The 144,179-nt window shown below is 42.0% G+C and overlaps 1 protein-coding gene across 2 annotated transcripts; it reads left to right on the top strand.

Annotated features, from left to right (window-relative positions):
* The first annotated feature begins 45,535 nt into the window (after positions 1–45,535).
* On the top strand, positions 45,536–113,414 carry PCSK1 (proprotein convertase subtilisin/kexin type 1). 2 transcript variants are annotated; one of them, XM_040342496.1, is made up of 15 exons: positions 45,536–45,814; positions 64,526–64,630; positions 69,674–69,787; positions 74,871–75,017; positions 76,843–76,919; positions 83,326–83,352; positions 90,908–90,996; positions 93,476–93,648; positions 98,462–98,674; positions 99,370–99,470; positions 100,187–100,420; positions 108,054–108,211; positions 109,284–109,417; positions 110,651–110,812; positions 112,687–113,414. In XM_040342496.1, the coding sequence occupies exons 1-15, from the start codon at positions 45,635–45,637 to the stop codon at positions 113,008–113,010; spliced, it is 2,238 nt and encodes a 745-aa protein (XP_040198430.1). In that variant the 5' UTR covers positions 45,536–45,634; the 3' UTR covers positions 113,011–113,414. The 2 variants fall into 2 exon arrangements, with proteins under 2 accessions (XP_040198430.1, XP_040198438.1); XM_040342504.1 differs by lacking the exon at positions 83,326–83,352.
* Positions 113,415–144,179: the final 30,765 nt, after the last annotated feature.

Genomic DNA, 144,179 nt, shown 5'->3' with positions numbered 1-144,179 from the left:
GGTGGATCCCGGGGCTGGCGCGACCGATGGGGAACTGGCCTGCCCTGGGGTTGCACCCCTAGTGGGGGATGATTTTTGTAATCTGCCCAGTCAAATTTTCTTTTGACAAGGTATGATACTTGCCCACCCTGGTTGTCTGCACGAAAGAATTCTACTACTGGGTCGGAGCGGTTACACATGTCACTTGATTGCGAGACTACTCATCCTTTGTGGAGGATGGTACCCTTGCACAATTTGTTCCCGAAGTTATATCCGGTGGGGGTTGTCCCCCATTTAGTTATGGGATTAGTTAGACTTCTTAGGTATAATTGGTCAGGTTGTTGGCCAATATGGTCGTTGTTGTCACTTTTTATGTCTCTTACTTCTTTTCTTCTTGTTCTTTTCTTTCCCTCCTTGAGAGCTCCGATCCGGTTCCCTGTCCATGCTGCGTCGCCAGTGGAAGTCCTGCAGTGGTCGGTCCTTGTTCCAGTGCCCTTTTCTACTCACTTGACGTTTTAAAACTTTCAAGGTAAGAGTGCTCTGCCCTGCCACGATGGCTAAGCATTATTCTACTGACTACTCAGTAATTACCCACAATGTCCACGGCTTCAACTCCCCTAGCAAGAGAGTTAAGGCCTTTAAATTTTACCACAGGCAGAGGGCCGATGTCCTCTTGCTACAAGAGACAAATTTTTCTAAGACCTCATCCCCTCGCTATCTCAATGCTAAATATCCACAATATTTCCTTTCGTGCAGTGGGGGGAAAAAAAGGGAGTGGTAGTCTGCTTTTCTAAACAAATCCCTTTCACGCCCATTACGATAGTTAAGGACAAGGGAGGGAGGAAGAGACTCGAAAGTCTTGATCGCGTGCACCTCCCGCATCCGGAAGTGACGTCACTTGCAGTCCGCAGTGGATACCTGATTCCAGCGTGAAGGTTCCGAGAGCGTCTTGGCCCCTGTAGCTGCTGCCTTTCAGAGAACGACATCGCCGCGCTGCCTGCATTAAGACACCGTACGCACACCGGCTACACCATGCGGATGATCTTTTACAACCACCTTGCCCATATTCATTCATGTTTGTGAGTAGGCTTTTTACAGCTTTTTACATATATTACCATTAATAAATGAGCTTGCTACGCTTAGAAGGCGCTGCATTTGTCTTTTCTTTGCTTCTATACAGATCACTTCATCTGTCAGCTGGCAGCCATCTAAAGCAAGGCAATAGTAAAGTAGTTATACAGTGCCATGGACAATTGATGGACTTTAATATCCACTTTATAGCACTGGTTTCTTTTGGACTCTAATCTCAGTTTCATTTTATTATTTTTTCTTTATTTTTATTTTTATTTTTAGTTTTATTTTTATCTCCATTTTTATTTTTATTTTTATTTACATTTTTATTTTTATTTTTATATTTATTTTTATTTTTATTTTTCAGTTTAAATTTAGTTTGTTTTACATTTTGGCCCCTATTCCCATTCCAAGTAATACTAGCCTTTTGTGAACCTTAGACATCTACAGGGAGTGCGCTTGAATATCATGTTTTATTTAATGGTTTTGGGACCTATTCATGACCAGTTGGATTCATTTATCTCATACTATGCGCCAAATACTGGGCAGTTATAGTTTTTTCAAAATATGCTTAGGATATTAATGCCCAAGGTCCAGGGACAAGTGATAATGGGGGGAGACAGCAATATTCCCTTGGATAAGATTATGGATAAATCTGATCCAACAAAATGTATCCCGATAAACTTTAACTTATCCAGCCCCCGATTAGTAGCAGCAAGGCTGGCGCGTTTGCTCCACTCTTGCGATCTGATTGATATATAGCCGGAGTGTAATCCTTCAGTGAGAGATTTCACTTTCTATTCTCAGGTGCATCATTCCTATTCTAGGATAGATCATCTCTTAGTCCGTACCCCTTTACTCCCATATATAACATCTGCTAAAATATTACCTACCCCCTGGTTGGATCATTCGGCGATTAAACTTACTACTAAAGGGCTGTGGACTAAAGCTACCCCCTCCCCATGGCGGCTTAATGCGAGTATATTGAACGATCCCGTGCTTTATGTAGAGGTTGAACGGGAGATTCAGGTTTACTTTGAAATCAACAAGTCTACTGACACGTCCCCTGGTGTTAATTGGGCGGCTCATAAGGCGGCGATATGGGGTAAACTATTACAAATTGCGAGTAGGCTAAAACGGACGCGGGAACACGCGATTAAACAATTGGAGAACAATCTGGAGGCTCTATTAGCGGAACAGCACGGGAACCCCCGGACAGATTCAAGTTTTAAAATTGACGAGGCGTGCTTGGCTCTGAATCTTAGTTTGACTACACAAGCTGAGAAACACGTCAGCTAGTCCAAACACAGGTTTTATACGATGGGGGACAAACCGACCATGTTGTTGGCCAGGAAGCTGGTGCCTCGGCCTTATACATCAACGCTTCCAAAGTTGAGTTTATCGACGGGTCATTTCATCCAAAATCCGGAGCGGATAGTTAGAGAATTTTTATAAATGTTATACATCATTGTACAGTCAGCATGATAGATCAGACCCCTCTAAGGTCGATGCATTTTTTCAAGGCATTAATCTGCCGCGAATTATCGTCCGATTTCGCTAATTAACACAGACCTAAAAATTCTGACTAAAGTTTTAGCTCTTAGGTTGAATACGTTTCTCCCCCGTTATATTCATCCGGACCAGGTGGGCTTTGTTCCTAAGGCCCCGTACACACAATCGGTTTGGTCCGATGAGAATGAACCGAAGTTCATTTTCATCGGACCAAACTGACCGTGTGTATAGGCTATCGGTCTGTTTTCCTTTGGTCCAAAATTTTAAATTTGCTTCAAAACCGAACCGATGGACCGCTGCCCCATCGGACCAAACCGATGGTTAGTACAGAAATGCATTGGTTCAAAACCCGTGCATGCTCAGAATCAAGTCGACGCATGCTTGGAAGCATTGAACTTCGTTTTTTTTAGCACATTGTGTGTTTTACGTCACCGCGTTCTGACCCGATCGGATTTTGAACTGATGGTGTGTACACACATCAGACCATCAGGCCACTTCAGCGGTGAACCGATGAAAACGGTCCGTCAGACCATTCTTATCGGTTTTGTCTGACCGTGTCTTTCATTAGATATCCAGAAAGTGTTCGACTCCCTTTCTTGGGACCATCTATTCGATGTGTTGCATCGTTATGGATTTGGCGAACATTTCCTGGCCCTTCTCCGAACGTTATACGACGCTTCGACGGCCTCCCTTATGCATCGGGGGTATTCCTCCCAACCCCTCGACATGCTGAAAAACAAAGTTTTTTTTCATGCTGAAAAATGATTGTGTGTACGCGGCATTACTCCTGTCGTCCACATCAAATATCTCACATTATGTGGCTCCCACTTAAAGACAGACCTACTATTTTATGTCCATCTTTGTCTTTCCCCTTGGATATTTGGGATAGAGTTTCTAGAACTCAGAACTTCAAATCGCCTCACTCCCCATTGGCACCTATAGTGTTGAATAGTGCTTTCACCCCTGGCCTTGATAGTCTTGCTTTTAAATGGTGGACAAATAAGGGTTTGCTGCGTATAGCAGACGTTTGTGACAGAGGGGGTGTGCTAACTGAGCAAACTATGCATGATAAATATCACATGCCATTAGCAGAAAGTTATAGATATGTTCAATTACGTCATTATGTGCAGTCTCTAGCTCGTCTGGGTGATCTGAAGGCTTTCTACTCCAATGGAGCACCTTTGTACTCGCTATGATAGACTTAAAGGCCATATTTCGGAAATATATACGATGTTGATGAGCTCATCGACTAAATTGGCCTATATGCTCCAATGGGAGGAAGATTTACAGGAAACCATTGGCTTGGAGGAGTGGCACAGGATGTCAGATACTGCATCTAGATCGCTTATCAATACATCTATAATAGAAGCTAATTATAAAGTTTTGCTTAGATGGTATATGGTGCCGGCTAGACTTGCTACCTTTGTACATGGAGTTACCCCTAAGTGTTTTAGAGGCTGTGGCCAGACTGGAACCACCTATCATGTTTGGTGGACTTGTCCAAAGGTTAGGAGGTTCTGGATCAGGGTCTATAATTTTATATATTCTTTGACTCAATTGAATTTGGTTAAATCGGCGAAACAGGCTCTTCTGGGTGACAGGGTGGCTGAGGCCTCTAAGGCCCAAAGACGGCTGCTTTATTTTCATATCGGCTAAGATCACGATAGCTAGAAACTGGCAGTGCGCTGCCCTGCCATTCGATCAGCTTAAGAGGAAACTGTCCTGGCTGATGTTGAATGAATGACTGACAGCACTGGTTCAGGACAAAATTAAGTCATTTCATAAAGTCTGGGACCCATGGCTTGGGTATCTTACTGATGACCGGAGATCGCTGGCGACGTAGTTGGGTCCTACTTGATGGATCCTGGGGTTCTGGACGGTAGCTCTCTTACTTTTTCTGTTCCTCTCTAATTTTCTTCTTTTTCTCTTTTAAGAGTTCTCAAGCACGGGCCCCTTTGTTTAGGTACCAGACCTAGTAGTTCGATTGGCTTACAATATTTTGCCCGGGGACCCTTGTCCTGGGGGTCTTGAAGTTTCTGTGAATGGTACTGATAGTTTTGATTCTTATATTGGGTTGCACTTTGGGTTGTACCCTGGAGATTCTTTCAGAGATGGTTTACATTTTTGTGGATCACTACATTACTTGTATGATTGATGTATGGGCCTTAGTTTGCGTTTACTAAAGATTGCTGATGTATTGAGATACTTTTGTATTGTTGTATAAATCTTTTCAATAAAAATAATTGAAACATAAAAATATATTGTATGAATGTGTCATATTCAAATCCAGTAATTAATCGGAGACAAAGACCCTTCACCTAATGAGTGTGTGGCTGACATGGCTCACATACAGTCTATGATTACTGGCTCAGTGATTATACCCTTACATACTTTTGCTTACTCTCAGAAAATTGGATAATTGTGCTCTGGTAATTTTGTTTCTGCCGACTTGGAGCTATAAAAAGCAGGAGTTCTAAAGGCTAAAATCTACAGCCATTTCCTAATAATGACTATGTTCCTTTATAAGACATGAACATATTACACAGGGCTGCACATCAGATAATGAATATATGCCAACACCTCCCCCCTCCAAATAAACACATACAGAAACATCACATAGCCCTAAGTGGGTAAAAAAATGACAGATTATCTGGCTTTGCCAGAAGTGAGACCTTACTACCTGAAAGCCTGAAATGTGCCAACCTTGGATAGGCTGGCCCCTAAAGTAATACCCCCATCTAAAACACTATACACTTGTAAAATTACAATAGCTTTCCTGCACACCTGTCTCTCCCTAGGCAATGGTAACGTAGCCTTTGCTAAGCCTAATGCTTTTCGAGGAGCTCAGGCAGCTAAACTGTGAGATCTTGAGGGAAAACCTTAGCTGACAATGTTGGGTGGCCTAATGACACTCTTGTTGGTAAAACCATGGCCAGTGCCGATCCTGACCTCCCTGGGGCCCTAAGCAAAATTTTGAAGAGTTGAATCAGAACCAGGTTTTTATTTTGGTGTGATGTGTTTCTTTTACATAATGCAATAATATAAAAGTGCAGCATTTTATAAAACATGATCATATTCATGATCAAACAATGGAAATAACATCCAATCCTAGCATAGCCAAATATTTATATTCCCTTTGTCTTTATTTGAATTACGGAGAGAAGTTTTAGCAGGAACATGTAAATGTTGATCAGGCCTGTGGTTGAATCTACACATCAAACACTGTTTTACTGATGATCACATGTACCTGTTCTATTTATACTGCTTGAATGAAGCAATCTTGCAAAGGTCAAATCTTTCACTAGCTTTATTTCTCGACAGAAGATTTGATTTCACAAGAAAGGCATTGTAGACAAGTTCATGGATTCATTTTAGCTTGTGTTTTTCCCTTTCTAAATACATAGATCATGTGTCTGGTTGTGGCATGTTCACTTAAACTTGTGGGCTAACAAAACTGTACTGGTTTAGGGGTCTATGGGACAGGGGCGATTCCAAGGGGGGGGGGGCAATCGAAAAACTAGTGAGCAGGCTGTGCTGATGCCGACCTCCCATCAGTACAGGGCAGCGGCACCGAAACTGACAGGCTCTGTGTAGAGACACAGGCAGAGCCGCAGCTGCGGGGGATTTCCACCCCTCCTTCTCCTTGAGCAGAGAATTCATCTGCCAATGCATGCTCATATTGGCTACATTCAGAGCCAATGGCTGGGTAACTAGAAACAGAGCATTATGGGACATGTAGTCTAGGATACCAGCAGGCCCCAGGATGATTCCAAGAGAGGACTGCAGCCCCCAGCATGCCGAGCAGGAGGAGGAAGAGAGGAGAAGAGAGACCATGCCATGAGGCTGTATAGTGGAGGGAGCCAGAGATTCTATTATTATCCTCCAAGGTAAGAACTTACCTCCTCTCCACCTGGCTTCTCCCGTCCTGTCCTCCTCTCCACCTGGCTTCTCCCGTCCTGTCCTCCCATCCACCTGGCTTCTCCCGCCCTGTCCTCCCCTCCACCTGGCTTCTCCCGCCCTGTCCTTCCCTCCACCTGGCTTCTCCCGCCCTGTCCTCCTCTCCACCTGGCTTCTCTCGCTCTGTCCTCCTCTCCACCTGGCTTCTCTCGCCCTGTCTTCCTCTCCACCTGGCTTCTCTCGCCCTATCCTCCTCTCCACCTGGCTTCTCTCGCCCTGTCCTCCTCTCCACCTGGCTTCTCTCGCCCTGTCCTCCTCTCCACCTGGCTTCTCTTGCCCTGTCCTCCTCTCCACCCGGCTTCTCTCGCTCTGTCCTCCTCTCCACCTGGCTTCTCTCGCCCTGTCTTCCTCTCCACCTGGCTTCTCTCGCCCTGCCCTCCCCTCCACCTGGCTTCTCCCGCCCTGTCCTCCTCTCCACGTGGCTGCATCCACCCTACAAATTGCCTGCACATGTTTTGGCAGTGCTCCTCCCGAGATTAGACTCTGGATCCGCCCCTGCTATGGGATTGGGTTAGAAAAAAATAATATACCTAGATATTTTATTTAAACAAATGTCATATTAAAGCTGAGGTATAGGAATGGCAATTTGTACAGTTACATCGGTCTATCTTAGACCAATGCAACTGTGCAGAAGTTTTAGACAGGTGTAGCACCTGGCTACTTTCAGAGCCAGTGCTATTGTAAATTTAGGGGGAGTTCAGAGAGGTAGTTGGCTCTGAACCTATTATTTGGTTACATTTGGGGCCTCTGCTCCAGCTTTGGCTGTGCTGTATGTGCTTACTGTTGTTGTCTGGGGAGTGAGTTCCCCAGGCTGACAGGTGGCAGCAGTAGGGTCAAGTGCAGTTGAATATTTCCTCCCAGCAGCCTATCAGGAGGTTTGGCTACCTCGCTGTGCATGCTGGGGAGGGGTATTTAAAGGACCGACGCCATTAGTTCGGGTTCGCTGTGTTCCCGCCCTTGAGCTGGGCAGTCGTCCCACCACCCCTGTGTGTGGCCCTCCTGGTCGGGGTGTGTGCCCGTGTGTGTCACAGTTTTCCTGGCTCCGGGACCACGTTGGTCTGGAGCACATTCATCTAGCTTGTGGATCCAGTGGGTCGACTGGGTCCCAAATTTGCTAAATGGTCCTGGGCTGTCCCTCCAATTGGAGGAAGCTGACTGATGAGGAACCTGTCCGGGAGATACCGAGCACAAGGCTGGTGTTTCAGGAGAGGCCTGTCCATTCATCAGAGGACACTTTTGTTCTGAGAGACTGGATGCTGGTCGCCTGTCAGTTGCTGATTTAACTAAAGCTATTTGAAGGAGAACCGGGTGCTGAATCCAGTCAAGAAGGATTTTGGACCGTAATTGTCTCCAAACTTCAGGAGGGTCTGTGGCAGAGACTTAATCCTATTCATCCAAGTGACACTCTGGCTGCCAGGCTGGTGAGAGAGGCCTGTCCAGATGCACTATACCCACTGTGACTAGAGTGGCGAAGTAAAGTTGTCGTTGGAGGCAGGACTGTTTCCATTTCCAGTTACACCTGAATTTGCTGTCTTTCATTTTGCTATCCCTTCACCTTCCACTGATTTTTTTTTACTATTTTACCCCGTTTGGTAATAAAAGCACAGAAAAGACACCTGTCATGTGTGGACATTGACTTTATTACAGCTCTCATCCAGTACCCTAGATGGCGGAGATACAGAGGTAACATGCCACCCAAAACAAACCAGCAGCTCCTTTGGGGGTAGTGCTACACAGGTGTAAAAAAATGCTGTGAATTAAGAATGCTTTCAGAAATAGAAGTGTTAATAGTTTATTTTTTTTCAATTAACAAAATGTAAATAAAGAAGAAGAATTAGTCAGGCAGCACTGTACTGTGGGAACTATAGTCCAGAGGAGAGAAATTTTACTGTTATCAAGATCTTTTTAACACTTTTTCCCAGAGAAAATTTGCCAGGAGGAGGGGAAAGAACTGCATTTTCTCATTCTGTACAGAAAAACAGCTCCCCCTTGCCACGAGGGAGATCAGAGTGTACATTGTTATCCAGTGTGCACCACTGAGTCAAGATGTCCCCACAGCCAGAACTACATGGGTATAGAGCAGAGATCAGACCAATCGCTGTGTGTCCAGGTGGTAGGCTGCTCTGCGCATTTACTATCTTCTGCTAGAGAGACTGAGCCATTTATGAACTGACTATACAGCCATCTAGTAGTTTTATTGCTGTCTGCAGGCTTGTCTGGGTTTATTCTCAAATGCACCAATGGTGGAACTGGACCCCAACTCTATCAGGATGAAGAGTTAGGACTAAAAACTGTCCCTTTGCAGCTGTTACACAGAGATCTTCACCTATTGCTTAACTTAAGAGGTACCTCTCAGAGGACATTGCACTATATCCTAGCCATTCCCCTGGGGTAGACTAGATATAGTATTATTATGCACATTGCAGTTAATGCCTATATGCACTGTTTATTGCTGACTTTTCTGATCCATGAGTTAATCCCAGACTAGTGGTACAGAAATCTATTCTGAGTTACATTGGCATAGTGATTATACTGTTTAGCGGACTCTATGTGAGCCACTTAGGCTACATGGAACTGTAGTGCCTGCTGTGAGTGCTGGCCGAAAAGGAGAGTGTCCACACTCCAGACGATGATAGACGAGAGCTAAAAGTCCCAGGAGACGCACATATAACTTTCACTCAACCAGATGTGTCAGAGGGGCCGAGATTGTTTTTGAAGTTGAGGTGCAGAACAGAGAACCTAAATTACCAAGTTGCTTCTTAAGGTGTGAGTGAGTGAATAACTTGTATAGTGCTGCAAACGCGAACTAAATCACCTCAAGGCGCTTATTTCCATCCAGTGTCATCCTGATCCTTCAGAAGAGTCAAGGGTAGCGCTAAATTTTCAAAAATGATAGCTTACAACTGATACACTAACAGTCAAATATCCAGTATATTAGAATTTCACATACTGTACTATGCATAATGATAAAGTATGATTGCTAGAGCTTTGTATCCCTTTTTTCAAAAAAAATGGTTAGAAATATTAGTATAAAATAATCACACTTGCACAATAAAAAGACCTGTGCTAGTTATGAAATACAGCGAGTGAAATAAGTCAACATTTTTTTAGGTAAAATGATTAATAAAAAAAAATTATATCAGCTGGTTCAGTCTCAACTGATGGCCTTTAAAAAGGTGTCTCATTACCAAGGTGTCACACAGGAAACATCTCATGATGGGTAAAAGCAAAGAGCTCTTTCAAGACTGATGGCATTGGTTACAGAAGGATTTCAAAACCTCTGAATGTTGCAGTGAGCACTGTTGGGGCCATAATCTGGAAGTGGAAAGAACATAATTTTACAATAAACCGGCCACAACCAGGTGCTCCTCACAAGATTTCTGACAGAGGAGATAATTATCAAACGAGTTGTCCAAGAGCTATGGACCACTTGTGGAAAGCTTCAGAAAGACCTGCAATTAGCAGGTACAATTACTTCAAAGAAAATAATAAGTAATGCACTTAACCTTCATGGTCTGTATGCACGCTCACCACGCAAGACTCCATTGCTGAAGAAAAAGCATGTTAAAGCTTGTTTAAAGTTTGCTGCACAACATTTAGACAATACTTTTTCCCTGTGTCATTCCATTTTATTACACATAACTTTATTTCTGAACTTATTTATTTTGATTTCTCTGTATGTATGGATTGCATGGGTTGTCACCTTAAAAATGTCATGTCAATAGCACCTGTAGAAATATATTTACCTAGAAAAATAATGACACGTTTAATACGTTTTTTTTGCATGCTGTATGTATGTATGTGTATATATATATATATATATATATATATATATATATATATATATATATATATATATATATATATATATATATATATATATATATATATATAGTATCTCACAAAAGTGAGTACACGCCTTTTCATGCGACAACACTGAAGAAATTACATTTAGCTACAATGTAAGGTAGTGAGTGTACAGCTTGTATAACAGAGTAAGTTTGCTGTCCCCTCAAAATAACTTAACACACAGCCATTAATGTCTAAACCGCTGGCAACAAAAGTAAATACACCTCTAAGTGAAAATGTCCAAATTGGGCCCAAAGTGTCAATATTTTGTGCGGCCACCATTATTTTCCAGCACTGCGTTAAGCCTCTTGGCCATAGAGTTCACCAGAGCTTCACAGGTTGCCACTGAAGTCCTCTTCCACTCATCCATGATGACATCATGGAGCTGATGGATGTTAGAGACCTTGCGCTCCTCCACCTTCCGTTTGAGGATGCCCCACAGATGCTCAATAGGGTTTAGGTCTGGAGACATGCTTGACCAGTCCATCACCTTAACCCTCAGCTTCTTTAACAAGGCAGTGGTTGTCTTGGAGGTGTGTCTGGGGTCGTTATGATGTTGGAATACTGCCATGCGGCCCAGTCATGGAATCATACTCTGCTTCTGTATGTCCATGTTGGCATTCATGGCTCCCTCAATGAACTGTAGCTCAGTTTCAGGGTCTTGGCAATCTTCTTATAGCCTAGGCCATCTTTATGTAGAGCAACAATTCTTTTTTCAAATCCTAAGAGAGTTCTTTGCCATGAGGTGCCATGTTGAACTTCCAGTGACCAGTATGAGAGAGTGAGAGCGATAACACCAAATTTAACACACCTGCTCCCCATTCACACCTGAGACCTTGTAACACTAATGAGTCACATAACACCAGGGAAGTAAAATGGCTAATTGGGCCCAGTTTGGACATTTTCACTTAGGGGTGTACTCACTTTTGTTGCCAGTGGTTTAGACATTAATGACTATGTGTTGAGTTATTTTGAGGGGACAGCAAATGTACACTGTTATACAAGATGTACACTCACTACTTTACATTGTAGCAAGGTGTCATTTCTTCAGTGTTGTCACATGAAAAGATAAAATAAGATGTTTACCCCTTCACTGCCAGTCACATTTATACAGTAATTAGTGCATTTTTATAGCACTGATCGCTGTATAAATGTGAATGGCGCCAAATTTGTGTCAAAAGTGTCCGATACGTCCGTCGCAATATCGCACTCCCAATAAAAATCGCAGATCGCCGCCATTACTAGTAAAAAAAAAATAATAAAAAAAAATCATAATTCTGTCCCCTATTTTGTAGGCGCTATAACTTTTGCGCAAACCAGTCGCTTATTGCGTTTTTTTTTTACAAAAATACGTCGAAAAATGCGTATCGGCCTTAACTGAGAAAAAAAAAAGTTTTTTTTAAAAAAAATTGGGATATTTAATATAGCAACAAGTAAAAAATATATACAGTATATTTTTTTTAAATTGTCGCTCTTTTTTTGTTTATAGCGCAAAAAATAAAAACCGCAGAGGTGATCAAATACCACCAAAATAAAGCTCTATTTGTGGGGAAAAAAGGACGTCAATTTTGTTTGGGAGCCACATCGCACGACCGCGCAAATGTCAGTTAAAGCGACGCAGTGCCGTAAGCTGAAATTTCGCCTGGGAACGAAGGGGGTTATGTGCCCAGTAAGCAAGTGGTTAATCACTCTGTCCACTTATAATTTGTCGTCCAATTTATGTTCTGATACACAAAGCAGCTATTTGTTTAGAGAAAGGTTCAACGGAAGAGCTTTTTTGTACATGGATCTTCTCCTTGAATTGAACAGTGTAAATGCTGTTTATATTAACTGCAGTTCAAACATGAACCTGACTGCAGCCATTATCTTTTTTGTTCAGCTACAAAATAATAGAGCACAAGAAACAGACCATGAATATTATGCTTCTATTCTTTATTGATTTCATGTATTTATTGATATTGGGAGGGCAATAATATTTTCCCAGTTTTATCACACTATATGGTTATACATTAGAAAATACTAGGGCCGAAACAACTAATCGATTAATCGACAACTAATCGATTATGAAATTAATCGATTCCAATTTTCATAATCGATTAATCAGCCAGTAACATAATAGGGTTAAAAAAAAAAAATTAACCCTTTATAGTACAAAAAAGCAAATGTAAATATTACTTTCACTGTCCCACAGTAAAAAAAATGAACCCCTTACAGTAACGATTATTTGCTCTTTTTGTACTTATTTTTGTTTTTTTTAACCCCATTATGTTACTAAACATCTCAAGCCTGGGTTCACATCTCAGTTTTTTGGTGCTTTTTGCAGAAACACACTGCATTTCATTTACATGGTTTCCTATGGGATATGTTCACATCCATGTTTTTTTTTCAGCTGCTGCGTATTTGGAAAGGGCAAACGCAAAACAGTGCTATTTTTTATTTTTTTGGTTCAATATACTTCGATGGAGAAGCTGAAGAAAAGCATGTAATGTGTTTTTTGTGGCAATTTGTGTTTTGTAATCTGCCCAACAAAAATTGTCCCCAAAAAATAAAAAAATCCATTTTTTTTTTAAGGCTATTATCCGATTAATCAAAACAATAATCAGCCAACTAATCGATTATGAATAAATAATCGTTAGTTGCAGCCCTAGAAAATACATCACTGTACTTGTATTAAGTCTTTTTGAATTTGTGGCATTTACAGTGTAGCAAGTAATTTTCTGAATAATTTAATAAAACAGCACAAAGAGTTGTTAGAACAATGAATGATGGTTACTGTTCAGAAGTTATGGTTTACTGCACTATCCACTTTGCCCTGTACATACCTATGCTAAATAGTTTACCTAGTACTTACTGACCATTCGTGTTGCTTTTAATACTAAAGTATGTTTAGGTCAAAAAAATTAAAGGAACACTTTTGAATCAGAACTCTTGGGATATTAATCTGGTCAGTTAAGTAGCAGGGGGGATGTATACAGAGGGGGTTGTTAATCTGTTTCAGCTGCTTTTCTGTTAATTGAAATTAACAGGTGCACTAGATGGGCAACAATGAGACAACCTCCAAAACTGGAATGTTTTTTCAGGTAGAGGTGTCTGACATTTTTTTCCCCTACTCATCTTTTCTGACTGTTTTTCACTAGTTTTGCATTTGGGTAGGTTCAGTGTCACTACTGGTAGCACAAGGCGATACTTGGACCCTATAAAGGTTGCACAGGAAGTCCAACTCCTCCAGGATGGCACATCAATACGTGTAATTACCAGAAGGTTTCAAGAGCATGGAGGAGATTTCAGGAGACAGGCAGTTACTTTAGGAGAGCTGGACAGAGCCGTAGAAGGTCCTTAACCCATCATAGTGTATACACATACATAGTGGGTAAAATACGTTTTGAACATGTCATCATTTTTCTAGGTAAATATTATTCTAAAGGTGCTATTGACATGACATTTTCACCACATGTTGGCAACAACCCATGCAATCCATGCATACAAAGAAACCAAAACAAATAAGTTCAGAAATTAAGTTATGTATAATAAAATGAAATCACACAGGGAAAAGGTATTGAACAAATGAAGAAAGGGAGAAAGGGAGGTGCAAAAAGAAAAGAAAGGCCAAGACACCAGCTGAAATCTATCAGTTACTAAAAAGTAATCCTGCCCCTTGTCAGTGCAAATTAATATCAGCTGGTTTAGCCTCAGCTGATGGCCTATAAAAGGTGTCTCATTACCAAAGTGTCACACAAGAATCATCTCATATTTAAGAGCTCTCTCAAGACCTTTGCAACCTTATTGTTGCAAAACATACTGATGACATTGGTTACAGGAGGATTTCTAAACTTCTGAGTGTTCCAGTGAGCACTGTTGGGGCCATCATCTAGAAATGGAAAGAACATAATTTTTTTTTTTTTTTTTTTTTTTTTTTTTTTTTTTTTTATTTTTTTTTTGTGCGTGTACTCGAGAGAGGAGCCGGACTGCAGGAGTTGGGAGTAGGCAGGCCTCCCCCAGAGGCAATCTGCCACCTTTCTCCATGCCCCGGGTGGCAATGGCGGGTGTGTGAGGGGGTCCTCCCACACAGCCCGCCCTACCTGCTCCGCTTTGAAGCCCAACGGGGCAGAGGGACTCCCTATAAGGGAGTGAGAGGATTAGCCCGCTCAACCAGCCCCATTAGTCCTTCGCCTCTCTTTTAGAGACCGCGTGGTCAATGTGAGTGTGTTAACCCAATTTAGAGTGCGTGTGTAGGTGTGGTGGTTTTTGTGGGGGGGGGGGGGCGTACTAAGCACAGGCTTACCTTGCATAGCACACCCACCGGGAGCCGGGCTGAGACCACCAAACTCAATTCACATGTAGCCGAGACCGGGATCCGAACCTCTAGCTGCAGAGGTGAATGGCTTGTCAGCGCAGTGCCAATCGCGTTGAGCCACCACAGCTCCTAAAGAACATAATTTAACCATTAACCAGCCATGACCAGATTTCTGACAGAGGGGTGAAGAAAATTATCAGAAGAGTTGTCCAAGAGCAACGGACCACTTGTGTAGAGCTTCAGAAAGACCTGCAATTAGCAGGTGCAATTGTTTCAAAGAAAACAACAAGTATTGCACTCAACTGCCATGGTCTGTAAGCATGCGCACCATGCAAGACTCCATTGCTTAAGAAAAAGCATGTTAAAGCTTGTTTAACGTTTGCTGCGCAACATTTAGACAAGCCTGTGAAATACTGGGAGAATATAGTCTGGTCAGATGAGACCAAAATTGTATTTGGAGGTCATAATACACACCATGTTTGGAGGTCAAATGGTACTGCACATCACCCCAAAAACACCATACTAACAGTGAAGTTTGGAGATGGGAACATAATGGTGTGGGTCTGTTTTTCAGCATACGGTACTGGCAAACCTCATATCCTTAATGGAAGGCTGAATGGAAAAATGTTCCACAACGTTCTTGATAAAAATCTGCTGCCATCTACCAGAATGATGAAGATGAAACAAGGGTGGTCATTTCAGCAAGACAATGATCCCAAACACAAAACCAAGGAAATTCTCAATTGGTTTCAAAGAAAGAAAATAAAGCTTCTAGAATGGCCCAGCCAATCACCTGACTTTAATCCAATAGAACATCTATGGAAAGAACTAAAGATCAGAGTTCATAGAAGAGGCCCACTGAACCTTTAAAAACTTTGTGTGGAAGAATGGGCCAAAATCATATATATAAAATCTTTTCTTTACAAACAAATATTTATTACAGGACAAAGGGTTTCCAGAGCACTATGCCTTTAAAGAGACAGCACAGCAAACACTGTTCTGGTGACTAATTTGGGTTCACTAGGCTTGAATAAGCTGTACTGGTGCTGGCCCCAAAATGGCTTAAGAATGTTTCTGAGCGGTCCTTAGCTGTTACTTGTGGCCTATAACTTGCATTCCTGTCTTTTACATTACCTTACTGGCTTCTGTCAGACTTCTGTCTCTTGATATTGACCTGTCTACTGTCTTGCATCCTCAGCTTTGCTTCTGCCTGCTAATTTTGTATCTTTGCTGCTCATTTTCCTTGCCTTGGCCAAATTTCCTGACTACATTTTTGCATGCTGATTTGATATCACATTTTCACATCTATTACTGACCTGACTTCTGTCCTGTCTTTGCAACTGTCTGGTGATCCTGCACATCTATCTATCTAACACTGGCTTTTTCCTGACTGCTGTCACCTTGTCTCTGCCATGTCATCTGGTAATTCCCAGCTAACTTTAGGCTGCAATATACTTACACAGCTCCTATACTTACACAGCTCCAGCTACTCTCGAGCCTTCATCTGCCACTCTATTATCTTTGCATTCTCTGTTACCACCTCTAGGGGTATTCTGATTGAAAGTACATCAGCTCGGTCTTCACCATGTTCACAACTGTTTCTTTCAAGCTTTACATCAAAGAAGCAAACCGACAGTCTGAAAAAGGAAATTAGACCTTCACTTGCTGGTAAAAAAGTAGAATAAAAATATTAATATGCAGTATTTTTTATATATTTAATTGTTTTAGTTTTGACTATAGCATATAAAAATATATGTACAACAGCACTGTAAATTCCATTTATAGTGAACCTGCAGAACTACAGATGGCAACTAGATCAGTATAAATAATTTTTCACATTTTACCATGACGAGACCATCCACAGGGGGTTTGATCGGGGCAGCACTAGGAGCTGTTTTTCTATTGTCCATTCACAGTGTGGGGTGGTTCAGTTATTAATGAATACAGTGGGGAAAATAGAGGACACTGAATTAAGATTTCTTGGAGGGTTCTTGGGGTGGGGGATGCTGTTTATTGCATGAAGCAGGATATATATGGTTTCTAATGAGAAAGAAAAGACTTTAAGCTTGTCTAAATCCAAGGATGAAAATGGCTATTAACCATCACCTAAGGCTGAGTGCTGGAAGATTATTTAATACCATCCGGATGTATGTTTGTAAGTTTTACTTTCACAAAAAATTGTCTTGTTTTCACTTCAAAGTAATAGTTTGGGTTCCTTTTGTGTAGTTGTATATCTGGTAACACTAGACCACATGTTACCAGAATATCCTGATAAATATATTGTGGCTTACTAGTCCTTAGACTGCAAGGCTGCCTTAGCTTTCTTTACAGGTTTCTTCTCCCTTTGATTTCCATTGGTGTCATAGCATGACAATGGTCACTCATTGTTGTGTGTTGATTGTGGAGGAGCATTGTCACCCTAGGAGGAGAAGTGTGTAATGACTACAAACCCCCTCTGCCTCTTCTCATCCCCATAACATACTCTAGGTGGGACTGTTTTGTAATTCACAGAAATTAACTGGAAAGGGCTTGGAAGTTACTTTGGCTTTAACTGTAAAACTGCACAGTAGAAAGGAGTGAGGTACATCCAGTTGTTAAAACATGGGAGGAGCTTAGTCTGTGAGTGCGGTCTACAGGAAGAAGAGATGTAGTTGCAGAGCTGGGTGTGCCCTCCATGAGTAAGCCCCGGGGATGCAGTGAAACATGTTGGGTCCATGGCTTGGATGAATCGAGCTGAGGCTGCTTTTACCTGCTAACCACTTGATGCCGGGCGAGGTGTGTGGCAGCCGGGCTATCTTTTCCTACTTCTATATCACTTTCAATGCATAGATCTGACAATTCAGTAGAAAGGTGCATATCTTCCTGGGTTTGATTTACATCCAATAATTATTATTATTATTATTATTATTATTATTATACAGGATTTATATAGCGCCAGCAGTTTACTTATCGCTTTACAATATAAAAGGAAGACAATACAGTCATAATACAATACAATACAAGAGGATTAAGAGGGCCCTGCTCAAAAGAGCTTACAATCTAATAGGGTGGGGCAGGTGGTACAAAAGGTTGTAACTGTGGGGAAAGACCTGATGGGAGTGGCAAAAGATTAGTTGGAGACGTGATAGGCTTCCCTAAAGAGATGAGTTTTCAGGGATCGCCTGAATGTAGCAAGAGTAGGGGATAGCCGGACAGGTTGAGGTAGCGAGTTCCAGAGGATGGGAGAGGCTCTGGAGAAATCCTGGAGACGAGCATGGGAGGAGGAGATGAGAGAGCTTGTGAGTAGGAGGTCTTAAAAAGAGCGGGGAGGACGGTCTGGGTGATATTTGGAGACAAGACTGGTGATGTAGCTCGGGGCAGAGTTGTGAATGGCTTTGTATGTTGTGGTTAGTATTTTAAATTGAATTCTCTGGGTGATTGGGAGCCAGCTTAAGGATTGCAGTAGAGGGTTGGCAGACATTGAGCGGTTAGTAAGGACAATAAGTCTGGCAGCAGCATTCATGATAGACTGAAGAGGGGATAGCCTATAGAGAGGCAGGCCAATGAGAAGGGAGGTGCAGTAGTCAAGGCAAGAGATAACAAGGGAGTGAATGAGGAGCATGGTGGTTTCAATTGTTAAAAAGGGGCAAATTTTAGAGATGTTACGGAGGTGAATTCTACAATTTTTTGACAATGATTGGACTTGAGGCTGAAATGACAAGTCAGGGTCTATGATTACACCTAGTACCCTGGCGTGAGGGGAGGGACTGATGGTTGCATTGTTGATTTCAGTAAATAATTTGTTACTTTTTTGGGGTGAATACACAAACTATTATCACAGAAGAGGCATATGAAACTAGGCACTGCCATGAGGCACATGTACAAATGCCAAGTATAACATTTTTTACATGCCCCCTTAAAGGATAATTAAACAAAAATGGATTAGCTAAATGAACAAGTGCTTTTTTTTACCACTACTATTAGTTTATACTGGCTTTTGAAATTTACAAATGCAGCAGATTGAAAAATTGCATAAAGGGTTTAGCACTGGGAAACACTTTTTGAAAGATAAATAGTATGTTTTATACTATATAGATCAGACCAAAACGAGGGAGGAAAGAGGGACAGAGGCAAACTTGTTCGAAATTGAGTTAATGCCAAAGAGCTAAATTTTGGCCTCACTTGACCACAGCACTTTCTCCCAATCCTTCTCTGAATCTTTTAGATGTTCATTGGCATGTCTGTGCATGTCTGTGCATGTCTGTACATGTGCCTTCTTGAGGAGGGGGACTCGCCATGTTTGGAGAAAGAAAGATGCTGACTATGACCCTAATACACACGATAATTTTTTGGCTTGTAAAACACAACGTTTTTCAGCCTCTTGAAAAAAACAAAGTTTTTTCCAACTTCATCATTAAAACGATGTTGCCCACACACGATCGTTAAAAAAATGCTCTAGCAAAGCGCGGTGACGTACAACATGTACAACGGCACTATAAAGGGGAAGTTCCATTCAAACGGCGCCACCGTTTGGGCTGCTTTAGCTGATTTCGTATTAGTAAAAGACGATTCGCGTTTTCTGTCTGTTACAGCGTGATTAATGTGCTTACTCCATTACGAACGGTAGTTTTACCTGAACGAGCGCTCCCGTCCCATAACTTGCTTCTGAGCATGTGCGGGTTTTTAACGTTGTTTAATCCCACACACGATCATTTTTTACAACCCGAAAAACGACATTGTTTAAAACGTTGTTAAAAAATGCAGCATGTTCGAATTTTTTTGTTGTTGTTTTTCAGAACCCGAAAAATGATGTGAAGCCCACACACACGATCATTTTAAATGACATTTTTTAAAAACTTAATTTTCTACATGCTGAAAAATGATCGTGTGTACGCGGCATAAGACCAGTATTCCTGCAGTCAAGCACGGAGGTGGAATCATCATGCTTTGTCGCTGTTTCTCTGCTAAAGGTACAGACTGACTTTGCCTTATTGAGGGGCCAATGGATGAGGTCATGTATTGTAAAATCTTGGATGAGAACTTTGATGTCAGGTGATGAGGTCATTGATGGGTCTTCCAGCATGACAATGACCCAAAACATACTGCCAACGCAACAAAGGAGTGGTTCAAGAAGAAACAAATTAAAGTCATGGAGTCTCCAGACCTTAATACTATAGAAAATTTATGAAGAGGGCTGAAGCTTTGAGTTGCCAAGAAACCTCAAGGATTTAGAGAAGATCTGTAAAGAGTGGGCCAACATCCCTTCTGAGATGTGAGCAAACTACTACAAAAAACGTCTTACCTCTGTGCTTGCCAAACAAGGGGTTCTTCACCAAGTACTAAGTCATGTTTTTCTTGGGGATAAAAAATTAATTTACTCTCTGAACTGCAACTCAATTTGTATCATGTGCTTTTTTTGGATTTTTGGTTGATTTTCTGTTTTTATCTCAGTTTTAAAATGCACCTATGATACAAATTATATACTCTTCATTTCTTTGTAAGTGGGCAAACTTACAAAATCTGCAGTGGATCGAATAATTATTTTCCCCACTGTATATATGTATATATATATATATATATATATATATATATATATATATATATATATATATATATATACATACAGTATATACACTGCTCAAAAAAAATTAAAGGAACACTTTGAAAACATATCAGATCTCAACAAGCAAAAATCTCATGTTGGATATCTATACTGATATGGACTGGGTAATGTGTTAGGAATGAAAGGATGGCACATCGTTTGATGGAAATGAAAATTATCCACCTACAGAAGGCTGAATTCAAAGACATCCCCGAAAATCAAAGTGAAAAAATTATGCAGCAAGCTAGTCCATTTTGCTGAAATTTCATTGCAACGACTCAAAATGGTCCTCAGTAGTTTGTATGGCCCCCAAGTGCTTGTATGCATGCCTGACAACATCAGGGCATGCTCCTAATGAGACGACGGATGGTGTCCTGGGGTATTTCCTCCCAGATCTGGACCAGAGCATCACTGAGCTCCTGAACAGACTGAGGTGCAACCTGGCGGCACCGAATGGACCGAAACATAATGTCCCAGAGGTGTTCTTTTGGATTTAGGTCAGGTCAATTTCTTCATCCTTCAGGAACTGGCTGCATGCTCTCGCTACATGAGTCCTGACATTGTCGTGCACCAGGAGGAACCCAGGACCCACTGCACCAGCGTAGGGTCAGACAGTGGGTCCAACGATTTCATCCCGATACCTAATGGAAGTCAGGGTGCCATTGTGTAGTCTGTAGAGGTCTGTGAATCCCTCCATGGATATGCCTTCCCAGACCATTACTGACCCACCCCCAAGCCGGTCATGCTGAACAATGTTACAGGCAGCATAAAGTTCTCTGCGTGTCAGGATCAGCGGCTAAGACCACCAGACACATAGCTACACAAGGGAACTGAGACAAAACAAAGGGCCAAATCCTCAAAAGGGATACGCTGTTCAGCCTGCGTATCCCTGTGCCTATCTTTGGAACTGATTCTCAGAATCAGTTTTCCAAAGATAGGCAGAAGATCCGACATCTGTAAGAGACTTACACTGTCGGATCTTAGGATGCAGTACCGCATCCGCCGCTGGGGGCATTTCGAGTCGAAATGCTGCTTTGCGTATGCAAATGAGGACTTACGGAGATCCACAAAGCTTTTCAGCTTTGTGTTTTCTGCATAAGTTTACGTTTGCATACGTAAAATTAGTTCTGCTTTTACAAAGTGTAAACTAATAACACCTTGTAAAAACAGATCTTTTTTTCGATCGCCGCGTTTTTTTTAAAATTTTGAATTTTTTTTCCCGGCGCGTAACTTTTTTTTTACCCGACGCAACTTTATTGTCCCGTCGCAATCCACAAAGCCCGACGTAACGTAATTTCACGCGCTGCCCGTCGGGAAAATGACGTCACGAGCATGCGCAGTACGGCCGGCGCGGGAGCGCGCCTCATTTAAATTGTCATCGCCCCCTGCAGAAGAGGACCGCCTTGCGCCGGAGACATTTAAGTTACTCGGCCTGAAATTTCTAGGTAAGTGCTTTGTGGATCGGGCACTTAGGTAGAAATTTTAAGTTAGTGTAACTTAAATGGGAAAAGTTAAGTTAGGCAGGAAATTTGAGGATTTGGCCCAAAGTATTTACCATTAAAGTGATATTTATTTACATTGAACACACATAAATAAACATACACAGCAACCAGTGAAAACATAAACAACTCCAGCAAACAAGAACAAGAATAAGAGCCGGTTCACACAGGGGTGACCTGGGGTCCGACTTGAAGTCTCCCCAAGTCGTCCCAAGTCGTGTGGTTGAGAAAATCAATGGAAGTGAATGGAGCCGTCTTAATATACACTACTGAAGTCGCTCCGACTTCAGAAAAGGTTCCTGTACTACTTCAATCCGACTTCTAGGCAACTTGTACCCATTGATTTCAATGGAAGTCGCCTCAGAAGTCTGATCACTATCTTAACTGAAGCAACAATACAAGAAGGCAAACCCCTCCCTCCCCCTTCCTCCCACAGAGCTGATTGTTGTTTGATTGGCCACTGGAAAGCCTCCTGTTCTGGAGGTGACTTGAAGTTACCTTGTACTGTCCTGGAGGCAACTTAAAGTTGCCTTGTAAGTTGCCTGATGATTCATACTCAAGTCGTGTCCAAGTTGCCTCCCAAAGTCGTGCTAGAAGTCGTGTTGCCCCTGTGTGAACCGACTCTAACTAATGAACCTAACTGCTATCTATTTACAATATCTATAACATAAGGGACAAAAGCAACAGGGATGCAAGGAAGGGGACACGACTGGGTACTAGGGCATCGAACAAGGCAGAGGGGTGCAGGATGGACCAGGACACTGGAAGGTAATCAGGCAAAAGCTGGTAGCAATGAGGCAAGCAGAGAGGATAGTGATGCCCTGGGGGAAGGGAGAAGCAGCCTTAAATATCCACCAGGCAGCTGGAGCCAGGTGTGGCTGATCAGAACCTGCTGGCTTCTGGGAGACCCCTGCTGGTGGACACTGTAACTGCAGCCATCTGCAAAGTGAACCCCAGTGCCACCAGCAGGTTAACTCAACCCTGACACCGCGACTTCTCCAGACCCTTTCACATCTGTCACATATGCTCAGGGTGAACTTGCTCTCATCTGTGAAAAGCATGGGGCACCAGTGGCGGACCTGCCAATTCTGGTGTTCAATGGAACATGCCAATCGAGCTCCACAGTGTCCAGCAGTGAGCACAGAGCACACTAGAGGACGTTGGGCCCTCAGGCCATCCCTATGAAGTCTGTTTCTGATTGTTTGGACAGAGACATTCACACCAGTGGCCTGCTGGAGGTCATTTTGTAGGGCTTTGGCAGTGCTCATCCTGTTCCAAAGGAGCAGATACCGGTCCTGCTGATGGGTTAAGGGCCTTCTACGGCTCTGCCCAGCTCTCCTAGAGTAACTGCCTGTCTCCTGGAATCTCCTCCATGCTCTTGAGACTGTGCTGGGAGACACGGCAAATCTTCTGGCAATGACACGTATTGATGTGCCATCCTGGAGGAGTTGGACTTCCTGTGCAACCTTCATAGGGTCCAGGTATCGCCTCGTGCTACCAGTAGTCACACTGACCCTAGCCAAATGCAAAACTAGTGAAAAAAAGTCAGAAAAGATGAGTAGGGAAAGAAAATGTCAGACACCTCCACCTGAAAAAACATTCCTGTTTTGGGCTTGTCCCATTGTTGCCCATCTAGTGCACCTGTTGTTAATTTCAATTAACAGCAAAGCAGCTGAAACTGATTAACAACCCCCTCTGTATACACCCCTCCCCTCTGCTACTTAACTGACCAGATCAATATCCCAGGAGTTCTCATTCAAAAGTGTTCCTTTAGTTTTGAGCAGTGTACAAGTGATACGCGAAAAATTTTAATATCGTGCAAAAGTTCATTTATTTCACTAATGCAACTTAAAAGGTGGAACTAATATATGAGACTCATTATATGCAAAGAAAAATATTTCAAGCCATGATTTGTCATAATTGTGATGATTACAGCTCATGAAAACTCCAAATTCACAATCTCAGAAAATGTGAATATTGTGAAAAGGTGCAATATTCTAGGCTCAAGGGGCTAGATTCAGTAAGAGTTACTCCGGCGTATCAGTCGATACACCGTCGTAACTCTGAATTTACGCCGTCGTAAATTTAAGCGTATTCTGTAAACCAGATACGCTTAAATTAGGCTAAGATACGAGCGGCGTAAGTCTCTTACGCCGTCGTATCTTAGGGTGCATATTTACGCTGGCCGCTAGGTGGCGCTTCCGTCGTTTTCGGCATAGAATATGCAAATGACCTAGATACGCCGATTCACAAACATACGTGCGCTCGGCTGTATTTTTTTAAGTCTTTTGCGTAAGGCTTTTTCGGCGTAACGTTGCTCCTGCTTCTATGAGGCGCACGCAATGTTAAGTATGGACGTCTTTCCCGCTTCGATTTTTGAATTTTTTACGTCGTTTGCGTAAGTCGTTATTGACACCCTCCATAAGGAGGGAAAGCCTCAAAAGGTAATTGCAAAATAAGTTGGATGTTCCCAAAGTGCTGTATTAAAGCACATTATTAGAAAGTTATGTGGAAGGGAAAAGTGTGGAAGAAAAAGGTGCACAAGCAGCAGGGATGACCGCAACCTGGAGAGGATTGTCAGGAAAAGGCCATTCAAAAGTGTTGGGGACTATCACAAGGAGTGGACTGAGGCTGGAGTCAGGGCATCAAGAGCCACCACACACAGACGGATCCTGGACATGGGCGTCAAATGTCGTATTCCTCTTGTCAAGCCACTCCTGAACAACAAACAACGTCAAATGCGTCTTACCTGGGCTAAAGAAAAACACACCTGGTCTGTTGCTCAGTGGTCCAAAGCCCTCTTTTCTGATGAAAGCAAATTTTGCATCTCATTTGGAAACCAAGGAGCTGGAGTATGGAGGAACAATGGAGAGGCACACACTGCAAGATGCTAGAAGTCCAGTGTGAAGTTTCCACAGTCTATGTTGATTTGGGGAGCCATGTCATTTGCTGGTGTTGGTCCACTGTGCTTTATTAAGTCTGGGATCAACGCAGCTGTCTACTAGGAGACTTTGGAACACTTCATGCTTCCTTCCACAGACAAGCTCTATGGGGATGCTGACTTCATTTTCCAGCAGGACAACACCTGCCCACACTGCCAAAAGCACCAAAACCGTGTTCATTGACCGTGGGATTACTGTGCTTGTTTTATTGATTACATGTAATATTCAAATTTTCTGAGATTGTGGATTTGGGGTTTTCATGAGCTGTAAGCCATACTCATCACAATTATGATGACTTGAACTATCTTGCTTTGCATGTAATGAGTCTATCTCATATATATATATATTAGTTTCACCTTTTTAGGCCTCGTACACACGACCAAGTTTCTCGGCAAAAACCAGCAAGAAACTTGCTGGGAGATATTTTTTTAATAGGAAACCGGTCGTGTGTACATTTTCATCAAGGAAACTGTCGAGAAGCTCGACGAGCCAAAAAGAGAGCATGTTCTCTATTTCCTCGACGGGAGTCTCAAATTGGCTCGTCAAGTTCCTTTACGGGCTGGTTTTCGACTGGAAACTCGAGCGTGTGTATGCTAAGAAACCCGCGCATGCTCAGAATAAAGTATGAGACGGGAGCGCAACTTCAGTAAAAGTATCGTTTGTCATTGAGATAGCACATTCGTCACGCTGCCAACATTATTGCATCGTTTAAATGCTGCGCATTTCAAACATCTTTAGAATGGGACAAAAATATACAATAATTTTCTTCTTTTGCTGCTGATATTCACACAGATTAGTGACAAGTTTTTTTTAACCTTTTTCATGCTGATCTCATGAATATTTTACAATATTTTCTCTCTGCCGTTTTTGATTGCTTTATTTCAAATCCAGTTCTTCATTTACGATCATTAGTTCATTCTTATAAAATTTATAGTCATATCCATGTTTTTTTTTTCTGTCAAGTTACCACCATTCTAACCTTCTTGTTTGGTCTTATCTGATCTGTCCCTTAATAATTAGACCTTTTGTATTCTTTGTAAAGTTAACCTGCCTTCTCACAAGCGATATGTTTGTTTGGAGGAAAAACACATAGACAAGTTTGAACTGTAAAGCAAAAAAAGACCATTTATTTAGGTCAAGAATAGAAAGAAAGAAATCAATATAATAAATTAAAGGCAGCACTCAATAACCTGCTACCATTTGTGCACTTGACTGTGGAGACTAAAATTGGGACATTGAGAGGATCATACAGGAAGGAGCCCAATCTGGTCTTGGACTCCCAGAGGTCTGGAACAGGAGCAGGTCAGTCAGATGTCCCAAGGTAGTGATCCTACAGCAGACTGCCTTCTGTCACACCACCTGGAAGCAAGGGAATCACTTCCTGCTCTTCCGGACAGCCTTCCTTGCAGCCTGCTCTGCAGCCTTCTCTGCAGCCTTCTCTGCAGCCTTCCTTCTCTGCTTGGCTGGAGGCGGTGCCACTGGAGTTGGACTTGTGCCAGGAGGAGGAGAAGAAGGTGTATGAGGTGGAGGTGGAGGAGAAGGAGGAGGAGGAGGATCAGAATGAGAAGAAGGATAAGAAGGAGGAGAAGAAGAAAGAGGATGGGGGAGAAGGAAAAGGAGGAGAAGAAGTATGAGAAGTATTAGGAGGAGGAGGAGGAGAAGAAGTATGAGAAGTATTAGGAGGAGGAGGAGAAGTATGAGAAGTATTAGGAGGAGGAGAAGGAGGAGAAGTATGAGAAGTATTAGGAGGAGGAGGAGAAGAAGTTTGAGAAGTATTAGGAGGAGGAGGAGGTGGTGGAGGAGGGGGAGGATGATGAGGATGAGGAGCTTGGTAGTTAGCTGGTGGGGGAGGATGGCCGTGGGAACAAATCATTGTGTCCTCAGTGAGTAGGTCCCTCACCCCCTTATTGAGCAGACTTATCAGCAGGGGCTCAAATAAGAGGCACTGCTCCTCGCTCATTTGGCCCATTTTGGCCATCACAAGGCTTCCATAGCTCTCCTCGGTGGCGGTAGGCTGCTGGAGGGTGGCCTGTGCCTCACGAATCAGGGCCAGTGCTGCCTCACTCACCCTCAAATCCATCCTGGCCCTTCTTGTTTGGAGGCGAATGGGAGGCACCTGGCACCTTGTGCTGCTACTGGGCCCTGCCACCTCCTCTGTACCACTCACCCTGGCCTCCTCCTGCCTGGCACTTTCCTGACCCTCCTCCTGGCTGTTGTCCTCCTGTGTATAAAAAAGGGACAGTTTGAATATTGTGTTTAAAATTCACACACAATTTCCAGCTCATGACTGATGCAGAATGTTTTACAAGAATTTGAAAAGCCAATCATTCTGACCCAGCAGTTTGCATAATTTTTTCCCAAACTTGTGTGGCCACTACTGACTAATGATATGGAAAACACATTTAGCTAAAACATTCTTTTTTTTTAACATATTAACATCTATTTTTCAGCATTTAAACCCTACAAATTAGCACATTTTAAGTACTATACCAGGCTCCAGGCAGGCAAATCCGGCTTTTCCTCAAGGATGGAAGGTTCCTCTTGATCCTGAGAGGGCTCACCTTCAGAAGGAGGATCAGGTTGGCTGCAGGGAAGGCTGGAGGGAAGGCTGGACCTTGATCTTCTCTGTCTGTGGGGGAAGGCTGGAAAGTGACTCCCTTACTTCCAGGTGGTCATCCAGAAAGGACAATCTGCTCTAGTACCACAGAGATGGTTTATATACCTGCCCTGCTCCTGCTCCAGACCTCATAGAATCCAGGACCTTGTTGCGTTCCTTCCTGTATGAGCCTCTCAATGTCCCAATTCTAGTGTCCAGCTGCTCAGCTGTAATCTGGGGCCCCACCTGTCTGCGCACAAATGGGAGCAGGCTATTGAGTGCTGCCTTTCGTTGTTCTCTGTTTCTGGACTTAGGGTCTTTTGTGGCCCAAAGAACAGGCAGCTCTCTCCATTTGTCTATGAAGACTGCAAGGAAATCCCTTTTGTTGAAATTATTCATGTTTTCTGCCAGACAAAAACAAAGAAAATAACAATATTGTCAATCACAGTCTAGAAACTCGAGTAATCTTTATCCCCATATAGCCCTTAAATGTCTTTGCAGTATAGGCCACTGATGTCTCAAGTTCAAAGTAAACCTACACACTCGTCGTTCAAACGTCTTCCTCTGCACCCCGAACGTACGTACGACATATGTGTGTTACAGCTTTATATACACTCCGCACACGTCGGCCGCCCATGATTAAGAACTAGATGTTTCCCCGCCCCTTCATCGCACAAACGACAAGGAGGAATTAGCTGACCAGGTGTTGGATACTCGGTCAAGTTTATCAGGAAACGAAGACCAGGTGTGTGTAATGAGGCCTAGATCATCATTTTGGGGTGAAACGTTATAAAAGCACTACGATCAAGTTTTGTCATGAATTCAAACAACGATATTCATCATGCTAAAAACAACGTGTTTCATCCTAAAAAACAACATTGCTCACACACCATAGTTTTAGCAAAATGCTCTAGCAAAACGCGGTTACGTACAGCACGTACAACGGCACTATAAAGGGCCATTTCCATGCCAAATCTTGGCTGACTAAAATCTAAGTTCTGTTTATTGTAGCTTTCTGCTAGGTTAACACCATATCTAGCCCACAAACTCGAACGTTAAAAATGTTGTTACGTACCGTCGTATGACACGGTCGTTAGTTCCGCCTACTTCTACAGACTGTGAACGCCGCCTTCACTCACGTGGTATCCCTTTATACACGCGCATGCGTGACGCTCCGCACGTTTCCACACCCCTGACGTTCTGTCTAGTCCTTTCCCCGCCCCTTCTCTCTCGTTTGCTGATCATGGAGGACATGCCATCATCACCACAGAATATGCCATCAGCACAGGAGACAGGCCAGGCGAAAGCTGACACCTCAAGACCCACCAGGAGAAAACGAAGATTAAAAGCCATCAAACATGTCCTTCCATGAGAGGGTTGAAATGGTCACCATCTTAAAGGATCAAAATTACGATGGCAAGCATGGCCATCAAGATTCCCCAACAAAATGAAGGCAGAGGTAATGGAGAAGGTAGTGAGGCATCTCCAGAGGAAATTTGGGGTCCAAAGATCAAAAGAGCAAATCCGAAAAAGATGGTCGGACCTTAAATTGCGTGAGCCAGACCAAATGAGGAGGATCAGAAGAGAGATTAGAAAAAGTAAGTAATTTTTATGTGTAATCATTTTTTGTCTTTGCTATTTGCGCCATGTGCTTTTTCTTTCAGGTTGTACTGTATGTATTTCATGTTTGTGGGCCCAATAATTTTTTGTAAAAGTCGTCATTCATTCAGAACGATGACTCATATGACCAAATATTGTGCCCACAAACATGAAAGTTGTGACATCTTTTTGTTTTTTATGTGAGATCAATTGTGGAATTAATGTAGATGTGTTCTTAACTAGATTTTAATACTCAAAAATAAGACAATATACAGTAAAAGGAGAGTCTGCTCAGCAGTTGGTGACACATGTGGACTCAGTAGCACAATTGTTGGCCACAAGAACTAAGCGCCAGATTTAGGTACAAATGCGGCGGTGTAACGTATCGTCTTTACGTAACACCGCCGCAAGTTTTCAGAGCAAGTGCCTGATTCACCAAGCACTTGCGTGTGAACTTTCGGCGGCGTAGCATAAAGCCGTCCGGCGCAAGCCCGCCTAATTCAAATGGGGCGTGTACCATTTAAATTAGGCGCGTTCCCGTGCCGAACGTTCTGCGCATGCTCCGTTTGGAAATTTCCTGCCGTGCTTTGCGCAAAATTACGGCGCCCCGACGTGTTTGTGAATGGCGACGTGCGTAATGTACTTACGCCAAAAAGAAAAAAATTAAAATTCGATGCGGGAACGACGGCCATACTTTAACATGGCTGGTGTAAAAGTAAGCCATGAAAAAGCTGGCTTAACTTTGCGACGGGAAAAACGACTTGCGACGACGTAACGCACGCGAGTACCTTCACGGATCGTCGTAAAAGCTAATTTGCATACCTGACGCTGGAAAACGACGCAAACTCCACCCAGCGGCGGCCGAAGTATTGCAGCCTAAGATCCGTATTTCTTCTGTGAATCTGGCCCTAACTATTTAGGGGTTCACACAGAGGTGAGGTGATCCAGTGGATACTTGGTTTGCTTCCATGGAGAAAACTAAACCAAAGGTACAACGATTTTAATCATCTTTGGGAATGCCTACAATCCTGTGTCCTGCTTAGAGGGGTTGTAAAAACCAACAATAGTACCACAAATTATTAAAAGAATGATTCATATTCCTCTTTCAGGCCTACAATCTTTTTAAATCATGTTGACCTTTTCTTCATTCTCGTAGGGCGTCATGAAGCTACAACAAATGAGCAGCAAGACGACAACACCCAAGCCCACACCCCCGTGGGATGAAGATGAGCCTGCCACCACATCCGGTAAAGTATCATATACCACAGCTTCAGGTAATCAATGTAGGCCTGCATAATTTTAATACATGTTTTTGTACCACATTTCAGGAGCAGTTCGGGGATTTGATACATACAGTGCACAGCTGATGATTGCTGATGTGTTGGCGTGCAGGGCAGAGATCGAAGATATTCATCTCGCTAGCAGAGAAATCAGAGAGAGAACCAGAAGGGTGGAAATCAAGTTGAAAAATATTACTGATGTTCTGGGGAGGGTTTGATTTTATTTGTGAATGAAAAAAAAAAAAAACAGATTTTATTTTTGAATGATTAAAAAAAAAAAAAAGAGATTTTGTGTACTTTTAATAATAATAATAAAAAAAAAACACAAAACCAGATTTTATTTTTGAATGATTAAAAAAAAAAGAGATTTTGTGTACTTTTTAATAAAAAAACCCCCCACAAAATCAGGTTTTATTTTTGAATGATTAAAAAAACAAAAAAAAAAGAGATTTTGTGTACTTTTAATAAAAAAAAATTAAAACCAGATTATATGTGAAAATGTAGAAATACCCAAATAAAAAATAACCTGATTGTATATATGTTACAAAATAAAAAAATTTGGATACTCAAAAAAGTGTGTCGTGTTTTTCTTAAAGAAACGATAAATTTACATGTGTTTACTTTTGGTGTTACCTGGGAAATGGTTGATAGTTGACAATGAAAATACACTTGACCCTACATGTAGTACACTAGGAAAAATGAGGAGGCAGCTGAAATAAACACAAGCGAGAGATTACAATTTTTTGGGACACAGATTTTTACTTTGGTTTGTTAAAAAATTAAGCCAAATTGGCTTGTGAGGGAATGGCCCCCCTACCCATAAAGTAGTCCACATATAGATCCCGGACTGCACGGGCACTTTGGGGGGGCAGGCCAGAACGGGCAGGTTCCAGGCCCGGTAATGTTAGATCATGATTAAGTCCAGCCTCGGGCCCAACCGTGGCCATATAGGTCGGAGATTGTCTCCTTAAAAAATTATGTAAAATGCAGCATGCAAAAATTAGATAGTTCCACTATGGATGGATGTCAAAAACAGGCGGAACCGGCTGGCCATTATCCCGAAGGCGTTCTCCACCACCCATTCGGGCTCTGGCCAGCCGGTAATTGAACACCCTCCTCTCTGGGGATGAGGGTGCGCTGGGGGAATGGCCTCATAAGATGGGGTCCCAGGCCAAAGGCTTTTACAGCCAAAAAGACGAAGGGGAGTCCTTCCACATTCTCAGCATCCGGTGGCAATGCTAGATCCTCGTCTTGGAGTCGATCCGCGAACTCCGTCTGCCTGAAGGCTCCCCCATCCGACATACGGCCGTTCTTACCCACATAAACATACAGGAATTCGTACTGTGCTGACACCACCGCCATCAGCACAATACCATTGAACCCCTTGTAATTGAAGAACTGGGAACCAGAACGGGGTGGTGGCACGATGCGGACATGCTTTCCATCGATGGCTCCCCCGCAGTTGGGGAAGTTTCACCGCGTCGCAAACTCCACTGCCACAGTCTGCCATTCCTGTGGCGTGGACGGAAGCTGTGGAATCCAAAATAAAAAATAAAAAAATTCTCCACATAACATTGCAAGCAGGTTATACAAAGAAATAATAATCATTCTAACATTTATTTTAAAGAGCATTTTACACCAAAAAAAATAAGCCACAATTAGCACATTCATCACCCCCTCTGATGGACCATTGGCCACATTTTGGGGGAGGGGGGGTGGCTAGATGAGTTTGGGAGTTCAATAAAAATAAAAATAAATCTATTGGTGAACCTAGACTTTACTACACATTTTGGAGGGGGGCTAGATGAGTTTGGGAGTTCAAGAAAAAAAAACTGTTGGTGAACCTAGACTTTACTACACAATTTGGAGGAGGGCTAGATGAGTTTGGGAGTTCAAGAAAAAAAAAAAACAACTATTGGTGAACTTAGACTTTAATACACATTTGGGAGGGGGGGGGGGCATTACAATGGATATAACACAAAACATTGGGAAGCAATTAGGCTAGGTGTGTTTGGGCCCAGGATAGCATGCTGGGGAGGTAAGTGAAGGGAAATATGCATGTAGGCCTAAAAAGGGACATCAATAAGAGCTTAGAGCATGCATGGGGGCAAAGGGGACATTAACAGGACATTGCAATCATGGTAATTAGGGAAGGAGGAAATAATTAAAATACATTAGCATACATTAAATACATTACATGTGATATTAAAGGAGAAAACTGGGTGGCGCCAAAGAATTCAAACCTCCCCTTTATAGTGCCGTCGTACGTGGTGAACGTCACCGCGCTTGAGAACGAGGACATTTTGTCTGTTACGTGTGTACGCAAAGCAAGCCTGTCGAGTTCCTCGACAAGCCTAACAAGGAACTCGACGAAGAAAACAATGTGTTTCGCCCGTCGAGTTTCTCGGTCGTGTGTACGAGGCCTAAGTTGCATTAGTGAAATAAATGAACTGTTGCACGATATTCTAATTTTTCTAGTATCACCTGTATATTTATTCTTTCTCTCTCTTTCTCTTCTATTTTGTTCCCTAAGATTAACCACCCAAAACAAAAACCCACTATGTTTGGCAGAAAAATTATATGAAATTATATGAAAGAAAAAAGACCCCCATCCAAGCAGGCTCACTTGCTGCTAATACAGAAACAAATGACAGTTAGGTCTGCATATGAACCTCATCCACAGTATATAACCATCTAGCACAGTATGTATTCCTACACAGATGTATCAGCCCTAACAAGCTCCAACACACACTAACAATATGGCTGCTCACACTTTTATAGTAACTGGGTCAGCTTGTCCCTTATTTCAGAAAATTGTCTCTCAGGGACCCATCTGACCATGGACAAGGATTTTGTCAGTGCATTATGGGTTTAGAATTTTTTGCCTAATTGTGAAACTGTAAAGTCTCGTACACACGACCGAGAATCCCGTCGTAAAAAAAAACCTTTGTTTTTCTCGACGGAATTCTTGTCAAGCTTGACGGGATTCTTGTCTAGCTTTCCTTGCATACACACTCTCGAGACAAAATTTCTTCATTCTCAAACATGGTGACGTACAACACGTACGACGGCACTATAAAGGGGAAGTTCGATTCCACTGGCGCTCCTGTCTCATACTTGATTCTGACCATGCGGTTTTTAAGACTCGGAAAAGCATACACACAAACGTTTTTCTCATCATAAACCAGCCAGACGAGAATCACGATGAGAAAATTGAGACTCCCGATGAGAAAATAGAGAGCAGGTTCTCTTTTTTTCTCGTTGAGATTCACAACAGTTTTCTCAACGAGAAACCATACACACGAACGGTTTTCTCGGCCAGCAGTTTTCTTGCTGGTTCTTGCCCAGAAAACCGAGCGTGTGTACGAGGCTTCAGATTCACCGTGAACCCAAGATGACTCCAAACTTTATCACAAAGGTAAATATACAGTATATATTTCAATACAGATCTCTTTTTTTATTAAAATTACCATATATTCACCTTGTTGACTTCATCTTGCTTTGTTTACCCTTCATTATTGCATGATACCCTGTAGTAAGCACTTTCCATGGCTGTCAGTGTAATGGCCCATAGCACACTGAGCAAACAATGGCAGATTGGTTGCTACGAATGAAAAGGCAAAGGTTTTTTTTCTCTAACTGCTTCCTGTTTGAACACAGTGTAGGCAAATGGCAATATAAGCCATCATTAAATCCATATTCATTTCCAGGTTTTGCTACAAGGGCACTTTTATGTATTTGAATGGCAAACTCATCTTAGAGAAGTTGCTTATAATTTGACCCCATTTAGTTGTATTTTCAGATGTCAGCACATTAGCTGACGCTGAGTTTCCAATTCATGTGCCAAAAAGAAAACAAGAGCAGACTTTTAGAGTACTTTAGCCAGTTGATGTAGGCCATTGATGAGATCACAAACATTGCCTCTGTGCCATTATTACTGATTATGACATACATAAAGTATGAATCAGTCTAAAATTACAAGGATGTTTGTTGCACATGGCTGAAAGTTTAAACTCTGCTTTTTAACCTAAAGTATTCACTATATGGCCAACATTTTTAGACATCTGACCATCGCACTGGAGCGGACTGACCATTCGGGCACTCGGGCACAGTCCGAGGGCCCCATACCACTAGGGGGCCCCATCAGGGTTACCAGCCTCAGTTAAACCAGGGACAGTATGTAAAAATCAGTGTTTTTAAAAAAAATCCCAAGATTATAGCTGCCCCGCCTCTCCAGTACCTTTTTAGTGTGTGCATGTGTATTCTGTGTGTATGTATACTGTGTGTATATATTGTGTGTGTATACTGTGTGTGTATATTGTGTGTCTGTGTGTGTATACTGACCCATAATGTGTGTGTATACTGAGGCCCATAATCTCCTATTGCCCGGGGGCCCCATGAGTTGCCAGTCCACCCCTGCCATCGCACCTACATTACTTGGCCAAAAGTATTTGGGCATCCCTTCAGATGTTTCTTTGTTGTTGCTACAACATAACAAGATATTTCAGACAATTGTGGACTTTTAATCTTGTTGAAGTAGTTTGAGAAAGGTCCTTTTTTGTTCCAACATGATGGTGCCCCTGTGCACAAAGCCAGCTCCAAAAAGACATGGTTTGATGTGTTTTGTGTGCAGGTGTTGAGGAACTCAAGTGGTCTGAAAAGATCCTTGACCTCAACTCTACAGAACACCTTTGGTAAGAACTGCAAGCCAGATTTTCTTGTCCAATATCAGCACCTGACCTCAAAATTGCTAATTTATTCAAATGTTCACAAATGAATAAAAAGACACTCTATAACCTTGTTAAAAACCGTTGCAGGAGAGTGAAGGCTGGTGTAGCTGTAAAAAGGGTCCAACTCTACATTAAAGTCATTGTAAATGATCACCATGAAAACAAGCCATTCGGTTTAAAATACAATTGAAAGGCAAATATTTTTGTATAGATATAAAAAAACATTATAAATATCCTTTTCCCTTTTTTATAAGTGATCACATTCTCTGCTCACGTTCTCAGCCGCATAAAAGCTAGGGGAGGAGAAGCAGCAGCACATTAAGCTTCCCAGTGAATGGCTGTGCAATGGGGGCGTGTCAGGACAAGCCTGGTCATTGGAGGAGAGTACACTGAGTTCCCAGCTAGAGAACTGACCATGGTGTGTTCTTCTGACTAGCGTGGTCAGTTTTTAATAGGAGAGCAGAGGGACTGGCAGGAACACCAGGAATTTCACATAAAGGAAGCAATACAAAGTGAACAGGATACTTTCTCATACAAGTACATTGTACAGCAGGCACACATCGGGAATATGAAGTGTTGGGGTAATGATGATGGGTGTATTATACAATAATGAGGACAATGAAGATGGGTGATTTATACAATGATAAAGGATAGCGATGACAAGTGCATTATAAAATGATGGGGATGATGATGACAGGTGTATTATACAATGATGAGGATTATGATGATGACGTTAAGCTGTATACCCTTATCTGTAATGCTGAGCTATATACCCTGATCTGTGAGGCTGAGCTGTATACACTGATCTGTGAGGATGAGCTGTATACTCTTTCCTGGGATGCTGGGGCTGTATACTCCTGTCCTGTGATTCTGGAACTGTAATTATACTCCTGTCCTGTGATTCTGGGGCTGTATAATCCTGACACTATGGGTGGAAGCAAGTGGAATACACAGGGGACTTAGTGGGTGGATTCTACAAGGGGTGGGGCTTATGAGAAGTGGGAGGGGGCAACAAGGAAGGACGGGGTCTGGCGCCCCCCCATATTAAAACTTCACCAGCTGCCACTGCATCCGATGGGCACTTCTGGTAGTTAGGGGTCTGTTTGCATGTCAGATTAGAAGCTACTGTACTAGGGAGGTACTAAAATGGCAGAGTTGATGAGCTGACTCTGAGTTCCAGTGCCATTGTTCCAGTGCCACACCACCATTCCTGTTGGTGAGAAGTTGCATTCCAGGCTAGCTGGACAACAGTTTGAGGCTCTCCTTATAACCGCAGATCTTGTCTTTAGGTCTCCAAAACAAAAACAGTTGATGCACCATTCTTAGGGGCCCCTGCAACTGGACTGCAATCTGGATGTATCTCTATTAATAATTATATAAACCACTATATATGTGCTTTTGTTGGTCCCTTTGATGATAATACCTGTTTGTACATTGGATGTATGTACTATAATTAAAGCGGGGGTTCACCCTAAAAAAAAATTCTAACATTGCATCCAGCATACTAACGACATTTACAGTATGCAGGTCTTTTTTTTTTTTCGCCGTACATACCGTTATATTGTGATTTTCTCCCCGGCTTCTGATTCCCGCGGGACTGGGCGTTCCTATCCCTGGGTTAGATGATTGACGTCTGGTGAAACAGTTCCCATGTCGCACAAGGCGCGTCACCAGATTTCCGTAAATAGCCGAGCTGCGAGTCGGCACTATACGGCGCCTGCGCAGTCAGCTCTACACGGCGGGCGCAGGCGCCGTATAGTGCCGACTCGCAGCTCGGCTATTTACGGAAATCTGGTGACGCGCCTTGTGCGACATGGGAACTGTTTCACCAGACGTCAATCATCTAACCCAGGGATAGGAACGCCCAGTCCCGCGGGAATCAGAACCCGGAAGCCGGGGAGAAAATCACAATATAACGGTATGTACGAAAAAAAAAAAAAAGACCTGCATACTGTAAATGTCGTTAGTATGCTGGATGTAATGTTAGAAAATTTTTTTAGTGTGAACCCCCGCTTTAATCTGTTCCTATATAAATAAAAAAAAAATTCCATACAGGTGTGCACCCATATACTATGGGTAATGTTATATGCTGTTTGCAGTAGTTGATCTTCTCTCAATAACTTTGATTCGATTACTGGTTAATTTCCCAGAAAGGAAATCTGCTCTGTTTGCAGAGGTCCTGTCCTGGATGTAAACACTTCCAAGTTTATTATCAAACTCAGTCTTCTAATTAGTGAAGGTTCTGGTTCTCTTGTTAACCTGCATGTTTACTGCACTATCCTGATGGTTACACTTGAATAGATTTTTTTTTAAAGAGTTTAGTGTCATTTTAAGTTTTTTTTTACACTGTATTATATATTATATATAGTGTACTTGTGTAATTGTATGACACCTAAAGGCTTGGTTCCTATACGTCTGAGCACCTTTTCAGTTCAGTGCGGTTTTGTTCAGGTTCAGGTGTGATTCGGGTTTGAATTTACTACGTTTATGACACTTGAAATCACTCCTGAACCGTACCTAAAATCTTACCAGACTCTTGAAAAATTAATTGCGGACAATCCGCAGATACTGTATGTAAACTCCATATGTGGTTCAAAACATATCAAATTCTCATGTAAACCAAGCCTAAAAATCTCATTATAGACTTTGGAGTGCTTAATTCAATTAGGGATGACTCATAAGTTTTGCAGGATGTAATATATACAGTGCTTGAAAAAGTATTCATACCCCTTGACATTTTCCACATTTTGTCATGTTACAACCAAGAACCTAAATGTACTTTATTGGGATTTTATGTACTAGATCAACACAAAGTGGCACATAATTGTGAAGTGGAAGAAAAATGACAAATGGTTTTCAATTTTTTTACAAATAAATATGTGAAAAGTGTGGCGTGCATTTGTATTCAGCCCCCCTGAGTCAATACTTTGTAGAACCACGTCTCGCTGCAATTACAGCTATATGTCTTTTTGGGGATGTCTCTACCAGCTTTGCACATCTAGAGAGGGAAATGTTTGCCTATTCTTCTTGGCAAATTAGCTCAAGCTCTGTTAAATTGGATGGATAGTGTCTGTCAACAGCATGTTTCAAGTCTTGTTACTAATTCTTAATTGGATTTAGGTCTGGACTTTGACTGGGCCATTCTAACACATAAATATGCTTTGATCAAAACCATTCCATTGTAGCTCTGGTTGTATGTTTAGGGTTGTTGTCCTGCTGGAAGGTGAACCTCCGTCCCGTCTCAAGTCTTTTGCAGATTCTAACAGGATTTCTTCTAATGCCCCGTACACACCATCACTTTATGTGATGAAAAAAAACGACATTTTCTGTGAAGTAAAAAATGACCTTTTTGAAACTTCAATTTTCAAAGACGAAGTTGCCTACACACCATCGTTTTTTCACAATGCTCTAGCAAAGCGAGGTTACGTTCTCACCACTTTTTCCATTGAAGCTCGCTTCTGGGCATGCGCGGGTGTAAAAACGTCTTTTTAAACGACGTTTTTTGCTACACACGGTCAATTTCTGTGAAGTAAAAAACGACGTTTTGAAAAACGACACATAAAATTGAAGCATGCTTCAAATTTTTTTTGTCGTTTTTTACAAGACATTAAACAACGTTTTCCCCCACACATGGTCATTTAAAGTGACGTTTTTAAAAACGTCATTTTTTTTCAGCACATAAAGTGATGGTGTGTACGGGGCATAAGATTGCCCTGTGTTTGGCTCCATCCATCTTCCCATCACCTCTGACCTGCTTTCCTGTCCCTTCTGAAGAAAATCATCCCCACAACATGATGCTGCCACCACCATGTTTCACGGTGGGGATGGTGTGTTGAGGGGGATGTACAGTGTTAGTTTTCTGCCACACATAGAGTTTTGTTTTTAAACCATAAAGTTCAAGTTTGGTTTAATCTGACCAGAGCACCTTCTTCCACATGTCTGCTGTGTCCCCACGTGGCTTCTTGCAAACTGCAAATGGGACTTCTTATGGCTTTCTTTAAACAATGGCTTTCTTTTTGCCACTCTTCCATAAAGGCCAGATTTGTGGTGTGCACGACTTATAGTTATCCTGTGGATAGATTTGCCTGCCTGAGTTGTGGATCTCTGCATCTATTCCAGAGTTATCATAGGCCTCTTGGCTGCTTCTCTGACTAATGCTCTCCTTGCCTGGCCTGTCAGTTTAGGTCAGTAGTCTCCAAACTGCGGCTCGGGGGCCGGATGCGGCCCTTTACTTGCTGCTATCCGGCCCTTGGGGCATTATCCCCCCCCATTGTCTGCAACTAATAATAGGGCACTATTCCTCCCACTGACACCAGCAATGGGGCACTATCACTGACACCAATAGCAGAGCAGTATTACTACCACTGACACCAATGATGGGGCACTATTAATCCCATTGACACTAACAATGAAGCACAAATACTAACACTGATACCAATGATGGGGCACTATTCCTCTCATTGATGGCAATGATGGGGCAGTATTACTCCCATTGATAGTAATAATGGGGCACAATTCCTCCCCCTAATATTATTCAAGGGGAACGATTTACTCCTACTGACGCCAGGACATTTTATACTCCCACCGGCCATAGTCTGGCCCTCTTAAAGTTTGAAGGACAGTAAACTGGCTCTTTGTTCAAGAAGTTTGGAGACCCCTGGTTTAGGTGGACGGCCATGTTTTGGTAGGTTTGCAGTTGTGCCATACTCTTTCCATTTTCGGATGATGGATTGAACAGTGCTCCTTGAGATGTTCAAAGCTTGAGATGTTTTTTTATTATCGAACCCTGTTTTAAAATTCTTCACAAATGTATCCCTGACCTGTCTGGTATGTTCCTTGGCCTGGATGATGCTGTTTGTTCACTAATGTTTTCTACCAAACCCATGAGGGATTCATACAACAGCTGTATTTATACTGAGATTAAATTACATACAGGTGGACTCTATTTACTAATTAGGTGACTTCTTAAGGCAATTGGTTCCCCTAGATTTTTAGTTAGGGGTATCAGCGTAAGGGGGGCAGAATACAAATGTACACCACACTTTTCAGATATTTTGTTTAAAAAAAATTAAAATACCATTTATCATTTTTCTTCCACTTCACAATTATGTGCCACTTTATGTTGGTCTATCACATAAAATACATTTATGTTTTTGATTGTAACATGACAAAATGTGGAAAATTTCAAGGGTTTTGAATACTTTTTTCAAGGCACTGTATATCATATCTATTCCTTTAAAACCAGACTAGGAACAAGTAAATGAGTGTGATGGAGAGCCTAAGCTTATTTGATTTTGTGTCACTGAATGACCGGTAATAGAGAGGGCTTGTGAATACACTCTCTAAATAAACATAGCTAAAATGTGTTACACACACCGACATTGTCACAGCTTTAACATCCGGCTGCAGTCAACAAGCACCGATGTGTAAATAGCTGCTATAACTGAGAAAGCCTATAGAAAAATAAATGATTTTATTCCTCTCATTTCCCCCATTCCAGAAAGTGTAGATGCAAGCGCATCTGCAGTCAGATGGCCTAATGACCAATATTATTTACTCTCCGGCGTCTCTCATCCTGTAATCTTTCATTTGCCCCAAGCCCTTCGGAGATGAGCAGCCTACACACATTTTATTAGCTTCTTTTACGTAGGATTTGTTGCCTGTGCAATGTGTATCACCCTTCTGTGGAGCGCTTCACTGCAAATGAATCACATTTCCACATGAGCAGAGCACTGCCCAGCCAGTGCCTATTCCCTCCATAAAGCATTTAGCTGCTGTCCAGAGCCGTGGTGCTGAAATGACTCACAGCAGTCACTGTACCCCCTAGGAGCGTCAATGCATTAAAGGGGAAGGCTAGTTTACTTTTACTAAGCATACACATTGACTTATTTATTTTCTTAAAGTCATTTTTGATTTGACTTTCACAATTTTATGTGCTTGATCTCTCATATTTTTAAATGTTGACTACAAAATAAAATGATTTTCTCTGCTTGAAGAAAATGTCTGGGGAATTAATGAACACCGTGAGTGAGTGTGTTCACTGTGTTCATTTAGAAAAGGAAATGGGCCGGTAAATTCCATATTTGCTAGCCCCTTCCCCCAATCTCTATCCTGAAACATCCTGATGCAGCGTCTGGGGGGAGATGATATGAGGGATACCAGCAGCATTGTGGGGATGGGGGGGGGGCAACAAGGCGGGGAAGCCCGGGCAGTAGTGGGAATTGGCACTGCATGTAGTGATTAGGGTGTGCCCTGGCACACCCCCTGTGCATGCCTATGCTCCTTCCTTAATGCGCTCCCTCCCTAGCTACTGCACTCATCACACTTAGAGGTGGGTGGCTGAGGGGTTTTATATTAAGAGTTAGCAGAACCTGTCGGGATTTGAGACACTAGTTCCCCATCAGGTCCGCCTTACTGTTGATTGACAGTGCACATTAATGGGTTGATTCTAAAGCCACTATTGGACTGAATTGCAACTATCAATCCACCCACTGCTGTGTACTGTCAATCAGCAGCAAGGTGGACCTGATGGGGAACTAGTCTCTCAGTTCCCCATCAGACACTCTGCCCATTTGGGTGATGACATCGCCTGTATCCATGCCCCCCCCCTTTGTTTCCATCTGTCTTTCAGAAAGGGAATCTCTCATATGACAGCTAACTGGGGTAGGGCATACAGCACATACATGACAGATACTGAGCACACCTAGGCCCCACTCTGAGTATTGGACTACTAGTCCTAATTACAGTCAGTTTCCTAAACTTTTGGAAACTACATATGTTGGATGGGTGACAGTGGTGGCTGTAGCTCTGCAAGAGACCAAAATCAGAATCGGTGCCCACTGGCCAAATAGTTAGTATTCATCTTCCCTTACAGGCTGCCTGTTGTTTATTTTTAGAGGGTCTAGCAACAGGGTCTTTTTAAAGTAATCTTGTATGTCACTTAAAATATTTACACGTTTCTTCATTCAGGTTATTTTATGTGCAAATTGTAGATACACAGCTTCAGTAGCTGTGTATCTACATAGTCTAGTATAGTGAGAATGAACAGTAAAGTACAGCCAGGGGAGTAGAAACTGTTCATTAAACAAAGTGTATGTTCACTTTGCAACGTGGTGATAGTAAAAAAAATGTAAATGTAAAGTAAAACTGCGTTTACTTTGAATACCCAATCATGTGTAATGGAAGATTCAAAAATAAAGAGTTTTTGCTAGCACACGTTTGGTTTATTAAATGCAGCACAGCTTCATCTTAAATGTCCTGAAGTTAAAGAGGTATTGCCCTCACTATGGATATTTTAAAGTGTAGGGGTGGGTACCATCATACTATATCTGGACAATGGAGAGAAGTGAAGGGTTAACAGGGGCTACTCCCTATAACGCCAATAGTGTTTGAGGACTATCTCGGTACCCAGAAATTGAAACAGGTTAAGATAAAAGTTATATGTTTATTAAGAAAAAAACATAAAATACAAAAACAAAAAGACAATGGTAGAATTGTTGTATGTAGTTGTGTTGAATAAACACTTGAAAAACATGAAACCCAACTGGTGGATGGGAACACAAAGATGTTAGTACAGACGCAGTCCTCTACAAATTTTGGTGGAGGAGACAACCAATAACATCTAAAAAGAGATACAATCTCATAGTTACGATATCAAAAAACATTTAAGAAACATTGTTTTAGCACAGCTACCAATAAACCTATTGTTTTGGAGTATTAGGAAAACCAGCGCAACTCATCAATGGAGGCCCAAGTGGGCATCAGACGGCATTAGGGATAGCGTTATAGGGCAAAGCTTTGGCGTAGCCCCTGTTAACCCTTCCCTTCCCTCCATTAAATGTCCTGAACTCGGAAAACATTCACTTTGCTTAGCGAACTGTCCTTATTCATTTAGTAAGTTAACCCCACTGCAATGCAGGAAGCAAAGCATGTATATGTAGTGAGTAAATACAGCCAAATTAAATTACACACTAAACAAAAAACAAGGCTTTTTTATTATTATGTATTTGTTATGCTTTTTTATATTAAGTTGTTTCTTTGCACATCTATATCTAAAAAAAAAAGTTTGAAACGTATGCATTCTTTTTGAAAAGCTATCCATTACAATAAAACCACATAATTACATGTATAACAGCCAGAGGCAAAAAGACATGTGTGATATACACTTGAAGCGTATTTGTTCTTTGGCAGCCAAATTGGGGCAACACCTTCTTTATATCTGTTACATGTTCCTGTTCAGTATAAAGTTGCAATTTGTTTTAAAAAATTGCCGCTTATGTTTTTACTTGATGAAAACTCCTACCCAGCTTTCCCCTTCTTCATAATGTTAAGGAGGGAGCTAGGATGTTTACATATATATATATATATATATATATATATATATATATATATATATATATATAAATATATATACCATAATTAACCATGTCTGTACTGTGCTGGCTGATCTTCATTATTAGTTGTAAACTACAGTACCTATTTTAAAAAGGGTTAAAAATGTCAAGGCTTGGGTGGTATATTGTACCCGAATGCACTTTGAAACAAACCCATCCTAAAAATCTGTCCCTTATTGAGCATTACGAGCTACCCTGAACAAAACAAGCTGTCCTATGTGTAATTCTGCTCCAAAGAATTTATAGTTAAAAAAAAAATTAATTATATTTAGGCATGTTGTGTGAACAGGATTGCAAAAAAAAACATATAGGGGGTTAATTCGAAAGGCTAATTCACTTTGCACTACAAGTGCACTGCAAGTGCACTTTCAAGTGCAGTCGCTGTAGATCGGAGGGGGACATGTAAGGAAAATAAAAAACAAATTTTTGCTTGCACATGATAAGATCAGCGGAGCTTCCCCTCATTTCAGAGCGACTTCCAAGTGCACTTGTAGTGCAAATTGGATTTGCCTTTAGTATATCAACGCCATAGTGCAGTTTTCACAAATAGGACTGCAATGGTGAAAATACACGTTAAATTGCTGCGTACATGTTTGGTTTCAATTTTGTTTTATTAAGGTTTTCATATATATATATATATATATATATATATATATATATATATATATATATATATATATACATATACATTTAAGATACATTGGGGGCTATCTACGAAAGGCGAATCCACTTTGCACAACAAGTGAAAACTACGGTCCAGATTCAGGTAGATCAGCGGATCTTTAGATCCGCGTGATCTATCTGATTTAAGATACGCTGCCGCAAGTTTGAGAGGCAAGTGGGTAATTCACAAACCACTTACCTACAAACTTGCGGCGGCGTCTCGCAAATCCCCCGGCGGAATTCAAATTCCGCGGCTAGGGGGAGTGTACTATTCAAATCAGGCGCGTTCCCGTGCCGATTTAAATGAGCATGCGCCGTCCGCGAAATTTCCCGGCGTGCATTTCTCCCACTGATGTCACTAGGACGTCAGTGGTTTCGACGTGAGCGTAACTTGCGGCGCGCAGGTTTCTGAATCGGCGTACGCAAACGACGTCAAAAAATTCAAAATCGACGCGGGAACGACGGCAATACTTAACATTGGCTGCGCCTCATAGAAGCCGGGGTAAGTATACGCCGGGAAAACCGCTACGGAAACGTTGTAAGAAACTGCGTCGGGTCCGCGTACGTTCGTGAATTCGCGTATCTCGCTGATTTACATATTATTCAGTGTAAATCAGCGGGAACGCCCCCCGCGCCATTTTCAAATTGAAAATAAGATCCGACGGTGTAACACAGTTACACCTGTCGGATCTTAGCCATATCTATGCGTAACTGATTCTATGAATCAGGCGCATAGATACGACCAGTGTAAGTCAGAGATACGATGGTGTATCAGGAGATACACCGTCGTATCTCTTTGTGAATCTGGCCCTACAAGTGCAAAGTGCACTTGAATTTGCACTGAAAGTGCACTTGGAAGATCTGAGGGGGACATGCAAGGAAAATAAAAAACAGCATTTTAGCTTGCACATTATTGGATTATAAAATCAGCAGAGCTTCCCCTCATTTCAGATCTACCCCTCAGATTTACAGCGACTGCACTTTCAGTCCAATTTCAAGTGGACTTTGCACTTGTAGTTTGCACTTGTAGTGCAAAGTGGATTTGCCTTTTGTAACCCCCACTGTCTATTTAATGATTACCAAGGGTATACTTTACCGAAATACTATATATATAAATAATAAAAAAAGGAAATTAACAGCACACCACAGCAGATGGTTTTATAGAGACGTAGAATTATTATATTACCAAGTGACAAGTATGAAGCCACTTGTAGGAAAGCAACGCGCTGTTTACTGTAGCAATGTACCATTCTATTGACACTCTGCTGTGCAAGCAGCTGATGTGTAGCTTGTTTGAGCATGATATTGCTTTTTCTTTCCGTCAGAGTGGGCGTCTCCTGTCCAATTACACAAACTGATCCCTTTCAGTGGGCAATGAAGCTGCGTGAATCCCAGCATCCTATTTTAGCATCTCTCCTCCCTTGGGAATGCCGTATAGATTTAAGACGTTGCAAGAGTGCTTGACGTAGTTTTGACGTGTAAATACAAATTTCCATTGACTGTGGAGGAAAGGTTCTTGTTTTTTTTCCAGCCACAGACGAAAAGCCTTCTCCTGACATCTATCTGTTCACATAGCAACAAGGCAAAAGCTGATCTCCTGTTCTTTTTTTTTTTCTATTTGTAATATATATTTTTTCAGCCATCAGGTACTGTTTGAACAGTGTGGACATTGTACAGATACATACTGAAATGGAAGGAGGATGCTGGCCCTACAAGTACATTGCTTTAGTGTCTGTCTTTTCATGCTGCTTAGGATTCGTGGCTGCTGTAGAAAGGCGATATGTGAATGAATGGGCTGCAGAGATCCCTGGAGGTCCAGAGGAAGCACTGGCATTAGCCGATGAACTGGGCTATGACTACGGTGGGCAGGTAAGCCATAGAAAGACTTTGCATTATGAACTTGTAGATCTAACTGTGAACATTAAGGACTATTTCAATGTAATATAATTATTCAATTCAGTTATTATGCTTACTTACAGCTCAATAATTTACGCAGGATGTCATAACTTTAAATATCATTTTACTGACTTTTTCTTTTCACACAAATAGGCTCTGTGAGTTGAGCTTAAACAAATCAGCGTTGTGTGTGGCGGCTTTTTGGAAGATGAGTTCATTGTCTAGATCCTATTCATTTTAATGAATCCAAAATAATTTTATTAGTATTTAAATGAGGATAAAAATGCAACATCAATGCTGACGAAGACGTACACACCTATATTGTACATATTTGGTCAAAGGGATAAATAAGACAAGTATGAAAATCTAGAAAAACTGGAGTAGACAGAATCTGGAGCAGTTGTACATGACAGCCAATCAGCTTCTCTATCCAGCTTGTTCGGTTAAGCTTTGGAAATGAAAGGGAGAAACTGATTGGTTGCCTTGCAGTTACCCCAAATTCTGCTTGGTCCAATATAGTAAATTTCCCTATGCAATATAGAAAACACAATAGGAATGTATTACATTGACAATTGATAAGATATCGATATGCTGAAAATAAACGATATGAGCGACCTAGATGATCCTATTAATTTTTTGCTAATACACTGTTTCTGATCTTTAAAAATGAATTAGGTGAGGTATACATAATAACCAATGTGCATGTTGGCTTTAACAGAGACATAAGTGGAACAATAAGTCTCATCAGTGGCTATGGGAAATAACCCTGCTTGTTTCTTGGCTTCATATCTCATGAAACAACCCTATGCAGAGCATCTATTCTTTACTTGTACATCCCGTTTTACATTGAAGCCACCACCTACCAGGTCTCATTTTATTTTTATTCCATTGCTATTGATTGTGTGTATAGGCGAATGAGTAATTCTTCCAAGTAATTCTTCCATTTACATAGTGATGACTTCATCTTCATCATGAAGATCATCATTATTCGAGGGACTCAAGTACATTGGTTTAAACACTGGTGCTGTTTGGCTGACATGAATCATCCAGCAGAACCATAGTAAATCAGTTTCTATTTAGAGATCCTGATAAATCAGACAGGTGGTATTACACCCCCTTATTGCTTATTGTAATTGTGTGTCTTGTTGGGAAGGCAGTGTGTGAGCTCAGCTTATGGCAGCCCTCTCAGATAGACACATGTCATTGTCATTAGGACTAATCTTCAAAGCCAGTATCTGGAGCATATATTTTACATATTCAACATGGCTGTGTATTTTTTTTTTATCCTTGATCTAGCTTTTATCAGCCACTGAACTGTGTAGCACATCTGTGACAGCAATAGCTTACAGGCCTTGGCATGCCATGCAGGCAGTGCTTTAGTGATTTGTAAAAATCATTAAAATGTATCCTTCAAAAAATAATATGATATAAACATGTTAAAAAGGAAGACTTTGCAAAACAAAATTGCATGGCGCAGAGGGTTAGGGGTTAGAAAATGTTTGGCAGAACTGGAGTTTTATGGTTCTTATATCAGCCAGGACAATTACTGCATGTAGTTTGTATGTTTTCCCTGTGTTTGCATGCATTTCCATCCACAATTTAAAGACCTACTGGTGGGTTAATTGGCAAAATTGTTTAAACTGGTCCTAGTATGCGTGTATAAATTGGCTGTGTACACGTGTTACTACATCCTGCGTGCCAGGCTCAAGCTCAAGCAAATAAGGAGGGTTGAGGAAAGACCTGGGAACCTTCCTAATAACAAATTCTATGGATGCGCAGAAAGCTGGCCGAAAGAATTTCCTAGAGTCAGATATGACTGAATGTATATGCATATGCATATATATATATATATATATATATATATATATATATACAAAAGGTTTAGTCTACTGGACCAATGATGGAAATGTAATGTTGAAAATAGCAATGAATACTGTAAAGATTTTACTTTGATCTTGTGCACTGCACAAATGATAGCTGAAATATTATTACAGGCAACAGGGTCCTCACCCACATTGTGAATTTGTGAAAATGTATAATACATGCATGCAATACTTTACTGTGAGGAAAGCATACATACATAATTGTTACCATAACATAATAAATATGTACACATCAGTTATTGTAAAGCAAGCCTTACATGCTTAGATTTTATTTGTTTGAACCTGTGTGGATGGAGGAATCTATGCTGCTGGATATTGGATGTGGACAGCTGAAGCACCCGCAGATGCATCAATACTCAAGCAAAGGTTGCATCCAATAGGATAAGACATCTGGCAGATAGCAGTCATTGTTTGGCTGACTAATTCCACTTCTCAAATTTTAAAATCCACTTTCCCTGAGCGGCTGAATAAGCCAAAATTTGAGCTGTGTATAGCCTAAAGAGGAATTTCTCCCACTGTCCTTCTTCCACATCACCATATTTTATATATTCCAACAGTATTTTGGACGTAGCTGAGACCTGGTGCATGTCTAAACATGCACGTGAGATCCCTGTGCCTGAACACACTAGTTTTGGGTATCTGGGACCTTCTAAAGACCTGTGTCATGTGAGCACATCCGCAGGATCCACCATGTATGGTCAGACATGCTGTGGGTCTCTGCCTGTTTTTCCGAAATAGCTGGCAGAGATCAGAGTCCCTCAGTTAAACACAGGCAGTTGTGTGACGTGGAATTCCCAGGATATGGGGGGGACTCTATGTCATACTAGCCTAGACTATCAAGCAGGAAGTGTTGAGCTGCAACACAAAATGGTACTAAATGTTTTCTGAAGATGCTGAAAAGTTCTGCTATTGTGTAGGAAGGAGAACCATACAGCAATTCACTAATTAGATAATATAGTTTTTTGTTGCTGGGTTTCACAGCTTATAAATCAAAGTGTATCTTAAGCCAAAACATTTATACATATATTTGGGCTCTGGGGATAGATTTATTCTCACTTTCTGTCCTGCTGACAACACGTTCACTGCACAGTAATTGGCGTAAAATCTGCAACAGCTACAGGCGTTTTAGCCTTCCCCCTACTCTACTAAGGAAAAGTTTTATTCTGTCTGTTTTGCGTTTGGAGAGATCCCCTGACAATCTGTCGTGAGATTCTCGGCAGTGTTTTCCTGCTGAGTAACCCGAGCGAGTGTATACTTACCTCCCCATGGAAACCCACGTATGCTCGAAATGACTTTGACGCATGTGCGGTAGCTTCCAAGGCATAGGTAGGGTGAAGCAAGATGGCGGCGACAGCATCGAATGTGACGAGCGCATGCTCGTCATAGTCGATGATGTAACTGCGTTCGTTCCATTCAAAAGAATGCCGGTTCTTTTAATGGCCCGTGTGTACACTCGGCCGGCAAGAGAATCTTGTCAACAATCTCGTCAGGAAAAAAAACATTTTTTTTCCTGGCGAGATTTTGGGCCGTGTGTACAGGGCTTGAATCTCCTTAAAAAAGTCCAAGATAGCAGAAAATACCTGAGAGGGGTATTTATACTTCTCTACTCTATCCTGGACAATCTGGACATAAACCTTAATGTTATCATTTTCTGCCAAATAAAAAGAACCAGACTTTAAAAAATGTACTGTATTGATGAGACCTACTGATAAACCTCAGCTTGTACTTCCTTTTATAAAAATGCTATTCCAGAATCCAGATCCCCTTCTGTACTTGTCTGAATGCACAGGCACTTAAGCTGGCCCTACATGATTCAAATTCCGAATGCATTTTTATTTGGAAAATCTGAAATTTGGTGCGTTTTGTGATCCAATGGTGCCACCATTGATTTCAATATTCGACCAACCAGGCCTTCAATTTCACCTCATGTTGCTACAGAAAATAATTTTTGTGGCCAGGAATCACAGCTCAAGCACATTTCCTTTTTGATTATATTTCTCGCATGATTCTCCAATCATTGATTAGAAATTTGTTAGTTTTTCAAAAAATTTCCAACATGCGATCACTCAAATTTGATGGCACCACGAAAACTGGCTGTTGCTGCAGCCCACTAATGGTGCGAAATTCAAAAGAAAACTCTTAAGCCTCATACACACGATCGGATATCTGATGGAATCTAATCCGATGGATTTTTTTCATCAGATATCCGATGAAGCTGACTTTCATCTGTCTTGCTTACACACCATCAGTCAAAAATCCGACTGTGCCAAAACACGGTGACGTAAAACACTGCGACGTGCTGAAAAAAATAAAGTTCAATGCTTCTGAGCATGCGTCGACTTTTGACTGATGGACTTCCACACAGACGATAGTTTTTTTTCTATCGTTTTTTTATCCGTAGTAAAAATTTGTTCTATTTTTTTTCCCCGATGGGGCGCACACACGATCGGTTAGTCCGATGAAAACAGTCCATCGGTCTGTTTTCATTGAACAAACCGATCGTGTGTACAGGGCTTAAGCTACGGTTTTCATAAAACAATTCTTATGGAATTCGACCCATGTATTTATTCATGTGATCTCTGTTGAAGTGAAGGATCAGAGCTCAGATTGGCTGCTCCCCTTCAGTAGAGATCATGTGATCAAAGGCCTAGGCCCTTACATATGTGTATGACCAATGCTAAAAGGAGCATGGATCAGCTTGTTCCCTAGAATAGTTAATTTGTATATATTATTCTACATTTATCCATCTTAACTAGTGAGTTAAAATTTTATGTCAAAATATGTCCACTTTCATAGGCTTCAAAAAGTGACATAGATATTTAGGCTACTTTAACACTGGGGCCGCGTCGCATTAGCACTCGGGCTTTCACCCTGGGGTGGCATGGGAGGTGGCTTTCAGGTGCTTTACAGGCACTATTTTTAGCGTTAAAACAGCCCAGTGTGAAAGTAGCCTTAGGCCTCGTACACACGACCGAGTTTCTCGGCAAAAACCAGCAAGAAGCTTGCTGGGAGATATTTTTTTGCCGAGGAAACCGGTCGTGTGTACATTTTCGTCGAGGAAACTGTCGAGAAGCTCGACGAGCCAAAAAGAGAGCAAGTTCTCTATTTCCTCGACAGGAATGGAGAAACTTGCCTTGTCGAGTTCCTTGACAGCCTAACAAGGAACTCGACGAGGAAAACGATGTGTTTCGCCCGTCGAGTTCCTCGGTCGTGTGTACGAGGCTTTAGAGAGTTGGAATAAAAGAAAGTGGGAGAACATGGCAGACCCCCGTCACTGACCAAGGGTGAATGTCTGATAAATATCAACGATTAACTCTCTGTAAGGCTATTTTCACATTGTGTCCACGCCGTTTTAGCGGCGCCTTACCATCATTTTAGCGCCGCTTTTCGGTCGCTAGCGGGCACTTTCAACCCCAGCTAACAGCTGAAGAAAGGGTTAAAACTTCCCATGTTGCAGCACTGCCAGATCACTTTTCAGGGGCTTCGGAAGCACTGCCCATGCATTCCCATGGGCAGGGGCGGTTTAGGAGTGCTGTATACACAGCTCCCAAACCGCCCCAAAGATGCTACTTGCGGGACTTTTTTTCCCGTCCTGCAAGCACACCGCCCCAGTGTGAAAGCACTCAGGCATGGGAGGTGGTTTTCAGGCACTTTATAGGCGTTATTTTTAGCGCCAAAACTTCTGTAAAAAGTAGCCTAAGTGGCAAAGGTCAAACAGAGGATCAGTCTTAGGAATACCTTTGATTGGAGCTCTCAAACAAATCTGTGCTTTGCTCATGCATGATAAAGCAGCATTTTTTATTGCTTTTTGCAGAAACGCACTACAGTCCATTTAACATGGTTTCCTATAGGACATGTTCACATCTATACTTTTTTTCAGCCGCTGCATTTTTGGAAAGGGTCAGGGACTTTTTTTAAAGCAAAACTGTACATTTTTGGTTCAATAGACTTGCATGTAGTGTGTTTTTGCAGCGATTGTGCCGCGATTTGTGGTTTTTATTACACCCAACAATAAATTTGCCAAAAAAAAAGCATTAAAATGTAAAAGGCATAAAAAACGCATGAAAAATCTGTGAAAAAACATGTGTGCAAAATGCACTGCAAAAAGCACTGCAAAAACAGATCAAAAACAAACTGCATAGTGTGAACCAAGCCTAATGCAATACTTACCTTTCTTCACTCTTTTGCACTCCATTCAGCTACTGGGAGTGAAGAAAATACCTAGTAGGCCCCGTACACACGACAGAGGAACTCGATGTGCTTGGCACGTCGAGTTCCTCGTCTCGTTTTGGGATGAAGCCGCCGAGGAGCTCGGCGGGCCGCCTTCTCCTATAGAACAACGCGGCCAACGAGAAAATAGAGAACATGTTCTCTATTTTCTCGTCGAGCTCCTCGGCGGCTCCATCGAGCCAAAACTGTACAGACGACAGAGATTCTCGACAGAATCCGGGTTTTGACCGAGTTTCTCGGCGAATTCTGCTGAGAATCTCTGTCGTGTGTACGAGGCCGTACTGTGCAGGCAAAGGACAGGTTTGCCTAATGCCTTGTATACACAACCGGTTTTCCGTTCGAGAAAACTGCCATGGCAACTTTTGGCCGGGAAAACCGGCCATGTGTACGCTCCATAGCATTTTTCCCGACAGGAAAAACGCCGGGAATCCCGGTGGGATAAATGAGAGCATGTTTTATTTTTTCCCCGCCTGGATTCCCGGCGTTTTTTAAGCCAGCAGTTTTTGTATGGGGAAAGCCTGCGGTGGTGAATACACATGGCCGGTTTTGCCAACCAAAGCTCTCATGCCAGTTTTCCTACAGGGAAACCAGACTTTTTACCGCCGGGAAAACCGTTCGTGTTAAAGTATACTTGTCATGTAGACTGCCATTGATTACTGTTTGTGAACTGGCAGTCCCTGGATTCAATACTGGTCTACACTTGGAACATGAACAGTGTCAATGAAAGTCAGATCAAAACCAGAATTCCTTGTCTTTATTCTTGTTTCAGGTCAGTGACTCAACATCGTAGCCTATAATTGGAAAGGTTATTAATGACAAGATACATATTTCTCTTATGACATGTGAACTTTTATCCTACATTTGAAGATGCATTACTTAAAATAAAGAAACCATAAATAGGAAATTAAATTTTTGTATTTTTTTTAATGCTTTCCCTGTATACCATTTTATTTTATCTATTGCAGGTTTACACTTATGGCATGCTTTACATTTATTCAAAATACTTATATTCATCCATGGGTGTTTCTAACTATTCCACAATGTAAGTGGCAAGTTACCGAGAGTCCAAAGTTCACCAATAAACGTGAAACAATAAAAAATGTTTCCGCCAAATAACAATGATTATAATTGATGTACATTTTGATCACCCAAGTGTACCTCCACCGATATTGATATAAAATGCCTCCATACCCGAAGTCTAGACAGGCGTGATGTGCAAGTATAGGAGATCCAATCAGCTTCCTCTATTATACTGCAGGTAGTGGTACTGTCATGGCTGATGATAAAATTTACTCCAAGGTAGGGCCCATGAAGGAAAGATAAAACAGCCACATAGTGTAAAACTGCTTTACAGTTTATTAAAGGAAATCAGTGCTAAACACTTACAGAAATCTGGTATTAAAAAGCATTAATCCAAGACATCCTAGAAGTTGATCGACCAGTATACAGTATTGGCTTCCGTGGTACCACACAGACATGGGCTCCACCCTGGGTGGATTTTTGTATGTTTTTAGCACTGATTTCTTTTAAGCAGTTTTACACTATGTGGCGGTTTTATCTTTCCTTCATGGGTCCTGCTATGGAGTAAACTTTACCATCAACCATGACAGTACCGCCACCTGCAATATAATTGAGGAAACTGATTGGATCTTCTATACTTGCATATCACGCCTGTCTAGACTCTTATAATTTGGAGTCTAGACCTCTGGTACAAAGGCATTTTATATCAATATGGGTGGAGGTGCACTTGGGTGATCAAAACACACATCAATTATACTCTTTGTTATTGGATGTTCATCAAGGAATTCATCTGCACCATTTAGAAGAGCACCAGTTGTTCACACTGTATGTGCACTATCTATGTTTAGCGCTGCAACATTGGATACCGCTGCTGTCAATCAAAGTCAGTTAGCCAATCAGAAGAGAGAGGGGGCAGGGCCGAACCGCAGCCCTGTGTCTGAATGGACACACAAAGCTGCAGCGTGACTCGGGTGCCTCCATCGCAAGCTGCTTGCTGTGGGGGTACTCGACAGGAGGGAGGGGCCAAGAGCAGCAAAGAGGGATCCAGGATGACCTGTGCAAATCCATTATACAGGGCAGGTGAGTATAACATGTTTGTTATTTAAAAAAAAAAACAACAATACTTTAGAATCACACGTGCAATCTGATTTATATAAGAGACTGGAGGGTCAGATCAGATCCGCCTGAAAAACTGGCAGGCGGACCTGTTCCCACCCTCCAGTCTCTTCTATGGAGCGCTGGATGTCCGCTGACACTCGCCACCATTCAATTCGATCCTGTCTGGCAAAAACTGATGGATGGTGGTCCTATTCCCCATCCGTCTGGTGAATCAAATCAGATGGCATTGGATGCAAACAAACAGGCAGTACGTTTCCATCTGATTGCCACATAGAGGAGAGCAGAACTGTGTCCTCTCTGCATAGAGCATAGAGACATAAACCTATCACCTGCCTGCTCAGCGGAGAGATCCCCCCCGCTGAGCAAGTGGATTCCACTTCACAGAGGTGCCCGTTGGAAAGGTGCCTTACAGAATATCACAAGACATGGCATTTTTTACCCTAGAGTGCAATTTGTAAACTGACTAATTCTCACACAATTTTTAAATATTCTGTATTTTAAAACATATATTTTGCATTTAAAAATTGTATTTACTAAAAATAAAGATCAATTTTTTTGTATTTTGTCTAAAATTACAATATCAGGATTTATTTATATAAAACCTATCCCAAAAAAAATAAAATAAAACTGTTGCTGTAACTGTTTAGAAGGCCTCGTACACATGACCGAGGAACTCGATGGGCGAAACTCATCGTTTTGTTCGTCGAGTTCCTTGTTAGGCTGTCGAGGAACTCGACGTGAGAATTTCTCCATTCCCGTCGAGGAAAAAGAGAACATGCTCTCTTTTTGGCTCGACGAGTTCCTCAACGGTTTCCTCGTCAAAAAATGTACACACGACCGGTTTCCTCGAAAAAAATAAAAAACAGCAAGTTTCTTGCTGGTTTTTGCCGAGAAACTCGGTCGTGTGTACGAGGCCGAAGTGTTAGCTGGATTTTGGCTTCAATTTGGTAGGGTATCTAAATCTGCTAGTCCATCTAAAGCCTCATACACACGATTGGACTTCCAACTGACTTTTCCTTGGATTTTTGTCCAAAGGGGCATTGGCCGTGAACATTTTCAGCCAACATTCACCAAATCACATGTTTTTTCAGCTCTTTACCACCACCCTTTGGACAACTTCTGCTAATGTTGTGTTATGGTTAACATTGCTTCTGAGCATGCGTGTTTGTACATTGGAGTTTTGTCCGAAGGACTTGTGTACACACGATCGGATAATCCGGAAAATTTTAAAGCATGCTATCCAACATTTGTTGGCGGAAAATCCAACAACAATTGTCCGATGAAGTGTACAAACAGTCGGATTTTCCGACAACAGCCTGCCATCACACAATTCCTGTTGGAAAATCTGATCGTGTGCATGAGGCTTTTGACAGGAAGTGGGTTACGGGATAGATTACCAGGTGAAAACAGAGGGGGAAAGCCTAAAAAAGGAAACAAATACAGCCACTACAACTAATAATAATAATAATCGGTAAGCTGCAATATATAAAATTTTTGGTTTTGAGTTTAATACTGCTTTAATTCATATTTTCAAACTTCAGCTTAGGGCTCAGGTGCTCTTTTGGCTGCCTTGGAAAACATTTCTAATGAAACTTAGTTTGCGGTTATGTGCTCTTCATATTTGAGTAAGACATGAAGTGTTTGTCTTTGCATGCATTAACAAAATGTTTGGAGCAAAAACAAAATAAATATGTATTTTCAAGTTTGTTTTATAGAACAGTTTTTCTGAGGCCTATTTTCTTACATTTATGTGGTTATTTAAGTTCCAATAAGCACTTTTGTTGGTAAGCCAGGTAATAACATACTGAATTAATAAAGAAGGAGTGCACTACCGCTATGCGCAATGCCAGGACAAGGATATCCAGTGCCCATGGGGAAGATTGCATACTGTCCCCCCTACCTGGCTAAAGGAGGAAAAGGGGCTCATAGCAGCATGTAAAAGTGTATCTAATGTTGTTGGCGTAGGCCGTAGCATGCCAATGGTTGTAGTACACCGTAGTGAACTGAAGAGTTTATTATCAGTTCACAAATATGGGACTAACAGTGGCAAAGGGAAAAGTGTAACAGTGTCAGTGGTATCATTAGAAGGAAAACGCCCCTGTGCCAGTGGTGTCACTGGAAGGAAAAAGTGTTTCTGCACCTCTGGAGACACTAGAAAGAAAAATGTTTCTCCTCTGTAGTGTCACTGGAAAGGTGAAAATGCAATTGTGTTGCTAAGAGGAAAAATGATGTGGCAGTGGGGAAAAACATCACTGGTGTCATTCTCAAGAAGACTGATTTGGCACCTATGGGATGAAGGAAGGGAGGGTGCTGGGAGGTAGGCTTTGTGGGGTCTATGGAACTAAAGGAATCTAGGGGGGTTCTGAAGCAGGGAGGAGGCTGAAGGGCTCTAAGGTAGGGAGGAGGCTGAAGGGCTCTAAGGTAGGGAGGAGGCTAAGGGGCCTTTGAGGGGTTCTGAGGAGGAGAGGCAAAGTCTAGGGCTGAGTTGTCCACAGACTCTCTACATACTCACTCAGTACAGGCCTCCTCAGTGTGGTTCCCACCAGGAATTAAAGCAATTTCCCCTTCTTCCTGTCTCCCATGTGATATATCAAAGGGAGACACAAAGAGGCAAAGTTTACCATCGCTCCCCAGTGGCACCATACTGAGAAAGAGGTGTGTTTTCTGCAGGCAGCAGCTCTCTTCCATCCAAGTAGGCTTTCATTGGAGGAGGAGAGAGCAGAATCCTTTCTCCAGCAAGTATTGAGGCCCCTGCTCCTTCTGACAGGAGTAAAGTCTCTAATGTCAATGTAATGCTGGAGAACAGAGTAGCTGAAGCTTCCAAACATACACCCCTCCCCCCTTCTGCCTCTTATAGACACTGCATCTGGGGCATGTGTCCCTTCTGCCCCTCCTTGGCTCAAATGGCCACAGTCTTGTTGCAAGTATAGAAAACAGCACCCCTCTTGTCAAAATAAGCTTACTTTATAATGCCTTCATACCAAAAAAATAAATAAATACAGAGATTTAAATAACAAAAATTATTGTGTGGCAAATGTTGTTCCTAGTGTGTCATAGCTGAGCAAGGCTACACCAGGAACACAAAACAAAACTTGAGTGCATAACACCGTACACCAGGTATATGCAATTAGCAGACCTCCAGCTGTTGCAAAACTACACGTCCCATCATGCTTCTGCCGCTGCGTGTCATGCTTGTGGCTGTCAGAGTTTTGCTATGCCTCATGGGACTTGTAGTTCTGCAACAGCTGGAGGTCCGCTAATTGCATATCCCTGCCATACACCATAAAAAAACGTACTTATGTGCCTGGAAATCACAGGAATTGTGCATAGTGGCCTGTACAAATCAATGACAGTAAGCACCTGTATACAGGAATATGCAAATCCAAGTGTATTTATGTGTACAGGTACCAATGTATAGGTGACCACAGTCAACAGGCCTGAAAAAAAAATCCTGAGATGTCACCAGAACAAGACTATTATATTACATATTACAGCACATATAGCAGCCACATTGTTCATTAATGGAAATATTGGCCAGATTGGGCCAGATGAACAATTTAAAGTGACATGAATCCTGGAATTCTACTTTGATCTTCCAATCAGGGGAAATACTAAAAATGGTTAAAGTAATTGTAAAGTCTTGTTTTGTTTTGTTTTTGGTAAAATAACAAACATGTCATACTTACCTGCTCTGTACAATACTTTTCCAGAGAGCAGCCCTGATCCTCCTCTTCTTAAGTCCCTGTGTCAGCACTCCTAGCTCCTCCCCCCCTGCGTGGCCCCATAGCAAGCCAATACGGGGCACTCATGCATGCTCACTTCTGAGCCCTGCTCTGTGTGTCAATTTACACACAGTGCAGGGCTTGGCCCCCACTCCCTCCTTACTGGCTGTGATTGACAACAGCAGGGTCCAACCATCCAACTGCTGTGTCTGAGCCAATGAGGAGGGAGAGAGCCAAGAGAGCCTCTGTTCTCGTACACATTGCTGGATCGAGATTGGATTCAAGTATGTAATTAGGGGGGGCTGCGCAGGGGAGATGCATGCAGAAGGGTTTTAACCTTAATGCAGAGAATGCAAAAGGGGAAAAAAAGTCTGCATTTACAGCAACTTTAAATGATTTTCTATCCTGATTATAGAGCAGGCTTGTTAAATATTCTACATCCTGATTTTAGGGTCAAGGCTGAATTATTGCTTTGCTTTTCCATTATGACGCTTTCATGAACATACATACCTCCTCCTTTCTCTTTGTGCTGCCTCTGCAGCAGTTCTTGTCTCTGTTTGCTTTCTATTGTGAGCACACACACTGAGTGTTGTATGTACTGCTACTGAAAGACATATGATGTTTATCTGACTTTGCTCATAGGTCCACAGACTCTGCACTAATTCGTCCCTATCGAAGAAGCCATTGTATCACTTGACCTAACACTGTCCAACAAAAGACGACACTTTAGTTTATATTATGTAGTTGCTAAAACCACTTTTCAACAATTGCTTCAAGTGATGTACACTAATTGTAAAAAAAATAAAAAAAATTGACTTTAAATTACAGCCCTTAAAAAGTAGCCCTTTCTGTAGCACATGAGTGATACTGTCAGCCTTATTCAATAGAAGTGCAAAGTGTGATAATCCATGGCAACTAATAAGAACATACACCACTGGGAAAACTTGTAAGAATACTTTCAAAAATGTATATTTTAATTGTTTATTGTTATCAATTTACAAAATGCAAAGTGAGCAAACCAAATCAAATCAATATTTGGTTTTATTAAATAAATGTGTACATTTGTTAGGTTAAAGTGGAGTTTCCATCCCAAATTTTTTTTTCATTATTGTGCTCATTAGACCTAAAAAAAGAAAAAAAATCTGCCTTTGTAACCACCTAGGATCCTGACATCATCTCCCTCTAATGCTCCTGGGAAATGTGTGTCATCATTTCCCAGGATGCAGTGCGCTACCCAATTATCAATTATCAGCAAAATGACAACAGTGTGGACATAGTTTTATGGGGTAGATTCATGGGGTAGATTCACGTAGATCGGCGTTTCTTGGTGCGGGCGTAACGTATCCTATTTACAGTACGCCTCCGCAACTTTTACAGGCAAGTGCCGTATTCTTAAAAGAAAGTTGCGGCGGCGTAGCGTAAATAGGCCCGGGGTAAGCCTGCCTAATTCAAATAGTGAAGAGGTGGGCGTGTGTTATGTAAATTAGGCTTGACCCGACGTGATTGACGTTTTTCCCAAACGGCGCATGCGCCGTCCGTGGAATTTCCCAGTGTGCATTGCTCCAAAGTATGCCGCAAGGACGTCATTGGTTTCGACGTGAACGTAAATGACATGCAGCCCCATTCACGGACGAATTACGCAAACGACGTAAAAAATTCAAAATTCGACTCGGGAACGACGGCCATACTTAACATTGGTACGCCGCACTTACGCCACCATATAGCAGGGGTAACTATACGCCGGGAAAAGCCTAACGTAAACGGCGTAAAAGTACTGTGTCGGCCGGGCGTACATTCGTGAATTCGCGTATCTTGCTGATTTACATATTTCGACGCGTAAATCAGCATACACGCCCCTAGCGGTCAGCGGAAAAATGCAGTTACGATCCGACCGATCTAATAGAAATCTATGCGTAACTAGTTACGATCCGGTCGGATCTAATAGAAATCAATGCGTAACTGATTCTATGAATCAGGCACATAGATACAACCGGCCGGACTCAGAGATACGACGGCGTATCTGGAGATACGACGGCGTATCTGGAGATACGCTGTCGTATCTTGTTTGTGAATCTACCCCCATCTTTTTTGAATAACTATGCGGAGCGGCGGCGGATTGTAAAATAGTAAGTGACCGGATTTATATTATAAAAACGCATGATGAAAGGACATACATTTAAAAAATGCTAATTGTGGTTGGAATCCCGCTTTAAGTAGGTTAGATTTTATAGCTATAATGAGAATCTGAACTCTGGAAGCTGTGCCCAAAAAAACATCAAGCAGACGGTGAAGACCTAGACAACGGTGTTGCTTGGGGTCTCCCTGTTGCTTATCTTTTCCCTATTTTTGACTTACCATGCCATGTTCTGCAATGTATCTCAATGCAGAGGCAGCTATTTTCATACATTTCTTCCTCATGTTAGCATAGCCCCCAACTGTCCCTGATTTCGAGGGACTGTCCCTGATTTGGAGCAAAGTCCCTCTGTCCCTCTTTCCCCCTCATTTGTCCCTTATTTTGGTGTGAGCTATATAGTTTTATATAAAATGCACTTTTTATCTTTCAAAAAGTGTTTCCCAGTGCTAAACCTTTCTTCCAAATTCTAAATTGCTGCATTAGTACATTTTAAAAGCCAATATAAAGGAATAGTAGTGGTAAAAAAGCCCTTGTGGATTTAATTAACCTTTTTTGGGGGGGTTAATTCTCCTTTAATGGGTTACAAACGTTTGCTGGTAGGTGTCCCTCATTCCCAATGTTGGGAGGTATGTGTTAGAGCCTCCAGCAGGGGCCATTAGCAGCAAAGTGGTGACATCACCAAATATCCCTTTAGAGCCCCTGAATCTAGTGCTCCGTACACACCATCACTTTATGTGATGAAAAAAAATGACGTTTTTAAAAACGTCACTTTAATTGACTGTGTGTGGGGGAAAACGTCGTTTTATGTCTTGTAAAAAACGACCAAAAAAAATTGAAGCATGCTTCAATTTTATGTGTCGTTTTTCAAAAGTGCACTTTTTACTTCACAGAAATTGACCGTGTGTAGCAAAAAACGTCGTTTTCTAAGACGTTTTTTCATCCACGCATGCCCAGAAGCTACTTATGAAGCGAGCTTCAATGGTAAAACGTGGTGGAACGTAACCTCGCTTTGCTAGAACATTGTGAGAAAACGATGGTGTGTATGCAACTTCGTCTTTGAAAATTGAAGTTTCAAAAACGTCATTTTTTACTTCACAGAAAGTGTCGTTTTTTTTCATCACATAAAGTGATGGTGTGTACGCGGCATAACAGTCAGGAGCAGCAGGACCTTAGGTTTCACACTGAAGATATACAGCTATTGGCTTGTAGGCACAGAAGTGCTTAGGTGCCCTCACATACCAGGAAATCCACAGCTATTTTTCAGGAGGAATTAAAGATTTGCGTTTTTAGGTACACAAACAACAACAACAAGTAACACTTCCAAATGTTTGCTAAAATATAGCAATTTTTCCACAGCCACTAGCATGTATAAACAAGTTTAAACCAGAACTAAAGGGATGAATATCCACCTTTCCTCCAATGGTCCCTCCAACGGCATCTTCTTCTGTGTGCTGGTCTTCATTGGCTGGTGTGAGATGGAATCACTTCTGCACACGCACAGGAGCTAGTCATATCGGCACACAGAGATTGGGCTGGCTGTCATAAGCTGAGTTGTGCATGGGTGAACGCTTAGAGCAGGCAGGTCGGTGTTTTTTATTAAAAATGTAAGTGCAGTGCTTTCAAATAAATGCATTTAGAAAATAGTATTTTTTGGTTATTCAATGAAGGTTCAGAGTTGAAAGTCCAACAAATGCAAATTCCAAAAGAAAGGTGTATTTTATTGCAGTCGTGTCTCTTTTGCAATTAAAAGCCTGCTGGCTCTCCATCAATGACAGTGGAGTTAAGTTTTAAATTTTGTGCTGTTTGACCCAGTTACTCATTATTCATGGATCCCATTACACTCCCTTAAAGCAACTACATCAAATTGCCCAAGGTGCACTAATGATACGGGTACACTTTTACATATGTTGTGGTGATGACCCAAATTGCATCGCTACTGGGATTGTGTATTTGATACGTTAAATACCCTATGTTCTACACAGGTTCAGTCCGACCCAAAAATAAAATGAAAGACGTTCTCCCGACTGAGATGCATGTGATGTGGTTAAGATCTATGGGCCAAATCCTCAAAAGAGATACGACGGAGTAACTGCTGTTACTCCGTCGTATCCCTGGTCCTAACTATGGAACTGATCCACAGAATCAGTTTCCCATAGTTAGGACGAAGATCCGACATGTGTAATTGAATTACACTGTCGGATCTTAGGATGCAGTACCGCATCCGCCGCTGGGGGCATTTCGCGTCGAAATGCCGCCTCGGGTATGCAAATTAGGACTTACGCAAAATTAGGGCTGCTTTTACAAGGTGTAAACTGTTTACACCTTGTAAAAACAAACCTTTCTTGCTAGCGACGCGATTTTTTTTTTATTTTAAATTTTTTTTTTGGCGCCGTATCTTTTTTTTTACCCGACGCAACTTTATTGTCCCGTCGCGATCCACAAAGCCCGATGTAACGTAATTTCGCGCTATGCACGTCGGGAAAATGATGTCACGAGCATGCGCAGTACGGCCGGCGCGGGAGCACGCCTCATTTAAATGGGAATCGCCCCCTGGAGAAGAGGAACGCCTTGCGCCGGCCGGATTTAAGTTGCGGCGGTGTAACTTAAATAGGAAAAATTACGTTGCGCCGCTTCTTTGTGGATTACCCCCTATGTACATAGGCGTGCGCAGGGGGTGTGCCAGGTATGCCTGGGCACACCCTAATCACTCTGTGTGGTGCCGATTCCCCCTACTGCCTGGGCTTCCCCCCATGCTGCACCCCCCCACCGCAGTGCTGCTGGCTTTCCTCCTCTCCCCCCACATGCTGCGGGGGATGTTTAAATATGGAGAATGGAGAAAGAGGCTAATCAATATGTAATTTACTGACCCCTTCCTTTTCTAAATGAAAGCAGTGAACACACTTACTCCCTGTGTTCAATCATAGCTAAAGTATAGTAAACTGTATGTGGTGGCTGGTGCTAAACTTTTTTTGAGGGGGTGGCAAACAACACAACGAGAGGCCCACTCACCACTCCACGGTCACGGCACCGCAGCTTCCTCGGCTTCTTCTCCCGGCCATCCCAATCCACCTCCTGTCCTGATTGGCGGGGAGAAGAAGCCGGAAGACAATAGCGAATATTGATTCGCTAGTGTCACAAGAAGGTGGGTTTGGGGCACAGTGCTTTGCGCCCCCAGCCGATCCTTTTTCATGCCAATTATAGCCTCAGGCTCTAATCATGTGGCTTGAAAAAAAAAACTCATAGAAACCTATGAGTCCGGCGCTGCATGCAATCCCTGCATGCAAATTAGGATGGTTACGCCCCTGTGCCCCTTATGGACAGGGCGCTCCTGAAGAGGAAGCTATTCAGCACAGAGCACTTCCCATTCATTCACTGTCACCATGCAGCTGAGGTTGCAGAGCTTTGGGATGCACACCCTAATGCAATAGGCTGCGCACATCTATGTCTATGTTTATAGCCTGTAAAAACGTATACTACAAAAATGGATATCAAATTCTCTGCCAACAATAGCTTAATGGTCCGAATAAATTAATCTTAATCCAAAACAGGAATTGGCATATAAACATAGGAGAAGCTCTGATACATTTTTGAAGATTTGGTCATGGTGGTTAGTCTCCAACTTATGCGAGAAAATAGTTGAACATACCAATGATGCTGAGGAAAGTTAGCAGTTAGATGGATTCATGGTGGAGGAAAACTGTATACATATATATGTCGCTAGGGGGTAGTAACTTAATTAGATTGAATATAATGGTTGGCTTTATATTGTTAATCTTATGTAGGAAAAATGTAGTTATTAAATTTAACTCGATGTGATAAAAGGTTTAAAGCAAAACTCAAAATGCAACTGCATTTATTTATTTTGGATTGGGTTGTCTTGTGGGAATGATTTGTGTGTTTTGAATTTTTTATTTTTTTTTGTAAATTTGAAAATGAAATAAAAATGACTTGATTGAAAAAAAAAAAAACATTTTGTGGTAGTTGCAGCGTGATCTACCACCAGCACCAGTAAAAGAAAGGTGCAGTGGCAGTTTGTACATTTTTTTTTTTTCCGACATAGCATGAGTCAAAGAGAAAATAATGGCAAACATCTTTTGTGTAGAAATATAAATTTTCCATAAAAACCATGACATCACAGGAACGTTACTAGGAATGAGTAATTGGTTTTATGTAAATACGAAGGTGGTATGACTCCGTGTAGAGATAACATACTCTATAATTTATGAGAGTTCCCTGCCTGTGGCTAATAATACAATAAAACTGCACTCACATACAAAGACAGAGGTTACATAAAGCAGCCAATCTGCTATAGCTTATTGTGTTTTACCCACCTTCACAAGGCATTATGTGTGTTTTCAGCTTAATTACTGTGCAGACTATAATATATATATATATATGGTCACAGTAATTAAATAAGTATGAGCTGAAATATTGTATGTGTGCACACAGGAAGTGAAGCATTTATTCTTGGATGACGCTCACACTTTACAGGGAAAGGACTGCTTTGCTATATACTGTATGTGCTCCAAGTACTATGCTTTCCCTATATTTATTTATACCATCTTTATTTTTACAGATTGGATCGCTTCCAAACCATTTTTTATTTAAACATAGGGATCATCCCAGGAGATCACGGAGAAGTGCCCCACGCATTACAAAGCGGTTGTATGATGATAACCGGGTAATTTCTCAGCAATATTAACAGTGTTTTGCATGTTGACTAGCAGCAGGGTGGTTATTTGCAATTGTCACCTTCATCAATAAGGTTTAAAGAAAAATGTTGAAGTTAGTAAAACAACATACATACTCCCCTCTATGTCGCAGCATCTGTGTGACACTGCAGCTATTCTGCGCTAACTCTAAGACTAGACATGGGCGGTTTGTTTTGTTCTGAATTAAAACTCAGACAAATTTTTCATTCTTCAATAATAACGAATTAAAGCAAATCTGAAATAATGAATCACAATTTTGAATTAGAATAGTTTACGAATCAAATTCAAATCGTTTTCAAATCTAATCTGAATCTCCGAAGAGCATAAAATAGAATCAAAAATAAAGGAATACAATATAAAATAATATAATAGGATAGAAAAGAATAGAAAATAAAAGAATAGAAAAAAATAGGAAAAAAGGGATAGAATAGAAAATAAAAGAATAGAGTAAAACAAAACAAAATAGAATAGAAAATAAAAGAACAGAATAAAATAGAAAATAAAATAAAGGAATTAAATAGAAGAGAAAGGAAAATAGAATAGAATAGAATAAAATTAAAAGAATATAGCCATCTTCCGAACTTCGAATAGAATAAATTTGAATTTGAATATAATAGAATTGAAAATAAAATAATAGACTAGAAAAGAATAGAATAGAATAAAGAATATACCATTTTTACAAAATTTGAATTTCAAATAAAATAAATTTGAATAGAAAAGAATAGAATAGAAAATAAAACAATAGAATAGAAAACACTATAGAATAGTATGGAATAGAAAGAATATAACTATTCTCCAAAATTCTAATTTCAAATAATATTAATTCAATTTCGAATGGAATTCGATTTGAATACAACTTGAGTAAAATTCAAAGGGAATTTGATTCAAAATGAAATGGAATTTGAAAGATTTGAATAGATTCAAATTCAAATTAAACTAAATGAATTCGGAAAACAAATTGAACAAATTTAATTAAACTAATTTATGTAAATTACAAATCAAAACGAAACTAAACAAAACACATTTTTTTCATTCTGCAAATTTCTATTAAAGACTAAAAGCTGGCAGATCACATGACTTGACCACCGATCAATCAGCTCTTGGTTTTGCTGGCAGCAGAGAACAGTGCACATGGCTCTTCTCCTCCAGCACTCGCTGGAGCGACAGGCTGGGGACAGCATGCATTTCTTTGGCTCTTAGCCATGCACTGAAAGGTGGAGCCAGCTGCCCTGCCAGCAGATATCCGGCACTAGCCCACTATCTGCAGACTCTGTGTCACAGGTGTACATTAGAAAGGGTAAATGACCCCAAAAAAAATGTATAGCCAAAAAAAGTTTAGCCATACTTATATTTTAAAGCCTAACCCCAGCCCAAACCTTTTATTAAGCTTTGTCTGGAATACAATAGAAAAAGCTTAGAGTCACAGTCAGGTTTTTATTGCAAAAAGCACATTTTTAGCAGAGGGCAATCGTTACAACATCAGGCAATGGTATTTGCTGTCAGGGACTTTCTTTCCTGGTGATGCCTGCACCCTCATTTTTGCATGGGACAGGAAGTAAGGGTAACTCTCTCTAATGAAGCCAGAGACAAAACACATTACAACTCAATTCAGAACTGAAAAAAATGCAAACTGGAGTCTTTAATTCGGAACTGAAGGCAAAAAAAAAATGTTTACTTCAGTTAAGTATTCATTTAAAGAACGTTATACTTACTTTTACCTAGAACTAAGGGCCAGATTCACGTAGGGCAGCGGCGGCGTAACGTATCCTAGATACGTTACACCGCCGCAATTTTTCATCGCAAGTGCCTGATTCACCAAGCACTTGCGATGAAAACCTACGCCGGCGGCCTCCGCGCAAGGCGGGCCAATTTAAATGGCCGTTTGCCATTTAAATTAGGCGCGCTCCCGCGCCGGACCTACCGCGCATGCTCCATTTCCGAACTCCCGCCGTGCATTGCGTGCTGTGACGTCATTTTTTCGAACGGCGATGCGTGTAGCATAATTCCGTATTCCGGGACGGCTTACGCAAACAACGTTATTTTTTAAATTTCGACGCGGGAACGACGGCCATACTTTATACAGCAATACGATTGCTGTGTAAAGTTAAGGCACCAAAAAAAACGACTAACTTTGCGACGGGAAACTAGACTAGCGGCGACGTAGCGAATGCAAAAAAACTTCGGGAATCGCCGTAACTCCTAATTTGCATACCCGACGCTGGTTTACGACGCGAACTCCCCCCAGCGGCGGCCGCGGTATTGCATCTTAAGATCCGACAGTGTAAAACAATTACACCTGTCGGATCTTATGGCTATCTATGCGTAACTGATTCTATGAATCAGTCGCATAGATAGAAACAGAGATACGACGGCGTATCAGCAGATACGCCGTCGTATCTCCACTGTGAATCTGGCCCATAGTACCTAAATCTGCTCTTATATTAGTCTTCTGCAGTTCCCTGTACAGCACTACCAATTCTGGGACAGTCGCAAACCTAAAACATACTTACAGGAGGAGCTAGCAGAACGTGCAGCTGCATTAGAGCCCCCTTGGGCATTAGGGCTCTCTAGGCGGCCTCGTACACACGACCGTTTTCCTCGACAGAATCCATCAAGAAACTTGGTGGGAGAGCTTTTTTGCCGAAGAAACTTGGTTGTGTATACGTTTTTCATTAAGGAAACCGTCGAGGAACTCGACGAGAAAAAAAGAGAACAAGTTCCTTTTTTTACTTGACGGGAGTCTCAATTTCCTCGTCGTGTTCCTCGTCGGGCTGGTTTTCGACGAGAAACACGATGGTGTGTATGCTAAGAAACCCTCAAATGCTCAGAATAAAGTATGAGACGAGTGTAAAAGTAGCATTTGTAATGGAGATAACACATTTTTCACGCTGTAACAGACTGAAAAGTGCAAATCGTCGCCGACCAAACTTTTACTTAACACGCAGTAACATGAGATTAGCAAAAGCAGCCCCAAGGGTTGTGCCAGTGGAATCGAACTTCCCCTGCCATTGTATGTGTTGTACGTCACCGCGTTTGAGAACGACGAGATTTTGTCTTGACAGTGTGTACGCAAAGAAAGCCTGTCGAGTTCCTCGACAAGCCTAACAAGGAACTCGTCGAGGAAAACGATGTGTCTTTTCCGACGAGTTTCTCGGTCGTGTGTACAAGGCCGGCCAGTGATAAATGAGAGGCCCTAACCTTGCTCCTGATTTTTAATATAATTGTTATTGAAGAGCAAGAACCTTCTTTAATTCCTGCCTGATTGGCAATGAGACATTCAGATTGCTTATTTTTTTCCCCATTTGAGCAAAAAGTGGATCGATGTTTAATGTATGACCCTAATTACATATGAAGTTTCAGGGCATCTGTTATTTACCTTTATCTATCTATACACAGCAAATAAATGTTATGTTCAGTTTAATTGGATGAGGGGGTCATATATCTGTTCCTGTACAAGTGCCCTCTGCTTACTATGTCCATGACCGTGTAGAATGGTGAGCTTGTCAGTGTAGAGCTTCTTCTTCTTTATTATCCAGTCATAGGCTGGGTGGAAGGTTGTTGACAAAACTGTACTGCCTAACTGTAGTAGATAAATGTAAGGTCACCAGATAGGTGGGTGTCTAAATACCAGGACTGACTCAACACAATGACAATTTTGGTAGGTAGAACAGTTCACATATACACTATATTACCGAAAGTATTGGGACACCTGCCTTTACACGCACATGAAATTTATTGCCATCCCAGTCTTAAGCCTCATACACACGATCGGACTTCCACCAGACTTTTCCGTGGGTTTTGGTCCATACCCACGGCAGGACATTTTCAGCCAACTTTCACCAAATCACATGTTTTTTCAGCTCTTTACCGCCACCCTTTGGGCAACTTCTGCTATTGTTGTCTGATCTTTAGCATTGGTTCTGAGCATGTGTGTTTGTACTTTGGACATTAGTCCGATGGACTTGTGTACACACGATCAGATTATCCTACATCGGACATTTGTTGCAGAAAAGTTTGAGAGCATTCACAGTGAACATTTGTCCGATGAAAAAACGAAAACAATTGTCTGATGGAGCATATACACCGTCGGATTGTCCGATAAAATACGTTTGTCAGACAATTGTTGTCAAAAAGTCAGATCACGTGTAGGGTTCAATATTGAATTGGCCCACCCTTTGCAGCTATAACAGCTTCAACTCTTCTGGGAAGGCTGTCCACAAGGTTTAGGAGTGTGTCTATGGGAATGTTTGACCATTCTTCCAGAAGTGCATTTGTGAGGTCAGGCATTGATGTTGAACGAGATGGTCTGGCATCATAGTTTGCTCTAATTTATCTTAAAGGTTTTCTATTCCCAGAAGAATTGAAGCTGTTATAGCTGCAAAAGTTGGGCCAACTCAATATTTAACCCTATGGACTAAGACTGGGATGGCATTAAAGTTCCTGTGAGTGTAAAGGCAGGCATCCCAATACTTTTGGTAATTTTGGGCGTTATTTCTGAAAGGCAAACCCACTTTGCACTACAAGTGCACTGCAAGTGCACTTTCAAGTGCAGTCGCTGTAGATTTGAGGTGGACATGATTGGATGATAAAATCAGCATAGCTTCCCCAAATTTCAGAGCTTCCCCTCAGATTTACAGCTATCTACGGTGACTGCACTTACAAGTGCACTTTCAGGTGCACTTGCAGTGCACTTTTAGTGCAGAGTGGATTTCCCTTTAGTAAATCAACACCATAGTGATAGCAGCAGCAGAATAACCCAGGTAAGAAAACCACTGCTCCTAATGAAGTTATTTCCCACTGGCCTATAACACTGCTAGTAAGGGAATGACTCTATAGGTGGAGCTAAGTGGTCAGTTAGTTCTCCTGTTGCTGGCAAGTTGTCACCAACATCAAGGTGGCTTTTCTAGCACTACCTTCATGAAAGCAGTTGGGAAATGTTTAGTTGTTGTAAAGTGTATATCCTCATGTGTATATCCTCATGAATAACATGATGCATTTTATGTAAATTTTAGGTCTCGTGGGCAGAACAGCAGTATCTCAAGCAAAGGACTAAACGAGGCTATGTGATGAATACAGACTCAGAAGACCTTTTTAATGATCCTTTGTGGAAAAATCAGTGGTATTTGGTAGGTGCTGTTTTGAAGCCATTTCATTCCATAATAACATTCACCTAAAGTAAATACGGGGACAAGTTAATGTTAACCTAGCTCTCCTGAAGCCTCGTACACATGACCGAGTTTCTCATCAAAAACCAGCAAGAAACTTGCTGGGAGATATTTTTTTGCCGAGGAAACCGGTCGTGTGTACATTTTCGTCGAGGAAACTGTCGAGAAACTCGACGAGCCAAAAAGAGAGCATGTTCTCTATTTCCTTGACGGGAATGGAGAAACTTGGCTTGTCGATTTTTTTCGACGGCTTCACAAGGAACTCGACGAGCAAAACAATGTGTTTCGCCCGTCGAGTTTCTCGGTCGTGTGTACGAGGCCTTAGAAGCATATACTTACCTTCCTTTTACTCCCAACTAATGTATTCAACTACTGGTAGTGAAAGGAAATCCTGTATAAGCTTGAGTTGTAGCTTACACAGGTGTATGAATTTCCTGCATAGTGTGATTGGCCGTGTCACTGATTAATTAACAAAAACCCTTAACTTTGTAAATATTGCAATAAATGTATTGCCTACAAATATCTTGCTCCGCTAATGCTTTAAAAAATGTATGATCAGTTAAAAAATAAAAAAATAGGTGAGTGTATATTTAAATAACAGGTACATACATGCATCTTGGTATTTGTATCAGTTTTTTAAAGTACTGTATATGTGAATATTTCATACCGGTTTAAAACTAGTCAATTAATAAATAGAAAATTACCCAAATGTACAAATATTCCATAGAGCAGACTTCCCATAATCTTCCGTATTTAGTTAAATGCTATAAGACTACATTAGAGCCATAAAACAGCTATTGCACCATTACTTAACGCACTTATGCCACGTACACATGATCAAGCTTTTGCCCGGCCAAATCACATTGGAATTCCGACGGAATTCCATCGGAGAAAAATAGAACATGTTCTATATCTAAACTCTGATGGAATTCATCTGATTTTCCGATGAAAAAACTCAGATGGGGCTACACACCGTCTGACTTTTTCCATCGGATATTCCGATCGTGTGTACAAGGCATTAGTCTGCTGATTTTGGAATACATCAGCTGATTTTGAAGAGTAAACTTAGTAATAGCTGAATTCCTGCCAACTATTAATAAATGTGTCCAAACATTTCACTTACCATACATGATGCCTGAGGAAATTCAGAATGATTTAGCGAATTACTTTTACTTGGGAATAGTTTCTTTTCTTTAGCCTACTGAAAGTATAGGTTTGCACCTTCCTTCTTTGGTGCTTTGCATTAATTTACACACATTAATACATGTATTTCTGCATGTTAATGTGATGAATGGGTTGGCGGAACACCTCAATGCACACATTAGCACAATATGTGTTCTCTGCTGTGCGGTACTTCATATCCATTGGCAAGTATATTGAAGTACACATTCCCGCAACACAGTTGTATGAACAAAGCCAACAAAATTCAAATTGGATTTGGGATTTAAAGATCTAGTCCCACACACAGGTGCAGACCTGGCAGGCAAAACACATTACCCAACCACACAATGCATTAGAAACTGTTTACGTCTTTGCTCAGTTAAGGGATGACTTATTCTCTCTAAGGTAATGAACGGTACATAACACTGAATGGAAGGGTGGGGGTTAGTCAGGTTGGTAAGTATTTACTTTGGAATGATGATGTTCTTTTACCACTTCCACACAGGGCATTTTCACCCCCTTCCTGCCCAGACCAATTTTCAGCTTTCAGCGCTGTTACATTTTGAATGACAATTGCGTGGTCATGCTACACTGTACCCATTTGAATTTTTATTAAAAAAAATCCCCACAAATAGAGCTTTCTTTTGGTGGTATTTGATCACCTCTGCGGTTTTATTTTTTGCACTATAAACAAACAAAAAGCGACAATTTTGAAAAAAACACAATATTTTTTACCTTTTGCTATAATAAATATCCCCAAACAATATATAAAAAAACATTTTTTTCCACAGTTTAGGCCGATATGTATTCTTCTACATATTTTTGTTAAAAAAAAAATCACAATAAGCGTATATTGATTGGTTTGCGCAAAAGTTATAGCATCTACAAAATAGGGGATAGTTTTATGGCATTTTTTTTTTACTAGTAATGGCGGCAATCTGTGATTTTTATCATGACTGCGACATTGCGGCGGAACATCGGACACTTTTGACACTATTTTGGGACTATTCACATTTATACAGCGATCCGTGCTATAAAAATGCATTTATTACTGTATAAATGTGACTGGCAGGGAAGGGGTTAACACTGTGTTCCCTATTGAGTGATTCTAGCTGTAGGGGGAGGGGACTCACAAGGGGAGGAGACCGATGTGTGTTCCTCTGTACTGGGAACACACATCAGTCTCCTCTCCTTTGACAGGACATTGATCTGTGTGTTTACACACACAGATCCACGGTCAATCACGGGCGCGCGTATCGGGTGCAGAGTAACACGGCAGGGGCGCACACGCGCCCCCTAGAGGCTTGGGAAAAAAAGATGTCATATGACGGCTGACCGGAGGGACAAAGGGTTCCTGCCGCCATCCTATTACAATAGTGTGATATTGAAGCAGTTAATGTAGATATAAACAACGGTGGACATTAGCGCTGGCCACCCAGGGTACATGCTCTGGAGATTTTGGTGAGTGCCATGGGTCTGGCGATGCCACAACCTCCTGCATTTATTTTCTTTAATTTGTGTGCTTCAAAAGCTGCTGCATTAAGTGCCCATCTGCCAGGAATTTGTGCTGGGGACAGTTTTATTGTATTGTAATTGTATTGGGAATCATTTTGGCTTGGGGAAGAAATGTGTCTGACCCCTGTGCATGGTGCATTACTTACAGTATTTTCTGACTCAGTTGTATTACTTACTATTGATCCCTACGCCTTATATGTTACTTATTTTTGACCACTGCAATTTGTGAAACATGGACTTCTGGCCCTTGTACTTTGTGCATTACGTATTCTTAAATTATACACACTATGCATTACTTACTCTCGATCCCTGTTCTCTGTGCGTTACTTAATCTTGATTCCTGTACTTTGTGCGTTATGTACTCCAAACCCCTAAACTTTGTGCAACACGCACTTCTGACCCCTAAACTTTGCGCGGTACATACTCTTATCCCCTTTGTGTATTTTGTGTTACTGTCGCCAGCATTCTGTGCATTACATACACCTGAACTCTGTGAAATACACACTCCTAGCTCCTGCATTCTGTATGCTGTATTGTACAGTATATACTCCTGACCAAAACATTAATGGTCTTAACAGTTACTGGTTGTGTTAATGTAATTCTTGTTTAAGTTAAGCTCAGAAAAAGAGTTGGCTCTCTTTTCATATTCTGTGCACAGAAAAGCAAATGTCAAACACACACACACACACACACAGAAACAAACACAAACTGAACTGGATGGACCTGTTTCTTTATCCGTCCTAATAACTAATGGAAGGGCTTCATTTTTTTTTATTATTGTGCTGAGGTTTATATATGTCTGTGAGACTATCATTTGTGGCACAATGCTTAAAGCATATTTTGTGGGTACAAGGACTGTGCTATGTGTGCAAGCATAGTACGCTGCATTACGGTGGTATACCCCGGGTCACAATCTTCCTAGCAACACCCCTGATGTAAACGCTACCTGAATGTGAATGACATTAAAGTTTGCTAAAACACAGTAGGGGGTTATTAAGATGTTAGCACACAGAATCTGGGGCAGCTGTGCATATTAACCAATCAGCTTCTAACTGCAGCTTGTTCAATATAAGTTTTGACAATAAAATCTAGAAGCTGATTGGTTACTATGCACAGCTTCACCAGATTTAGTTTTAGTAAATCCTCAAAAGAGCATCTTAAACACTTTCCTTCATTTATGTATAGATTACGTTTTCACCTTGTTTTCAATCTTTGATACCGCTCTTTGCAGAGGGGCTGATTTGCTAAAGAATTTGAAAATGTTTACAACATAAAATGTGTGAAGATTTACTTCAATTGTTCAGTCAAGTGAAATACTTGTTTACTTATCGCAATCGCCTCATAATTGGATAACTAAAGTGGATATTCACACATTTTATTAGCTGAACATTCTCAAATCTTTTAGTAAATCAACCTCCTTTCCTTCTGTCTTTATACATGCACTTTAGCGATGTCGGCATGGAGTATTTCAGGGCAGGATGCACCTTGCTGCCGATTTGCATTGCAACACAGCAACATACTGACATGTGCTGTGATGATACACTACCAGAAGTGGCACATGCAACATTTTAGTATATTCTAGTGCATTAGGCAGCCTATTTAAATGAATGGGCTGGCTTAACGCAATGCAGGTTAACACAAGGTCCTACAAGATCAATCTATGTAGCAACCATCACTACATGTCTTAAGTATAGCGGTTTTTGAGATCCTGCTTTATTGGACACTTGCCCTACATGTTTGAAGTGTTCTGCAGTTGGTCAAGGACTGTGGATGAGGCTGGTGCCGGAGAGGAGATTGTGGATTTCCCCAATGCGGCAGTAGTCTTCATTGTGTAATATTAAAACTAATAGTTTAAAGTGGTTAAAATTGATTTTCTTACCTTAATTAAATGTTAATACCTTAAATGCATTCCCTGCATAGTTCCCTGAGTAGTTGTATTGCTCCCCCCCCAAACATTTACCTTTCTCGATCCAGCGCTGTGTCTGTCTACAGAGGCACAACACTATCTCTTCCTCTTCTCACAAGACACAGAGGCAGCAGCGAGAGTGATTGGCTCCTGCTGTTGCCAATCAAATCCTGTGCGGAGGGAGCAGGGTGTGGGTTCAAGCCGCACTGTGTGTATCTGTGGGCGCACACAGCTTGGCTCGAAGGTACAACCGCATGAGTGCCCCCATAGTAGCCAGCTTGCTATGGGGGCACTTGGAGAAGAGGAGAGCACTGGCAGGAGACTCCAGAGGCACAGAGTATAATAAAAAAAATAGTCTTTATAACCTCTTAACCACTTTAACAGTTTCCCATTCAAACAGGATTTTGTGTATACACTGTGAAGTGAGATACCCCTTTGTAATTCTTGTTCTTATGTTCACAGAGAGACACAAGAGTCAACCCAAAGTTGCCAAAGCTGGATTTACATGTCATACCAGTCTGGAGAAAGGGAATAACTGGGAAAGGCAGTGTTGTAACCGTTCTTGATGATGGGCTGGAATGGAACCATACAGATATCTATGCAAACTATGTATGTTTAAATTTCTAATTACTATCTGTTACTTTCTCTGACTTTGGGGAAAATGTATGTTAACATTTCTTAGGGTCCTAGGGTGACCACACTCACTTAACACACTGTATCCATGAAGGAACAGTGTTATCACCCTAGGCCAGAAAGTGTATTAGGGCTACAGAGCATTCCCTCCTCATCTCCACAGCATAAGGTAGAGGTGTTCTGTAGTACACAGAGGTAAACTTGGCAGGGCTGATAACACTGCTAGTGATAAAAATACAAATAATACAGAATGCACAGGATAGCACTGGATTTCAACAACTTTTTTTTACTATTTTGAAATATATATATATCATATGTATAATCAGTGGTGGCCTATCCATACAGGGTGCAGGGGCGCCGCACCCCTAATCCATGTGCCAGACCCCTAAATGGCTTCAAAAAAGGGTGGGCTCGGGGGGGGGCAGAGCACTGCGCCCTGAGCCCACCCAGTTGTGTGACAATAGCGAAATAATATTCGCTATTGTCTTCCAGATTCTCCTCCGGGCCAATGTCCTGAGACTCGATTGGCCCACAGGATAAGCGATCATATTGGCCGCCATGAAGGAGGAGATGCAGGGAAAGCCACCTTGAAGCTGAGGAGGAGGAGATGCAGGGTGAAGCCGCCTGGAGGAAGCACTGCCCGTGGCCTATATGGGGTAAGTTCGGGGCTGGTGACTGACCGACGGGGGAAAGAAAAAGATGGGAATTGTGCGCTTATTCAATAATGTGCCATAAAGTAATATACTCAAAGAATGAATATGATGAGTATCCAAACATACAAATAAATAAATGTGAATAAACTCCAACTAAAGTCCAATGGTAAGAGTTAGTTCAAACAAGGCTCATGAGATAGTCAGATAAGGAATTCTGTTGATGGATCTGAAAAAGCATCCAGATTCCAGGCGAAGACTATGTCCAAAACTTGGCATTAAAACATCTTGGGTATTTCCACATATAGAGGAAACAGCGCTCAAAGGAAACAAAGAACAGCCATAGTGCAATATTGCCAAATGAAAAGTACATTTATTTAGTAAAAAAACCTGCTTACATCAAGTAAGGATAAAAACCGCAGTAAAAAGCAATGGGAGTAGTGACACACAGGACTCCTCACCGTACTTCTGTTAAAACTCCACTGGAACTGATGTCACAAGGCTCCACCCGACGCGTTGCATCACTGGTCATGTGACTTCCTCAGGAACCAATGGGGGGGGGGGTTCGGGTATCACTTACAGTGATACAACCTCCCAGTCCTGTACAACACAACTTTCCAGTCCTGTACGACACAACTCCCTAGATCCCCTCAGTGCAGCTCCACAATCCGCTCCGCCAACAGCGATGATGTGATCACACAGTGATGTGAGCTCTGTGCGTGCCTTGTGATTGTTTGTTTGAAAATATAACACCAGCCGGAACTGTGTATAATATTTAACTTACCGGTAATACTTTCATTTGTATATTTAACACACCAAAAGTAGAAAGTAAGAGAAGTTAATTTTTAGGATTTATATACACTTTAATCCGACATTTACAAAGGTGGAGGAAATGTAAAAAGGAAAACGTATCAGTTTGTTGAGGCTAAAGCCTTGCACTCTTCTTCCTAAGGCATTAGTCAGGTGCCATTATAGGTACAGTTCTCACAGACAAGGGAATGTAGATTGCTATAAGAATGTACATTCTTTACATTTCTGGAAAGTAAATTGCATTTGATAAAGTGGAGGCTCCGTTTTTGTCACTGAGTAGACTGGAATACAACGTGGACGTTATGCTTTATATTATCCTAACTTGATGCTTTGTATTTCAGGATCCAGAAGCAAGTTATGACTTTAATGATAATGACAAAGACCCGTTCCCAAGATATGACATTACAAATGAGAACAAGTGAGTATCCATGGTAACACTCCTTGCGTTCCGCAACCTTCTGCAACCAACAGACTAATTCAAAGAGCAATTTGTAACATTTAAAAATATACATACTCCTGTTTAACCCACAAAAATGTAAATGGTTCTTTTTAGCCATTGTTGCTATTTAAAACTGATTTTATTATTTGTAATTTATAGCCACATTTCTCTGCTTTGTTAAAATATATAGCCCTTGTGGTGGTAGTCACTGAGAAACAAAGTAAGAAAAATATATTTACATGGACACTGTAATCAATAGCAATGTTTTTGTAGCCTCTGTCAAGTTTTTGTTAAAGAGCATGTTGATGTTGGTGATCTGTTGGCTGCTTGTGATTATGGCAATGTAACAAATCATTAACACACACCGACACAAACTCAAAATGGATTTCTTCTAAGCTGAACAATGAATTTGATTTCTAAGATATACAGTATTCTTATATATGACATATCAACATTAGTTAGTGTTGGTCAACAGGGCATAAATATAGGAAGCAAGATAACTGTACCTTTCTGCCCCACAATATCAAATTATTATAAGCCAGATTTTTACCCTAATAATAAAAGAAGGGAAGTTTTACATTTGTTTCACAAACATGTAGAGAAGGAACTCGTTTTGTTGGCTGAAGCAAGACACTAATACTGGTTTCTACAATATGACAGAACGATATTATTATTGTTTTATTTCTTGTGGTTGAACTTGATGGACTTGTGTCTTTTTTCAACCTGACTTACTATGTAACTACCGTATTTATCTTCCTATAGTGCGCACTGGCGTATAGTGCACACCCCCAACCTAGAAGGGAAATTTCAGGAAAAAAAAGAAAATACTTACAGTTGAATGCCCCTCGTCGGTGTCTTGCACGGCGTCCATCGGCGGCCTTGTTTGGTCCGGCGTCCGTCTGCGGCCTTGGTGGTGTCCTCCCCGCTTCTCCCGTGCTGTTTTTGAGCCGATCCCCCCTTTCCGCGCTGTGTTTGAATGCCGCTGCCGACATATACCGAGCGCAGTACACTGGGGCAGGCTCGGCCACGCTCGGCTCCTCTCGCATAAAGGCTAGGAGGCGGCACAGGGCGTGACCGCGAGCGGAGCCAAGCCTGGCCGAGTATACTCGAGTGTACTGCGCTCGGTATATGTCGGTGGCGGCGTTCAAACACAGTGCGGGAAGTGGATATCGGCGTATATCGCGCACCCACGATTTTCCCCTGATTTTAAGGGGAAAAAAGTGCACGGAATACGCCGATAAATACGGTATGTAAGAACAAGAGAGAGGCTTTATGACCCCATTGCATCTTTCAAGTAAGAGATGGATACATTTATACATTTTTAAGTATCCATGGGAATTATGGACAAAGATTTAGCACCTGTTAGCACCTGCCTTTCCTGTGGCCCCAATTATTTATTATCTCCCAAAGGGGGGAAAGGGGTCATCGCTACTGCTTGGCTGACCTATTGTCCTTAGCAACAGGTTCCTTTGTAAACATTTGGGCAATGGTCAGGTTCCTTCAGCCGTTGGGGTGGAAATCACTTTCCTGCCTAAGAAATGCAAAAAATTATAAAAAAAAACAACTAAAAAACAGAAATGAAATGTTAACCTTAAATGGTTGATGTGGTGTCAGCTTTACACTCATATATCCCTCATTTGTATGTTAACCCTGTAAGAGCCGCTACATAGATGCCCAGGGTCCCCCTTTTCCAGTAATTAAAATAAAAGTCATCTTCTGTAGCCTCAAGGGCAGCTTACAAAGTACTTCGTATGCCCTGCAGGTGAACTTGACTGGTCGTGTTGACCCAGAAGTACTAATTCCTGATTTAGTTGAAAGAAATAAACCCTTCGAATAAAAGTCTTTAAATGCACCATTACCAATAATCTTTTTTCCAGCTTAGGGCTCCAATCTCTGATACCCTCTTGGGGCAGGAAACTGCTAACAGAAAGTCATTCTGAATATTTTCACACGTTAAACTTTGAGAAAGAAAGCACGTCCAACACAAGCAGAATATTTCATTTAGGACCCTAACACACCTGAGCGTTTTCAGCTTGTAAAACGCTCATCTCAAAAGTTTCCGAAGCGCCCAACAAGCAAAATCCCATTTATTTAAATGGCCCCTGTTCACATCTGAAATTTCTGTCGCCTGAAGCATAACGCCTAAAGCTCAAAAAAGTACATGAGCTTCTATTTAGACAGATTACAGGCGTGTTTCTGCCTTTTACATTGGTGACCTTTCGACCTGTACAAAAATGTTGCAAAAACTCCAGAAAAAAATCAGAAAAAAATTCAGAAAAACGCCATAAAAACACCTGAAACTGATACACTCAGGTGTGAATGCAGCCTTAAAGGCTTTTTTAACCACTTAAGGACAGAAGGGGCCAGATTCACAAAAGGGATACGACGGCGTTTCTCCTGATACGCCGTCGTATCCCTGTTTCTATCTATGCGACTGATTCATAGAATCAGTTACGCATAGATATCCCTAAGATCCGACAGGTGTAATAGTTTTACACTGTCGGATCTTAGGATGCAGTACCGCGGCCGCCGCTGGGGGGAGTTTTCGTCGTAAACCAGCGTCGGGTATGCAAATTAGGAGTTACGGCGATCCACAAAGCTTTTTCCCGTCGTTACGTCGCCGCGAGTGTTAGTTTTCCGTCGCAAAGATAGGGCACCTTTTACAAAGTGGAAAATTACTCCACCATGTAAAAGTATACCCGTCTTTCCCGCGTCGCTTTTGAATTTTAAAAAAAAAATATATTTTTCCCGGCGCAAGTCTATTTTTCACGTCGCGATTCACAAAACGTCGGCGCGTCGTAATTTCGCGCAAAGCACATCGGGAAATTTGCGTCAGGAGCATGCGCAGTACATCCGGCGCGAGAGCGCGCCTAATTTAAATGGTACCCGCCCCATTTGAATTGGCCCGCCTTGCGCTGGACGGATTTACGATACACCGCCGCAAATTTCCAGGTAAGTGCTTTGTGGATCGGGCACTTAGACAGAAAATTTGCGGCGGTGTAACGTAAATCGGTTACGTTACGCTGCGCCCGGGCTACGTGAATCTGGCCCAAGGTGTTTTTCAGATTCAGCGTTTACAAGACTAAAACAGTTTTTTTTGCTATAAAATTACTTAAAACCCCCAAAAATTATATATTTTTTTCTAACATCATAGAGAATAAAATGGCGGTCATTGCAATACTTTTTGTCACACCGTATTTGCGCAGCGGTCTTACAAGCGCACTTTTTTTGAAAAAAAATTACTTTTTTGAATTAAAAAATAAAACAACAATAAATTTGGGACAATTTTTTTAAATATTGTGAAAGATAATGTTACGCCGAGTAAAATGATATCCAACATGTCACGCTTAAAAATTGCGCCCGCTCGTGGCATGGCGTCAAACTTTTACCCATTAAAATCTCGATAGGCGACGTTTAAAAAATTCTATAGGTTGCATTTTTTGAGCTACAGAGTAGCTAGAATTATTGCTCTCGCTCTAACGATCGCGGCGATACCTCACTTGTGTGGTTTGAACACCATTTTCATATGCGGGCGCTACTCGCGTATGCGTTCGCTTCTGCGCGCAAGCTCGTCGGGACGGGGCGCTTTAAAATATTTTTTTTTTGTTTTCTTATTTAATATTATTGATTTTATAATTTTTTACACTGAAATAATAAAAAAAAAATGTATCACTTTTATTCCTATTACTAGGAATGTAAACATCCCTTGTAATATAAAAAAGCATGACAGGTCCTCTTAAATATGAGATCTGGGGTCAAAAAGACCTCAGATCTCATATTTAGACTTAAATGCAAGAAAAAAAAAAAAAAAGGAAAATTTGTCATTTAAAAAAATTACAACAAAAAAATTGTCTCCTTAAGACGCTGGGCGGGACTGACGTTTTGACGTCACTTCCGCCCAGCAAAGCTATGAGGACGGGTGGGGGTCATCTTGCCCTCACTCGAGTCCTCACACACTAGGCAGCAGCACCCGATCTCCTCCGCCGCTACCGACGGCTACGGTAAGCGGCGGAGGGTGCAGGAGAGCGGCGGGAGGGGGGCCCCTCTCCCGCCAACGATAACGGCGATCTCGCAGCGAATCCGCCGCGGAGACCGCCGTTATCGTTTACCGGACCGTCCACTGAAAAGATGGATACCTCGGTTGTGGCAGCAGCTGCTGCCGTTACCGAGATATCCATCTTTAAAAAGAGGACGTACATATACAGTGGGCGGTCGGTAAGTGGTTAAATAACAAACATGTTATACTTACCTCCACTGTGCAGTTCGTTTTGCACACAGTGGCCCCGATCCTGGTCTTCTGGGGTCCCTCGGCGACTGTCGCGGCTCCTTCACACAGACATGTGAGCGAGCATGCATGGTGTGTAGCTGTTGCGGGCGTGCTCCCGTGATACAGCGGCGACCATAGCTGCCGCTGTATCGCTCGGCCCCGCCCCCGGTGTGCCGTATCATTGGATGTGATTAACAGCAGCGCCAGCCAATGGCTGCGCTGCTTTCAATCCAACCACTGCAGCCAATCAACGGCCGGGCTTCAACACGAGGAGGATGACTGAGGCGAGCGCATGACTTTCGAAGGGTCAGGTAAGTAAAACGGGATTCTGGGGGGGGGGGGCGGCATCATCTGATGTTTTTAGGGTGAAAAAAATGTACCTTTACAACCCCTTTAAGGAAAAAAGGCACAAAGATGTTTGGCTGCTTTTAAAAACTCTACCATTCATTTCTTGGTAGCCTTTTTCTTGGAAGTAAAGCTGGTAAGAGGTGAAATCTGAACTTTCCATAAATGAACACTTTGGTCTTTATCCATGCCCTTCTGGAGGAATTCCAGGACATGGCATATCCTGGGCTTTTCTTGTGAAAGAGGGAGAATGGAGGCAAAATTTACAAATTCATCAGGAATTCCATCGTAAATTCAATTTTACTTGCTTTGCTAGAAGAAAGAAGAATGTCCAATAAAGCTCCAAGATAGGGGGGCTTGGTCTGAAGCACAACCAAGATGGACACTTTCTAGAGGAGCTCTGCCAAATGCCCCCATGTATATTTAGCACAATGGGGAAAATCGGTCGGGTCGGCACCCCCCTCTCATTCCTACACTCCCAACTGGAAAAAAACTGCCTCAGATGTTCAGATCCCAACAGGGAAGCACAGCCATCCCCCTCTATCCCGGAGAGCTTCTCCAGCCAAGCGTCAGGCTCTGCTAAGGCTTCCCTGCTAACTGCCCTGCTGCAAGACATTAAGAATACCCTATCTTCTGCCATAGCTGACCTGTGGGCAGACCTGGGTACAGTGACTGTATTCTAATCTATTTTTTTCAATTCAAATTTACTCTATTTGAATTTTGGGAAATGGTTATATTTTTTTCTATTCTATTATTTTTTTTATTAATATTCCTTTATTTTCTATTCTAATCTTTTATTTCTATTTTATTATTTTCTATTCTATTCAAAGGTGAATTTATTATATTAAAATTTCAGAAGAAGGTTATATTATTTAAAAAAAAAATTCTATTAAATTCTATTGTTTTTTTCTATTCTTTTATTTTTTTCTATTCTTTTCAATTCTATTCTTTTCTTTTTCTAATCTTTTTTATTATTTGCTATTCCTCCATTTTTTTATTCTAGTTTATTCTGTTGTTTTATCAATTATATTCCTTTATTTTCTAGTATATCCCTTTATTTTCTATTATATATTTTCTATAACGTTATTTTGTATTTTGTTCTGTTTTACTATATTCTATTCTATTCCATTAATTTATTTTATATTATATTTTTTTCTATACCTTGATTTGGTATTCTGTTCTGTTTTACTATATTAAATTATATTCTTTTATTTTCTATTCTATCCTTTTCTATTTTATTCTATTCATTTACTATCTCTTTGGAAATTCAAAATCAAGACGAAAACAATTTAAATACGATCCAAATTCGATTTGAAAACTAATGAAATTCCCTTCAAAATTTTGTTTTGTTTTTTCGGATTCGTTTACATTCACTATTATTGTAATTTGGAAATTCATATACATCTATATAATGAAAAATATGTCGGAATTTTTTGATTTGGAACTAAACAAATCCTTCTTTCTGCTAGTGGGCAAGGACTATGTACGTAAGAGTGGGAAGGTCAGGGGTAGCAGAGGGATCTCTCATCTCCAGGGGGTTTATGGTCATACATAAGACTTTGTTGTTGCTTTATTTAGCGTAATTGGGGCGTTCTGGAGTTTCTCTTCCCCCCACTTCAGTTTGCCTGTTTGGGGAGTGGTGACCTGCCCTACCACTGACCTTTAGTTTTCCTGCAGGATATTTTATTTTGCTGTGCTATAAGCCTTGATTTGAGTAGATATCATGAACCTTTTGTCGTTTATGTTAACTAAGGTTCTTTCTAATCCCCACAGGAAGTCAACAAGACAATATTTTCGGCGGTGAGTATTACTCCCCCGGCAGACTAGACTCTTGGTCACGCTTTCTGTGTTCCCCTTCAGCAGAGGCATGATTCCTCTGCTGTCCCTCCCCGAGGTGAGGCCATTATTTTCCCTAATTGAGGGTCCCGCATATTTTTTTGGTTTCTATAGCGGTACCCTCGCTGGGTTGTTTTTGAGGCCTTGTTCCCTCGGTTTGTTTTAATATTTTTTTCCTCTTTCTTTTGCTCCCTCTTCTTACTTATCTTTCTTTTTTCGTGTTTGTCCGCTTTGCTTTTCTTGCTGTGGCGGTGTTGCGGCGGAGGGGGTGAGCGTTATGGGAGACTTCTCTACCATCTCGTCATGCCTTTCCCAACAGCTATAGTTGGCGTGCGCTTCGATAAGTGTACTTTGGCATTGTGCCCTTTTGCGACCATGGGGTCACCTCAGAGTGGAGCTGGCTCTCAAACTTGGAAATTTGTATGCCTTAATGCCAAGGGGTTGAATTCCATGAAAAAGCGTTCCCTTTTCTTCCATAAGCTGTTTAAACACAATGTTAGCATTGCCTTTGTACAAGAGACACACTTCCATGCAAACCACTTTCCTAAATTATACAACCATAATTTTCTGGTGGGTTACCACTCTACGAACAGCTAAGCTAAAACTAAGAGCGTGTCCATCCTGTTCTCACATACCGTATCAGCTTTTGGATCAATGCCCAGACCCTGAAGGGAGGTATCTATTTCTTAACGGCACCATCCAGGGTAAACCAGTTACTTTTGCAAACATATACAGCCCTAATGTTGGCCAGGTACCTTTCATGTGAAAGGTCAGTGAGATTTTACTGGATTGTTCTCAATGTATCCTGGTAATGGTATCCTGGTAAAGGGTAGAGATTTTAACCACTTCCTTACTGGACTATAGCCGAAAGACGGCTACAGCGCGGCTCTCTAGTCCTGGGAGGACATCCATGTATGTCTTCACGGAACCACACTCCATGAGCCTCATCAGTGCCTCCTCATCTGTGCCACCTATCAGTGTCCATCAGTGCAGCGTATCAGTGCCCATCAGTGCAGCTTCATCAGTGAATAAAAAAATTACTTATTTACAAAATAACTTAAAGAAATCTCTATCTGTTCCCAAAAAAAAACTGCTACAAATTTCATATGGGTACAGTGTTGCATGACCGTGCGATTGTCATTCAAAGTGTGACAGCTAAGGATGAGCCGAAAACCCCCCTGTTCGGTTAGCATCAGAACTTGCGAACACACCAAATGTTCTTGTGAACTTTAGAACCCCGTTAAAGTCTATGGGACTCGAACATTTGAAATCTAAAGTGTTAATTTTAAAGGCTAATATGCAAGTTATTGTCCTAAAAAGTGTTTGGGGACCTGGGTCCTGTCCCAGGAAACATGTATCAATGCAAAAAAAGTTTTAAAAACTGACGTTTTTTCAGAAGAAGTGAATTTAATAATGCTAAAAGTGAAACAATAAAAGTGTAATATTACTTTAATTTTGTACCTAGGGAGGGTGAAAGTCAGTATGTGAAAAAACGCATGTTTCCCGTACATAGAACTGTCCCTGCACAAAGTGTCATTTCTGAAAGAAAAAAAGGCATTTAAAACCGGCTTTGTGGCTCTAATGAATTGTCGGCTCTGGCAATTCAGAGATGATTCATTCATAAAAAATAAAAATAAAAAAGCTGGGGGTCCCCCCAAATTCCATTAACAGGCCCTTCAGGTCTGATATGGATATTAAGGGGAACCCCGCCGTCAATTTAAAAAAAATGACATGGGGTTCCCCCCAAATATCCATACCAGACCCTTCAGGTCTGGTGTGGATTTTAAGGGGAACTCCACCTCAATTTAAAAAAAATGACATGGAGTTCCCCCCAAAATCCACACCAGACGCTTATCTGAGCACGTTAACCGCACCAGGCTACATGCCCTCAACATGGGGAGGATGTCCCCATGTTGATGGGGACAAGGGCCTCATCCCCACAACCCTTGCCCAGTGGTTGTGGGGGTCTGCGGACGGGGGGCTTATCATAATCTGGAAGACCCCTTTAACAAATCGGACCCCCAGATCCTGCTCCCCCCTATGTGAATTGGTAATGGGGTACACTGTACCTCTACCATTTCATGAAGGAAGTGTAAATAGTTTAAAAAAAAAACACACAGACACCGTAGAAAAAAATCCTTTATTAAAAAAAAAAAAAAAATCCAGCGATGTGAATCCACTCTCGGCCTGGCCCGGCCCCCCGCTCCAACATTGTCTTTCCAGCAACGGATGATCTCTCCAGCGACTGGTGATCAGCGGTCCGGTCCAGCGATGAGAAGATCCATCCGTCCAGAGCGCAGCAGGTGAGCGCTGGAGCTGTGACATTTCTTATATAGGGGAAGCGGCCACCCGTCACGTGACCCCGCCCCCTCTGACGCACCCTCGTACGTCACTGGGAAAGACCCGCTGATCACCTGTCGCTGGAGAGATCATCCATCGCTGGATAGAAGACCACGTTGGAGCGGGGGGCCGGGCCGAGAGTGGATTCACATCGCTGAATTTTTATTTATTTTTTATTAATAAAGGATTTTTTTCTACGGTGTCTGTGTGTTTTTTTTTTAACTATTTACACTTCCTTCGTGAAATGGTAGAGGTACAGTGTACCCCATTACCAATTCACATAGGGGGGGCAGGATCTGGGGTTCCAGATTCTGATAAGCCCCCCGCCCGCAGACCCCCACAACCACCGGGCAAGGGTTGTGGGGATGAGGCCCTTGTCCCCATCAACATGGGGACATCCTCCCCATGTTGAGGGCATGTGGCCTGGTGCGGTTCAGGAGAGGGGGGGCTGCACTCTGTCCCCCCCTCTTTTCTGCGGCCGGCCAGGTTAACGTGCTCGGAAAAGGGTCTGGTGTGGATTTTTGGGGGAACTCCACGCCATTTTTTTAAAAATTTGGGGTGGAGTTCCCCTTAAAATCCACACCAGACCTGAAGGGTCTGGTATGGATATTTGGGGGGAACCCCACGTCATTTTTTTTTAAATTGACGGTGGGGTTCCCCTAAATATCCATATCAGACCTGAAGGGCCTGTTAATGGAATTTGGGGGGACCCCCAGCTTTTTTATTTTTATTTTTTATGAATGAATCATCTCTGAATTGCCAGAGCCGACAATTCATTAGAGCCACAAAGCCGGTTTTAAATGCCTTTTTTTCTTTCAGAAATGACACTTTGTGCAGGGACAGTTCTATGTACGGGAAACATGCGCTTTTTCACATGCTGACTTTCCACCCCCCCTAGGTGTGAAATTTAAAGTAATATTACACTTTTATTGTTTCACTTTTAGCATTATTAAATTCACTGCTCCTGAAAAAAAAAACGTTTTTTTGCATTGATACATGTTTCCTTGGACAGGACCCAGGTCCCCAAACACTTTTTAGGACAATAAATTGCATATTAGCCTTTAAAATTAACACTTTAGATTTCTCCCATAGACTTTAACAGGGTGTTCCGCGGCTTTTCGAATTTGCCGCGAACACCCCTAATTGTTCGTTGTTCGCCGAACAGGCAATGTTCGAGTCGAACATGAGTTCGAATCGAACTCGAAGCTCATCCCTAGTGACAGCAATGAAAGCTGAAAATTGGCCTGGTTAGGAAGGGGGTATAAGTGCCTAGTAAGCAAGTAGTTAACCTCCCATTGTATGAATAGAGAACCCTCATATGTGGGTCTTTCAGCGGCAACAAAAAATAACCAAAAATAAGTAAATAACTTGTGTCTTACAATAGAATCTAACATCATTACAAAAAACTTTATTTACATCATAGATTATAAAAAAAACTCATTACATTATGTTTAAAAGGGATAGCTATTTTCCATAAAGCTTGTATTTGTACAGTATACTCAAATTACCATTAGAACCTGTTGCTGGATACCTTGAATGGTGCCTCTTCAGTTTGTAACAAAGCCCTATGGACAATTAAAAAATGTCTGACCCCTGGAGTTCGCTGTTTCCACCAGTTGAGGTTTTTACATTTTCCCTCCTACCCCACAATAAGTATTCTAGAATTTACTTATTTTTCCTTTCCCAGCCAGACTTACCATATCTGGCGAAGGCGATGATCGAGTCACTAGTGTTTTCTGACCATCACCCGATTACACTTGCCCTATTACTGAAGGTTTGGTATACTAAACTTTGGCTTCTGAATGCCTCATTGCTACCAGACCTACTGGACTCTTTGCGGTTGCAATCAAACCTTCAGGAGTTTTTTTCCCTCAACGACACAGCAGACACATCTCCTATTATACAATGGGAGGCGCACAAAAGCGCCATTAAGGGAGAACTCTTGGCTTTGGCGGAAAACCGAAAGAGGATCCACCAACAGACAGTACTGACCTATTGACGCATATGCATACGCTGGAACGGACACACAAACAATTCTGACAAGGGCAACATACCAACAATTCAAAGATTTGTGCCAAGAACTTTTGAATGAGATGGGCATATGCACCTGCAATCGGTTGCTGCTTAACCAAAAGTTATTTTATGAAACTTCTATTGACGACATCCTTAGGTGAAACCGCTTTCTTTAATTTTTTTTTGATAAGAAATGTTACAGTGGGCTTTCAGTTTTTCTCACCGACAGTGTTTGGCACCCAACAGGTAGGGAAGTGGCTCAGTGTGCTAGGCTTGAAAATTGCAGACTTTCCTGATTTTAGGCAATTGGCTGTGCATGCAAAGTGCACACTCGATGCTAGCCATGGACAGTCAAATCAAGGTAGCTGAGAACAGGCACAGGGCAGTATGCCCTTGCTACATAATGTGTTAGTAGAGAAGGAGGGGAGCACTATTCCACATCCTCACTCTTGGCGCTGGACGACATCATCCTGACGCTGAACTGTGTCCCGGGAGATTCTTCTCTCATTTCCTATCCACATGGCAAAGGACAGAAATAATGGGGAAATATTTACAATAAAACTTGTTAAAGGTACTCTTTTGAGTAGACACACAAAAGCTCAAAAGCTGTGATATAAGAAAACTAGTTATAAGCACTAATCCCCTATAATGATAAATTATGTACAGTAGATTTATAGAGAGAAATAAAAACTGTAGTCATATAAACCATTTGTGAATGTTCTGCTCAAATCTGGTAACTGCCATATTCTGGTGAATTCATAAGGAGTGTTTTAACAAACACTGCTTCATCCAATGCATCTAGGATTCTGTTGCTAGGAAGATATTATCTGTATTTCATCCTCCATCAGCATTTAATGGTGATCAGTGGAAATATATTTGCAGCTACTGTATATTCTTCTTTAATTTACTATTAAAGAGCAACTTCAGGTAACAGATATTAAATCAGTGAACTGCCTAGTGCTATCCAGGAATCATCTATATATAAAGATGAGCAACTACAGCATAGTGTATGGTATGTGTAAATTAGATGAATCTGCATTGCTTCAGATGTTTTATCCCTTTCATCCAGTCACATATTCAGGAAACACTGGATATAAGAATTAATTTTAATATGCCTTTATTCTAAACTTTACCAAATTCCTTCTATTCTTGGGCTAGGCAGGGTAAATATACTAAACATTACAGCATTGCCTTGTATTTTGTTTACTTTACAGATGACTCCCTTTAGATTGGCCTGTCCTGTCCTTCGTCTGGCAGTTACCTGTTTAAAAGTCTGTTTATACAATTCGTTTTGGAATAACAAGAAATGCCACCTGGATTTCACAATACTCAAATGTCCAAAATGCTAGGTAGCCTGGGCCTCCCCAATGTGTCCCTTTACTATAAGTAAAGGATACTTGCCTGGCATCATTCATTAACTCCAAGCTATGGGTGCTAATGGAGAAAATCATGGCAAGATGAAATTTGGCACATGCACCTTGGCTGGCGAATCCCTTCTGAGGACTCTCATACGCCATCTCCCCCATACTATGCATGCCCTTTTGGTGTGAGATGTGGTTAATCAAAAGAGCATATTTGAACCACCAACCATATCTTGCCTCCCATATCACCCCTCTCACCAGTTGGTGGGTTCCTGGTTTCCTCTGGGTGAACACCAAGGTTTCTTTAAGACATGGGTGTCTGATGGGGCACATATGGATACATTTCTTGAGGAGGATTGACTGCTTCCATTGGGAGATTTAAGGGGATGTTTTGGGAGTTTTTCATTGGAACATTGGAGGTACAGACAAGTACTTTTATTAACAAAATCAATAAATAAAAAAACATTTATACTATTTCTGCTCTCAACAGCCTTCAAAATGCTCTTTGTCATCTATGACCCAATTTAAACAGCTATGTAAAATGTCTGATCCCAGTTAAAATGATTTCTCTATTATACAAATTGAAGGATTCTTATTAGATCCCAGGGCAGCTTACTCTTTCTTAAATCATGGTAACAGGACTTGGACTTTGACCTACATTGTAACTGCGCCACAAATTTCCCAAATGGTCAGGTTGACCCATAATTTCTTGATAGACTCCAGAGGGCAGCAAACCTGTTATACAAAATTACAAAGATTTTAGCTATAGACTTGCTGGATGCCCTGGGCCCAGTTCTCCTCCATTTGCCTCCAATGTCTACTAAGTAATATAAACAATGTGCATTGCCTCACCTCTTGAATGCAGCCAAGTTTTTGATCCCCTTTTTCTGGAGACAGACTTGGGTACCAACAAGAGAGGATTTGATCAGAAAGATGAAAGAGGTAGTCAAGCTGAATGATCACTAGCAACTTGTAGAGATTAGTATGATAATTTTTTACAATGCTAGGAAAATCTGGATGCATCATAGGCATTTCTGGACCCAGCCTGTGGCGCTGAATCTTCTTCATTCCCAAACATCTCCCTTCCCTTGGGGCTCGTGGATGAGGAAAGCCTGTAAAGGTGTTTATACTGTATGCTCTCCTTTGTATACATAATGCCCTTCCATTTTTCACTCCTCTCATTCTAGCTGCGGGAAACCAACCTGAACCTACTTAGTTATTTCCTGATATTACTGGTTATAGTTTGTTTGTCTCTATAGCCATATTGACTTCTGCTGTTTTTTTCCCCCTGGTGTCACTTCACGTTAGTGGGTGGGTAAATGCTCTTTTGACAGACGATACTTTATGGTACAACACTGAAGGTACTAGAACTGTTTATCTATAAGCTTTACTCCCTGTGTGTTCTTTTGTAAAACAAAAATAATTGTACAGATAGAAACCACAGAATTCTCAATATCGTTGTAATTGCAAGTGCTCCATCTTTTAAATAAAGATAATTTAAAAAATGTTATTCAGTCTGGTCAGAGGTATCACCTTAAGGGCAATTCAGAGTTGAGTTAAAGCATTCCACACACACAGGTCATTGGTGATGAACAGACTGGCCAGCATTTTAACGTGCTCAGATTGAGTGCCCCCCTCCTGAGGAACATGGGAACATGTGCAATTGCTAGAATTTAAAGTAGCCTAGTGCACACATTCCATTATTAAAATGAGAGCTATTCAGCTGGTAGGATATGCCTCTTGATTAACGTTTCATGCAGAATTTCATTGGATTGGGATTACATATTATCTGTCTTTATTTCTAGACATGGAACGAGATGTGCAGGAGAAGTTGCAATGGTTGCAAACAACCACAAATGTGGAGTTGGTGTTGCTTATAATGCCAAAGTAGGAGGTAATATTACATTTCTATTTTGCAGGGATACGTTAAATTTAATTTATTATGTATGCAGACGCTCTTGTGATTTTTGTGAAACTAATCAGAACTTTCCCTCATTGTTTTCCACGTGTATAAGTACAATATACAACATTTTCTGTTCACACTTATAAATCCTTTTACAGTTCATAGAATTTGCCCAAAGCTGAAGTGCCTACAGACTTGTATTATTAGGAAGTTTAGCTAATGGACAAGACATATAATAGGTTAGAATGCTTCTTTATCCAATAGCAAGATCCACTAGCTATTGCATTATAGAACGCAAGCCATGACTTGGGACTGAATCAGGTGCCAACATCCCAATGTATAGAGTACAATTAAGAAGCACAATGAAAAATAATGTTAATTTGGATAAAATAATGTCCATGTAAAGGCAAAAAAGATAATGCAATTTGCTCATATATTGCAATGTTGACGTGATGTGATTTTTCGAAATATATCTTCCTCATGGACAAGATGAAACTTTATATATAATCAGTGAGTAAGTATTTATCAGCCATAATGGTTAAAAACAATGCAGCCTGTGGACCTTATAGGCATCTGGTCCAACCAGCCACACCAGTCCTGTTTGAGGTATAAATGGCCAGATGATAGTTATTGCACCATCACTGCCTGCAGCTTATTTAGCTTCCAGTCATAATTTGCAATGTGTTAAAATGTTCTTAGCATAGTTACATAGTAGGCAAGGTTTTTAAAAAGACACAAGTCCATCAAGTCCAACCTATGAGCAGAATCCTTAAATATTGTATGTGCCAGTATACTGGTACACAATGGTTTCTGTGTGCCCCAGTTTAATTTGGCAGGATTTAGTAGTGACTCATAGTCAAAAGTCTTTGGTTTGCAAGTTTATGCACAATACAAGAGAGCGTGTTTGTATCTATCACCAGCCCAGTCTATACTGGCATTTTGCTGATGTGTACCCTACACACTAAATGGATCCAGTAATCCACAAAGTGTTGCTACAAACATCTGTGTTCACCACAGAGATTCATTTCTCTATTATCTATGTAGTGGACACATTTAGACAGGGTCCCCCATGAGTGCTCATACATGAGAGGATAGCAGCAAAGGACACTTGTCAGTAAAAGACAGATGTTTTAAAAGCTATACTATATGCCTACTGAAATACCAGGTTAAGTAATTCTCTGGAGCTGTGATATAATCTCCTTGCGGCATTGTGGTTACATATTTAGTCATTGCCTCCACGCTACATCTAAAATCACATACAGATGGAACACTCTGATACATCATTAGAACCGTCATTAAAGATTCATTTTATTCAAGAGGAGTATTCAGGGCACCATCTGCACATTGCTATGCAAATTTTAATAGCAATAAATATTGATTGAGAATCTTCAAACCTTTCACTTGTTTATTCACAAAGCATATGCAAAATCATATTGAGACAGTATATGTTCTAATGTTTGCACGTTTCTTTAAAAAGTGTAAATTTCTTTTTAACCATATCTCAGATATCTTACCAGGAATGATTAACTGTGCATACCAATTCCTGAATACATAATTGGGAGGAATACTTCCTCTTATGCCGGGTATACATGGTCGGACTTTTGACCGGGCAAAACTCTGTCGGAATTTCCAACAGAAAAATAGAGAACCTGCTCTCTATCTAAATCCGTCGGTAATTCAGACGGAAAAGGTCCGATGGGGAATACACATGGTCGAAATATCAGATTAAAAGCTCCCATCTGACTTTTTCCATCGGAAATTCCGACAGTGTGTACGCGGCATAACTTAGATGATATGTGCTAGTAGCACACACACACACAAGGCAAAACTATTGCCTTTTCGCCATAAAAAAAGAGTGACTGAAATCTGCTGTCTCAAAGCCCATGGAGAAGCCCTGCACAATCCAATTATTTCTGACTATCAGAAATAAAGCTTGATTTAGGCTCCTCATTAGAGAATAATCAATTGAGAAACAATCAATGGATTCTGTTGAGATTCCCATTATTCTGCTATGAGGGAAAACCAAGCAACCTCCCTTGGCAACTCCCACCCCCCCTCCCCTCCCTTACACACACACTTTTGCATCACTAGGTGGCATCCTCCACAGGAACAGAATGGCATTATGATTCCAAGGACACAGGTGATGCAACAGATAAAAATAGCTGACTTTTGCCCAAACTCCCTCATTTTGATTGGGCAAAAAAGTCTGCAGATTGTAACAGTATTCTAACCACAACAGCTATCAATCAGAATCTGGATAGTTCCAGAACTTGCAATATTCAGACTCTAGATAACAATAAAAAGTCACCTCTTCCTAAGTAACCCTGTTGCATCACCATGTCAAAGGGGAATGCAAATATATCCTAATGGAGCAATGATGAACATCAAAAGGAAAGCCAAACTCTTTAATGTGTCATGGATTCTGTGTCAGACATTGATATACATTTTTTTTTTTTTTTTGTGATTAAAGGGATTCGGATGTTAGATGGAGTTGTTACAGATGCCATTGAAGCCAGCTCTATTGGATTTAATCCTCAGCATGTAGATATTTACAGTGCCAGCTGGGGACCAAATGATGATGGAAAAACAGTAGAAGGCCCTGGAAGATTAGCAGAAAAGGCCTTTGAGTATGGCATCAAACAGGTGAGCCTTTAAAAACTGTACAATATTAAAAGTCTTTCATTAAGATTTAACAGACTTGCTGTCTGTGATAATGAATCAAAATCTATCTGGCATCTATTTAGTGCAGGGTAAAAAAAAAAAAATTATGATTTCTTGGCCATTTTTCAGAGAGTATGAATGATGACACAAACATTTTTCTTTCACTCATGGTTAGTGTTTGGCTTAAGCCATTTATTATCAATCAACCGTGTTTTCTCTTTTTAAATCATAATGGCAACAAAAACTAACCAAATTAACCTGATCAAAAGTTTACATACCCTGGTGATTTTGGCCATATACTGTAGCATGCACACAAGTTGACAACAGGGGTTTGAATGACTATTAAAAGTAACCATCCTCACCTGTGATCTGTTTTCTTGTAATTATGGTGTGTGTGTATGTGTATAAAAGGTCAATGAGTTTCTGGACTCCTGACAGACCCTTGCATCTTTCATCCAATGCTGCACTGACATTTCTGGATTCTGAGTCATGGGGAAAGCAAAAGTATTGTCAAATGATCTGTGGGAAAAGGTAGTTGAACTGTATAAAACAGGAAAGGGATATAAAAAGATATCCAAGGAATTGAGAATGCCAATCAGCAGTGTGCAAACTCTAATAAGAAGTGGAAAATTAGGGGTTTTGTTGAAACCAAACCACGGTCAGGTAGACCAACTAAAATGTCAGCCACAACTACCAGGAAAATTGTTTGGGATGCAAAGAAAAACCCACAAATAACTTCAGATGAAATACAGGACTCTCTGAAAACATGTGGTGTGGCTGTTTCAATATGCACAAAAAGGAGGCACTTGAAGACAGATGGGCTACATCTCAGTCTCCTGACCTCAATATCATTGAGCCACTCTGGGGAGATCTCAAACGTGCAGCTTATGCAAGACAGCCCAAGAATTTACAGGAACTGAAGGCTTTTTGCCAAGAGGAATTTGCAGCTTTATCATCTGAGAAGATAAAGAACCTCATCCACAAATACCACAAAATACTTCAAGCTGTCATTGATGTTAAGGGGGGCAATACACAGTCTTGAGAACTGGGGTATGTAAACTTTTCATCAGGGTCATTTGGATAGTTTCTGTTGTGATTATGATTTAAAAAGATTAAACACAGTTGATTGATAATAAATGGTTTCAGCCAAAAACTAACCACGAGTGAAAGAAAAGTTTTTGTGTTATCATTCATAGTCTCTGAAAAATGGCCAATAAATCATTAATTCTGCCAGGGTGTGTAAACTTATGAGCACAACTGTATGCACGTTTTTTGAATGTTCACTGAAAAAAAGATTATCTGTCTTTCAGTCATTGATTCATTTATTTGCCAGCCTCTGAACTCTCTCCAAAACACCTGTGTAATTTTTCACAATATGGTGCCTAAAACTGAACCCTACTTTCTGGTTATGGCCTTACAAGTAATTTACAACTAGGCATGATTTTATTAACATCATTTGTTCTCTCGCCTTTTGTATGCATTCCAGGACTTCTTTGTTTATTTTTTGGCAGCTGCCACTTGGCATTGAGCTATGCTGCTAAGCTTTTGTCAGCCAGTAATCCTGAGCAACTTTCTAGGTCTACCTTGACAAATGTTCTTCTATCATTTTTTTATTCTAATGATATTCTCTAGATCGGGGTTTCTCAACCAGGGTTCAATGAAACCCTTAGGTTCATCCAGAGGTTGCTTTGGGGTTCTTTGAGAATGAAGCAATTTCTGCCTCTCAGATAAGTTCCCACAGACACCATTGATCTTTTTAGAAATCTGTAAGGGGGTAATTCTTCCCAATAACCACAAATGTAAGCATTCTTCCCACTGACCATCCCTGAGACTAGAAAGTTATTGCGAGGTTTGTTGAAAAGGTTGAGAAAGGCTGGTCTAGTGCTAAATACCACATGTTTATAAATTAAATCTAATTTGCGATTCGTATAAATAGAAAATAAATATTTTAAATACATAAATAACATTTTAAGACTTGCCTTTAATAGTGTATGTCAAAATTTGTTTTTGTTGTTTTTGATATAGTGGGGAAGAATTAGAACTACAATCAGTTTTTACTGCTTTCAGGGCTCAGTTAGAGACATTCCTCCTGTTTTATGTAATGATTTACCAGACAAGAAGTGAGGGTAAAGCCTCGTAAACACGCACGGTTTTCTCGGCAAGAAACTGCAAGAATACTGCTGGCAGAGCTTTTTGCTGAGAAAATTGTGCATGTGTATGTTTTTTCGTTAAGGAAACTGCCGGGAATCTCCATGAGAAAAATAGAGAACCTGCTCTCTATTTTCTCGTCGGGATTCTCGTCAGTGTTTGCCTCTATGGAAACCCACGCATGCTTGATGAGACTATGGCGGATGCGCGGTAGCTTCCATGGTATAGTGTAGAGTGTAGCAAGATGGCAACAATGGCATCGAATGTGACGAGCGCATGCTCATCGTAGTCAATGACGTCACTGTGTTCTTGCTATTCAAAAGAACGGCGGTTCTTTTGAATGGTGTGTGTGTACACTCGGCGAGCAAGAAAGCTTGCCAGGAATCTCTTTAGGAAAACCAACAGTTTTTTCCTGACGAGATTCCCGGCCGTGTGTACAGGGCTTTAATCTCCAACAGCGGCACAAAGCGAGATAAAATGCCCTTTTAGTATAATAGAGGAAGGCTATCACTCATGTGTGATTTTTTTTAAATGTGGTCATTGTTACTGCTGCAGATTTCCTCTCACTTCCCGTCTGGTAAAACCATTTTTTTTTTTTCATTTATTGCAGCATATTGGAATGGGGGAGGGCAAAATAAATAAGTAGACCTTGCATTTATAGTGCAAGGACTGCTTTAACTTTTTCTTATACTTGAAAAATATCATAACAGGCACTACAATTCAACACAGTACTTCTCTGCGTAAAATAAATGATGTGTAGCAGTTCTTGAAAAGTCTAGTTTGATCACTTGCAAACACTATGAGATTTGTTGAGAGTCCAACAAATAAAAGAAACAAGAATGCCTGCATGAGAAACTGTAGAAATGTCATTACCAATAAAACGTAAATGGAAAGATCAGACAAAGAACCTAGAGCATAGAGGAAAAGGACAGGAGAGTAGGTCATCAAAGAATAAACAAGATACAAGCACGTGGCCCATATGGGTTATCTTTTAAGTATCACACTTGAATCAATATGCTTTGTTCCTCAGAATGTTATATAATCTGCACCTGTGGATTTTCCTAATACAAAGCCTTGCATAGAGAAGGAAATTTCATTATAAAAAATGTTATCTATTTGGAAAAATATAATAATAAAAAAGGCATGAACCTAATGCCCTGGGCTGGTAGATGAAGCTACAGAGTGGCTTATTTATGTGTCAAATGATACCACAAAATTTAAGCAATAAGTTTTCACTTGTCAGTACTGCGATGTGTGTCTAGAACATATGTGCTATGTTTGGAAATGCCATATCGTAACTGGAAGTATCTTATTTAACTACTTCAGCCCTGTAATGACCACGACATTTTTTGCGATACGGCACTGTGTTACTTTAACTGACAATTGCGCATTTGTGCGACACAGCACCCAAATAATGTTTTTATATTTTTTCCCACAAATAGAATTTTCTTTTGGTGGTATTTTATCACCTCTGTGGTTTTTATTTGTTGCGCTATAAACAAAAAAAGACCGACAATTTTGAAAGAAAAAAATATATTTTTTACTTTCTGCTATAATACATATCCCCAAAAAAATATATAAAAAAAACAAATGTATTTATCAGTTTAGGCCAATATGTATTCTTCTACAAATTTTTGGTAAGAAAAATCGCAATAAGCGTATATATAGATTGGTTTGCACGAAAGTTATAGCGTCTACAAAATAGGGAGAAATAGATTTATGGGCTTTTCATTTATAATATCATACAAATTGTGTACAAAAGAAAAACAGTGTCTACATCCCAACTTTCCTTCCTATCAATGCCTTACTGGAGCAAAGCTACTCTTGGACTGGACTTCTGTGGTTATCGCCCTTTTCTAAACAAAATAGTGCTCAATGCACCTGTTCGTGTCAGGAATACTAGAATGTCAGCTTGCTCATCATCAAGAAGGGGAATGTACCATTGTATTCATTGTTCCGCAGACCATATGTATATTATATATACAGTAAATATATATAAAAGGTACTACAGCGCTAATATGATCAAATAAGGAAAAAACAACAACAAAAATACCCAAATGATAAAGCTGCCTACATAAAAAAGCTAAACCAGTGAAAAAAATTGGATCAAATAGGATGAATGCGCTAAATCATCCCTTGCTATTGTACAGTACACATCAAGTGTATATATATGTGTAAACACTCAGATGTTCAAATGAAACAAAATACAAAAACAAAAAAGTCCACAAACGTATATAAAGTGCACTTGTGCATCCGTGCAAACACTGTGAAGTGAAAAACCCCAGGTAAAAGCAGCAAGAAACGAACCATTCACAGATCCAGCATGTAGACTGACTCAATGATAGGGAGCACCTGCGATATGCTCAGCACTTCACCATACCTCCCATCCACAGTCCAATACTGCCACTTGCTGATTCAGAAAGCCAGCTCATAGAGAGGGGAGAGAAAAAAACAACAAAGGAAAATGCTCATAGTGTAGTATGGCCGAGAAAAAACAGAGATTGTGGACTGATTAGTGAAACCACACTCACAAATCCTCTGCACATAGACAGCCTGTTTATATGTACAGTGTTGTTAAAATGTACGAAATATAATATGTTTACCTGTTTACCCTATTATTAACTTAGCTTTTTTTTTTATTCCAAAGGGGCGAAATGGAAAAGGCTCAATCTTCGTTTGGGCTTCTGGTAATGGTGGCAGACAGGGAGATAACTGTGACTGCGATGGATACACAGACAGTATTTACACCATCTCAATCAGCAGTGCGTCACAGCAAGGACTATCTCCCTGGTATGCAGAAAAATGTTCCTCCACATTAGCCACAGCATACAGCAGTGGAGACTACACTGACCAGAGGATTGTAAGTGTCCACAATTCTACTTTTATGTTTTATATATTAAGTTGTCCAGATATACAGTTTGTTTGACTCTTGCTTCTTAACGTGAATTTAAAGTAAAAATGTGACTTTAGTTCCACTGGATCACTTCAGGCTGTCATTACAAAAATATTCCTAAATTCTGCCCAGCCATACTATGTCCCCAGTCTGAGTGACCGCTATTTCATCTTCTTTTTGTGTCATCCTTCGAGGGCTATGAGATTTGTGTGAGGCAGAAGCCATGGATGGTTATTCAGGCAATGGCAGACAATCAGAGCCCTAACCACACACAAATTTAGTCGTTCTCTGGTGCCAGCAGGCAAAAGTGGTGGTGCAGTGGCCTCTGGGGTAGGACCGATGCAAACATTTTAGTAGGTAATTTTTGTAGTCTTGAGGAGGACCAGAGAAGGCAAATCTATTCACATCAGTCCTTGACAATATTTTCTTAAAAAATTACCTTTCCATTGCATTCTTCAGCCAGTAGAATCTCTTAATTCTACCTTATAACCGAAGCACCAGGATTAGCCTGTGTGGTGTTTATATTTTCACTGAATGATTTCAGCTAGTATGAAAGAATTTTGCATGTTGTACAGGAAGTTGCTTTTTTTAGGAAATTATAGCCTAAATAGATGTGCTATATAATATTGCATTTACATTTGTGTATATTTATCAATATTTAGGTAAGCGCTGATCTACATAATGACTGCACAGAAACACATACTGGCACCTCTGCTTCCGCTCCATTGGCTGCTGGGATCTTCGCTCTTGCTCTCGAACAAAAGTAAGGATTTAAATTTCTGAGTAAGGTACACAGAGGAAAAAAATGCATGCTTTTTATCAGTATAAAAAGAATCATTAAAGGTCGAGGAAAAAAAAAAGTGTTTTGGTTGGATTTTGATTAAAGTGTGGACCCACTCAAAACTGATACCTGTTATATTGCTTTTCGTGGTGCTCAAAGTAGAGGTGAAAGCATATCATGGGTGTCCCAGAGCATGGGATGCAGGCTTGTCATGATACCAATCAAGAGGGATAATCAATGTAAAGAGGAAAGAATCACTGCTACTCCAGACCAGTTCAGGTGAATAAACCTCAGCCTACATGTCTCCACCAAACCACAAATGGTTTATCGTTTATTCACCTCGGCTGGTCAAGAGTAGTGGCGATCCTTTCCTCTTTCCACTAAAGACTGATATTTCATTATTATTTTTTGGTAGATGCTGGAGAGGTAAATCATCTGACACCTCTCAAGGACTCTTATTAATGTCTCTCTGCATGAGTTCCAGGCCTTCAGAATTTTTGAGGGGTTCACACACTATCGGCTTGATTTATTGAAATTTACTGTATACACTTTTTGTTTCTTTTGGTGTAAAGCCAAAGATGTAAACATTTTTTTATCAAACACAAATTAACATTTCACAATTGTTACCATTTTTATATCATTTACAACATCTTTAGAAACTTTAATGATCACAGTTTTAATTCTTGTGTTTTAAAAAGTCCTAACCTCACATGGAGGGATATGCAACACCTAGTTGTCTGGACAAGCGAGTATGATCCTCTAGCAAATAATCCCGGCTGGAAGAAGAATGGAGCAGGTCTTATGGTCAACAGTCGCTTTGGGTTTGGACTACTGAATGCTAAGGCCCTTGTGGATTTAGCTGATCCTAAAATATGGAAAACTGCACCCGAGAAAAAAATCTGCATTATTAAAGACAGTGACTTTACCCCCAGGTAAGAAACCCCAAGCAAGATCAAACATTTTAAGAAAAGGTAAAATTACAAATACACACATTTGGGGAGACTCTGTTGTGTTATGTAGATTTAGATTAAAATACAAGAAAGTTTGTCGTTCACCAAAATACAAGTTATCCAAGAAGAGAAATAGAGGTGTATTAGATTAAAGGATTAGTTCATCATTAGCAAACACTGCGTATGCTAAGAGACGTCTATAAATAAAAACAAGCTGTTCAGCTCTGACCAAAGTTGAATAAAGCCCTTGCTATAGATGTAGGCTATTTACATACCTCATGAAGCCTCACCCGAAAACACCCAGAACATTGGCAGGACATTGTAAAGTGAGGCCTAACTGTTACTGTTCACCTTCACCATCACCGGAGGGAGCTCTTTCTCTGATTCAAACCCCCTCACCAGATACGCCGTCGTATCTCTGAATCTGAGGCGTCGTATCTTGGCGCCTGATTCAAAGAATCAGATACGCCAGAATTTGTATAAGTCTCCTACGCCGTCGTATCTTAACTGCATATTTACGCTGGCCGCTAGGGGCGTGTACGCTGATTTACGCCTAGAAATATGTAAATCAGCTAGATACGCCTATTCACGAACGTACGCCCGGCCGTCGCAGTACAGATACGCCGTTTACGTAAGGCTTTTTCCGGCGTAAAGTTATCCCTGCTCTATGAGGCGTAGATGAGGCATACCAATGTTAGGTATGGACGTTGGAACAGCGTCAAATTTTTCACGTTTTACGTCGTTTGCGTAAGTCGTCTAAAGCATTGACTTTTTGCGGGTTAATTTGGAGCATGCGCACTGGGATACTTTCACGGACGGCGCATGCGCCGTTCGTAAAAAGCGTCATTGACGTGGGGGTCACAATAAATTTACATAACACACGCCCACATCTTCCACATTTGAATTAGGCGGGCTTACGCCGGCCTATTTACGCTACACCGCCGCAACTTTGGTTTGTGAATACTGCACTTGCCTGTGAAAGTTACGGAGGCGTAACGTAAATAGGATACCTTACGCCCGCACAAAGATGCGCTCTCATACATGAATCTGGGCCTGAGACTCAGAGATACGATGGCGTATCTGGAGATACGCCGTCGTATCTCCTATGTGAATATGGGCCTGAGTCTCTAAGGAAGACAGTTAAGCCTTTGGGAATTACTGACACTGAAAGAAGTGTTCCCATTGAAAAATGGACAGGGTTGGAGATATTACAAACAAACAAAAAATTTCCCAGCATTTCCTAGCAAGAGCACAGTGGTAGTTGAAGGCATTTAATGTGTCCCCACACCAAATACAGCTTGAAAGCTCTACAAGAATGTCAATCACCCCAATTTAAAACATCTTTTGAATTAGGGTGCACTGGAAGGACCCTGCACAGTATAAACAAACAAAAGATTTCCCAGCACACTTACCAGCAAGCCTGAAAAACAAAAACAAAATGGCACTAACAATTGACATTAAAACAGAGATTTTAGTTGCACATATTTGCAATTATATGTGGAAGCCATAATGCCTCATTGAGGCCCCTCTGTAATGTGCGGTCCCCCAACTCTCATATTTAAGTCTCCATATTGGAGCAGATAAAGCAGTGAATACATGAAGGGCATGTGTGCCTGGAGGCAGCTCATTCATCCTTAAAGGCACAAGGACACATAAGAAACCCAGCAACAGCACAATGGCAGCTGAAGGCATCCAATATGTCCCCATTTATTTTCAGCTAATGCTAAGTAAGTGTCCTAGCAGGCAGTATGTGCAGAAAGAAGTGCCAAGGGTATGACTGCGGGCAATATGTGCAGCAGAGGTATATGGAGGGTATGATGGAAGCAGTTTATGCAGGCATGGAGTACAGAGGGTATGACTGTAGGCAAAATGCAAGAGAGGAGTACAGAGGGTATTATGTGAGACAATCTGTGCAGCAGAGAAATACCAAGGGTATTATGGGGGGGGGCAATATGTGCAGTTAGGGAGTGTTGGGGTAAGACGGTGGGCAGTATGTGCAGGAGAGGAGTGTGGAGGGTGTGATAGGAGCAATATATGCAAAAGAGGAGTATGAAGGGTATAATGGGAGGAAATATGTGCAAGAGAGGGTTTCAGAGTGATGGGGAACAATATATGCAGGAGAGGGATGCAGAAGGATGACACTAGGATGTACTTAAGCTGGGTATACTGTACACTTATCAAAAAATTTCAGTTTTAGCAGGAACTGGTTGAATTTTGATGTTTGTGTATCCCTCTTTGCTCAACAGAAGACGGTATAACAGCCAGATTCTGTTGAACAGTCCTGCTGGAAAACCAGCATTCGATCAGCCACTGCAGCCAATGGAACTGCAGCTCTGTTCTGTGTATTCTGATGGGGGGGGGGGGGGGGGGGGGGCGCTGTCAGAACTTAATATTGCAGTGGAGGAAATCCCTGCTTCCGCATCACTAATGCGGATGAGGGAATCTTTTTTCCGTTTAACCTGCTGGTTATATAGTATACCCAGCTTAAGTCTTGACTGGTCTTTCTATAACCAGCATCAAAATCACTAAAAAAATATGATCATAGCTGTAAAGGTGAATGACTGGTTGGGGGAGTGCACCCCATTATGCATTTGCCACCCATTTCTCATCCCACGCATCCTGCCTCCCACATGTTGTTTATATAAAATGGATTTTCACATGAAACAATTTTCACATACAAATCTTTTTTTTTTTTTTTTAATTGGTATTTAAAATATCATAATATGCATTTTTAGGTCTATTTATGCATGCCAAGCAGTTATGCAAATTTTCTTCCTCGGATACCTTCCTGCATTATAATATTTTAATGACTATTATTTTTGCTCACATTCTTTTGGCAGGAATTTTTAAGCAAATAGAAAAAAAAATTTGGTTCATTCACAAATTCCTCTGAATATATTCCAACGCTAGAAATAACTCTGCAAAGGAATATAAGATATACAAATAGACATGTACATTATGAGTCAAACAATTGTAATTAACTAAATACTATTTGCATTGACACCATAATTTCATGTCACAGGGGTAAATTAAATACAGCAGAAACTGACAACATGCCATTAGTGAACTGGTCCTAAATAGAAGTAGCTGACACACGGCAAATATAATGTAGCACTACCCCCGAAAGAGCTGCTGGTTTGTTTTGGGTGGCACGTTACCTCTGTATCTCCGCCGTCTAGGGTACTGGATGAGAGTTGCAGTAAAGGGAATGTCTTTTCTGTGCTTCTATTACCCAGCCGGGTAAAAACGATAAAACAGTAGAAAGGTGAAGGGATAGCAAATAGGAGACAGCAGATTCAGGTGTAACTGAATATGGGAAACAGTCCTGCTTCCAACGACAAGTTTACTTCGCCACTCCAGCCGGAGTGGGTATAGTGCATCTGGACAGGCCTCTCTCACCAGCCTGGCAGCCAGAGTGTCGCTCGAACTTAGGATTAAGTCTCTGCCACAGACCCTCCTAAAAGGTTGGAGTCAATTATGGTCCGGAATCCTCTCTCAGTAGATTCAACACCCGGTTCTCCTTCAGGTAGATTTGTGAAATTAGCAACTGACAGGCGACCAACATCCAGCCTGTCAGAACCAAGGTTGTCATCTGATGAATGGACAGGCCCCTCCTGGAACACCAGCCTTGTGCTTGGTATCCTTTGGACAGACTCCTAATCGGTCAGCTTCCTCCAATTGGACGGACAGCTTAGGACCACCTTCAGATTGGGGACCCAGTCAATCACTGGGTCCGCGCAGCAGATCAATTGCTCCGGGCCAGGAACACCACATAACACGCACACCCCTGGCCTTGAGTGCCATTTGTGGGGGTGTCATGGAATGGCTACCCCAATGGTGGGTGCCACACGAGGAAGAGACCTCGAGCGAATGGCGTCTGCCCCTAAATACCCCTCCCCAACCTCCCGATTGGCTGCTGAGGAGTGATACTCAAACACTTGACCCCACTGCTGCCACCTGCCGTCCGGGGGTGATGGGAGTCTCCGGACAAGCGGGTAACACACAGTACAGCCAAGCTAGAGCAGAAACCCTAAATTAAAAAAATTAAACTAGTTCAGAGCCAACTATTTCTCTGAACTTTCCCCTAAATTTAACATAGCACCGGCTCTGAAAATAGCCAGGCGCTACAATAATAAGAAGCTTTTCTAGAGAATAGATACTGTACATAATATAACAGTAACTCAGTAGAAACTTACAGGTCCAACACCATTGCTCTTAACTGTCCCTCATTTGGAGGGGATGTTCCTCTTTCGAAAATAAATCCCTCTGTCCCTTTCTCCTTCTTAATAGTCCCTAATTTTGGTCTGAAGTACAGTCCTCTATATATATTTTCTATTGAAAGTGGAACATCACCTTAAAAGGGAAAATTTGGTCCCCCACCCCCTTCTACTACGTTTAATATATATATTTTATTTTGAACGGATACCTATTTATGACAGATAACCCCCTGCGTGGGTTTTTTGAAGGGGGGGCCGCAACCCTGAACCTCCCGCAGCACAAGGCTCTTGACAGAGGCAAGGTGCACCATGGTCTACCTAGAACGAAATCAGACCGACCTCACTCCTTAGGGACCAGCTGAAGCCAGTCCACCAGGTAATTGGTGGGGGGCTCTCTCAAAAAAAGACCCCTCTGGATGGGAAAAAGCAAAAGACATCAAGTCCACAGAACCTCCCCCCAACATCAGGGCATGCCCCCCGATGACCTGCACCCTCCATCTCTGTGCAAAACACACAAAAAAAGACATGTGCAGTGTAAGTGCTTATGACAAAAAAGTGACTGGTGATAAATGGCTGCTTTTATTGGTGCTTTCTCACACAGGTGTTTTTCTCTGTGACAGGTTATCTATAGGGAGTATAATAAAGTAGTGAAAATTACATAGTTAGTCAGGTTAAAAAAAGACACAAGTCCATCTAGTTAAACCAATAAAAAATGCGCTGTGATAAAAAATGTATAAGAAGATACTACTGCGAGTATTAATTGATGTGTAAATGAATGAATGAATACAGTAAATAAATGTATGTATGACACATGTGTTAAAAAATGTCAAATAGTTAGTTCAATAAAGTCCAGAAAACAACAACACAAAATCTTCTTGAATGGTTCAAATGAAGGAATCCACCACCAAAAGTAAAGACACCATAGGGAATGCACACTTACCAGATGGCAAGCAAGGATGGCTTGTGGCTGTAAACCCCAGCCCGGGCCTTCAAACGCGGACCACAGCAGCCGCCAGTGGTGCAAGGGAATCAATGGATCCTCAGATAGCGATGTCACCCAACCAGATATGATACTAAAAAAGAATAAGGACTCACCATAGTGAAATTCCGTAGGAGCAGGAGTGGAGACTCCTAGCCAGGCCTTCTTGTCCAACATCAGTGCCTGACCTTACAAATGCGCTTCTGGAAGAATGGTAAAACATTCCTATAGACACACTTCTAAACCTTGTCGACAGCCTTCCCAGAAGAGTGGAAGATGTTAAAGCTGCAAAGGGTGGGCCAACTCAATCTTGAACCCTACAGACTAAGACTGGGATGCCATTAAAGTTCATGTGCATGTAAAGACAGGCGTCCCAATACTTTTGGTAGTATAGTGTACTTCTTTCTAAACCAAATCCACAATAATGCGAATAAGTATATGTTTAAAAAAAAAATGTAAAAAATAAAATTAACTTACAGAATGTCCATCTTCACCTGAAAGATATGTTCAAGTTACAAGTTGCAATACACTGCATGCCTACATTTCCAGTAAATTCCCTGCAGAATTACCGTATTTATCGGTGTATAACGCGCGCCGGCTTATAACGCACACCCCAATTTTAAGAGGGAATTTTCTGAAAAAAATGTCCATCTGCAGCCTGATTAATTAAATTAAAGAGTAAACATTTTACTACATGATGGATATCTGGTAAGCAGATCTGTGTATTGGTGGTTGTGAAGGAAGCACCTTGCATGCAAGATCACACACATACATAGTGAAAAGCCACATGCACTTTGGCACTTTGGCAAATTATGGATGAATATATGACAACATATTGATTTAGACACTGCACTTTCCCTATGTACCGTATGCTGCGATCACACACATACCTCAGAGGGGAAGGAGAAAGACGAGCGCCCGCCGGAAAAATCACAGTGCCGTCTCGGCTGTCACGTCACACATGCACAGTCCCGCCTCCGCCATCGGCATTGGACCATCTCTGGTCCAATGCTGGTGGCAGAGGCGGGACTGTGCGTGTGTGACGCGACAGCCGAGAGGAGATGACGGCTCAGTGATTTCCAGCGGGTGCTCATCCCCCTACTTCCCCTCCGAGGTATGCTATCGGCATATATCGCGCACCCACGATTTCCCCCTGATTTTATGGGGAAAAAAGTGCACTGTATACGCCGATAAATACGGTATTTACTAAAATAAGAAAGAATACCAAGTCCAGTATCCACAGCAACAATCAGAAATCATACCTTTTTTTATGACTTGAGTAGGTGGAATTATCTGTGACTGCTATGTACACGCACATCTATGTTGCTCTCTGTCCTTCCTTATTTACTCTGCTTTTCAGTGCCTGCATATCAAAATAAAAGAAACTGATTGTAGAAAAAGGAGATACTTCAGGTCTCCAGTACAGAGGAGAACCATTTGTAAAGTGACAGTATTTTCTAAAACCCTGTATCCCCCACAATCTCATCCAACCCTTTTCGTCAAACTGCCTTCTTACTACTGTGCCCTGCGTGGGTCTTCTATGACAGAAGACTTATGAAATGTCACCCATGCCCTAAACCTTGTCATAGGTTTCATAGTCATTTACAGTAAATGCACTGAGCGAGTGAGCGTATGACCAAGGCAGTCATGTTCGCTATATATTTGGACCCACCAGAAGCTTATTATTTTACCAAAATCTCAAGAAGTAAACACTGAGCAGGTTGTGACAGTGAGAAACCCAACTTCTTCGCACCTAGGGCCTGTAGTCCTATTTTACTATCTTATAGGGTTTATTTATTATAGTTTATGAATAAGTAAAATAGTATATTATCTTGTAACAACAGGAAAGGAAGTGATCACGATCTAAATGTGATATTGCACAGAGATATTGCCAGTCATTTGAAAGGCCATGCATAGTAACCATATATGAAACCTAGCTTCCAATGTAACCACTTGAGTTCATGGGTCAAGTGGTTACACACCCATGCATTTTTTGGTGCTTTTTGCAGTTAATTTATGGCCATCTCTAGCATAGTCTCTCTTTGTCATATCTGTAAAACTTGATGGTTGAAAGAGGGGCAGTAAAGACAAGGGCATGTGGTCTGTTGTTATTTGTGGAAACCACATTATCTCTCCCACTAAGCCTTTTATAAATGTACAGCAAAAAAAAAAGAGAGAAAGCAAAGAATACTGCACTTTTCTTTGACCTGGATGTTTGTGTCATAGTTTGCGTGGTCGGAGATGGAGAATGTCCTGTTTCTCCCCTGGATTTTTCCCTATCATGATGAGGGTACACATGGCATGACCATAGCCCTAATTTTAATCTATTTATTCTGCGTGTTCATTTTTTGTCATAACAGAAGACATCCAGAAAACCTATTACATAATTACTCTCCTCCATCTTCACTTCTAATTACAGACTTTTTAGATCTGTGGATGAAATTACAATTGAGATCCCCACAAAGGCATGTGAAGGCCAAGATAATTATATCAAGTCTCTGGAGCATTTACAACTGGAAGCCACTATCGAGTATACACGTCGAGGAGATCTTCATATTACACTAATTTCCCCGTCAGGTATGTAAACTTAATGATTATTAGGTAAAAGTCCTGTCTAACAACAGACATTACAATCATCCCATTATTGGCAGGAAAGCCTGTACACCGTTATGATTTAGTTTTACTTGAGCAAGTGATACTCCCAAAAATTTGAGGATTACAGATGTTTTTTCAGACTAATTTAGCATTCGACTCCTTGAAATGTGAAATATTTATAGTAAGTAATCAAAATAAATTGTAATAGCTAATGCAGTGGAGTATTCTATAACATCACAGAAACAGTAGAATTATGGACCTATTAATACATCCCTTAGAGCCCATTCACACCTTGGCGTTTTGTCGCCTGTAGCGCGACGCGCACAAACGCCAGAGGGACCAAAATACATGTAAGGCTATGGGCATGGTTCACATCTGAATATGCGATATGCGCGTATTTGAGCGTTTCCATTTCCCATAGAAAGTAATGGAAACGCTCGATTCAAGCGACTTGCGCGACAACGGGCATTTGCTACGGGCGTTTCGTCAATAGAACTTGACGCCCATGCAGAAGATTAAAAAAATCTACCAACATAGCAACAAGTGATGAAAAGATGATAGTTTTTCCTATTGGCTAAAAAAAACCCGTCAAAGTACAAAAACGTCGGACAACGCTGTATGCAAACGCGCATATTAGCATGAATATGCGCGACAAAACTCCGGAAAAAAACGCCGCTATTGCCTACGCCTAGGTGTGAATGCAGCCTTACCAGACTACTAGAGTTTGTATTCAGACACGACCCATAACAAGCTCATATCTATTAGTTCCATTATATCATATGTATATTCAGATTGTACATACTCCATGGAAAAATCTATCTGCCTGTTTTGCATTTAAATGAAGATGTTGTCATAAACCATATGTTTATAAATGCTTCCAGTTGGTGAAGATGTTGTCATAAGCCAAATGTTTATATGTTGTAAATGATTGTAGATGGCACATAAAGGTTTTATTTGCAACTTTTTTGCAGCCGTCTATGCAAAATGCATACTTTATCATTTATATGCACAAAAATGTTCCTGAATACATAAATATTTATGTTATTCCATGTAGGAACCAAGACAGTCCTTCTGACTGAAAGAGAAAGAGACACATCGACCAATGGTTTCAAAAACTGGGCGTTTATGTCTGTCCATAGCTGGGGAGAAGATCCAGCTGGAACCTGGACTGTCAAAATCACTGATGTGGTAAGAAGCAAAAAAGAGGCAACTATTATATTAAATCCCAACTCTGAGTATAAGCTTTTAAAAAGTTTTAGAGTTACAAGTATTTACCTCGACAAAAAAGTGAATCTTGGATTTGTTAAAAAGAAAAACTATAAAAATACAAATTTACCCTGGGTTGTACGCAGTGCCGATCCTGACCTCCCTGGGGCCCTAAGAAAAATGACACGTCACATTAAAGTTAAGAAGCAGGGGGGGGGGGGCTGCCGAAAATATGACATGTCACATTAAAGGTGAGAAGCGGGGGGAGGGGGTGTTCTGCTGTCGTCGGAAATGACACCTTACATTAAAGTGAGAAGGCGGGGGGTGCTGACTTCTTACCTCTTCTCCAGCTTGTTGAGAAGCGGGGTGAGGGGCTGAAAATGACTTCTTACCAAGCGGGGCCTCTAGTAATTTGGGGGGCCTTCCGCAGCTTTGCGGGCCCTAAGTGGCTTGCATAGTGAGCCTATAGGGCAGATCAGCCCTGGTTGTACGGCTCCCTGTGGCCACGCATTTTGTGATGCAAAGACACAACAATAGTACTGGTATCTATCATGCATGTGATGTTGATGTCAGTGGAGGGGGGACGGAAGTTCTGTACTATTCAGAACAGTCTGCAGATACATTACAGTTTAAATGCAACCAAAGCAGTGTGTGCATTGGTCTCTGCCAGTTATGTCGGTTTCCAAAGTAATGGGAAATAAAATGCAAGGCTTGTTAGTATTTTTAGTTAATATGTTTCCAAAGTTCCTTGGTACCTCTTGATATATTCACTTTTTTTTTTTTTAAAGGGATTGTAAAGGTTAGTTTTTAATTTTCTAAATAGGTTCCTTTCAGCTAGTGTATTGTTGGTTCACTTTCCTTTTCCTTCGATTTTCCTTCTAAATGTTTTTTTTCTTTGTCTGAATTTCTCACTTCTTGTTTCTCCTCAGTAAGCTTGCCCCAGCATCCGAGCCGTTCTGGCTGGGGGTTAGTCAGCCAGAACAGCTTACTGAGGAGGAACAGGAAATGGGAAATTCAAACAAAGAAAATTTTTTTAGAAGGGAAATCAAAGGAAAAAGGTAAATGAACTAACAATACACTAGCTTAAACTAACCTTTACAACCCCTTTAAGTTTAGACCTCCTCCTTCAGTCTTTACATTAAAAAAAAATAGCCATATAATACCTGACTCAAATTTACCTGTAAATCATATACTTTTCAATTTGCTATTATTCAGTCTAAAAGATTGGAAAATGAAGGAAGAATAGTTAACTGGAAACTTGTTCTGCATGGAACATCTACCCGCCCAGACCACATGACAAATCCCAGAGTGTATACTTCTTACAATGTGGTTCAGAATGACCGAAGAGGTGTAGAGAAGTTAACAAACGTTGACAAGGTATGTAATCTCACTATTGTACACCATTGTGTTCCACTTGAGTGTCTAAAGCAGCCTTTCTTAACCTCCCTGGCGGTATGATTATTTCAGAAAAAAGGTGCTGAAAGCGGTACCATTAGGCCTCGTACACACGGGCAAACATGTCCGATGAAAACGTCCGCAGGTGGTTTTCATCGGACATGTCCGCTGCCGGATTTTGGTCTGATGTGTGTACACACCATCAGACCAAAATCCCTGCGGACAGCGAACGCAACGTGCGCAACCCTGGAAGGTCAATGCTTCCACGCATGCGTCGAATTACTTCGACGCATGCAAGGGCTTTCGGCCGAGCGGACATGTCCGGTGAGTCGTACAGACGACCGAACATGTCCGACGGACAGGCTTCCAGCGGACATGTTTCATAGCATGCTATGAAACATTTGTCTGCTGGAAACCTGTCCGCTAGGCCGGGAATCCAGTCCGGTTGGCCGTACACACGACCGAACATGTCTGCTGAAACTGGTCCGCGGACCAGTTTCAGCAGACATGTTCGGTCGTGTGTACAAGGCCTCATTTGCAAGGAAATTTGGCGTTTTATACTGTAGGCCTGTAATTCTTAGGAATAACTCACTTAAATCTGACCAAACAAGAGTCTAGTAGGCATCCCGGGTATGAATTTTTTTTAAAAACAAAATTATAAATTATAATATAATAAATAATTATAGCAAATAATAATATAATTATAATAAAAATTATTCAATAATGTAATCAACTCAAAATCACTGAAATTTGCTCAGTTGCAGAATTGTCGCTGTCATTACTTTTATATTTTTTATGACGAATTTCCCCACAAATCGCTATCGCACAATTCTGCAAGTGATTATAATTTGTTATCGCTGTTTTCTAGCTGCTCTAAAACCATTTTTGACATAAAGGGACACTTTTGGTTGCTATGGACAATCTACAGTTTGCAGGCAGAAAGAACAGTTTTTATTATATAAAAGAATGTAGGGCACTGGGCAGACCACTAGGGACAAGGGGTGTGTGTATTTTTTACATACAGTACTGTAATCTATAAGATTACAGTATACTGTATGTATTGTGTTTGTGTACCTTTTTTAATTTGGCGCTGTTCTCCGCTCCCGTGCGTCGTAACGTCGCAGGGAACGGAGATCGGCGGCACACAGAGACACTGTGTGAATCGAGCAAGGTCCCGCTCGCTCACACAGCACGGTGGCATCGCTGGATCCAGGGACAAGGTAAGTAAACCAAGCCTGTGGATTCAGCGAGGCGAGCCCGAGTCTGACTCAGGGTTACCGATCGTAGCCCAAAAATCTCACCCTGAGTCAGACTCAGGAATACCGCCAGGGGGGTTAAAGTGATTGTAATGTTATATTTTGTTTTATTTTCCAATAAAAATAACAAACATGTTATACTTGCCTGCACCTGTTGCAGTAGATTTGCACAGATCAGCCCAGATCCTCCAATTCTTGGGTCAATCTTTGGTGCTTCTGGTCCTTTCTTTCTGTTGCAAGCAGCTTGCTATGGGGGCAGCCGAGCCGAGTCACAACTCTGTTTGTCCGTTTAGACACAGAGCTGTGGCCTGGCCCTGCTCTCTCTCTCCTAATTAGCTGACTGACTTTGATTGACAACGGTGCGAGCCAATAGTGTCGCTGCTGTGTCTCAGCCAATCAGGAGGGAGAGTCTCGGACGGTAGAGACATTCATGGACATTGCTGTACAGAGATGAAGCTCAGGTAAGTGTGAGGGGGGCTGAGGGGGGCCGCTGCACACAGAAGGCGTATTTATCTTAATGCATATTGTTTCAGAATCCTGCAATGATCAGTTGATTATCATCACAGCATGAATATTTTACCATGTCTTTGAACATTACAGGACTCTTCCAATGAACAAATAGTTACAGAGAAACCTACAGAAAATGAAGAACCAGAAGATCCCGTGAAAGCAAAAGCCATGTTGCATCTTCTGAAGAATGCTTTTGACAGAGAAGGTGCTCCATTTGCAGAGGAACAGGCTCAAATTCCTAAGACCCATTATTATCATGCTCTGCAAAAACTGTACAAGCAGTCAGGTACAAAGGACAGAGGGAACAATCTATACAATGACTATATTGACCGATTCTATAATAGAAGACCCTATAAGCATAGAGATGATCGATTATTACAAGCTCTCCTGAATATTGTAGACAAGGATTCGTAGGATTAAATTTATCTTACAGTTGGAAACATGCCTCCATCCAATACATTTTGATCTCCATTACCCCAGATTTCCATACAATTCTGTTAAAATGACAAAAAAATTTTTTTGGAATACGCTAAATGTTAGAAAATGCTCCAGCTGGAAAAAGAAGTGTCCGTGAATTTATATATATAGTCAATGAAATTAGCAGCATATCATAATTGTGTGTAAAGTGACTATTGGGAGCCAGTGCTGTAATTAAGTGCCATAAAAGCCAAAGGGAAATGTTTATAGACACGGTGCACTGTCTGCTTTGGAAAATCAGGGCAGTTAAGATGTGTACAATCAGTAATGCCTTGTACACACGATTGAAATTTCCGATGAAAAAAGTCTGACGGAATTTTTTCATCGGATATTCCGACCGTGTGTGGGCCCCATCTGACTTTTTTTCCATCGGAGTTTAGAAATAGAACATGTTTTTTTTTTTTCGATGGAAAAAAATCGTATCGGAAATTCCGATCGTCTGCGTTTCTCAGAGGAAAAAAACACGCATGCTCAGAATCAAGTCAACGCATGCTCGGAAACATTGAACTTTATTTTTGTTTTGGACAGTCGGAATTTGGTCTGACAGTAGGCCAGATCCACGTAGCGGATAGTATTTTTATGCAGGCGTAGCGTATCCTAGTAACGCTATGCCGCCGCAACTTTGAGAGGCAAATGCTGTATTCACATTCTCCCGGCGTAAGGGCGCGCAATTCAAATCTATGTGATGGGGGCGTGTTTTATGTTAATACGTTGTGACCCGACGTAAATGAAGTTTTTTTTTAATGGCGCATGCGCCGTCCGTGGGGGTATCCCAGTGCGCAATGCTCGAAATTAAACCGGAACAAGCCAATGCTTACGACGGTGACGTCATTCTACGCAAATCCCTATTTGCGAACGACTTACGCAAACAACGTAACATTTCCAAATTTCTACCCGGGAACAATGGCCATACTTAACATAGGATACGCCTCATATAGCAGGGGTAAAAATGCGCCAGGCGGACGTACGTTCGTGGATCACTGTATCTAGCTAATTTGCATACTCGACACGGAATTCAACAGAAACGCCGCCTAGCGGCCAGCGTAAATATGCACCTACGATCCGACGGCGTACTAAGACGTACGCCTGTCGGAGCGAGCCCAGATTCTGTCGTATCATGTTTTGTGGATACAAAACAGAGATACGACGCGGGAACTTTGAAATTACGCGACGTATTCATAGATACGCCGGCGTAATTCGTTTGAGGATCTGGCCCATAGTGTATGCAAGACGGCTTGAACGAAATTCCGATGGAAAATTCCATCGGATTTTATCCCATCAGAAATTCGGATCGTGTGTACAGAGCATAACAGTTGCAATAAGGATCTACCATCACTGTGGCCACTTTCCTGTGGTTCAGTGGCTGTCCTTCAAAATCAAATTCTGATTAAGAAAGCAGCAGAATAACCCTTGGCAGGGGTTTCTTTCATAAATTCACATAAAATATTTTAGCTGCAAGTTACAACTCACAAATTGTTAGAACTCAAAAATCTAGAAGGTTTTTTGAGTGGTTGTAAATAAATCATTGCAAAGATAATTTTATCAGATTACTCTCACAAAGCTTGAAAAGAAAAAGAAAAAAAAGAGAAAGAAATAATTATTCGAACAGATTTACAATTATCACAGGCAGTGAACATTGAGAAGAGAACAATGGAAAGTATCTTCCTGTAACCTCAGTTCCAAACTTGCTGTCAGTTTCTTTGCATACCGTACACTGTGCTGAATTTATTGCAACACTTATAATATTACATAATGTATGGTCTATCAAACATACTCTTAGCTTAAAGTGTTACTAAACCCAGTAATATGAAAATAGTTATTCTGCCCCCCCCCCCCCACAGTGTCCACAGTTTATAAATCTTTTTTTTTTTACATTAAAATATTGCCACTATATACCTTTTTGGCTGATCTGTATACCATGGTTAATGATAAACTGCACAGTTTTTTCAGTGATGAGAGTTCAGGTAGGAGGAGATTTCCACTTAGGCCCCCACATGTGTGATGCCAATATCACGTGACCTGGCTATCTCTGAGAACAATTAATTATTTTCTCCAGCATAAAAGACACAACTGAGCATGTGCAGGTTGGCTAATCTGCCTGTGTTAGGTCGCTTTCCCAGATAGACAGTGCAGGAGGGAAGGATATGTGCATACAGGATAAAACAGCATTTTTACACAATGCAGAAAATTAACCCCTTAAAGTGATTGTAAAGACTCCTTTTTTTTTTATAACAAACATGTTATACTTACCTCCTCTGTGTAGTTGGTTTTGTACAGAGCAGCCCAGATCTTTTTGGGTCACTCTTCGCTGCTCCTAGCCCCTCCCTCCTTTGAGTGCCCCTCAGCCAGCAGTTTGCTACAGGGGGGCATTGCTTTGAAATAATATCACAGTTTACAGACTTTTTTTAGTACAGCTTCTGCATTGCTTGCCCTGAACATGCTGTAAATAATATATAAACTAGTAGCTAATCTTAAAAGACACAGGGATAAAATGTGTTTAAAAAGTATTAGAAATCCAGCATTCACCCTTATCCCCTTCTTACTTGTAATCATACATATTCAGCAAGGAAATATTTGCAATGCTTTCTTTGATCCTGCTATAATTATTTTAAAAGGCTATTATAGAAGATGTTTATGTTTGCCAACTTGTACAATCTGTAATAATTGCTTATTTAATTATGATATATTTCAAAATTATATTATGCAATGTATTTCTAGCGCCCAACTTGCCATTTTATTTTAATATTTTAAAAATGTATGTGCTCACATTTCCAGGAAGCACTTAATATTAACAAAGTAAAAATTATTAAAATAAATAATTCACATATAATAGATAGGCTACAAGGCTAAAATGATTAAAAAACAATGTATTTAATAGAATTACCAAAAAATAAAATTATGCATATATTATAAAGCATTGTTTTACATGACATGAAAATTGTATTACTAGATTAGAATCAAATTGTATTGCTTAATAATTTATTATTTATTTAAAAATAACTAGAGATAGCATATAAATATTATTTTCTTTTTTTCAATTACATACTTAGCATGGGTAAACTAGGTTTTTCCATAATTCCATTATTGCCCCATATTACCACTTTTAAGAGTGGTAATTTGGGGCAACAATATGCAAACCACCTACTGGCAAAGTTTATTTTTGTAGAAATTAATGTGCTGAAAAAAATTAGGCTTTCTAAAGAAATAATTGACTGAAAAAAACACATACACATATTTAAAAAATGTACACCTACGAGAAAGAAAAAAATATTTTTGTTTTGAACTGCTGTAAATGACAACATTCTAGTAAGTATTTCCATATTCTAGTCCTATTTTTATCAATAAAACTGTTTTTACAGAGAAATTATAAATTATACATTTCATTAAATAAAGTTTTTCTTTTAAAATGGCATGTTCCAACAATAAAACCCTGTATGTGATGTGATGTTATAATTTGTCTAATAAGCATAATATAGTGTGGAAGCAGCAATCTTATTGTGTGTTTTTAACATTATATTTAAGAAGAGAATACAGAGATAAAACAAGAACTTTAACACAGGTTTTAATGAAAAATGAATATGTAAAACAGTAAAACTATTTACAAATGAGATACAGAATATATGAATTTCACATCCCAGTAAAAAAATGGTTGGTTTATATGAAAAAAAAATCAAAAGAGAATTATGAAAGATACTGCTTTTTTATGTTATTCATAAGGGTGTGGGCCTATTTAGATTCCAAGTGTAATAATCATTTAATGTACAGGTTACAGTATCTACTGTACAAATTAATTTTTGAATCCTGGGATTTTCTGTACAGAAGATACAATTTTTTTTTTTAATATCACCTCCCTCTTTTGATTGTCATGAAATTGCTCAGCAGTGTTTCTGACAGCAACTGTAAGATTAAATAATTGATGACCAACTGACAGCAATCTACACAGTAATTACTTACTCTATTTAATTGCTTAATTTTTTTTCTGGATAATACATACAATACTTTTTTTTAAGGGTCAGAAAAAAGGTGCAGTGATAATTTTGTTGGGAAAAAAAAAACATCAGATGATATGGTAGTATTTTTAATATATACAATATTATATTCTCAATATTACCATACTCAATTAAAAACATCTTTTAAATTAAATGAATATTAAAGCGGGGGTTCACCCTAAAAAAAATTCTAACATTACATTGAGCTCACTACCGACATTGACAGTATGCAGATCTTTTTTTTTTTTTTTGCCGTGCATACGTTTTTTTTCCGTTATTTTCCCCCCAGCTTCCGGGTAGTGAATGCCGCGGGAGTGGGCGTTCCTATGCACAGGCTAAGTGATTGACGTATGACGAGTTGCCGAAAGAAGCCGAACGTCAGTGCGCAGGCGCCGGATAGAGCCGACTCGCAATTCGGCTTCTTTTGGCAACTCGTGACACGGCCGTATGCACCGAGGGGAAGCTTTTGTCATACGTCAATTACTTAGCCTGTGCATAGGAACGCCCACTCCCGTGGGATTCACTACCCGGAAGCCAGGGGGGAAAATAACAAAAAAAAAACGGTATGTACGGCAAAAAAAATAAAAAAGATCTGCATACTGTCAATGTCGATGTCAATTTTTTTTAGGGTGAACCCCCGCTTTAAGGTTTTGGAAAGAATCTGGATTATACTTGGCTATTGATTGTGAGATGATGGGGTCCAGAATTTTGCCATGCTTTGTGAGACATGTTTATATCAATTCCACCTTGAGTTTACAGTTTTTGCTGCTTTTTCACAATAAAAGCACCATCAATTTTCACATGCTACCAGAACAGGACATTGTAACCATGGTTCACATGTTCATAAACCAATTCGAAAGCCCCATAATACTCATAATAGCCAAATAGTGGTGTTAGAGGCCTCAAATGCAACCTGTTCTTTATTCATTGGGGGCAGCTCCCTCTGCTTGCCAGCCACTGGGCTAACACAACAGGCCTGCCTCTTAGGCCCCATACACACGAGAGGATTTATCCGCAGATACGGTCCAGCGGACCGTATCCGCGGATAAATCCTCTCGAGGATTTCAGAAGATTTCTATGCGATGGCGTGTACACACCATCGCATTGAAATCCGCGCTGAAATCCTCTGGCGATGACGTGTCGCGCCGTCGCCGCTATTATGACGCGGCGACGGGCGCGACGCTGTCATATAAGGAATTCCACGCATGCGTCAAATCATTACGACGCGTGCGGGGAATCCCTTTGGACGGATGGATCCGGTGAGTCTGTACAGACGAGCGGATCCATCCTTTGGGATGGACTTCAGCAGATGGATTTGTTGAGCATGTCAGCAAATATTCATCTGCTGAAAATCCATCCCAGGGGAGATTTATCCGAGGATAAATATCCGCAGGAGTGTACACACCATAGAATCTATCCGCTGAAACCCATTTGATGGGATTTATCTGCTGATAGATTCTATGGTGTGTACGGGGCCTAATTCTTCTCCTCCTCCTACTCTATCCTTCCTCTCCTCCTCGGCTGACTCCTCATTTTCCGATGCTACCGTCTCTTCTGCTGCGCCGCCCAAGATCCCCAGAACCTATTCGACATTCCAGGTGAGACGTTGCCATGCTGTGCTGCGTCTGTTGTGCCTGGAAGACAAGAGCCACACTGGTCCTGCACTCCTTTAAGCTTTGCGTTCACAGGCAGATCAGTGGCTAACACCTCTCAATTTGACAGTTGGTAAAGTGGTGTGCGACAACGGTGCCAATCTGCTGAGCGAGCTGAATGAGGGCAAAATTACACATGTGCCATGCATGGCACACGTCCTGAACTTGGTCGTGCAGCGATTCGTTGCCAAATACCCTGGGCTCCAGGACGTCTTGCGGCAGACCAGGAAAATCTCGGCCCATTTCAGAAGATCTTACACGGCCATGGCTCGCCTTGCTGACATTCAGCGTCGACACAACCTGCCCATCAGACGTCTTATTTGTGACTGCCCGACGCGATGGAACTCAACATTGTATATGCTTGATAGGCTGCTCCAGCAGAAATGTTCAGTTAACGACTACCTGTACGAACTCTGCGGCAGGACAGGTTCTGGGGAGCTTCGTTTTTTCACACTGCGCCAGTGGCTGCTCATGCGCGACTCATGCAGACTTCTGCACCCATTTGATGAGCACACCAAACTGGTCAGTCGCAGCCAGGGCGCCATCAGTGACATCGTACCTTACGCCTTCTTTCTGGAGCATGCATTGTGTCGTGTCATTGATCAAGCCGTCGAGGAGCAGGAAGATGAGGAAGTCGCAATGCTGGATGAATTCCCAGGGGGGGCTACTCCACCTGAGACAAGTCAACAACGGAAGTCTGAAGAGGAGGATGGTGCCAGGGTGGAGGAGGAGGAGCAAGAAGAGCATGCTTTAAACCTTTCTGGGATCCCTGGTGTTGTCCGTGGATGGGGGTAGGAGAACGAGGTCGAAATTATCCTGGATGACGAGCAGGAGCCAGGCCAGTACAGCGCTTCCAGTTTAGTGCAAATGAGGGCCTTCATGCTCCGGTGTTTTAAGAGGGACCCCTGTATAAAAAGCATAAAGTGCAAGGACCAGTACTGGCAGGGGAGGGCTGGCAGCCCTAGGCCTGGGGGCAAGTCCAGTCAAGTGGCCCATAGAACGTGGAAAAGTGATGGATCAAGGAAAACAGGCTAAGATTTTTCATGATCACAAAAGTGCGCACAGAACCCCCTTACATCAGAGACCTCACAAATGCCCCCCTTACATCAGAGGCCCCCCTTACATCAGAGTCCTCACAGAGGCCCCCCTTACATCAGAGTCCACACAGAGGCCCCCCTTACATCAGAGTCCTCGTGTCTGTGCAGAGAGAGAAGGGGATGTCAGTGCTGGTGTGCGCTGAGGCTGAGCTATGTGTGAGATGAGACATAGCTCAGCTCTGCAGCCATCTACCTCGGAGCTGACACAGGCATGGCTTCACAGTGGGAGGTGAGCAGCGGCCGTGACATGTGTTAACAGAGCTCCAGCAGGCATATTCCTGCTCTGCAAAAACAGCATTTGGTAGTGGCGGCCGGTGGCTGTGCATAGTGTCACCAGCCCGGGGGGAGATTTCCACCCTGCCCCCCCTGCCAGCCCTCCCCTGAGTACTGGGTGGCAACGTACTTAGACCCAAGGTACAAAAAAACATGGCGGAAATGTTACCACCATCACAGAGGGCTACCAGAATGCAGCACTTCCAGGCCTTGCTTCGAGAAATGCTGCATTCTGCTTTTGCGTCCGCTGGCAGAGGAATTTCCACTCACAGAGAAACAGTTTCGAGTACCAATCCAACAGCGCCTGCAAGAAGAGGGCGGTTTGAAGATGTCTTAGTCACTAATGATATGAGATCATTCTTTCAGCCGACCCATCGACAGCTGTCCTCCGGATCCAGCATCAGGGAATGCCTAGACCGACAGGTGTCTGACTACATCGGGTTACCGGCCGATGTGGACGCACTGAGAAGTGATGAACCCCTGGACTATTGGGTGGGCAGGCTTGACCAATTTGCAATGGAACTGTTGGCTTGCCCCTCATCCAGTGTTCTGTCTGAAAGGACGTTCAGCGCAAGCAGGGGGGGTCGTGACCGATAAGCGCACTCGCCTAGCTCACAACAGTGTTGACTACCTCACATTTATAAAAATGAATGAAGCATGGATCTCGGAGGAATTGAACACATGTGACCAGTAGACCGTGTTTCATTCAAATTCTGCTGAACGCCTGTGGGCTAATTTTTTGGGCCTGTACTGGCCGACACTTTATTCTGTATCCGGTGAATGCCTAATGTACCACCAGCCACAGAATAAAATGTTTTTTTGCTGTCCGGTGAACGCCTGTGGCCGTGGGATAATTTTTGGGGCCTGTAATGGTCGACACTTACTTCTGTATCCGTTGAATGCCTAATGTACCACCAGCCACAGAATACAAAGTTGTTTGCTGTCCGGTGAATGCCTGTGGCCGTGGGCTAATTTTTGGGGCCTGTAATGGCCGACACTTACTTCTGTATCCGTTGAATGCCTAATGTACCACCAGCCACAGAATACAAGGTTGTTTGCTGTCAGGTGAACGCCTGTCGGCTAATTTTTGGGGCTTGTAATGGCCGGCACTTACTTATGTATCCGGTTTTTCACTTAATACTTCTGGTAGGTCAGTGTCCATGTTGTGGGACTATTTGTGCACAGCTAGTAAGTATTTTGTGGCTGAAAATATGACCTGAAGGTTTTTAATATTCGCCTGCCATTAAAGTCAATGGGGCCCGCCGCGAACTTGCGGTTTGCAGACATGTGCGATCGTTCGCGGTAAGCGTTCGCGAACCGTCTCGTCGGATGTTCGTCCATCACTAGCTAACAATACATAGCAAAGCAGGACACGACAGGGACAGACACGAAAGGTAAGTAAAACTGGCCAAAGATCAGCAGTCCCCAACTTTTTTGCCACCGGGGACCGGTTTCAGATGAAAGTTTTCCAAGGACAAGATTGATGGCAGTGTTGTGGGGGGAATGACTGGTGGTCATCAATAATTGCAGCGCATTATTTCTATATTTACATTGGCATATATATTGAAATAGTTTAATTCACCATAATGTAGAATCAGTGGGATGCCTGAGCTTGTCAATTGCCACCTTCTTCTGCCACCAGATGCAGCCTGTCACTTGCCACAATGACTTGCCATCTTTGCCAGCCTTCAGATGCAGCGTGTCACTTGCCACTGTTGCTTGCCACCAGATGCAGCGTGTCACTTGCCAAATTTGCCAGCCACCTTTACTGCCAGCAGATGCAGCATGTAACTTGCCACCATCGCCTGCCTCCAGATGCAGCATGTCACTTACCAGTTGTGCCTGCCACCAAAAGCAGAGTGTCACTTGCCAACTTTGCCTGCCACCTTCGTCTGCTACTATATGCAGCGTGTCACTTGCCAACTTTGCTTGCCACTTTCGCCTGCCACCAGATGCAGCGTGTCACACGCAACTGTCGCTTGCAACCGTCGCCTGCCACAGATGCAACGTGTCACTTTCCACCTTCGCCTGCCACCCTATGCAGCATGTCACCAGATGCAGTATGTCACTTGCTACCAGATGCAGTTTTCTCTTTGCAGTTAATGAGCAGAGGAGAGCAGTACCCCCCTCCCCCCCCACCTGTGTGTCCCTGGGGATCAGCACTGTCCCTATAAAATCCTGCATCCCCCTGTGTGGTGCCGCGGGATCGGCACTGTTAGATGTTGCCTAGCATTTGCATGTGCTTTTAGGGGAATCTTCGGCTCAAGCTCTGTGCTCGGCTTGCTTTCCCTGATTGATTCACTGAGCTGGCACATGTGCAGTAGCTGAAGGGACAGGAGGCAGTGTGGCCTGGCATCTGACAAGCCACGGACTGGTACCGGTCCACGGCCTGGGGGTTGGGGATTCATGCCATAGATGATACGATTTTTTTCTACTTCTATCATGGGTGGAATGAAAGAAAAAAATGCTTGCTTCCCCCATCAACACAATAGTTGGGTTCAGACTCTGTTGATTCTGTTTGGATTGGCCTCTGTTCTGGCTATGGTTGTGCTAGGTGGAGGTTTTCTCTTGTTGCCTGTGGGTGGCGTTGTCACTTCGGGCCCTTGTTGGAACTCGGGCAAACCATGGTGTGTTGAGTGACCCTTCTCGGTGGCAGTCCAGTGGGAGTGGTGCCCCGCTGTGCATGCTGGGGGGGGGGTGCTTGAGGGGCAGACGCCGTGGCCCTCCTGGCGCGAGGTGAGTGTGTGCGATTCCAGTCTCGGGACCACGTCTGGTCTGAGGCTGTGTTCCTGTGAGTAGGCCCAGCTATGCTGGCTGGGGCCTATGATTCTACAGAGGATTCCAAGCTGTCCGTCCAAGTAGGGGAAGCTGCTTAGCGAAGGAAACCGGGGGGAGGACCTGCCCTGGAGGAGACAAGCAAGGCAAGCTGATGTCTCATGATGTGCATTTTGTACCGCGTACCTGAACTTTCCCCTTCTCTCTACACTCTCTACTTCCTTCACAAGTTTTATGCAGTGAAAATAAACCTACAGTTGAAGGTTTTACATCTTGTGTGGACATTGCAATTTTCTACAGACTTCCTTCCCTAGACAATGATCTTAGAGGTAACGTCCAAAACCCAAAATCTAAACCAGCAGCTCCTACGGGGGTAGTTCTACAGTAAAATATACAAAGATGATATCATGTGCAGTGTGTCTCCTTGTGTAACATTATTGTGGAAAATACCTTATTTACAGTGCCGATTGCTGCTCACGTGACCCGCTGGAGCTCTTCTTCCCTACTCCAAATACTGCAGAGGGAGGGGCCAAGATCTCCAATGACGTCAGCCCCACTCTGAGTACTGCAGTGGGGAGGGGCTTAATAAAGTTTTATTGAAAAAAAAACAGCTGACATCAGACGGGAGGAGAGGAGAAGAGCTCCGGCGGGTTAAGTGAGTGCCCAGCAGTGCTGTAAATAAGGTATTTTCCACAATAAAGTTACAAAAGGAAGACACACTGCACATTATATCATCTTTTTACAGAACGGATTACATGTTTTTACAAGGACTTTAACTAGGGCTTATTTTTGGGGTAGGGCTTATATTGCAGCCATCCCAAAAACTCACGCTAGGTCTTATTTTCAGGGTAGGGCTTATTTTCGGAGAAACAGGGTATATATATATTTTTTTAAAGCAAACTATAAATAACAAAAGGTTTCTTGCATACAGTATGTCCTCAACAGAGAAGTCTCTTCAAATTGGCAAATTGTATCCACCCTCATTAACTTCTCCTGGAGTGGTGGTAGTGTTTAAGTCTTCCAGGACTTATGTATAAGGCTTTTAACCAATTGAGTAAGTGTGGTATTACGGTGATTTTATATTTATTCTATTGTAATGTGGTCGGTGCTAATTTCCACTTTAGCTCAAGTATTTTTTAAAGCCACTTTAAAGCCATACACTTTTACCAGTACCACACCATATAAGGCTAAGTGTTCCCTGTATTGTTTGTTTGTAATCATGCCTTTATTGGATCAAAAACCCTTTAACAGCTACCATACAACTATAAATAAATACACCCAGATCTGAAAGATTAACAGCTCTGAAATTTCTAAACTTAAGGCCCCTTTCACACTGGGGCGTTTTTCGAGCCTTATTCAAGCGTTTTTGGAGCATTATTCGAGCGTTATTCGAGCGTTTTTGGAGCGTTTTTCAAGCGTTATTCAAGGGTTATTTGAGCGTTTTTGGAGCGTTATTCGAGCGAAGCCTCATCTGCAATTCCAATGTGCTGGTAAAGCACTGCTAAGACCCTAACGTTTTAGGGCGTTTTTGCAGTGCCTCAGTGTGAAAAGGTAAGGCGTTTTTACAGCACTTTCAATTCATTTCAATGGAGAGGGGCGTTTTTGGAGCGTTTTTTTTAGCGCCCAAAAGCTGCTCCAAAGATGCTGCATGGAGAGCGTTTTATAAGCATTTTAATAGCGCTATTTTTAACGCTAAAACGCTTTTCAGTGTGAAATGGGTCTAAAAGGAAAATATTTTTTCAATCTAAAAAAAGTTGGTTGACCCAATTGGCGCTGAAGTTTGTTAAATTACACCACTACACAGATAGTATTCCTTTGTATAAAAGACTGACAACAGTATATCAAGAGATGAATGTCAGAAAGATATAATAAACTGTGATAGACTGCCCTCTGGAGACCACAATTTGTGGTACAGAGACTCACAAATTGTCAACAAACAATAACACAACCTATAGTTTGTCAATAGTTTATTAGTCAAGAACAACATGGGATTCAATAAAAATCTGGAAGCATTAATGCAATCCTAAGGCCTCATCCACATGGTACTGTTGTGATTGGCTTTTCTGAACTCTGGAAATTCTAAACAACCTTTATGCCCCATATCACGTTTTTCTGCATGTAGACATTTTGCTTTAAAGCAGGTTTAGCCACTTTTATGCCGCGTATACACGATTGGAAATTCCGACAAGAAAACCGTGGATTTTTTTCCGACTGAATCTTGGCTCAAACTTGTGTTGCATACACACGGTCACACAAATGTTGCCTGAAATTACGACCGTCAAAAGCGCGGTGACTTAGAACACTACAACCAGCTGAGAAAAATTAAGTTCAATGATTCTGAGCATGCATCAAATTGATTCCGAGCGCACGTGTTTTTTGGGCGTCGGATCTGCATACAGAAGATTGGAATTTCCGACAAGAAATTTTCCCGCCTGAATATTTAAGAACCAGCTCTCAAATTTTTGCTGACGGAAATTCCGACCGAAAATGTCTGATGGAGCCTACACACAATTTCCGACCAAAAGCTCACATAGAACTTTTCTTGTCGGAAATTCCGATCTTGTGTATGCAATTTAAGCACAATTATATGAATTGAATTGTGTTTAGCCATGTTTGGTGTTTCTCAACAGATCCTAAATTCACAGAATTGAATTTTCTCTAAACACAGATAAACTGAACTCACCTAAGTGCAGGTAAATGTCAGTGTTAATGGTTCCCAGCCTTAGGTCATCATATTTTATAACCATTGTTGCATCACTTAGAAACTAAATAAAATGGTTTAAAGTGGAGTTCCACCCATAAATATAACATTACATCAGTAGTTTTAAAAAAAATGTCATTAGTCCTTTAAGAATTTTTTTTTTTTTTTAGATGCCTTCAAAGTGTTGTTGCTAGGCAGAATAGTTAATCTTCCCTCTTCCTGCACCTAGGTGCTTAAGCTTCCTAACCTACACCGCACAGACTCCTGGGAATGTAGTGGGTGTAACTTTCCAGGAGTCTGTGCACTCCCCATTTTCGAAGAATCATGTGACTTTCAGATCAGGTTTCAGCACCTGTACTGTCCATTACACTGCTTGTGCAGCACTGAGCATGTGCGAGATCTGCAAGGCTGAAATCCAGGAAGTCATACAGTCTGGCTTCATGATGCCCACACTTAAGATGGCCCCAGTCAATTTCTATTTTATAAAGTGTCTAAATGCTGTAACAACCTAACAAAACAGACCTTAGTTTACAGACTAACTTTACTAGAATACATTAAGCTTGTGTATTACAGGGGTATTTATATTTAAAAAGTGAAATTGTGGCCGGAACTCTGTTTTTTAGAAGATAAGTATTGATAAAGCAAATGCAGTCCATCATGAATGCTGCTGCCAGGCTCATCCACATTACCAACCATTCAGTGTCTGCTACCCCTCTCTGCCATTCCCTCCATTGGCTTCCACTCACCCAACAAATTAAATTCAAAATAATAACAATACCTTACAAAGTCACCCACAACTCCTCCCCCAGCTACATCACTTACCTAGTCTCAAAATACCAATCTAATCGTTCTCATTGTTCCTCTCAAGACCTTCTGTCCTTCAGCTCCCACGTCGCCTCCTCCCATGCTCGCCTCCAGGACTTTCCAGAGCCTGTCCCCTTCCTATGGAACTCCCTACCCCAATCTATTTGTCTGCTCTCAAACAACCCCTAAAATCCCTTCTCTTCAGAGAAGCCTATTCTGCCCTCACCTAACAACTGTACTTAAATTTTATCCATGAACTCCTCCCCCACAGCTATTACTAGGGTTGCACCGATACTGGTATCGGTGCCAATACCTAGTATTTGCCTGAGTACTTGTACTCAGGCAAATGCTCCCGATGCCTAATTCGATAGCTTTGCATGAAGAGGCGGCCACACTCACTCCCGGAAGTCAGTGGGCAGAGAGGGCGGAGCTGAGAGCGAGTGCTGGCAGCAGAAAAGAGCAAGTCCTGGCATCAGTGGAAGGTAAGCTGGCCAGGGCAGGGGTGTGGGTCACAGCCACATGTGCCGTCAGGATAGGTGACTCGGGCCGTCACATTCGTTAACCGAAGTGACGGCCCATGTCTCCGTCAGATTGAACACTGCGATGCCCATCTTGGTACACCCTGCACTCAGCCACAGTAAGCCTGCAGTCACATGGCGGCAGCGGACATCTTGTTACACCCAGCCCATATAGTTCACTAACTGTATAGGCTGTTTGTAACAAGATGTCTGCTGCTGTCTTCTGACTGTAGGCTTTCTGTGGCCAAGTGCAGGGTGTACCAAAATGGGTGTTGCAGCACTTGTATACTCCAAGTTTGAACTGTTAGGCCCTGTACACACGATCGAACATGTCTGCTGAGACTGGTCCGCAGACCAGTTTCAGCGGACAGATCCGACCGTGTGTACAGCCTAGCAGACAGGTTTCCAGCAGACAAAAGTTTTAAAGCATGCTTTAAAACGTATCTGCTGGGAACCCGTCCGTCCGACATGTCCGCTGGTTAGTACGCTTAACCAGCGGACCGAAATCTCCCGCATGCGCCGAATGGATTTGACGCATGCGTGGAAGCATTTTGCTTCATGGTTTGCAGACGTGGCGGCGTCAACGTCACCGCCACGTCACCGCGCTGTCTGTCCGCGGGGATTTTGGTTTGATGGTGTGTACAACCATCAAACCAAAATCTCCTAGCAGACATGTCCTATAAAAACGGTCCGCGGACCGTTTTCATCGGACATGTTCGAGCGTGTGTACAGGGCCTTACTGTCTCTCATTATTAATTTATCATGCCAGCAATTGCCAATGCAATCAGTGCTGCATTTCAGTGCCACTGCCTGCCCATCAGTTCCACCTATCAGTGCCCATAAGTTAAGGTGACCAGATTTTTCGAATGAAATCTGGGGACATATTTTCTTTTTTTTACTAGTAATGATGGCAATCAGGGACTCTCTGCCTGTCACCACCCATCTCACAGCCTGTCAAGTCTTACTCTCCGGGCCTCGGCTACTACTGGGCGGGGAGTGGAGGCAGATCACTCCACCAGGGAAGGCAAGGAGATAAGAAGGCAGGCGATGCTGGCCGAGACTTGAGCCAAGGCAGAAGAACATAAGAGAGGAGCTGAATGGGCATGTGCCGGAAACTGAAGAAATATTCCCTCCGCTCCGACCAGCACATGATCATCTCAAAGGGGCACAAATAATGGAAAAAAAATATATCCCACTATGCTAGTAGGAGCGGCAGCACCTGTTTAAATCCTGTCCGGGGACAAAACTGGGGACAGATTTGGTCCGGGGACAGTGTCCTCAATCCGGGGACTGTCCCAGAAAACCGGGGATGTCTGATCACCCTACCATAAGTGCCACCTATCAGTGCTACTGTCACATGAAATTAAAAAAAGTATTGGTAATTGGTATCGGTGAGTACTTGAAAAAAGTATTGGTACTTGTACTCGGTTTTAAAAAAGTGGTATCGGTGCAACCCTAGCTAATACCTTTTGTATCACTTGACCCTCTCTCCTAGATTGTAAGCTCTAATGAGCAGAGCCCTCTGATTCCTCTTGTATTGAATTGTATTGTAACTATACTGTTTTTCCTCATGTTGTAAAGTGCTGCACAAACTATTGGACCTGGTGCTAAATAAATCCTGTATTTTAATAATAATAATGTAGATTGTGCAATCAGACTGTAATTTGTGTCTGCCCAGATGAAAAATAATAATTCCCTGACATCTACAGTATGTAAAAGGAAATGTAAATGCATTGCAAACTTTCAAACCGTGTATTTCGACTTACGACATACGAAGTGTGAGGTATCAGAAAACAAACAAAACAGGAGATACAAACAAATATTCTTTATTTGGGGGTATTTGTACTATCCTGACATTGTAGGGCCTCAAGAAATGACATAGGCAGTCAGTACATCAGGTGTGATCAATTTTCAGTGATACCTAGACTCTATAACTTTCACACAAACCAATTATCATAAACTTATCAGGATTTTCTTTTTACCAAAGACATGTTGCAGAATACATTCTGGCCTAAATTAATGAGGAAATTTGATTTTATTGGATTTCTTTATGTAGCACTACCCCCGTAGGAGCTGCTAGTTAAATTTTGGGTTTGCACGTTACCTTTATAGCTTCGTTGTCAGGGTGGGAAAGTCCGTAAGAAATGCAATGTCCAGGCAGATGTAAAACCTTCAACAGTCAGGCTTTATTTTTACTGCAGGGTAACTTGAAGTAGAGAAAGTAGAAGGGAGGAGAAGAGCAGGGGAAGGTTCAGGCACATGGTACAGAATGTTCAAAAATATTCAATCAGTCTCCACTCTCAGCTATTGAGTGGGAATTGCTCACCCGCATAGTCCCCTCTCACATGGCCTAGCAGCCAGGATGATGCACAAACTAATGTCCAGACGGTCTCTGCCACAGACCTCTTGGAATGAACTTGGTCTCTGCCACAGACCTTTAAATGTATTTGGTCTCTGCCACAGACCTTTGAATGTATTTGGATGCATCCAGAAAACCTCTGCCACAGGATTTCAAAGTCCCGAACCTCCAGCCAAGCAGCAAAAGAGCCTCCAAGCCGATACCGGCAGACTAAAGGGCTTTCAATATAGTGGATCCCTCCTTAATTCGGTCATCAGACCTCACCCGGCTGAGACACTAGCACTTTGCCGGTCTCCTCCAGGGCAGGTCCTTCCCCGGTTTCCTTCATTAAGACAGCTTCCTCCCTTGTGGACAGACAGCTTGGGATCCCCTTTTTGGATTGCAGGCCCCTAGCTGGGCCTACTAAAAAGCAAAGCAACTCCGGGCCAACGTGTCCCCGAAGTCGGGCATACACACGCACACCTCGCGCCAGGAGGGCCACGAGACGAAGGACCCCAGAAAATGGCATCTGCCCCTTAAGTATCCTTCCCCAGCATGCACAGCGGGGTCACCACTCTGTACCGCTGCCGAAAAAGGACACCCAATACACCATGGTACACCTGTGTTCCAACATAAAGCCAGGATGGCAACACCACCTTCAGGCAACAAGGGAAACTACCAAGCAGTACCACAGAGGCAAATTTGTGTTAATCAAATAGGTCCGGGCCCAAATACTGGCCCAGATTTCCCCTAAATTTGAAAGAGCTATTTCACACTGCCAGCTGGCCACGTTATCGGTAAATCGGTGCATTACTATAATTTTAGCTGCGCTATTCCGTCGCTAGCGGGGCGCTTTTAACCCCCGCTAGCGTTTGAAGGAAGGGTTAAATGCGACTGTGTATCGCCGCTGCCGAAGCGCCCCTCCCTGAAAAAATTTCAGCGGACGCCCATGGCCGCGGATGAACTGGGATCCCCCACCCTGCACAGCCAGGTACACCAAATTTTCACATCCACTCCAGAGACATGGTTTATTGAGGGTTAATAACTTGGATGGGGATGGGAGGGGTATGAGATGCCCACTTGACTTCAGCAACAAAACTTTGGCTAAAACTTTAGGGACATTTTTCTATACAAAGTCTATGTACAGTCTATATACAGTGTCCTTAACATTCCTCCTGCACTTCACTTGCTTGCAGTTTCCACCTGATCACTGTTTGTGGATTTGACAAGCACAGTAAGATTTAGCAATAATCATTTGCAGACAGGAACTTAAAGCCCCTTGCTGTGTAGCAGATTACAGTGATCATCTTGTACTTCCGCTCCTGTGGCTACTGGTCCCAGAACCACCACTTCAGGCACTGCCAACCCACCTGGCTGCAGCTGCCCTTTTCACTAGCTATCCAGACCAACTTTCCTCCACAGTCCTCCAGACTGACTCTCACCAGCCCATCCGGCTGACTCTGCAGGAGATCACCCAGGAAAGGGATGACTTGGCACACAGCTGTCTTCAGACTACATGTGTCAGTCTCCACCCAGTAATGCTGCTCTACTCACACTGTCCTCTCACTGCTCCCATACCTCCAGAAAGGGCTTCCTCCAGGTGTTGTGGCAGGATCCTTCCTGCACCCGAGCCCTGACCCAAGGCAGGGCACACCCCCCCTCCAGGCTAGGGGGTACCCCAGAGGGCCACCCACAGCCTCCACAGCACTATATCTCCATCTTCCACCCAGCTTCCCCTGCTGGCATGGCTTATGCCTATTTATGAGGTAAGCCTTGCCCCCTGCCAGCCCTTTACTGGGAATTGGCCGAGTCCCTCACAGATATTTCAGGCAGCTCCTCCTAACCTCCACCCACTAGCTCTAGAAGTTTCTACAACCTTCTAGACCAGGGGGAAGCTTCAGACAAGCTGCCAGGTTGAGTCATCCAGCCCTGACTCAGTCTAACTAAATTTACCTATACTAACAAACCTACACTACAAAAATAAAACTACCCTACATCTAGCACACACTGGAGGGTGCTACACATCCTTGGTTATGGTGGCTGCAATAGGTTTCTCTTTTTTAGGCTGTATTCCTTAAAGGGGTTGTAAAGGTTTGTCTTTTATTTTCTAAATAGGTTCCTTTAAGATGGTGCTTGATCTAATGCTCCAATCCCGACGCGTATCGTCACATCACCTGACTTCATCCCCTGATGAAGTCATGTGATGTGACGATACGCGTCGGGATTGGAGCATTAGATCAAGCACAATCAAACGGTCGGCTGATGAGCTTGGTGCTCGTGGATGTATTTTCCCACAGTTTGGCTGCATATGTGAGCTTTTTTATTATTCTTTTATCAATAAACGTGCCCTGTGTTACTGGATTATGCGATGTGGTTTCCCTCTTTTTCCTATTGCTCTGCCATGTTCTGAGGAACGCATTGCTGCAAGTGGAAGACAAGCAAAGACAAGAAAGGACACACAGCAGTTTATTACGAGCTCGGCGTTCGTGGAGATAAGCCCAATATTGTATTGATTTGAGTGAGTGCATTGGTGTATTACCTATTTCCACCATCTATCAGTTTACAGAGTTACACTATTACTCCTGTTGTCTCTCCACATGTGATTACCCGGGATCGGGTCTCCAAGCTGAACTCCAGGTTTACCATAACTACTGCTGTGTACTTATGTGAGGATTATCAGGCTGTCAGTCTGACAGCCGAGAGGTGAGCAGCTAAGAATCACAGAAGGTGTTGGCACACTGAAGTTACTTATTCCTCAAACACTTGGCTCTGGGATCACTATCTAGAGACTCTTTCTAGGATTTCACTCTTACCTTACTTACAGTGTTTTTTGTACACGTGTGCTTTCTATGCCAATTCTGTTTGGCTCATATTTATACATTTATCCATTTGTCAAGTTTTATATATACTGTCATTGTGTTTTGATTTTTGTGCTGACGGTTTCTGTTTCACGTATTCTTGCATATATTTTGGGAATATTTGATGCATCTTGAGCACTAATTGGTTACAATATTAAAGCGGGGGTTCACCCGTACATAAAACTTTTTCCCCCTAGATGGATGCTCGTTTTGTCTAGGGGAATCGGCTAGTTGTTTTAAAATATGAGCATTACTTACCGTTTACGAGATGCATCTTCTCCGCCGCTTCCGGGTATGGGCTGCGGGACTGGGCGTTCCTATTTTGATTGACAGTCTTCCGAGAGGCTTCCGACGGTCGCATCCATCGCGTCACGATTTTCCGAAAGAAGCCGAACGTCGGTGCGCAGGCGCAGTATAGAGCCGCACCGACGTTCGGCTTCTTTCGGCTACTAGTGACGCGATGGATGCGACCGTCGGAAGCCTCTCGGAAGACTGTCAATCAAGAAGGAACGCCCGCTCCCGAAGACCCATACCCGGAAGCGACGGAGAAGATGCATCTCGAAAACGGGTAAGTACAGCTCATATTTTAAAACAACTAGCCGATTCCCCTAGAAAAAACGAGCATCCATCTAAGGGGAAAAGAGAAAAAAAAAACATCATTGGGTGAACTCCCGCTTTAAGGCTCACTTTATCATAGCTTTTTTTGAGTTTTAAGCACCCAGGGCCAGATTCACAAAAGAGATACGACGGCGTATCTCCTGATACGCCGTTGTATCTCTGTTTCTATCTATGCGACTGATTCATAGAATCAGTTACGCATAGATATCCCTAAGATCCGACAGGTGTAATTGTTTTACATTGTCGGATCTTAGGATGCAGTACCGCGGCCACCGCTGGGGGGAGTTCGCGTCGTAAACCAGCGTTGGGTATGCAAATTAGAAGTTACGGCGGATCCACGATGGATTTTCGCGTTCGCTACATCGCCGCTAGTCTAGTTTCCTGTCGCAAAGTTAGTCGTTTTTTTTGGTGCCCTAACTTTAGTCAGCAAGCGTATTGCTGTCTAAAGTATGGCCGTCGTTCCCGCGTCGAAATTTAACGTCGTTTGCGTAAGCCGTCCGGGAATACGGAAGTATGCTACGCGCGTCGCCGTTCGAAAAAATGTCGTCACTTCGCGCAAAGCACGGCGGGAGTTAGAAAACGGAGCATGCGCAGTAGGTCCGGCGCGGGCGTGCGCCTAATTTAAATGTTAGCCGCCCATTCGATTTGGCCCGCCTTGCACCGGATGCATTTACGATACACCAGGTAAGTGCTTTGTGGATCGAGCACTAAACCTGAAAACTTACGGCGGTGTAACTTAAATGGCTTAAGTTTCCTAAGGCGCAATTGTACGTGAATCTGGCCCCCAGTGTGTTCAACAGTTACACTGCCCCCCCCCCCCCTACCCCCATTAGATCTTTCACTACACAGCGCAGACACCATCATTTCACATTTGACACATTCGACGCTGGCCCGACGTCCATACTTAACATAGGATACGCCTCATATAGCAGGGGTAACTTTACGCCGGAAAAAGCCTAACGTTAACGACGTAAAAAAATGCACTGGGCGGACGTACATTTCTGAATCGGGGTATCTACCTAATTTGCATATTCCTCACGTAAATCTACGCAAGCGCCACCTAGCGGCCAGCATAAATATGCAGCCTAAGATACGACGGTGTAAGAGACTTACGCCGGTCGGATCTTAGGGAAATCTATGAGTAACTGATTCTACGAATCAGGCGCATAGATACGACCCCGCACACTCAGAGTTACGACGGCGTATCCGGAGATACGCCGTCGTAACTCCTATCTGAATCCAGGCCATTGATTTTCCTCATCAATCTGTATATAATTATATTTGAGGTTGCCATTTTTATATTAGGACTGCAGATGGCAGTATGTAGTCAGCATTTGTGCAAAAAAAAAAAAAAACCTGTTGAGCAAGCACTGAAATGTATGGTGGCATATGCAGTCATTTTAATTTCTTTTACACTCTTTTACACTAGCAACAAACTATTGATGAAGTGAGATCCTTTAGATATTGGAAACTGACAATAATTTTTTCTCTCATAAGCAGTGCTGGTTTTAGTGGATAATTCCTAAAAATAATAACCTTTTTTTTTTTACTGAGCTAGAATATAGCTAGAACAAGCCTCCCATTAAATTCAATGGGCTAGATTCACATAGATTAGCGGATCTTTAGATCCGCGTAATCTATGTGATTTACGATCCGCCGGTGCAATTTAGCGAGGCCAGTGCAGTATTCACAAAGCACTTACCTCGAAAATTGCACCGTCGGATCGTAACTCCCCCGGCGGAATTCAAATTCCGCGGCTAGGGGGAGTGTACAATTTAAATCAGGCGCGTTCCCGTGCCGATTTAACTGCGCATGCGCCGCCGGCGAAATTACCCAGTGCGCATTCTCCAAATTACGTCGCTAGGACGTCATTGTTTTCGGCGGCAACGTCAATTGCGGCCATCCGTATTCCAGACCGACTTACGCAAACGACGTAAAAATTTGAAACTCGGCGCGGGAATGACGGCCATACTTAACATTAGCTACCCCTCATATAGCAGGGATAACTATCCGCCGGAAAAAGCCGAACGCAAACGACGTAAAAAAAAACCGACGGGCGGGCGTTCGTTTCTGAATCGGCGGTTCTCCTCATTTGCATATCCGACACGTAAAAGACCGAAGCAACACCTAGCGGCCGGCGGGAGATTGCAGCCTAAGATCCGACGGTGTAAGTCACTTACACCAGTCGGATCTAAGGGAGATCTATGCGGAACTGATTCTTATGAATCAGTCGCATAGATCCGACCGGCTGGAATCAGAGATACGATGGCGGATCAGGAGATCCGCCGTCGTATCTATTTGTGAATCTGGCCCAATGGGTTTTGCCTCCGAGTTTGGAATCTCTGAATTTTGAACAAGATTTGCTGAACCCTTTGCAAATCGAATATTATCAGATTTACGCTTTACTATAAGCCATATGCTGAATACATTTATAGGGAATGAGGTAAATACTCTAGGATTAGCATGCAGGTATCTCTTTCTGAAACTTGTTTACCTACTACAGGTCTACTGTTTTGCCACTCTTCTGGGTAATGTGTAATGTTGTGCTTAGGCATTACAGAACACCCTGTACGCAGTATCCACAGTTGATCAATATCTCTTTACCTAGAAGGGGAGTTTTGAAAGCTAGCCTGCAGTATACAGATGCAGATACCTAATTGGCTATTTTTCTGTGTGAAATAAGTCATTGCTTTATAGCAAAAAATGCATTGATCCCCATACTTCCCAAGAGTCCTGGATTCTGCAGGACTGTCCCACATTTTTCTTCATCTATCAAAGGGACACGTGTTGCCAGGGGCGGACTGCCCGAGGGCCCCATGCCACTAGGGGGCCCCATCAGGGTTGCCAGCCTCAGTAAAACCAGGGACAGTATGTAAAAATCTGTGTTTTTTTTACATCTGTCCCTGAAATTACCCTTACCGACATCCTTTTGGTCTAAAAATCCCAAGATTATAGCTGCCCACCTCTCCAGTACCTCTTCGGTGTGTGTATGTATACTGTGTGTCTGTATATGTATACTGTGTGTGTATACTGTGTGTCTGTATACTGTGTATGTATACTGTATCTGTGTGTGTGTTTGTGTGTGTGTGTGTTTGTGTATACAGTACTGTGTGGCCCCATTATCTATTGCCTGGGGGCCCCATAATCTCCCATGACTAAGCACTGACTGCCAGTGCGAAACGCGTCGGCCATACTGTATGTTGTTGGTTTGCAGTGACTGTATGTACAATTGAAAAATAAAAAGACATCTCTTTTTTAAGCGATTTTGGAGTGCGGCTGTCCAGTCTTCGTTCTTTTCATTGTTGCTATTAATAGCATTGCCAGCACCTTGGTGGTTCAACAGCCCTTGATTGCCTACAGGGCTCACCTGGAGCGGTGAGAAAATTTGTCTGATAATCTCCTATTGCCTGGGGGCCCCATAATCTCCTATTGCCTGGGGGCCCCATAATCTCCTATTGCCTGGGGGCCCCATAATCTCTTATTGCCCGAGGGCCCCATGAGTTGTCAGTCAGCCCATGGGTGTTGCTATTCTTCTGTACAGAGAGATGACCTTTCGCACAGCAGCATCACTACTTCTGCCAGGCAGGGCTGGGAATGCTGAGCTGACAACGGGAGCACAGCATACGGTCCAGTAATCAAAACCACTGCTTTCCCCTACCTTTTCAATTGTATTTACCGACATTGGCCCAGACAAATGTCCCTGCTCTTAAAGACCAGTTCCAATCCCCTTGGAACTGATAATAATGCTTTACTACTGGTGTGTGGGACTGGCAGGGAATACTGTGTGCCCTCTGGCTTTTAGAATTTTGACTGCTGGAGCCGGTGACAATATGCTGGTTTCTGCTGAAGTATGTTGATGGGTGTGTGATCTGGATAGGAAAGGTAATTAGAAATGTACAATAAAGGGGATTCCCAGACATGCTACTGTTTGTACTCGCCTGCCCTGCACCAATGAGATTGGTGCTGATGGTCTCTTCTTAAAAATCCTCGGATTCCTGGTCCTTCTCCCGCACATGTTCTCAAAATATTCTCACTACAGGCTCTCCTCACTTAATGACCAGGTTCCGTTTCAACGACCAGATCGTTAAACTAATTGATCGTTAAACGAGGTGCCACAAGTAATCAATATTTTAAGCATTCTTAACTACAGTACTGTATTGTATTGTGGAAAAAAAGGTCTAAACATAAAACTCCAGCTCAATAAAGTTGTTTTAATTTGTATAAGTACAGAACACAAATTAAAATGTTGTACTGTACTGTACAATACAATGATGTATAGCACGTCGTTCAGGTTGGGAGAGCTGGTCGTAAGTCCGAGTGGTCGTTAAACAGGTAAGTCAAATGAGGAGTATCTGTATTCTCACTATTTTCACCATTGTCATTCTTTCTTATTGTCACTACACTCACTGTTATCAGTGCAGTAAATAATCACAATTGCTGGTTTGTTCCTTTCCTGTCATCACAATTGCCAGTTTGTTGCCTGTTTATTACCACAATTTGTCAATTCCAGAGCTGAGCTACAAAACCTCAATAGTTCCATATACAAAAACACATATAAATTAGTGAGTCCGTGAATATTCTTGATGTTGACATTTTTTGATGTTGAGTGCTTTTCAACATCAAGAATATTCACGGACTAATGCCTCGTACACACAATCGGAATTTCCAATGGAAAATTCAGACAGACTTTTTTCCATCGGAAATTCCGACCGTGTGTATGCCCATCTGAGTTTTTCCATCGGATATTCAGAGGAATTCCGTCGGAGTTTATAGAACCTGTTCTCTTTTCCTCCGATGGAATTCCCTCAGAATTCCGATGTGAGTTTGTTCGGGCTAAAGCCCAATCGTGTGTACAGGGCATTACTGATGTATATGTGTTTTTGTATATGGAATCATTGGGTTTTTTGAACGCAGCTCTGGAATTAACAAGTTATACAGTACCATGTTGGATATCTCGCTGTAGAGTTGCTGCTTCACCATAAATGGTTATTTTTTGAGAAAATGTCTTGTATATGTAGCGGCCTGCTACTATTTAGTCGGCGCTGCTTTAAATTTAGAGGGTAGACTGAGAGTTAGTTGACTCAGACCGTATGATTTTTCCAAGTTTTGGGCCTCTGTTCCAGCCATAGCTGTACTGTGAGTGACCACTATTGTTGTCTGGGGTGCCAATACCACCCCAGGCCAAGGGTAGCAGCAGTCAGGTCAAGGTGTTTTGGGTGTTCCCCTTCGGCAGCCAATCAGTGGGGGTTAATCGTCCTGCTGTGCATGCTGGCGAGGAGTACTTAAGGGACAGACACCATTGGACTGGGGTCGTCGATCGCTGGTCTGTTGTCACCCCCCCCCCCGTAAGTGGCCCTCCTGGTGCGTGTTCATGTGTTCCTGGTTCCGGGACCATGTTGGTCTGGGGTTGTGATCTACTAAGTAGGCCCGGTAGTCAGACTAGGTCTACGTTTGCAGAGTGGTCCTGTGCTGTCCTTCCTGGGGGGAGGAAACCACTCGATGAAGAACCTATCTTAGAGAGCACCGAGCATGAGGCTGGTATCTCAGGAGAGGCCTTGAACTTCATCGAAGGACGCACCATTGCTGAGGGGCTGAATGATGATCGTCTGTTAGTTCTAAGTTCACAAGAAGTCAATCGGGAGAGATCTGGGTGCTGAATCCTGTGTTGAGAGGATTTTGGACCGAACATACCTCCGTCTGTGGGAAGGTCTGTGGCAGAGACTTTACCAAATTTCTGTGCGACATCCTGGCTGCTAGGCTAGTGAGAGAGGCCTATCCGGGTGCACAATACCCATTCTGGCTAGAGTGGTGATGAAAGCTGTGTCACTGGAAGCAGGAGTGTTTCCGGACAGAAGTTGTGAACCTGAACCTATTACCTGTTACCCTTCCACCTCTTCAACTACTTATTTTATTCTTTTACCAAGTTCAGCAAATAAATCAAAGAAAAAGAAGTCTAAAGTGTGGACATTGAACTTTTTCTCAACTCTCATCTGATACCCTAGACGGCGAGGAAATAGAGGTAACATGCCACCCAAAACTAACCAGCAGCTCCTCCGGGGCTAATGCTACATATGTGTTAACATTGGGTTTGTGTCACAAATTCAATTTCTGCTATTATTGTTATTACCACGATTGCCTGCTTGTTGCCTGCACATGTTCACAATTTCTAATTTGGTGCCCTCATCTTTTCACAGCTGTGCTTTTGTTGCCCCCCATATTTTATAGAGTGAATTGGTTAAGACTACAAAACATACAATAAAGTGTATAGAATGCAGGGGTCAAGACTATGTAATGTATAACATGTATAGAGTGCAGCCTTCAGAACTCTGTATTATATACAGTGCAGTAGTCAGGACTATGTTTTGTATATAGTGCATCAGTGAGGACTTCATAGAGTAAACTGTGCTGTGGAGCAGTCATGACTATATAAATGTAGAGTGTGCAGTGGTCAGGACGATGCCTTTTGATTAATCACCATTAGGTTTCTGTTTGAGAGGTATGTCTGCAGGAAACAAACATCCCCAACAGTGTCCCCAGCTGCAGTATTTGCAGGTCATTCAAATAAGGGTTGCAACTCCTCCATTGCAATTTTGGGTACATCGCCAGGAACCTTAGAGTGGAACATGCAACACCCCTACTGCCATTTCTCATCTTGGGGCTTGGGTAGTATGGGATAGGGGGAAAGGCTTGCTGTGGTGACTTCTCAGCAGTATGATATCAGATGAATAAAGATTGTGGCTCTTTGTGTGGGTCTCTCTTCACTATGGGGGCCTAGTGGTATGGGTTTGCCAAACACTGGTCTCCACCATCATGTGCCAACCCCAAGCACCAGGGACTGTGGAGGTGGGGAGGGAGAACCCACATTAATTATGTCACATTTACTACTGTAAACTTTGTGTTTCTCACTCCTGACTTCTGTGACACATACTACTGATCTCTGAACTCTGCATTACTTCCAACTCTAAACTCTGCGTTACTTACTACTTACTCCTGAACTCTGTGTTACATACTACTGACCACTGCACTCTGCATTACATACTACTGACCTCTGCATTCTCTCTGACTTACTCACCCCTGCACTCAAGATTACATACCATTGACTTCTACATTCTAGGTTACATACTACTGACCACTGCCTCTGCATTACAAGCTACTGATCTCTGAACTCGGTGTTACACTCTACTGACCTCTGAAACCTGCTACTTTCTCTTGATCCCTGCACTCTGTTACCATATATGATAGATATGATGCTGCTCAAAGCCTACTAAGCTCCTATAGGGTGAAATGCATCAGAGAGCATAGGCCAACAGGCAGGGACTGCAGCAGAAGCTTTTACTTTCACTTTGAGACTTGGTTGCAGCCCAGGGTTTTGCATTGCACTACGCTCTGTGTTACATACTACTGACTCCAGCACTCTGCCCTACTTACTACTGACCCCTGCACTTTACATTACATACTACTGATCTCTGCACTCTGTTATATGCAACTGCCCTCTGAACTCTGGAATACGTACTCCTCTTGTACTGTGAATGATAATGAATACAGAGTTTCTCACTGAAGCTAAAACAGTAGATTAAGTTTATATTTTTACAGTGACGTTTATGTTAATATATTTTTTTAAGTTTTCCTCAAACCTCCATTCCTTTAATTAGGATCTTGATTTTCTATTTTATAGAGTATCTCTATGGTACCACTGAGACCTATTGGGTGAAATGTGTTAAAGGTGGGGAATGTCAATGCCAAACTTCTGCATATCACATACAATAAATAAGGATACTATTAATCCCTCCAGTGTGCAGTGGCTTTATTTTCTCAGCACTTACATTAGGTTTGTACCATTTACATAAACCTTCTGATTGCTGCATACTCTTCCATATACCAGCTTTCTATTTTCTTGAGCAGTGGTCTCCAAACTACGGCATGTGGGCCAGATGTGGCCCTTTGATTGCCTTTATCTGGCCCTTGAGCCACTATTTCTCCCACTGATATGAGGCACTATTTGTCCCACTGACACCAAAATGGGGCAATATTTCTTACACTAGCACCAACAAGTCTTCCCACTGACACCAACAAAGGGGCACTAGCCTTCCCACTAACACCAAAAATGGGGCAATGATTCCTGCACTGACACCAATGATGGGGCACTTTTTTCCCACTGACTGGGTTCTATTCCTCCCCCTAATATTAAAGATGGGGTATTGATTACTCCCACTGATGCCAGGACATTTTAAACTGCCACTGGCCACAGTTCAGCCCCACGTTAATTCTGAAGGACATTAAACTCTTTGTTTAGAAAGGCTAGAGACCTCTGGTCTAGAGTATTGAATACAGCAGTCAGGACTATATAGTGCAACAGTAAGTAATATGTATTGTACAACATAATGTTATTGGTGCAGTACTCAGAAATCCCTTTGTCTTCTTTGCCATCCACCCCTATCATTATGTATTCTACTTCTCTCTGTGATCATTCTCTGCTACTGTTTTCAATACATAATTGTTTTCCTCTATGATCATTCCACTTCCTTCCTGGGCATATAAATTTAAAGCAAAGAAATACACAAAACAGACTTTACTGTACTTTCTATATTAAACACTAACAAAATGACTACAAAACAGAAAATGTACCCTTTGAAAATGTGTAATGTTCAAAAGCTTTTCTTTATACAGAATTTTTAAAGACATAAACTGATATAAAAGTTAGAGAGAAACCCAAGATTGTGCGGCAGATGAAATTTTATTAAGGATATCTTGCAACTGAGATCCTTGAAAAAAATAAATCCCTATAAAAATATTCTATAAGTAGTACAACTCACTAGTGACATCATACCTTCCAACTTTTTGAGATGGGAATGAGGGACACCTATCAGCAAAAGTATGCAGGCATAGGACACACACCCTTGCCACGCCCCCTTAAAGGAGAATTGTACAAAAAAACAAGATTTGTTAAACCCACAAATGTTTTTTTTTTTACCACTACTATTCCTTTATATTGGCTTTTGGAATTTACAAATTCAGCAATTTAGAAATCAGATGAAAGGTTTAGCGCAGGAAAACACTTTTTGATAGATACAAAGTGAATTTTATATTCATCTATATAGATCAGACCAAAATGAGGGACAGATGAAGAGGAATGAGGGACAGAGGGACATTGCTCCAAATCAGGGACAGTCCATCGAAATCAGGGACAGTTGAGAGCTATGGTGTCATGCAAAACAGAATGAGAAGATTTGAGTGGGCTTAACCACTTGGTAACCGCCCTATAGCCGAAATACGGCTACAAGGCGGTTCCCTAACTCTAGGAGGGCGTCAATATACGTCCTCCCAGAGAGTCACAATTGCGCGCCCGAGCGGGCGCGCACACGCGATCACCGGCGCTCGGCGGGTCCACGGGACCCGCAGCAACACGGATCGCGGTAAGGAGCCAATGGAAGCGGCTCCTTACCACGTGATCGCGCCGTCCAATGACGGCGCGATCACTTGTAAACAAACCGGCGTCATGTAATGACGCCGGTTCCTCCCTCTCCTCTCTGTACCGTTCGGTACAGTGTGAGAGGAGAGGGAGGGGGGGGGGTCGGGCGGCAGCTACAGCTGCCGCACTGTGGGCTGGATCTGTGACAATTGCAGTCACAGATCCAGCCATCCCTGCGCAATACTCTGCAAAATAAAAATAATGATGAGTGCAATACTCTGCAATACCCCACCCCATACTCTGCAATACCCCACCCCATACTCTGCAATACCCCACCCCATACTCTGCAATACCCCACCCCATACTCTGCAATACCCACCCACCCATACTCTGCAATACCCACCCCCCCATACTCTGCAATACCCCCCCCCATACTCTGCAATACCCCCCCCATACTCTGCAATACCCCCCCCATACTCTGCAATACCCCCCCCCCATACTCTGCAATACCCCCCCATACTCTGCAATACCCCCCCCCCCATACTCTGCAATACCCCCCCATACTCTGCAATACCCCACCCCCCATACTCTGCAATACCCCCCCCATACTCTGCAATACCCCCCATACTCTGCAATACCCCCCCATACTCTGCAATACCCCCCCAATACTCCGCAATACCCTCAATACTCCAATACCTTGCAATACGTCGCCTATGGGGATTTTTAAGTAGCAACGTTTGGCGCAATTTCACGAGCGTGTGCAATTTTGAAGGGTGACATGTTGGGTATCTATTTACTCGGCGTAACTTCATCTTTCATATTATGCAAAAACATTGGGCTAACTTTACTGTTTTGTTTTTTTTTAAGCACAAAACTGTTTTTTTTTTAAAAACACGCGTTCAAAAAATTGCTGCGAAAATACCGTGCAAGATAAAAAGTTGCAACAACCGCCATTGTATTCTCTAGGGTCTTTGAAAAAAAAGCATATATAATGTTTTGGGTTTCTATGTAATTTTTTAGCAAATAAATGATGATTTTTACATGTAGGAGAGAAATGTCAAAATTGGCCTGGGTGCTCCAGAACGCCTGATGGTGCTCCCTGCATGTTGGGCCTCTCTATGTGGCCACGCTGTGTAAAAGTCGCACACATGTGGTATCGCTATACTCGGGAGGAATAGCAGAATGTGTTTTGGGGTGTAATTTGTAGTATGCATATGCTGTGTGTGAGAAATAACCTGCTAATATGACAGAAACTAGATTTTTTTTTTTTTTTTTTTACAGAATTTTCAGTCTTTTTTCTTTTATAGCGCAAAAAATAAAAACCGCAGAGGTGATCAAATACCACGAAAAGAAAGCTCTATTTGTGGGAAAAAAAGGACAAAAATTTCAGATGGGTACAATGTTGTATGACTGAGTAATTGTCATTCAAATTGTGAGAGCACCGAAAGCTGAAAATTGGTCTGGTGATTAAGGGGGTTTTCGTGCCCAGTGGTCAAGTGGTTAAAGTGGAGGTTCACCCGGAAATACCACTTTTTACCCTTAGATTCCTGCTCATTTTGTCTAGGGGAATCGGCTAGTTGTTTTAAAATCGAAGCTGTACTTACCGTCGTAGAGAGCGATCTTCTCCGCCGCTTCTGGGTATGGGCTGCGGGACTGGGCGTACCTATTTTGATTGACAGGCTTCCGACAGGCTTCCGACAGGCGCATCCATCACGTCACGATTTTCCGAAAGTAGCCGAACGTCGGTGCGCAGGCGCCGTATAGAGCCGCACCGACGTTCGGCTTCTTTCGGCTACTCGTGACGCGATGGATGCGACCGTCGGAAGCCTGTCAATCAAGAAGGAACGCCCAGTCCTGAAGACCATACCCGGAAGCGGCGGAGAAGATCGCTCTCTACAACGGTAAGTACTGCTCGGATTTGAAAAGAACTAGCCGATTCCCCTAGACAAAATGAGCATCAATCTACGGGTAAAACATTTTTTATGGGTGAACTCCCGCTTTAACATTTAAGCACATCCCATGGACCACTGTAAACACAGCACTGGTGTATCATCTACATATGTCATGATTTATA

The sequence above is a fragment of the Rana temporaria genome, chromosome 1, assembly GCF_905171775.1.
Source record: "Rana temporaria chromosome 1, aRanTem1.1, whole genome shotgun sequence".
Taxonomy (NCBI): Eukaryota; Metazoa; Chordata; class Amphibia; order Anura; family Ranidae; genus Rana; species Rana temporaria.
This window is presented reverse-complemented; position numbering and strand designations above follow the sequence as displayed.

Coding starts and splice junctions, on each gene's coding strand:
- PCSK1 (XM_040342496.1), top strand. CDS start 45,635: ATGGAAGGAGGATGCTGGCCCTACAAGTACATTGCTTTAGTGTCTGTC. Junction 75,018..76,842: donor CAGATATCTATGCAAACTAT/GTATGTTTAAAT, acceptor TTTGTATTTCAG/GATCCAGAAGCAAGTTATGA. Junction 108,212..109,283: donor TACACTAATTTCCCCGTCAG/GTATGTAAACTT, acceptor TATTCCATGTAG/GAACCAAGACAGTCCTTCTG.